This window comes from Momordica charantia (genome assembly GCF_013281855.1).
Source record: "Momordica charantia cultivar OHB3-1 chromosome 5 unlocalized genomic scaffold, Mcharantia_2.0 BLBB01000005.1, whole genome shotgun sequence".
NCBI lineage: Eukaryota > Viridiplantae > Streptophyta > Magnoliopsida > Cucurbitales > Cucurbitaceae > Momordica > Momordica charantia.
Genome location: NW_028275163.1, coordinates 23,119,065 through 23,248,442, shown reverse-complemented (window position 1 = coordinate 23,248,442; position 129,378 = coordinate 23,119,065). Strand labels below are relative to the sequence as shown.

Sequence of the window (129,378 nt, the reverse complement as noted above, 5' to 3'; positions counted from 1 at the left end):
TAATTTATCCCTTACACTTGTAAAAAAAAATTAATAATTTATCCGTAGGCTTACTCCAAATAATAATAATAATAATAATTACATTTACCTTCTCAAAAAGAAACCTTCGACTCATTTTTTAGATTAATAAATTAACGTAAGATTCATTCAAAAAAAAACACATCAACATCAATGAGTTATGTATATTTTATTTACTTATTTTTCTTTTTTTAATGCAAAAGTGTTCGTTTTAAATTTGAGTTCATCATCTAACTTCTATAATGTGAATGTTTTTTTTTATATATAAAATAAGTTATTTAATCCATACCATACGGAACTACTAACTTTTCATAAATTGTTTATTTAAAATATTACCATTTGTATTATATGATCTAATATACCATACAATAATAGATATTAGACTCTTTTAAATGATTAGAGAAAAGACCTACTTATAACATTTTTATCTGAATTACATTGTAAACTTATTTGGGTTTGTTAGAAAACGAAATTTATTGATTAATTTTTTTATAACAAAACAAATATTTTAGCACGATTAAGTTACTCATGCATATTACTATTTTCACTTAATAATTACTTTATTTTATTTTTTAAAATTTAATGTGTGAAAATTAGCCAAAAAGAGATCCTCAAAATACTCTTTTTTTATCCAAGTTTAGAAAAAAGTGAGCCAACCAAATTTAATGCTCCAAATGCAAACATTACGATTTTGAGCTAGATTTTTGAATCCATAACATGAAGATAATCTGGATTGAAAAAAAATTTACAACCAAAATAATATTTTGGACGAGAAATGAAGAGATTTATGGTATATAAGTGGGAACAATTATCTTCATTGTTACACGAAGTTTTTTTGATGCAAAATAAAATATATTTTTTAAAAAATATAAAAGTTTACTTGAAATTTAAATCACCTTAACCTTCAAATTCTTTTAACAAGTCTTAATGAAAATTTTGCATGAAACATTGATCTCATATTAATTAGGAATCCACTATCATTTTACTACTCAGACAAATTTATAAGAAATTTTGGTTGATCGAAAATACAATTTTTCTAAGCCAAATTAGTAACAATATAGTTGATAAAAAAGAAAAATGCCTCATTCTTTTTCTTCTTTACAATAAAGTTCCCTTTGAAATATTTTATTTGCTAAAGCCTTTTCAAGTTGTAAAAACTTGGATAATGACTGAACTTACCCAATCAATCATGGCTCAAGTTCTCCATTCTACTTTTTGCTCCCATTTCCCAATTTAAAAAAGTTATCACAAAAAAATATACATTTTTTATTTTTATATATGAAGGGATTGGATTTGCAATGGCCAAGGCCAACAAGATATATATATTTTTATACTGACAATATAATATAGTGAGCATGATCATTAGTCTTTGATTAGTGAGAGGTTTAGATCATATTATAATATTAATTATAGTGAAAAAAGGCATTTCATAAAGATAACTTATTTTTTAGAATGCAGCCAAAAGTGTACATCTACATCATACTTCTGTTCTTGTAATTTTATATTCGTTAATATAATATCACTATTATATTTGACTTAAATATAAGATATTTAATTAATTAATATGAAGTTCTTATTTGTATGTGCTTTTTATAATATCAAAGGAGAGAATTTATTCTCAACCTCTATGTAACTACGTGTACCTTTACGAATAAATAATGATATTAATAATAAATTTTTTGGCTTATAAATTGAATAAAATTGTTGAAATTTTCAAGTTTTAGGACTGGGATTATTTGTGTAATACTAATTGGTGATATTGTAAACAATCATTAGGCTTATTTTACACCGACTGCTTTGAATTGGTAATACTTTTTTTTTTAATAAGTTTATGGAATAGTTCTTTAGGAGGCTTCTTTATATATTGAAAAACTATTTGGAAACAATATATTCAATCCATACACATTCAAATATATATATATACTATATATATATATAAATGTATGTATTATTTATTTATATGTATTTATGTTAGATAGCATTCAAAAATACTGGCCATTAATAAAATAAAATTTTATTAAAGGACCAATTCACATAAAATCAAAATACTCAAAATCGAAAATAAATTCCAATAATTCCAACGATGAATTAATATTTAAAATTTATTGAATTTGCTACGACATAGACAGAAGGAGTCGAAGAAAAGATTCGACCGGCCGATCCAGAAAAGCTTAGGTTGATTCAAGCCGACCATTAGCCCGAACCGACTAACCATGCACTGCACAGTTGGGATCACCACCCTTGAGCTAGCCTCAATGTCATAAAATCTTCATAAATTACAAAGCTCATTGAATATGAAGGACAACATCGATTCTCCTTGAATCTCATAAAATAAAACGATATAAACCTAGAATACAAGGGATACACAATTCAAATGACTAAAAACCCTAATTAACTCTCTTTATAAATAGAGACTCAATAAGGTACGCCACAAAATATTAATTCTAGTTACGTTCTAACATAGCCTATTATATCTAGTTTAGACATTGTGTTGAGCTTACCACCACACTCATGCTCCTCGTAGGTACAAATTTTCGCATAAACCTTTTCTATTGGAGTTCAAAACCAAATCACTATTCAAAAAATATATGTGTACTAAATTCAGTCACTATTCAAAAATTTCCAAATTTCCCATTGTTTTCTTAATTCTTATAAATACCTCAACCTTCTAATTAATCCCTTTTGGGTTGATTGGCCGGGAAAAATTGACTCATATAACTTTAAAAAGTATAGGTTTTGCTCAAATGATCCAAAATTAGAATTCTCACTTTTATAATCTAATTTATTATTTTAATAAAAATCAAATAACATGCATTTACAATTGTGCCCCTCATTTAAAAGTAATTGTCGGCCTTTCTTCTTCCCTCATCCTTCCTTTCCTTCCCTTCTTTCATCATCGGGGTTTTCCATCGAGTTTCCTTCTTCCTTACCTTACTTCATCATGTGTGTGATTTGAACAATCTATTTTCTCAAACTAAATATGAATAGCAAAGTGAAAAAGGTTTATATCTCACATTTTTTAGTCGTTCTCCCCCTGAATTTTTGGTTTTCTGACAATAACAGTGCTAGTTTTAAGGCGATTTTATGTTGGGTTAAACCATGGTGTTTTAGGATGTTTCTGAATATTGTAGTTTTGTTTAATTTGTAGGAAAAAAACGAAGAGTAGTTTGTTGATTTGGGAAGTAAAAAATTTGAGTTTTTTTATGAATCCCAGTCAAGTTTTATTGAATCCTCGTTAAGTTGTTTAAATTTGTTGGAAAAAGTCAGGTGCCAAAACTAGAGGAAGTTACTTCGAGATTTCAGTCTAGGGTTCTGTGTGATTTAGGGGATTCTAAAATAGAGTTCAATTTAGACTATAAATATAGGGGATTCGAATTACGGTTCAATTTAGTAGTTTCCCTAGTGAATCCCGAGCGAGCTTGGCCTCGAAATTATTTCCAGTTAGCTGAAAACTAGAGAAAAACTAGAGGAAGTTTACCAAGTATTAAACTTTCTGGAAAAAAATCTCAAGCTCGAACTCCCTTGAGATTCATCGAGAAACAATTCAAGCCACAATCTCCAAACTCCACTAAAACTCATGGAGTTAGCTCTAGTTTTCAGCATACACGAAAAAATCTAAGCCCCGAATTAGTTTTCAACATGCTAAAACCTAATTGAGATTCTTAAAAAATTTACAAAACTTGGCTGGGTTTCCTAAGCAGCTCCCTCGAGTTTCTTAACTGTTCATATGCAACTCTCTTCCGAAATTTTTTTGATCTACTGGGATCTACTAAAGCCCGATCAGAATTCTTAAAATTTACAAAACTCAGGTCTCCTAAGCAACTCCCTTGAATTTCTTAACTGTTAATATGAAACTCACCCAAAATTTAACCAAAACTAAAGTAAAAGTTAAAATTTATGCTGTCAAAAACTAACCTGAGATTCAATTTAAAAAATATAACTCATACTATGAACAAATAAAAAACTAGCCTCCTTCACAATAATGAAGATGACAAAATGTAATCTACCTTCAAAATATGATTCTCGAATTATCTATTGCAAAAAATAGTTTTCTTTCAAATCGTTACGAAAACTTGGAAGATTTGGAGATTTTTAAGCTCCAAGAAGATATTAATTTGTTCTCATAAAAGTTGCCGAGTAATAAAATTGAAGTATGTCAAAATCATTAAAACAAACTTTGAATTTTTCCTTATAAACTAGGGGCAATTTCGTCTTTTCACCGTCTCTTCGGTTAAAAAGTAAAATTTCCTATTTTGGGTCCAACCCTAAAACTTTTTAGGATATATTGGTCCTTTGCCCTAATTGGCGTGATTCATCTCCGTACGTAGCGACGGGAGCTTGATCTTCTCAATCTCTCTCTTTCTCCATCCTCTGGAGAACGACGGCCGCTGGCGACGGCCAAGCCGTCAAGATCGAGAGAGAGATTCAGGAGATCAAGCATCCGTTCGCTACAGCGATCGGAGATTTCCAAACGGGAAAATTTCTGGTTTACGGCATTGCGGAAAACGTGGTTATTCAATTGTATCTTCTTAATCCAATCACTAATCGTTCATTTTCGATCCAGTTTAAAATGTTTTGTTCACAATCTTTTTGTAGGTTGAAAGCATCCAAGTGAAAGTACGACAAGTCGGAAATCAGGGGAGAAGAATGTTGAAAAAGAGAGATGTCGGTTCATTATTTTATGGTCACGGCCGACGATAGCCGTCCAAATTTGATAACCGCCAAACAATTTTCCAATTTTGTACCGTACCCTCTTTTTCAATTATATTAAAACTAGTAATTACCCTAATCTAATGATCTCTCTAATTATTCTCTTAATCTTGTTGCTTATGATGTATGCATTCTTGATTGACCTAGGATCCCCTTGTGTTATTTGGCATTTGTAGATTCATATTTAGACCTAGTAAAATCACCCAACAAACTTACCATTAAAATGATGTAACCAAACACAAGATTTTATAGAAAGTGGGTTAATTTATTTATTTTTAAGTAATTATGTTAGAACAGAAGGTATATAAACTGATTATTGAAATGTTGAAATTGATTTCGTAGGTGTTAAGTGATCAGGAGAGAGTTTTATTTATTTATTTATTTTAATTTAGTCGAGAATATATATGCTAAATCATGCATGCTTAGATTGATTAATTTTAATTATTTTTAGTGTTTGGTAAAAATAATTATATATTAACTTAAATTAAATCACGAATTTTCTCAATAATAATAATAATAAGTCACGATTTTAAAATTATATTAATTTGTAAAATTTAGTCGGCAGCAACTGATCTGAACTTAAAAGCCTAAATAACCGTTCAACTTAAGCCTAATTAAATAATACTCTCTCATAGTACTCACTTGTGGTAGTTTTTTTTTTTTAAAATCTTGTCCATCTTTTAGCAATATTTTCTATTATATAGTTATATTTCGTCAATTTTTTTGAGCATTTTTATTGTATTAATCAAAATAATACATTTTTTCTCAAAAAAAAAATTAATTAAAATAATACATTAGTTAATTATGTGTCAAATTTCTTCCATTTGTTTGAGCACTTTTATTGTATTAATTAAAATGATACATTAGTTTTTTTTCCTCCAAAAATAATACATTAGTTAATGATGTGTCAAAAGATAGAAAGGGAAGAAATAGACCCTGAAAGCTAAAAAGATTCATTTTATTCTCTTCATTTATTTCAGGAGTTATTATTATTATTATTATTTTGTTTATCAATATTTAAAATTTTGTAGTTTTTAGTAAAAATCGAAAATACTGCTGGGAGGGGGTTTGAGGGAAACATGTGTTCTTTTTTTAAAAAAATATACATATTAGGGATAGAAATTGTGTGTAAATACCAAAACTGATAAAATTATTTTATTTCTGTCTCAAAGCTTTCAAATTTTCTATTTTTAGCTTTTAAATTTTAAATAAAATACATTTTTACTTTTGTCGTCATTTTTAAAATGTTTTACAAAAGAATTATAAATATGTAAATTATGTGAACATGAACGTAATTGATTGAGGGTTAATATTGAGTAGATAGATATTGAGAGGTAGAATATTAGTCAATAGCTAAAATAATTTTTTAACCTACTTTCTATAAAATCATTTTTATAAAAGTACTTGTGTGTATTTGATTATATATTCTTAAAAATAATTTTAATTACAAATTTTTTTGGTTGCATTATGTCTAAAAATTATTTTACAAAAGGGCAAATACCATAAAGTGATTTCTAAAGTGGAAGTAGCAAAATTAGGAGAATAATTAGAGAGATTAGATTAGGATAATTACTAGTTTTAATATAATTGAAAAGGTCGGTACAAAATTTGAAAATTGTTTGGCCGTTATCAAATTTGGACGGCTATCGTCGGCCGTGACCATAAAATAATGAACCGACATCTCTCTTTTTCAATATTCTTCTTCCCAGACACAGACAGAGGTTTTGGTCATTTCCGACTTGTCGTACCCCATCTCTACCGGCCACCTTTATTTTCATATAATCCCCTAAAAGTCCTTTCACTTGGATCATTTCAACCCTACAATAATTGTGAACAAAACATTTTAAACTCAATCAAATCAATTGGACTTAATTTGCTCATGCAACTGCTTCGTTAATACAAATTTATAGAGTGTTACATCGGAAAAGAATGATTATTAGATAGTCACCTATTTTAGGAATTAATAATTCTTGTGTATTTCTGACATCAAATATTATAGGATCAAGCGGTTGTCTCGTGAGATTAGTCGAAGTGTGCATAAGCTGGCCCGAACACTCACGGATATAAAAAAAAAAAAGATTTGTGATTTGATTAACAAAATATATAATTGACCAATCACTTGAGTTATGCGTATCCTAAGATGTTATCGAAGTGGCAAGAGGTTTGGGTATTGACACCTAAGATCTAGGTTCCCTAGACTCTAGGTTCGAGCCCTCCTGTACCTGCTCCTCTACCTGTATTAAAAAAAGAAAAGAAAAAGATCAATTGTGTTATGTTTCAAAAAGTTTCGAATACATTTAAAGATAAGTTAAAATTAAGTTCAATTTTTTATAGGTATATTGGTTAATTTCTATTTTTTTTTTAAATATAATGGATCTATTTAGTTTATGCTTTTAGTTGACAAAATGCTTGAGATATTTATTAAAAAAACGTTAATTGATTTAGTGCGATAAGATAAATAAACAACCAGAGCAATGAATGTTGTTTTCGGAAATTTCCCTCTATTTTTAACGGAAATGGTGTCTATCATATTTTGAACTCATTTCTTTCTATTTATGTTGAATTTACCTTGGTCACCAATGATCCAACCTATTAGCATTTCACTCTTTTCAAATAAGTTAAAACTATTAATAAAAAATATTATATTTATATTAGTATTATTTTTATATTTTGTCAATTTTTTATGAAATAATGTAAAATTCATAAAATATGTAAAAAATTTTGAGATGTCATATACTGGCTAATTTTTTTATTCTCATTAAATTGAGAAAAAAAATTATTGCGGTGATCAATTTTTGATCTTAAAATTAAGAGAGACAATAGAAAAACGAATAAAGTGAGAAGGAAAAAGGAGTGATTTAGAGATTTGAAGAGTTCAGGAATATTTAAAAATGGTAAATTTTCTTTTAAATGAAATTGAAAAGATATACATGTTACTTTATATTTTTCTAAAAAGAAAAAGAATATCACTTTTATTAATTCGTTGACTATTTTTATAAAAGAAATTAAAAAATTATACCTTAAATTTATGATATATTCGTTAATGCATTATATAGGTGATGTGTGGGAATTAATTAGACCAATGCTTTTTGGCGTGATTGACAACATATTGTTTAAAAACCACATGTTGAGAATATTGAATTTTACCTTTTAGGCTAAAAAATATTCCATCATGGTTTACTTGCGGCAAAGTTCTTGTTCATTCTTTAGAAAAAAAATGTCATAAGAATATTTTAAATGAAATTGTTAGATGGGTTTTAAATGTTAAATAAAAATCTTAAATTGCAACAAGTTAAGGTCAATTACATTATTTGCTAATACACGTCATATAAAGAAAAACATCCTATTAAAATAAAGGATTGAAATTGAAAAAAAAAAAAATACACACACCATTATTATTCTTTAAATCTCATTTTGGTTCATCCGATTGATATTAGTCCTTAAGCTTTTAAATTTGTTTTATTTTGGTTCTAAAATTTTAGAGACTCTATTAGTTCTTGAACTTGAAGGAAAAAAAATCATTTTTGTTACCCTCGATTATTTTATTGCTAGTTAATTGTTTAACAAATAAATAACATGATTTTGAACCTACGTATTAATACTCTCATGTAGACATATATTAGAATTATATATAAGTTGACTGAGACGGGTGTTAGATGAATGAATACTAAGTGGTAAAGTAATAACAATGACTTGAACAAATACTTTTAAAAATTTCGAGACTAAAATAGATATTTTGAAAATTATAAGATTAAAATAATTATTTTAGGTAAATTTATATGCTACAATAAAGAGTTGAAAGTTTTTAGAGACTAAAATACAAATAAATCAAAATTGTTTAACTATTATTATTCATTCACCTTAATTAAAACTCTAATATCGGTTTTATTCATTTACTTAAAAAAGATTAAAATGGGTTTAGTTGTCGATGTCGTTAACTTTTATCAAAGATCATGATCTTTTTTAACAATCATAACAAATTATACAGAAAAAAATAATCATAATAATTAGGTTTGGCGGAGAATAATCTAAAAAAGATGTTTAAAATAAACAAATAAATAACAAAATAACAAAAATATATAATCTTTGTCGCTTATTAATTATGGTGGAGCCTCCATTTGACCTATGAAAACTCCATTATTCTGTTTCCTAATTAATTAGTTAATTAATACACGTGGCCCACTCCACAGCCTTTCTTCTTTCTCCATATCGCATAAATTAGATGGCGTCGAAATTCAAGCTTTCAATTTTTTCTAATTTTCCTTTGCAATTTTTTGACATTTTTAAATTCTTTATTCCTTGGGCTAGATTTTTTTTTTTTATTATCCGGAGATTCTGGATGGAAACTTAAATTTTAAAGTAAAATATTATGGGATAAAATACATTTTTATTTCTTAAATTAGAAGTTAATTTTTATTTAGTCTTTAAATTTAAAAAACTAATAGTTTAGTGGTGATGATGAGTTTGGTTACGGTGAGTTACTTCATCTTTTTTAAGCAAAAGTCACTTCATCAACAAACTCCCACATCGGTATTTATTTGACTTCAGAGACTTTTTAGAATAATTTTTTAAATGAGAACTAAATTGTTCAGTTTTTGAAAATTAGGAACTAAACAAAAACTTAACCTCAAACTCAGAGGAAAAAAATGTATTTTACTCAATATTATATAATATTATATTTGTACTCATATCTTACTCAACACAAAATCCACCAATCCACATAAAAATAACAAAATCTAAAATTCATATCATCACTTCATCATTCAATTTTTACGACAGAGGTACGAGTATCTCCACAATGGAATGATTGGTTTTGGTTTTATCGAAAATGCCTCAAACCAATAGAGATAATTGTCGTTCCTTATATACCATGGATCATTCATTTTACTCTAATTACAAACTCAAGAATTAATCCTTTTTGGCCATACGTATAAAAAACAAAGTTTGAGCCTTTTGCAACTGAGAACAAACACTTTCATACCTGCTTGATTTCATCGCTGGATTTGAATATTTTCATTTAGACACATTTTGTTGGACTCACTTTATATATTGTTTGTTAGTTCATGACATAATTTATCCATTTGGTTTGGTTTGTAGGCAAAGTCTATTAAATTTAGTTTCTAAGATGTTTTAAATTACAACATTTATTCGATTTCAAAAGTTTTAGGGGATGAAATTGAAAGCTTAAAATTAAAAATAGGCTTCATGAAAATATTTTTTTCTAAAAATTATTATATTTTAAGAACAAAATTATAATTGAGGGAAACTGTCAAACATTATCATTATCTGCCCCGCACAAGATTTTTTTTTTTTTTTTGAAAGAATGGAAAACTCAGAAATTAGAAGTTTAAATGGATATTTATAGATCAAATTGTAACATTTTATGCATATAATATGGGTGAGGCCAGATTTGTCCACTTAATATGACAATGGATAATTTGATGTGTCCATAAAGTCCAAACCATAGCCCACATTTTTTAGTGGAAACAACTGACATTGCTTCCACTCTACATTAAATTAGGCTTTAGTGGAGGGACATGGATAATTAGGATAATTAGGATAATTAGGCTCTCCTTTTTTTTTTCAGTTTTTATTGATTTATGTTTATCCTTTCCTATTTCTTTTCTTCTCATTTGGTTCCGTTTAAGTTTCTTTTTTATCATTTTTTATTTCTTTTTTTTCCTCCTTTTCTCTTTTTTATTATTATTTTTTTATTTTCAATCAAAAAAGTAAAACTATGGTAATCTTGTTTCTTTTCATTTTTTTTCATGAACAAAAGAAATTAAAATATTTTTGATAAGAATTTCTTATTTCTTGTTGTCTAGAAGGGTAGATTATAGAAAAGTAAAAGTTTTATATGAAATTTAAATTTTAAAATTAAATATTTTAATGTTATATTTATTTTTTGGTATTTATTTGCATTTTAAAATAAAAAATGATAACACAATATTTTAATCTATGTTTGAAAAAAAAAAAAGAAATATGAACAAGAAAAAAAAATAGATTTTTGTTGTTACAAAAATTTCTACATAATTTTACCAAAATTCTATCTTAGAATAGAAGTAATTTTAACCGAAGTAAAAAAGTGATTCTTAACTATGTCATAATTACACACAACCTTGCTCTAATTTAACTAAAATATGTTTAAATCAATCTATTATCATTTCTAATCAGTAATTAGCTTGCACTAAATTTGAGATTTTCTATGTTCTTTATTGGGTGCGTAGACCAAGAGAATTTATAGCAGGTGTCATCATATTTGTCATCTCGTTTTGAAAAATGTCCAAATAATTTTTTGTTATTAAAAATGTCTATTTCTATTTTTTCAACTATTTCACAGGTTTAATTTTGACCATTTTACTCTTGCTATTTCGTTATTATATTTAAAATATATATTTGAAAATATATGTACACATATAAACAGAACTTATAGATAAGAGATATACGATCAAAGTTGATGGAGATGTCATGAAGGAACTGTCGACAGACAGCAAGTGAAATTGGTGAACGAAAATCGGCATCCTGAACACAAATGTAGGAGGAGACTGAGACATAGAAGAAGGAAGGAGAGTGATGCAAGTAAAACTAGTTCTATTTGCGTAATTTCTTTTAATTTATTGTTAATTTGGTTTAATTTGTCTACTTTTGTATTATTAATTTGGTTTAAAAAGTTAGCCTTCTATCTTCTATGTTTTTTCTCTCAAAACAAATTTCATCTTTTTAAAATACAGATTTGCTTTCTAGAGAAGTTTATGTTGTGGTGTTGCGCTGAAAGGTATATGCTTTGAATTTCTTCCCTCTAATTGATAATTCAGAGGTATGTGCAAAACACATTGTATTTGTTTATTTTGTATCAACACAAAAATACATCATATTTGTTCATCATATTTGATTATTAGTATTTCTATTTATAATTATATTTTGTATTATCTGAAAGTTTTAAATTAGGGAGAAAAATATGGTTGAGATGGTAGAAAAGGAAAAATATAGGGAGGGATAATTTGATACCAAATATATCTTCCTATTTTTTAGTTGGCCATTTTTCAAACTTCCGAGTTCTTTGTCATTTTTTGAAATTGCCATACTTAAAATAGTCATATTTGTTGTTACCCCATCAACTTCGTAGGGTAGTTCCAAAGGCCCAATAAGAACCTGAAACGTTATGGTAGTTTCAACGGCCCAATAAGAATTTTTCAATAGGCCCAATAATACTTGCAATAGACTTATGATGCAAATCAACTTGGTAAGTGGAAACCATTATTTTTCTTCTAGGTAGGGTTCAAATTGATTAAATTGAAGATAAATTTTATACTTTCGTAGCATATATATATATATATATATATTTTTAAATAATGACATTATTTTTTGTATTTTTATGTTTCTTTTTTTTAATGTGTTTTTACATTATGTTTTTGTTTGATTTTGATTTTGATTATACTATTTCTTGTGAAATTTTCAATTTTATGGTTAAATTTAGAGAAATATATATTTATTTTATACTAATTTTCTTTTAGAAAATTTTCCTATATTTTGAGATAGACTTGAGATGATTTATCGTAAATAATGGTGTTTGGTTCGTTTTTCCCACAGTGACCTATCCTGAACGGGCTTGGAATGTCTGTCGAGATGATGGTTTAAGATTTTTTCCTTTAAATGAGAATTCTCCCCAAGAAATTAACATGTAAATCAAGATTCATTTCTCAAACTTCAAGGATCAAAAATATCCTTTTTGAAACTTCAAATAGATACCGACCAAAAGTGTATTTCACCCTTTAATTTTTCTATACTTCGAGTTTCAACCTACAATTTTTTTATGTTTTATTAATGTTTTAACTTCAATTTTTCATGTGATATGAAATCACCTTTTCTACATTGACTAGCTTGACTATTTCTTTAAAAGAAAAAAAGAAAAAAAAAATCTTGCCATATTTTTAGTATTCGCTTTGAAATCTCATTAAGCAATTTCTTGCAAACATTTCACATCTTGATGTTATCATTTTATATCTAAGCAATTTGGATGATTTAACTCATGCGTTCAGGAGAAAAAGATACATATTATTAAATTTTTATCTTTGTTTTATCCACTCTAAATCAGCATATTTATATTCAATTGTTCTTATTTTAGATAAATTTTTAATTTCAAATTTCTAAGATTAATTGTCTAAAGTACATTTTTATTAACTTAATTACATTACATTATATATACTATGGATTTAACTATTTAGAAATAGTAATTTTAATAGATATAATTGTTGAGTACAATGGTAATATTCCAGATCAAGTTTGTAGAGTATATTTACAAAAATGACATTGATAGCCTGAATATCATACTTTTATGAATTATTAAAATTACCTTGTAAATTAGTATGAAGCCCCCTCAGCCAAATTTATGTATTCGACACTTCTCATTAATCTTGACAATCTCATCTTGATGAGATATCTATATTTTATTTGTTACACACCATTGAATACAGAATAAAAATCTATACACATTTGCAGAGTCATTCATTATCTTGGTAAAATATTCATCTTTTAGCGTTCTATCTTGACTTATAATTTGATTTTTTTTTTATCTAATCCACCTTTCAACAGTTGAGTTATGCTTAAATCGACTTTTGTCACTTCTTTTTTAAAATTTTTAATCACCGTGTGCTAATGTAACTCAAAAATTATTTAAATTTAGGACTCTTTTAGATATATATGGGAAAACAAATGAAAATTTTATTTTTGACCATGCATTTTTTGTTCCTCATTTTAGAATCGGTCGTGTATTTCATATAATGAGTGACAATTTCTTCCAAATTAAATGACCATATTTGGAATTTTTATTCTTGACATTTATTCTAAGTTAGAAATAAATTTCATTTCAAAATAAACGAAGAGAATATCAATAACATTTGCAAGTGTTGTTGTACTAAAACTAAAATAAAATAAATAACATTCGTTAGGTTCTCTATGAAATGAGGCATGTAACGGAGCTACTACGAAGAAGTTTCGGGAGTTACGAAGGAAACTTCGAATTCATATTGATCATGGGTTGAGAATGGGAATTGAATTCTATGAGACCTAATTTCCCGTTGTTCCTCAGTAGCGTCCTCAAAAAGTAAAAAATAACATTCTTCTAAGAAAATGGAAAGTTAAATATCAATTCTTATTTTAAACTTGAAGGCTCCAACTTTTTTTTTTTTTTAAGTCTTGTTTATCTTGACGTTGTAATAATTTACTATTAATTTAAATTGATTTTCATTTCAAAGGTTAATAAACCAATTAAATAATAATATCATCATAAAGTTTAATTAATTAATTAATTAATAACTTCTAATAAAAAGAAAATTGAAGTCATGTTTGGATTGAATTATTCTACGAAATATTAATTAGCTCCATAGAGAATATGAATTGAAACAAAACAAAGTGGAATTATTCCACACACCCTAACAAAAATTTTGACTCTAAAGTCTCATAAAAAAATCTTTAATTTCTCGGCTTCATTTTCTCTCCTTTTTTAGACCATATATGGTCTAAGTTAATTCTATAATTATCCCCCATCCCATATGTTATACTAAAAAAAAAAAGTAATTCTATGATTAAAAAATATAATATCTAATGCGATGATGATGCCAAGTCTTTACTTCCCGACAACGTTTTAAATATTGATGTCAATGAAAGTGTCGAAGTTTCAATTTCATGGAAATGTTAATGGAAATATCGATAAAATGTCGATGTCAATGAATCTTTCTGTAAAAATGAGATAAATTAAAAAATGGTAAAAGATATTTAAGTTAACAAATAAATATTTTTTTATATGTTTTAATAATTAAAATTTTTAATATTAATATTATGTATATATTAATGACATTTTGTTGATCTTCATAGTTTGTCAATTTTCTTTTCTGTAATACGAGGGAAATGTTGATTTACTTCCCCATATCAATATCGAATTCATTGATACATAGAAATGTCGATGACATGTCAATATGTCGACGAATACTTAATACCATACTTATCGATATGCATCAGTAGTAAATAAATAAATTGGGGAAACTTAGTTTGAATATTCAAATTGATCTAAACTAATATCAACCATTAAGGAGTATTAATGAGTTAGGTGACAATTTGGACGCAAAATGGAGTTTCCTGTTCCGATGGTTGGAAAATCAACTGGGATGCGGCGTGGAGCGAGGAGGAAGAAATTGGTAGCCGGGGTTGGATTGTTCGAGATTGGAGGGGAGAAATTATCCTGGTTGCAAACAGCAAAATCAGGGAGAAGAAGGAAACAACGTGCAAAACCAAAATCAATTTACCTTGAATTGATTCAATTTACTGCAAGAATTTCAAAATTTGGCCACCAACAACTTCCTCCTTAAATGTTAGAAAATCATCACCAAAAAGTTTTGGCGACGAAAAAAAGTCGTCATCTTACCTCGTCGTCATAGATCTTTGGAGACGAAATATCAGAATTGGTCGCCAAAGTGGCGACGAATTCATTTTCATCGCCAAAAGTCTATGGCAAACAAAAATGATTTCGCCTCCAAAAGCCCCTGTGGCGGCGAAACAAATTTTATCACCATAAACTTTTGGCGAGAAATTTGAAATTCGTCGCTAAAGGCTCCGATTTAACAATTTTTTCTGAGTCAATTTTTTTTTTTAAATTTTTGTTTCTTCTTAAACTTTCTCACTAAATATTTCTTTAAAAAATTTAAATCAAACTTCATGAACACACATTCAAAAGTATCATATAAACTTCGATTTATATTAAACAACAAATAATTTTACAATCAGAATAGTATAAAAAATCGAATACATAATAGAAGCTAAATTTCGACTACAAAGTAAATCTAAACCTAATACAAAAATCATCATCTTCTTGCTTCATGAAATTCCCTCCAATGAAGAAAAATCAAAACAAATTCGGCGCCCAAAACCCTTAATTTCGTCGCCTTAAGTTTCCCAAAAAAAATTGGGCGGTAGTACCCTATGGCGACGAGATTACAATTCGTCGCCGAAAGTTTTGCCTAAAAAATTTTAAATTTGACAAACTTCTGGCGACGAATTACAGTTTCATCGCTATAGGGTACTTTTGGCGACGAAAATTGCAATTCGTCGCCAAAAGTTTGTCTAATTTAAAAATTTTTAGTCAAAAATTTTTGGCAACGAATTACAATTTCGTCTTCATAGGTTACTTTTAGCAACCAAAATTAAATTTCGTCGCCAAAAGTACCCTAGGGAGACGAAATGTAATTCGACACCAAAAATTTTGACTGAAATTAGACGCAATTTTTGGCAACGAAATTTAATTTTTTTTGGTTGCCAAAAATAACCCTATGGCGACGAAATTGCAATTCGTGGTCAAAAGTGTCGTCGCCAAAAATAAAATTTCTTGTGGTGGTTGATGAAAAAGGAGGAGGTTGACTTAACAGAAATTATCTAGCACATTGATAAGCTATAGCCCTTACGGAAGAGAAATGGGTTGAATCGACTACCCACCTCAACCGAGAAAAGGACACTGCTGTCCACGAGTTGGTGAGGAGGGAACGAAGAGTGGTTTTTTGATTTTCTTGGTTGGCTTCGGGATGTAGTTCAAACTGATATTTCCTTATTCTAATATTAATACGAGACGTTTTTTTGAGAAAGAAAAAAATATTGTTCAACTAGTAATCATTGAGTGTTAAAATTTATTTCATCCAATAGATTAGAATATTAAATCGTTTATTAAAATAATTTCGAATCATATCCAACCTATATACTTCTTATCGAAACATCTAACCTTTGGAAAGATAATTAAATCATTTATTCAAAAAAGAAAAAAATTCAAATCACATCCAACATATATAATTCAACAAGAAGGTAAAGATTGAAAAGACAAATAACATGAGATGAAATTGAGCTTATGCTAATATGGATAGATTTTTATAATTTTTGAATTCGGTTGACTCTTAAAGTTGTTATCTTAAAGAAAACATTAATGTCCAATAAATAATATTTTTTTTTCATTGCATTCCTTACCCAGTAAAGCCAAAATTGACTTTTCAAAATTTTTTGTTCTGAAAGCATCAAATCAAACAAAACTCCTCGCAAGCAATACCTAATTTTAACTATAATACATTATCTTGAAAATAAATTACCTATACAATTAAGATACTAATACTTGAAATATTTTTATATGGATAAAGTTAGATGATCTTGACAAGAAGAGTTTCGTGTTATTTGATCAAGAATTTGACCAAATCCGTAAAGATTAGTACTAGATGATTGAAATGGATGTAAATAGGGGACCAACAAAATAGAGTAAAGACTACAACACTCAAGTCAGGTAGCTAGTCGATCTATACTCGAAAGAGAATATAGTTTCGCATACCTGAAAATGAGGTAGAAGACCTTTATTTATAGGTGAGACTTCCAAAAGGCTTCCAACGACTCTTTGACAGCTTGAGAATCGCGACGTATTGTCGTGAATTTTGTTAGAGGTTTGTGCTTGCAGAAGTTAACACATGTTTGACTTGGCTGATAACTCAGGCGACTGAGGTTATGCATTGTTGGTCGGCTTGATTAATATCTCAAGCAGCCGAAATATGAGACTAATGGTCAGCTCGAATAATAGCATGAGTCTTGACCGTTTTTAGTAGTTCAACTCAACCTCATCGAAGGTCTAGACTACAGTTTCTTTTATATGTGAGTCACTATTCTGATTCATCATTATTGCCATCAGATGATGAGAATCACCGTAAAAAACAAAATAGAAAAAGAGAGAATCTAAGCAATTTTATTATCAATTTCATTTACAATAATATAGAATAAAAAATTATGTAACTTCCCTACAAAATAACCTTGGCAGAATGGAACAAGAGAAACAATATCGGACTTATTTCAATTCAATTAGTGATCAATAATAATATCTTCATAAAAAACTAATATTTAAATTAAATCACTATAGAATGCCCCCATATTATAATATGGGTCTTTAAAAAATCATGGCACTTACGAAAATTTAAATCGCATAATTTAATTTGAATAATCAAAGTTCATCAAAGGACCAACTACCTTGAATGGGCATTTTGGTCAAATAAGAGATGGCTATTTTCCTGCACTCCATTAGTCAGAGATAAGACTCTTCCAATTCCATTCAATCTATTACGGGATATGCGCCTAATTTCAGAAATCCATAAATACCCTCGTTGAAATCCTATGACCTATTCAAATTATTTAATATATTTCGTATTTGTTTGATTGTCACTTTCTATAACTATAACTATTAAAAAAAACTATAACTTTTAAAGTAAAAGTTTTAACGTTACCTGCCAACTTCAATCCAGCTCAATTGATTAAGATATGGATCGCTGATCAATAAAAAGTCGTGTGTTCGAATCCTATCCATATATTGTTGCACTAAAAAAAACGAAATTACTCTAGTTTTGAAGGGTGGAAATTGACTTTTTTTGTTATTTAAATACCGATAAGAAAACTTATGAAAATGAAATTCAATCGATGGAAATGTGATGAATATGAAATTCTTAAATGAAATGAAATGCATGAAACATTTAGATGAAATTCTTTTGTTATTTAAATACAAGAAATGCAAGGTTTAAATGTCAATCTCTTAATTTCATGGAAATATCGATGAAAACATCGATAAAATATGTCAACGTCGATGAATATTTAACAAAAGTCATAAGAATAAAAAAAATTTAAAAGGTATTTAAATTAACAAATAAGAATTTTACCATGTCTAAATAAGTCTAAAATGATTAATATTAATATTATCTCTATATTAATGATATTTGGTTGATAATTTTAATGTTTTATCAAGTAATACAATGAAAATGTCGATATATCTCTCATGTCAATGTCGAACTCATAAACACATAGAAATATCAATAAAAATATCTACATATCGACGAAAATTTAATACCCTACGCAAAGTAACTACACCTGCTCATAAGTTAGTAGTCCATACAAGATAAGGTAGCTCCTTTGTGTGAATGAGAGAATTCGCACTCGGAACATGGTCGAAGCAATTGGAATAGATTCTCTCTCTCTTACACGGGCCTTGATTTAACATAACTATATTTATGTTTAAAAGAATAGTCTCATGCCAACATGATCATAATTGGTACCTTATTATTTCTTCTCAATTTGACGAGTTTAAAAGAGGAGAAGAAAAGTCTCATAGATCATATAATTCAATTCACAAAGACCCATTGATTTAAAATAATATCTTAAATTTTTGGAGAAAAATCAATCTAACTTAAATCATTTAATTATTTGAAAATCTTCTATCCCTACCATTTATCCTCTCCCCACCTCTTACTTCTAGTATCAATTAATTTCTCTACCTAAATTTTTAGTTTGTCAATAAATATATGTCTATAATCTTAATTCCTCTCCTATATTTTAATTCATTATAAAAGTTTTTTCTTCAATAACATAATAAAACAAAATATTATTACTTTTATATTTTCAAAACAATAATCAATATACAGTTTTTTTTTAACATGACATATGAGAATTTTGAAACTTATTTCTTTTTTTTTTTTTTGCAATATGTTACTTTTATCAATTTGAGAGTGAATGGGCAAAGACCTAAGATTAAATTTTTACAATTCTGTTTCTATAATTCATTCTTTAATGATGATATTTACTGTTTCTTCCCTACATTTTTTGACTTAAGTAACTTACGTCTTAAAATTAATTTTCTTCTTCCTAGTATTCTTCTAGAATACATTACTATTTTTGGTATTTTCATGTTATCATTTTAAAATATATATATAGTATATTTTGTTCAATTAATAAAATAAAAAGAAAACAATTTGCTATCGATCATTAGGATATTAATTACACTCGGCCTCCATTGAGTACTAAGCAATAATAATACTGAAAAACATTGAATATAAAAACATAACCGAAGATTGTATTGATATACCAATAATTTATAAATTCTCTAATTCTATAAAACTTTTAAAAGTCAATATGTAGAATAGAACTAATCAAATATTGATACATTACCGTCATTTTTCTTCCCAATAATAACGTGTCAGTTTCTAAGAGGTCTGTGAAATTTGTTTCCAACACGGCAGCCTAGGCTGAGCTCCAAACTTTTGAGGATAAATACCATGGCGGATCTAGCTTTTCATTCATAACTCATCAGTTTCCAAAGCTTAAGCAAATTTCGAAGCTTTCAAAAATGGAAAACCAAGCACTCTTCGCAGCATTATTCTTCTTCTTTTGCCTCCATTTTGGTACGTTTCTGAGGTCTATTCTTCACAATTTTTTTTCCTTTGTTTTAATTCAATACTCGTGGTGAGGTCTGAACCTTCAACCTAAACGTAAATGTGTCTTAACCGTTAGGTCCTGTTCCGATTGACATTAGCACAAAGTTCAATATGTGATTTGATTGTGTATTATAATATATATATTTTCAAGTTCAACAATATGCGAAGGTGTGGATTTGAACTTCAGTCATTGGGGTTATTTGAGAAATCTCTAATATTAATATTTATAGGATCCATCTAAAAACAAACTGGTAATAAGAGGAGTAGTCCATGTGTATTATGAACCTTGTTAGGTCCCTTATCTTTTCAAAATATTTAACATACCTTTTAAGATTGTGGCACGTTTGACATATCGATCTTGACTAGATCTCATTTTTGTATCAAATGCTCGTTTGAATTTTTGGACTTTGATACTATATTAATATTTATAAGTTCCATCTCAAAACTAATTTACAATATTAAACCAATTCACGAGGAATTTAAAAGTTTAAGTTGATAGGTTATTGGTTTTATTTCAGGTGCTGAAGCTGCAACCATTACTGTGAAAAACAACTGTCCGAGAACAATATGGCCAGTGTTATGGAGAACGAAAATGACCCGAAACGAGACAAGGAGTTGAAGTCTGATTGGGGAAGACCGGCCCGGGACATAACGGGCCGGCCAAAAGAGTGACCTAACGCCGGAGCAGAGAACGAGGAAAGTGACCAGAGGGAAGCCCACTGAGCCACGAAGGGCTCGGCCCCAACCCGGTGCTCGGCCCCGACCCGGTGCTCGGTCCCGACCCGGGGCTCGGCCCCGACCCGAGGCTCGGTCCCGAGCCGTGCTCGGCCCCGACCCGAGGCTCGGTCCCGAGCCGTGCTCGGCCCACGGCCCAGCCAGTGATCCCCCGTCTTCGATCGACGATGTCGCTCAGGCCCTGCAACGGTGAATTAGGGTTAGCTACGGAAGATTCTGGAACAACTTCACGCTATAAGTATTGATCCAGTCTTAGAGGTATAGGGGGAAGAGAGTTGACTACATTTACGTTATTCTCTTGCTAACTTAAGCATCGGAGCCCGTGTGACTAGAGTCACACCGGTTTAGCTCGATTTGATTTTGCAGGTACTAGTCCCGGATCAACAAGTTTGGTGGATGCGAGGTAGTGAACCGAAGGACCGAAATCCACACATCAACAGCCAGCAACATTAACGAGTGGTCCAGGACAACCCCAACTATCCACAACTGGGTTCGAGCTAGCTCCAGGAGCATCGAGGTCATTCAATGCCCCGACGCCATGGACGGGCCGAGTGTGGGCACGAACCCGGTGCTCCAACAACGGCGGAAGGTTCACTTGCCTGACCGGAGAATGCGGGAGAGACATTGCATGCAACGGCGCTGGAGGAGTTCCACGAGTGACACTAGCCGAATTCACCCTCGCCCCAAACGGCGGCCAAGATTTCTACGATGTGAGCAATGTGGACGGGTTCAACATCTCAGTGTCAATAACCACACAGGGCGGAACGGGGCCGTGCAAGTCGTCGAGCTGCCGGGCTGACGTGAACCGGGTTTGCCCGGCCGAGCTGCAGGTGAAGTCCGGGAACGAGGTGATCGCTTGCAAGAGCGCTTGCTTGGCATTCAACCAGCCTCGCTACTGCTGCACTGGAGAATTCAACAACCCGGACAAGTGCAAGCCAACAAATTACTCTTTGATTTTTGAGAGGCAATGCCCTGAGGCTTACAGTTACGCATATGATGATAAGAACGGCACTTTTACGTGCAACAATCGCCCCAATTTATGTCATTACCTTCTGCGGTTAATCAAGCCACTGGCTCATCATAGTTGCCATTGAAAAAAAGTATTAATTAAGCAATAAAGCACACAGTAGGGTGTTGGGTATATCAAGAATTATATGAATATGATGTAATAATGTTGTAACTTGAGGGTCTTGTGTTAAGTAAATCAAAGATGAGAATAAATTTCTAATTACAAAGTAAAAATTATTGAGTTTTGCTACTGTCCTAGTAATTGTTGGAGGCAAATTAAATTAGAAGAATATAAATAATGTTGCGAATTCGAGTTAATGGCCCAAATTATGATTTTACAAGAACAACACTTTTACCGTGCAATCATAGCCCAAATTATATGTCATCACCTTATGTGGTTGAAATTCAATGAAGCTAAACCAGTCGATCCATCCCGTTAAATTTTATGTTTAATAAATCCGTATTGTTGACTTCACGAGTATAATGCTTATGTGACATGTCAAATGTATTATTTAAAAATTAACATGACAAATTGATTTTAGACATGTTTATGTATTTGGTGGTATAAGTTAAATGGAGTGTCAATGATAGAAATTAGTCCGACACAAAATTGATGTTTTAGGGATCTATTAAAATGTTTTGAAAAAGTGTAGAAAGTATATGTATAGACATAAACGACATATTAGAAACATGTGTAGAGACTTCACAGTAGTAAAAATTGATGATTAAATATTATAGTTTGTTTAAATATAGATTCACTTACCTTTTGAGTAGTTATAATTTAACATTATTTTTCAATTTGGTCTTGGTGTTTTTTTAAAATTCTACTATCATTCTTACCTCCAACTAAAATTTTACTCCACGTTTTTACCATTGGTAGAAAATTACAATAATTCACTATCACACCCTAAAAACAGTTACAAAAACCCAAATAAAGTATTATTTATTTGTTGCACTCTCAGAAAACAAAATTAGCCTAAAACTATCCCTCTTTTTTCCATAAAAAATAAATATTTTGAACTTCTAGTGACATGGGGGCAACGGTACCCCTTATATATCGAGTATCGATACAATGGTATGATATTATCCACTTTGGGCATAGTTCTCACGATTTTGCTTTTGGTTCCATCCAAAAAGTCTCGTACCAACGAAGATAATTGTCCTTCTTTATATATACCATGAATCACCTATTTCCCTAATTAATATGAGACTTTGTTTGTACTCTTTACAAACCCAACACTCACAAAACAAAATATAATATAATCAAGTTCATTAAACAGATCTACAATTGTTCTCAAAAGAAAAAAAAAAGAAACAGATCTACAATTACATGTGTGTATATGTACTTTTCACCAACAACTAACACATACATGTGCTTCGTTAAGTTTTAGTCGAAACATAATGATGATAATAAAAAAAAATTTAAAATATGTGGATTAAAAAAAATAAATTTAAGGTTAAAAGGATATATACTAAAATTATGTTTTAATTTAAAATAAAAAACTTTGTATTACGAATTAAATTTGAAGATAATTTCTCAAATATTTATTGCTGTATTTTATTTCATTTTGTTTTCATTCGAGTTTAAGCCTGTTTTCTATCACAATCGAAACTCGGACTAACCTTGTTACAAATATGTTTCTTGTAACTGATTTTGTTGAATTATTTTGCTATTAATCGACATATAAATCAAATGAGAAAAATATATCTTTATTAAAAAAAGGAAAAATATATATTAAATTACTTTTTTTAATAGTATTGAATCGTTAATTTTGTGTAGTAGGCAGGAAGTTTTGGTCGAAGTTTAGCTACACTAATTGTCCTTATAATTTTGGTTCAGTTTTTTTTTAATTTTGTTCTTATAATTAAAATTATTTTAATTTGGTCTCTATAGTTTCATCATTTCACCCTATCTTTAATGCTCGATCACAACTCTTAATTAATATATACCACGGTAACTAATAGTTACACATTTAACCAAATAGATTACATGAACTCATTGTCATGTAAATTGTTGCAAACATACACATAATAAATATGGTAACGATAAATAGTAGGTAGGATTAATTCGAAATTTAGGCTCGATTTTCCCGATAATTATTTGTGAAGTTTTTACCAAGCCATATAAACTCTAAATAGAAAATTTTAAACCGTTCAAATTGAAACCAGAGGAAAACTACTAATTTAGCTCAAAAAAATCAAAACATTTTTCCAGAAAGATTTTGTAAAATTCACTCATTAAATAAAATTATAGTTTGACCTACACTATATATTTTTTACCATGTATAAAAGAGAGGAATATAACAACAAAAATTAAATATTAATATAGGGGTTATTTTCCTTCTCGAATTTAGGATAGGTTTGATTCATTGCATATTTTGGTTAAAAATTAAAGGCACCATTCACTTTCCATTTAGGGTTTAATGAATTAGTTATAGAATTTCAATTGAAATTACTTTAATTCAATTTAATTTACACTCCATTTCTGTTTTTCTCCCCTATAAATTGACTCTCCTTCTAACCTAATTCCCACAATCATTCGATCATCTCTGCATATCAATGGCTTCCAAAGCTTCTCTTCTTCTTCTCCTCCAACTCTCCCTTCTCACAGCAGGTAATTTCTCACCCTTTTTCTTTTTCTTTTTCCATTTCCATTTGCTTTCATTTTAAGTTCTAATAGATTAATTTCAATATAAAGTTTCATCATTCATTTTCCATCATACATAAAGAATAACATATTGAATCAGAAAATGTAAATAACCTTCTTAACTTTATTAATTACTTTCAAATGTAAAATATATACACAAAATAAATAAAAATAACCTCTTGAAATAGCAAATTAACAAATAACCATGATTGAGAAATACGTAGCTTCAACATAATACATAATATATACAAAATTATGTAATGGAGAACATAATGATTCAAACCATCCTTTTATTATAAATTTGGTCGTGATTTAATTTCAATTCACTACCTTATATCTTTTCTTTTCATGTTCTATATGCCCTTCTATTTTAGATCCTATTGAAAAAATTTATTCTATCTTTATTATTTTAAATTTTAAAAATAAAAAACTTTGTTATACTGTAATATATTAATATGTAAATTTTCTTGTGATTGGGGCTAAAAATTTGATAATTTATTTTTAGAGAAACTAGAATTTTTTTGTTTTTATCTCTCTTATTTATAAGAAATTTATAATATTTAGGTATTTATAGTCCATAGATATTGTACTAAAAATGGACACAATCAAGAATTTATTTATTTTTCTATTATTTTTATTATGTATCCATCGTCTATCAATTTTTTTAAATGACAGTCGGTAGAAGGTTTACAATTAGTTGATAAATATCTAAATATTATTATTATTTATCCTCTCGGAGTTGATAAATATCTAAATATTATTATTATTTATCCTCCCTACCGACCAATAGTTAAATATTTTAATTGGTACGTACTCCTTCTCTCAACGACGGAGGTTCGATCTAAAAAAAATAGTTAAGTATTTTGTTGGAAATATTTTGAAGGTGTTGTTTGTGATGTAATCTTCCATTTTGACAACCAATGCCCATATTCAATATGGCTGGCGGCGAACCCGTCGATCGGAGACGCCGACCCGGAGAGTCCGCCGGACACGCTGGAGGTGTTCACGATGCCTGACACGTGGACGGGCAGCATCTGGGCCCGCACAAAGTGCTCCAACGACCCCTCGTTCAAGTTCTCCTGCGAAACCGGCGATTGCGGGTCAGGCAACATAATCTGCGACTCCTCTCCACCGGCTCTCCCGGTCACCCTCCTCAACTTCGCCATCAACCAGTCCGTGGTCCACTACGAGCTGAGCCTGAAACACGGCTTCAACATCCAGGTCCGGATCCAGCCCGACGGCGGCCACCTCGTCGACGGCGGCTCCGGCCCCTGCCCCGTCGTCGACTGCATCCAAAACATCGGAAACGTTTGCCCGGCCTCGCTCGTCGCCACCAACAAGGACGGCGCGTACGTCGGCTGCTACAGCGCGTGCGACGCCTTGAAGTCGCCGGAGTACTGCTGCAACTCGCCCAGTTGCCAGCCGGATCAATACTCCAAGACGTTCAAGAATTCGTGCGCTCTGGCCCACACGTATCCCGGCGATAATTCTCCTCCCACCTACGGATGCACTGGTTTTAATACCATTAATGTAATCTTCTGTCCCATTATTTGAATTAATCCCGTTTGATAATGTTTCCCTTGATTGTTCTTGTTTGTTTTTCATTTCCAGTTTTTTTAAGAATATAAGGATTTGTTTGGTTAGCAACCTGTTTTTATCTTGATCAGAAATGCTTTTGGTAGGGCACATTTGTTTTTGAAAACAAATGTATAATTAAAGATTAAAAAAAAAAACTTTTGATAAATATATTAGTTTATAAACTAATTTTATTTTTATTAAAAATAAAACAGGTAAAATTATATTATAAATTATATAACATTTTAAAATAAAATGGTACAAAATTTATAACAAAAAGTGTTGATAAATTAATTAATATTATTTTAGATTAAACTTGGGTAACTATCACTCTTTGCAAATATATTTTAACCAATGTTTTAAGTTAAAATTTAATTACCAAATCTGCTACTAAACAAATGCTTGAAAATACGGAAAACAAATCACCAAGAAATTGCACCAGAGTTTTTGGCAGAAGTTTATGTTTCTAGTTATTTATAAACTTTTAAGATTTTTTTTTTTTTTTGAAATTTTGGAACAAACGTTTATCTATTTTCAAGTTTTTTATAGAACAACAAAATATTAGTTTATCATTATTTATTGACTTATAAAATACCTAATAAATATTAAAGAATTTTAATCTTTTAATTATAAATAAGATTCTAGAGAATAAAAATTGAAAACATATTTTTATTTTTTATTTTTTCAATAAAAAGAAAAATAATGATCAGAATCAGTTTTATTTTTATTTATTAGCAAAAAAAAAAAGAAGAAGAAGAAGAAACAAGAAATAAGAAAAAGAATAACAAGAATAAGAATAACATACATGCAATGAAATAATTTTATAAAGAGTTATTTGCAGTGTTTCTTTTTACTTCAATCTCTGAAATTTGTTTATATTTAAATCAATACATAGTCTCTAAGAAAGGCCTGTACGTATAAAGGGAAACTGAATTTGTAAAGGAAAGAATTTAATTTTGGGAAGATGGAAAATATATATTTATATAAGTTTCATCGGGAGGGAAGAACTACAAAAAAGAAGATTGAAAACCTATCAAAGATGGTCACTCCTTCTTAGTCTTTTTCTATTTATTGTGTTTTTAAAACTATATTTGTGTATTATAGGAAAAATAGATTAAGCGTGGCGGCTTGTTATTCTTAAATAACAGTTGAATATATTGGATGTTGGCGGAGTGGCAAGAGATTTAGATGTTGACACTCATGATCCAAGTTTGAGTTCTCCTATGCCTAGAAGTAAAAAAAATATATATATTTGAATACATTTTCAAAATACTTCTTAAAAAAAATTCTCCATAGATCTAATTAGATAAAATTAGTAACCACATTATTTTAACCACGTATAATAGTTGAATATATGTTTAAAATATAACTAAATTGTTATTTTTGAAATGTAAGAAACTAAAAGTTTTACTTTAATGGGCTAAAAGAAAAAAAAAAATTTACAGTAGGATCAAACATGTTTTTTAACTTATTTATATTTTTACATTTTTAGCTCAGCAAAAAAGGGTGAGGATTTCAAAGGTCGGATAATAACTCATAGGAAGGCAAGTTTCAATTTCTATTATTGAGCTGAGGATAATGAATTGTACCATGATAGACATATGATTAGATTGTTCTTTAGAATGTTTTTAAACTTTAATTAAATAAAGAAGAAAGAGAATATAGAAGGAAAATATTCGATTTCAAATTTATTGATTGGTCATATTTTACTCACGCTTTTGAATAAGCATGGGTAATCAAATGAAATAAAGCAGTCTGATAAGACCCTTGACCAAAGCTACAACAAACAAAAACTTAACCAAAAGTAATCTCAACTACCTATTAATTTCGTGAGTTAGGAACGTATCATCATCTTGTCTAGAGCTTCTTAGAAAATGGCTCTTTGAAGGATCCAAAAAATGAGTGAACACTCTTTTTGATGAAAGTCAACCAACAAGAAAAGAGTGAAACTTTTTCGTACATTGAACTAATTTAGCTCTTATAAGTTAACATAAATTATACCCACTTAATTTTACTTGATAATTAGTTATATATTCAATACTTCACTAGATTAACTTAACGAGCCTAAGTTGAGACCAAATGTGTTGGTTAAACTTGAGAAGAGTGTTCAACTTATTGATTTGTGGCAAACGTGAGAAATTAGAGATGATGGTTAGATAATGAATTAGTGGAATTTGCTCACCAGTTTAGGGTCTGTTTATTTAATCATCGTAAATGCTCTTTCAACAATCTTGCATATGCAGTAAAATATATATATATATATGATAGTGGGAGATGTGTCGAAGATGGATAGACTGAAGAGGTTCATCAGAGATTCAAGCGGATGAAAATATAGAGTGATATGGTTATTAAATGTATGTCGCGTGGTGTTAGTGAGATTTAATAACTTTTTCCTATTGAGTCTTTAGGCTACTCCTTTCCCTTTAGGAAAAAAGTGAATATAAGTTTTTAAAGTACAACATTTTATTTCATATTGATGAGCTAGTGTGACATTATACGAGATTTAATCGTTATCTACGTGGGATAAAGATGCCCTTGCTACTTAAGATATTACTTGTAGTATAAGACAATATCACACTTTTGTTTAAAGTTATTTTCATGATGCAACAAACACTCTCAAACTATTTGAGTTTTCGTAAGATTGTATCGTCTATCTTAATTACAACTAACATCCACTATAGAACTAAAAATTAAGGATCACAATGGGACAGGAAAAAGAAGTCCAATGTGAAGGCAACGTGTTTATGAATTATGAAATTCAGTGAAGATAGAACTAAGCTGTATATATGAATTATTGCATCGTGTGTGGGAAAAAAAATCAGTTATTTTCGTTGATATTGGACTGCCCACCGTCTTGCTGTGATTTCAGAGAGTTCGTAATTTAAAATGGCCCATTGCTATACGAATTGGGAACTCGTCGGTGCCCCATTCATTTTCCTCATTCGGATCCACTACGAAACAATCCGGTTCTTCTACTTGTTCTTCTAGGGTTCGTTCTTCTCCTCAAGAATTCAATTTTTTTTTTTTAAGGGTTTCCCCAATTGTTGACAATGGCGAAGAAGAGGAAGACGCCCGAGAGGAAGAAGGGCGAAAGACAAGCACGGATTATTGATAACATACCCAAGTATTCTCAACAGCGCAGAAGCTCACCGCCAAAACGCCGCACTGATTTCTCCTCCCTTTTCTGCTTTTCCTCTTCTATTGCCCATCGAGGTTTCTTTTTTATTATTTTTTAATTTATCCCCTCTTTTTATGAATCTGTATGAATTTCCCTAATTTTGTGATTGGTTTTTGGAATTTGCTTGTGTACTGGGTTTGATCCTGGGATTGATGATATCTAGTGCCATTGTATCGCCTGAGATCTCTCTGGCATAGTGATTGATTTTTATTGTTGAGTTTCCATACTAGTTCTTTGATTGTCATCGAATTTTTATCTTTGATTGCGGGATATTGCTTTATTTTCTGTTTAATTTAATGGTTTGACTTTCATGTTGTGGAGATTGCTAGACATTAATTTCTTGACCCTGTATTTTCATCTAGTTCTTGTTGAGAAAAATGTTAGTTTTAGAGTGATTCATGTTATCGTGCGTATTTTCAGTTCTAATGCCCATAAATATGTGTTAATCAATTCCCCATTCACGCACCGTAAACTCTCCCAGAAAAAAATTACACTCACAATTTCGGGAACAGTGGAAAATGGAGGGCAAGATTTCTCGTCGGTCATCCTGCTGGTGGAGTTGAACCTGATGAAACTATAAAAAATGTGAAATTAGCAAGTTTTGAGTTCTATTTGTTTGCACTTTAGTAACTGTTTAAGTTGATAAATCGAACATTTAGTGTCAAATGCCCCCCACTGCCTGCAGAGTGAAGAAGGAAGTTTGTCCCCTCTCTTGGTTCATTTTAGATGAAAAAATAATATAAAAGAGAATTATAATGTTTCTCTTTAATTTCCCCAAGTTTCAGAAGAGTAAGATTATTATATAAAAAGTTGGAATGTAAAACTTTGACCCTCTCTCTGAAAATTTCTGGGTTCGCCCTTGTGAGCACCAGTAGTTTAGTTGAAATCAATAGTGGCTCAAGGCTAGCTAGCAGAATGTGAAATATGATTCAATGTTGTTAATGTGATAGAAATTATAGTGATAAATTAGCCAGCTGCATCTATGTCTATCTTGTATCATCCAATATAAGAATCAAGATAATTATTGATTACTGCCTATTTTACTTGTTATATGGACATTTATTGTGACACAAGTTTCTGGATCCTTAAGTCCTGTGTAGAAATTAGCAACTTCACAAGTTTTAATTTTGTTTCCCTTTTCCCGTTGAACTACACGCTGGACATTTGTCTCTTGATTTCTTATCCCTATAATATTTTGAAAATTGAAATGTCTCAATGATATATTTGGATTACACGTTATATGATTGAAGTTGAATCTGAACTCTTGGGGACATGTTAGGCACAGCTGTCTTGCCAAGAAGATTGTCCTTGAATGAAGTTCGATCGTCAGAATTGATCGTGAATCACTTAGATAATACAAATGAAGAACTCTCTTCGAGCTCTTTGGTAAAATACAGCAACTCCTCCGTGGAAGAACTAAGCCAATGCTCAAGTCCTGATGAAATTCATGCTGTAGAAATTGAATCAGTTGAATGCCCTCTCAGTGATAGGTGTGTTTTTTATGTTAATCTGTTCTCTTGATAAATATCCATTATCAATCCTCTTTTCTCTATTCGTATTATTAACTGTTTTGATTATCCTTTTTCAGCTCATGCAAGGCTGTAAGGAAGAAAAAAGGTACTTCTGAGATATCATACCCTGTTCCTAAGAAATTACTAGATTCAGAAAGCAACAGTCTTTCTGCAACTCCAGAGAATGAACAGTTGTGGTCTAATGAAGTAAGTAATGTGCTATTCTTTGTCATTAAATTTGACCAATTCGTTTTTAGCTTGAATTTATTAGTTGTATATTGTGATTTTCATTTTCCAATTTAAGAAAATATCCACCCTTTCTACTTTTCCTTTAAATGTCTAAGCTTAGTTATAACTCTGTACATGGCATTGCCTTCAGTGTTTCGAGGAGAGAAGTTCAAACACAACAGTAGAGTGTCAAGATCAATCATTCGGTATGCGCTTGATTTCAATAACAATATCTGCCATTTTGTTTCCAAAAATTATCTTGGAGATTACTTATCCTGCCAAAAACACTACACTTTGTGAAATAGAAAGAAAACTATTCTTGATCATTAAGCCCAGAAACATGTACACAGCATCTTCCATTTTGCAACATGGGATTTCATGTTCTACAGAATTATCTCCTTTGAAGAAATGTGTTAACATGTTTGTGTGAGAGGTAACAATGCTTTCAAAGACAATGCATTACATCACGTTGTTCCTTGGGTTCTTATTGCTTCATTTTATGCTGGAGCTGATTATACGTTTCAAAGATTGTCCACTAACTTCTAAACTCAATACTCGATGTCTAAAAGTAACATAATTTTCCCAACTCTTAGGCGTGTGAATCTGTACTCACTTCCTTCATCTATACCTTCCCGTTTTGGACCTTGTTTTCTTTAAGCAGACAAAGGGTCTTCATCAAACTCAAGCCAGATTGAGGATAATGACCTTGACGTTGCCAGAGGAAGGGGAAAAAGGGAAAGAAAGCCAAAAGTTCCATTCGATGTAAGTTGCTGCCTCAAAATTTTTGCCAATGCATGGAAAACACTAAAAAGTTATGTTTTAGATTTTGATTAAACGTTTTTCGTCTGTAGGAAGAGATGACCATTTCTCTTAAATCAACAAGAAAAATTCGCCGAATGAGGATAATGCGGTACCTCGGGCTTGCAGCTCCAGTTGGTTCTCCTTTTTCACCAATTACCTGAGCCATCACCAACTTCCTAGTAAAGTCCTCATTCTACAATCTACATATTCAGTTAACCTTTCAACTCATCTTGCATTAGAGAAAAAAGTTGCTAATTTTGTTCTCATATTTATCCCAACACTTGTATGGTTAATCATTTGTAAATAGGCTGAGATTTTGGTAACATTAATTAGAATTCTCTTTTTTTACTATCCATATTTATTAACCTAAGAGAAGTTTGTCCTGTCCAACCTTAATTTTGTCCAAATTCTAAGTGGTACCTTCCTTGAAATTTAATCTAAATGTGTGTGAGCCGGCAAGATTGGAAGTCTGGATTTATAGCTTGAAATTGAGAATGTTGAGTGATGAGTTTTACTGTTTTAGATGCCTGATTTTTTGTAGTAAAGGCTTACGTAATTCGGAGGATTAGAAAACCTGTAGGCCATATTAAATATATTTTGTTTAACATCTCAGACCACATGATATAACATTTTTCAATTATACCATTTTCGGTGATATATCTCATAATATATATAACTTTTTAACCTCATTGTGAGTTTGGGTTTCTACACATCAGGCAATAGATCCAATCAATCAATGGTGAGAATGAAATAAAATAGAGCTTCCTGTAGAAGCTGTATATTGAAATAGAGCTTCCTGTTAAATATTGAATTTTCATATATGTTTTAAACTTTTACTACTTGTTTGGAGGATTTTTCATTTAGAAGGAAAAACTAGGCCAATTAAAGTGTAATACTTTCAAGTTGATTGAACAGTTAGATTTTCTCGAGTCTTCAACAAATTTTTTTCTTTTTTTCTTGGGAAAATAGAAAAAGATCTCTCATCCGTTTACTATCTGCATTTCTCTTTCCTACCTTTAAAAGATTTAGTGGTGGACAAAATAGAATACTTTTTTACTCCTGAGTAGCAGCAGGAAATTCTTGTTTGGTACCTACCATTTTAAGTTTCTATAGAGGGAGATTTAATGGTGTATAACGAGAAATTTCTTTGGGTTGATGGATGAACGAGAAATATTTATTTCAGTCAAAAACTTGAGGGTGGGAAGTAAGAATTTCTATGGAAGGATCGTTCTATTGGTATCTTCTATTGAAAAAATGACCTGCATAGAAAAGAAAAAGAATATTCTTTAACGATGGTAAATGTGAAGATACCTACTTACCGGTAAATACCTAAGTTTTATCTTAAATTTGACACGATTTCATTTTCTGTCTTAGTCTATGGCATGGAGTCTTCTCTGCATAAGCCTCACTTGGTTCTAATCACGTGCCATAGACCGAACCTTCTCGAACCCTCATCCCCAACTTTTACTTAGCCTTCCACCCTCATGCAGCACCCATTTGAAATCCTCCTCCAGTCCCTCCGCCATGCCTCAAACCCATCTGCCACATCTTTGCTTGTAATACTTTGCATCAAATTAAGAGATTAAATTTGAGATATTTCGAACTCTCGATCTTTTAATAGAAAATATATGTCTTAATTAGTTGAGCTTGCTCAGGTTATATATATAGAGAGAGTAAAATGTACGAAAATTTACAAAAGTAACATACTAAACAAAATCCACAATAAACTCAATCTCAAATATGATTATGAAAAATACACTAAAACGAAGTTTTTTTTAGTATTGAGCTATGCTCGCTTTGGCCACTAAAACGAAGTTAATGCTATATTTGGAAAAAAAAATTGTGACATTTTTGTAAAGACATTAAATTTCTAACATGAAATTCCGCGTGTGGTGGATTCACAATCCACTGCCTTGATCCACTTGGCTGCTTGTTGATATTTTGTAAGGTTTAACATAGATATAAGAGATGAATAGATTATATCGTAGAAGAAGTGGATAAAATATAAGAAAATATTATAATTAATGTGAACCTAATTGAAAAAATTTTAATATTTCATTCCTCTTCGAGAAGATAGATTATTTTCATAGGAATTAGAGCCAAAAATGGGAAGGGGGTGGCCAATGGCTGCTCCGTTCCTCCAATGAAAAGTGTGTCTTTTCTCTCGGTCCAACTACTTAGTTTTTTTTTGGTGTTTTTCTTTGTTTTGTTTTGGTTCTTTTGTGGTTTTTTTTCCGGAAGTAAGTAGCATGACTCTTCTCATTTTAGCATTTTTTCTGTGTTCTTCAACATTGTTCTTCTTGTTTCTTTTCCTTCACCGTTTCACTTTTTTTTTCTTTTTTTCTTAAGGCTTTTAGCCGAAAAATCGACCGATCAACGAATGAAATAAAAGTAGTCTATTTCCATTTTTTGAAAATCGACGTATCAAAATTCATGGAGGAAATAAAAGTAGTCCGTTTCCATTTTTTTAAAATCGACATAAAGCGTTTTTGGCTCGGATACCAGGTTTCATCTCAAAACCAATTGACAATGGCAGGAGTAGTTCATGTCTATTATAAACCTATGTTAGATCTCATCTCTTTTCAACGTGGGTTCTTAACGGTTCGACATCGGTTGTGGCCAAAAATTGACCATGACCGACCGATGATCACCCCTAGTGGTCACCACTCTTATAATGTGACCTTTAGTGGTCTTATTTCTTTTTAATCTATCGTTCCTTTAAAATTTTTAAAAATTTAAATTTATTTTAAAAAAAATACTTGTGTTAATATATATATATTTTTTTTAATTTTTCATAAAATATTCATGGATATTTTATTGTTTTCATAAACTTGAAAGTTGCATATTTCCGCTGGTATCGACACGTAGAGGCTAGAGCCTTGTTTTGGTACGCATATTGAGACATGTTCGAGAGAGGCAAAACGGCGTCGGTTAGCGGGTGGAGTGCTTTGGATGGCTGGACTCGTGGGAACGTGGGTGTGTAATTTATGCCTATCTTGGGCAATTGATGGGCTTGGGTTGGGCTTGTAGGGGTCTAACAGACCTTCGAAGATATTATCTCCAAAATAAACAGATAATGTTTTGGATGGAAACTTATTTTCACAAATATTTAATATTTACAAATTTTACTGTTTTAGATTTTTGGATTTAAAATATTTTCCAAATGTCAAATTTATACTTATTTATAGCATTTATATTTATTATAATTAGTTTTTCTTATTTAAATATAAAAGATTTAATGTTCGAATTTTCTAAACATAAAATCATTGTGGCTTCAAATCAATTATTCTCATAATCTCGAGATTTACAGATTTACTTCTTATTATGAATATAATATATATACCTATGTATCCTATCTCTATTATTCGAATTTATAGGGAATAATTAGATTTAATTAGGTTTCAAAAGTTTTCATATTTGGATTCTACGTATTAAACATCATATATTCAAATCTTTTATATTTATTCTCACTTGATCTCATTCCATTTTTTCCCTGATTTTCTCTAATGAATCAGATTCTCTATATCCATCTAATTATAACAAATTTTTTTCTATTCCCTTTTTCCATCTTTGCCTTAATCTTAATTTCAAATTTGTTCTTGCATAATTTTTTGGTTCGATGTCTTATTTTTAATAGTATGATAAAAATATACTCTTCCAAAATATTATTTCCATATTTTAATTATCTTTCTTCTCTCATTATTTTTTTTAGCGCTTTTTCCTGGGAATCGTTGTTTTTTCAATTGTATGGTATACATGTACTCCTCCAACCATTAGATTATATAATATAATCCAATGACCATTTTATAATATATTTATTCATTTTAATATTCTAATGATATGTAAATGAAATCTTCCCACCTTCCAGTTCTAAGTAAAACTTGCTAAAGTACAGGACTTAGTAGTATATATGAGAGATACTCATTGAAGATATACAAGATTTTACACAACTATTTAAACAATATAAAATATATCCGACAATTGAGTTCCTATAACTACCAAATTGGTACTTAGTTGTAGATATATATTACATTGTACAATAATTCACACCTAATTTTTGCACCACTCAAATCATATTTGAATCTTTAAAACTTTATTGTTAAACCGTACAAAAATAGAGGGTTAAACCGTACAAAAAAAAATAGAGGGAAACAAAAATCAATACCAAAATAGAGGGAATATTGTTCAAAACAACACACAAAATCAGAAATCGAAAACACCCATTGAATATATATGGGTATAGAAAATATATCATTGTGAAATCAACTAATACTTATGTGTACCATCACAAAAGGAGGTTTCAAAGGGGTTAAACATTACAAAAAAATCAAGGGTCTTCATCATTGTTCAAATCAGAAATAAAAAACTTGGAAGATATTGGTATGCAAAATATATCATGGTGAGACAAAACAAACCTTCCGGTCGACGACTAAACAATATTCGGGATAAATGGAGGGCTCGAACGATCGACGAGTGACTGGGGACGAAGAAGAAGCTTGAACGATCTGCTCCGGAATGCTATTGCTAGCTATGGTTTACTATGGCCTTCTATTCGGCAACTAAACAAACCTCGGGATAAATGGAGTGCTCGAATGGTCGACGGGCGACCAACGACGAAGAAGAAGCTATAACCGTCTACTCTGGCGACGGAGAAGAAACTCAAACGAACGGAAACAATGGTGTTTGTGGAAGGAGAGCAAACGAGAGAGGAAGAAGAAACGGCGGAAGGATGAGGTTTTTTTCGAAAATTTGCAATAATGGAGAATTTTGGTAACTTTTATTTTTGGAAAGTCTCCGATCAATTCGATTAGGCACTCGTCATCTATTTTCATTGTTCAACTCTTTGACCACACGAAAAAATCATCCTTCAACTCTTTGACGACATGAAAAAACCAAAAAAAGCTCTGCTCTCCCTCTCTATCTATCCAAGGGATGGAAGGGCAGAGGCCTTTGGTGTCCCCTCCAATCAAGAATTGGGACCTCACAATCACTAACCAATATGTTTTTCTCTCATGCCTTTCTTGGTTCATAGTTTGATATTCTCTTGTCCTAGGCGTGGAGGAACGAATAAGGGATTTAAAATATAACATTCCAAATAACCAATTTTTGAATTTCAAAAAATAATTAATATATAGGTGTAAATAAAAAAAGATATAATTAGAAATTGGTGATGGATACCATCTTAAATGAGATTATTTCACGACAAAAGTATAAATTTTGAACATTGGATCCTTTTATGTAACCTATTAATATAGTAATCCTAAACGAAAATGAGTTATGGGCTAGCAGAATTGTATGTACCGACTTATTTTACATCACTTTGGCCCACTCACATCAGTAAGTTTCAAGTAAAATTGTAGGGCACCCATTCATTTTTCCTTTTTTTGTTGGCTTGTGCAATACAGAAAGAACCGCCTTTGACAACTCATCAATTTTATGATATTTCACGACAAAAGTATAAATTTTGAACATTGGATCCTTTTATGTAACCTATTAATATAGTAATCCTAAACGAAAATGAGTTATGGGCTAGCAGAATTGTATGTACCGACTTATTTTACATCACTTTGGCCCACTCACATCAGTAAGTTTCAAGTAAAATTGTAGGGCACCCATTCATTTTTCCTTTTTTTGTTGGCTTGTGCAATACAGAAAGAACCGCCTTTGACAACTCATCAATTTTATGATTTTGCATTTTCTCTCTTAGTTGTGAAGTATTTAATGGTTGCAAGGACAAAGTTGTTCCTTAATGGAGAGAAGTCAAGTCTTTTCCATTTTTCTCACCATTTTGAAGGAGGGTGAGCTCTTTTTTAGTGAGTTTTATAGATATTTTGTTGCTGTAATTTTTGTGCTCTATTGTTACAGACAAAACTCTATATATTTTGTTGTTGCTCTTAATGATTAATGGAATTGATGGATCGCCACAGTGGATGTAGATCATGTTGATTGAACCACTATAAATCAATGTGTTATTTCTTCTCTCTTATCCATATACTTTGTTGAATTTATCGTTGAAACTTAGTTAATTAATATTATATATTTTCTGAAATTGTTGGTACCGTTGGGATAACTTGTCCTCATCCCTAACATTGTCAAATAGCAAGTTGGAGCATGATATTATCTTCTTTGGAGATGAATCCCCCAAAATCTTATATTACATAATGAAGATGTTGTCTTCAATTTTTGGAAAAAACCAAATTCAAAGTGATTCTAAAAAAACATGATTACAACCCAAAGTAATATTTATTTGTGAGGAACGTTCTCGATTTTTAAAAAATATAAGAAAATGTCTATTTGGCATCTTTTGCAGGTTGGTTCGGTCAAAGAAGAGGGATGAAGAAATAGAAACAAAATGGTGATTTATGGGGATGGGAGATAAGATTTGTCTTTTATCTCTAATTTTCTGTCTCTTTTCAAACTTTAAATAACTCGAAGAATCATTTTTAGTTATATCAAAATCATTTTCACAAATCAATTATCATTAAATATCTTTTGCTGAAATCACTTGTTCTAAAATTATTCTCAAACGGACAGTCATTTGATTATTTGACAAGTATTATACTTTTCAGAGTGATTTCGGCCACGATTCTCTAAAATATTCATATTTGACAAAGGGTTAAAATTGATTCTGTCTTTTTTGACGGTAAAATTATTGTTGGCCACAATTTAGTAAATACCAAAAAGAGGAATGAAAAAATTGATTTCCATTCTTTATTTTGGTACCCTTTTAAGTAAACATGGCCTGTCTTTAACAGAATTGTCAAATATTATTCTGGACAAGCTTCTTTTCTTCACCATCCATCAAGATAAATTTAAAGATAGTAGGACCCTTTTAAAGTTATGAATTTTGATTTTTCTTCCCTCTTTATTTGTATATGTTAGAGTAAAAGAAACTCAGGAAAGATTAGTTAGGTGAAGTTGTAGCCATATGCTTTTTCATATCTTTCTCATGGATCTAAATTTAGTTGGTTATTATAAGTTAATTTGTTCCTATTTCCTTTGAGCAGCGAGCTGTTTTATCGGTCAAATATGTTTCTGATGACTATTCTGATGTAACCTTGAGTTCTCCTGTTGGCAGTATTTATTTAATCTCAAAAAATAAAAATTAGCTGGTTATTATAAATTAATTGCCAATCTGTGAGAATAATATTTTACTCATCACTTTTATTATTTGTGACAAGTCAGGAATATTTCTTTTTTTCTGAAATTATTGCAGATCAGGCCCCTGAAAAGAAAATTGGTTGTGAGCTTGTACTTAGAGAATTTATTAGTAGGTGTCCAAAAATGGCGAGATGATTTTTGTTAATAAAAAATTTTACCCTTTATATTTAGTTATTATTTTCAAAATCAAAATAATCTCTCTTAGATTTCAAGTTTGTTTCTTGTTATATTATCTCTACTTTCCTACGTTTTCTTCCCTAGATTATAGAAACCAACTATCTTACCTTTTTAAATATATATTTGAATATAATTCAGGACAGCACAAAGTACGATCAGGTATTGCGGGAGAGAAGATATGAGTGGACGGGAATTGAGCAAGGGTTACTTACAACAATGCAGGAAATTAATGGAATTGAGACAACGGAGGATCAACAAGGCGAGTCACAAAATGGCAGGTGGGGCATGGAGTAGCAAAGGATAAAGAAGAGAGAGATCAACAATATGAGTTTCTACCGTACCTTTTTAGGTATAATTTTTTTTTATATATTTTTGTGTTAATTGTGTCTGAAAAATAAACATTATGTGTTCACCTTATTTTTCACAATATATGTTAAGAACTAAAATGAACATTTTCAAAATACATCGACAAAAATCAACTAAGACCAAACAGTGACCAAAATAGTATTTTAACGAAAAAAAATTTTCTCTTTCGCCTTTTGTTCACCTTTCATTTTGAGAAATTTTTTTCTCCTTTCTAAAATTTTTGTTACTCACTCATTTAATTTATTTTTAATTTTTATAATAACTCTTTAAATTTTTAGTTATCGTATCTTTTTTAAGTTTATTTATTTTTCTAAATTTTTTTTGTCTCTAAGATTTTTCTTTATCTCTAACTTTTTTCTCTCTAAAAATTTGTCAAACTCTCTCTTTTAAACTTTAAATAACTCAAAAATCATTTAGTTATATGAAAATTATTTGAAAAACTGTGTAACCAAACGTTAAAATAATTATATAAAAATAATTTTTACAAAATCAATTATCATTAAATATCTTTTGGTAAAATCACTTGTTCTAAAATTAAATATCTCCACAATCCATCCAGATAAATTCAAATTTTCAAAATTATTGAAATGCTTTCGTAATCAAGATGCATTTAAAGATAGTAGTACCCTTTTAAAATTATGAATTTTGGTTTTTCTTCCCTCTTTATTTGTATAAGTTAGTTAGAGTAAAATAAAGATTAGTTACGTGAAGTTGGAGCCACATTGCTTTTTCACATCTTTTTCATGGATCTAAATTTAGTTGGTTATTACAAGTTCCTATTTTCTTTGAACAGCGAACTGTTTTATCGATCAAATATGTTTCTGATGACTACTCTAATGTAACCTTCAGCAGTTGTCGTGTTTGCAGTATTTATTTGATCTCAAAAAATAAAAATTAGTTGGTTATTATAAATTAATTGCGAATCTCTATGAGAATAATATTTTACTAATCACTTTTATTATTTGGTGACAAGTCATACACTAGTGAAGACAATAAAACAAAATTGAGAAGTGCATGGAATAATTCTTTTTTTTTTTTCTGAAATTATTGCAGCTCTATTTATGGGGTCTCGGCCAATGGAACGTCAAATTATTTCTCTTTTATCTGTTTCTACGGGTTCCTGATCCAACTCTGTTGCGAGCATGATTTTAAATATAAGTCGAAACGTTGATATTTACATCGATATGTCCATGTTTTCATAGATTCCATATTGACATAAGAGATAAATCGACATTTTCATTATAGTATAAAAAAATCGACAAAATATGAAAAATATCAACAAAATGTTACTAATGTTTACATAATATTAATATTAATTATTTTTTAACCTATTTAGCAACATGAAAATGTTTATTTGTTAATTTATATATTTTTTACGTTTCTATAATTTTTATAGAAATATCCATAGACATCAATATTTTATCGATCTTTAGATCGATATTTCTATGAAATTGAGACCTTAACATTTCCATTGACATCGACATTTAAAACCTTGGTTGCGAATGCGAATGGTATAATAAATAATATTTTCAAAAAATGTTTAGCATAAACATTTGTCCATTGTTTAGGCATGTGGCTGAGCAGTGAGCAGCAAGTAAATTAGTGTGTTTTATTGTATTTTTTTACCATATTATGTTTTTTCTTTGGTCAAAATTAGAGGGTGAATTAAGAAACTTTAAGTATTTCATAATTATTGATGTTGTTATTTGTTTCACATTTGTTTAGAAGGTTCATTTTTCAATTTATTCCAAAAACATAAATAAAGATATAGTTTTTCATATATGAATTTATCGAAGGTTGAAATTAAATCATTCTATTTTTGTTTATAAAAAATAAGGAAACAGTAAGATGCCCAAATATTTTTGGGAGATTTGCTTGAATTTTTTGGTCAAGCCACAGTCTAATTTCCCTTCTCAAATTTTTTGTAAAAGGTTGTTAGTTATACTTTTAAAGAATCATAAATCATATATATAAAAACATCACACTCATTTCTACACCCAAAAATAACACCGAAAAGATAAACATGTTTTCTTCATCTTTGAATAATTTTTTTCTCTTCTTCTCATATCGTATCGACTACCTCGTCCACATACAGATTTGAATCCCCAAAAATATATATATATTTGGTCCCATGATTTTGGATGTAACTTCAATTTTGTCCAAGTAATTTCAAAACTTTTAATTTGGTTCTTAAAATAGCAATCACATCTAATTTTTTTAAATATGGTACGGAAGTCCAATTTTAAAATTACAACTTTACCCATATGATATACGTTTAGGTATGTGATATATAATTGATATGAGTGTATGATATACTTGTAATATATATGTGATATACATCTGATATACTACTGATATGAGTGTCTGTGCAATATGTATGTGATATACATCTAATATACTACTGATACAAGTGTCTGATATACTATTGATAGAGGTGACCTCGGTCGGTCGACTTGATTTTCCGGCCAAAATCGTCGCCGACTGACGCATGGTCGGTTTCCACTGGAAATCGACTGACCATTGTTACTGATTCTCCACCAACCAACTGAGGTCAGTCGGTCGGTTTTCGACAAACCGACTACGTCTGTTACGACGGCGAGGAAGACCGACGAACATGCCATTATTGTCGTCGAGAAATAAGAAAACTTCAAAGATTGGTCGATAGTGAATAAAAGAAAAGAAGACATGGTAACATAAAAAGAAGGTCTATAATAATAATGGAAGAAGAAAGAAAGAAGATCTAAGGAAGATGAAAGGTTTGTCAACAATGAAAATGGTGAGAAGGAAGATTGCGAGAGATGAGAGAAAAAGAGAGAAAGTAATGAATGAAAAAGTAAATAATGATTGATTTGAGGAAATGGGAGATGAGAGAAGAAAGAGAAGTAATTAAAATAATATAAAAAAGTTGGATGGTTTCAAGAAAACCATAGGAGCCCGTGGTTTTTCTCAAAACCACCTCGAAAAAATGTACATCTTCCCTAATTTAATACAAAAATCTTCGGTCGGTTTTCTTTATCTGAAATCACCAACCGATCAGGTAAAATCGACACCGACCAACTTGCAGCTGAAACAGACCTAATTGGCTTGATTCGATTGGGGCGGTTTTTCGAGATTGGATGTGCACCACTAACTATTGATATCAGTGAAAAATTTTGCTATATTTGAAAATTTTAAAAATAGGTGACGTAGTTTGAAATAGATAAAAGACTTTTGCTACTCACTGCAATTTCTCTAAACTTTACACGTCGTTCTTAAATTATTTTGCATCCATCTCAAAAGTGTATTGAACTAACATAATCAATTAAGAAACAAATAGATTTGAGTAAGTCACGAGATAAGTAACGTAACTTTTAAAACTATAACGACATTTTAAAGTAAATCTAAATAATATGATAATTAAATTTAAGGTTTATGAAAATGTGAGGTTCATATTTTATAGAAATTTTGATGAAAATTTGGAAAAAATCATGAAAATTAATTGGAATTGTTTGAATTGGTAAACAATTTTTTATTTGTGGTTTAATTATACTATAATTACTATTTTGAATCATAAAATATAAAAATAAAAACTATATTTTATGTTAAAATGCTCATATCTATAGAAATTTAGGGAAAGAAATAATGAAAAACATCGTGGAGATTATTTGAATTTAATAAAACGAGACTTCAATTATAACTCAATTATTATACCATTCATTATTTTAATCATTTATATTCACAATTCAAAGTAATATGTATATAGTTAAATAATTAAAAGCGATATCCAATATTGAGATACGACCAATGATTAAAAGAATTATATTTTTATAATATTAAAATTATGTACAAATGCAATACAACACTTTGCATCGGAAGGGGGAGAGGGATAAAAATAGAGAGTAATTTTTTTTTTCTTTTTTTGAAACATATAAATAGAGAGTAATGTTAAATGGAGGGGAAGAAAATAGGTCAAGTGAGAGATTGCTGATATCTTTTGATATTTCCTCGACATTTTTTCAACATGGTGAAAAAATGAAACGAAACTCGTTTTTTCAATATGAGAAACATGCGCTCAAAAAGACCTCCTACACCCCCTCGCCAAGTGAGAGTTTAGTCAGAATTTGCTCTAGAAGTTGCTCCTGCTCCGGACTTACTTCCTGGAAAGATAGGATTGGGCAATTCTGTCTGTTCTAGAATTGACCTTATTATTATTCAAAGGGTAAAGAGCTTTTTTTATAGAGGTTGAGTAAGGGGACGGAGCTTGAGGCTTCTCAGCTATAGGAACAGGGAACGAATCCTCAAAAATGGAATGAGTTCGTAATTACTACCACTATCGCTGCTATTTTCTCTCGAACATTTTAAACAATAATTATATATTGATATTGATACATTATTAACATTTCTAGTAACATCTCTTTATAATAAAAACCTCGATTCATTAGCGTTGATGTTTAAGTTATTAATTATATCTATGTGAGAGATGAAATAAAAAAAGATAATAAATTCTATAATTTAATTAAAATACATAAATAAAATAAGTAATTTTAAAATGACAAAACTTCCTTTCCGAAGATTCTCCTTGTGAATTCCTAAGTATGCATATAGACAAGTGGACACCGCAAAAATTATATAAAATTAAAAAGAAACACTTGTCCATATGTTAGATCACGTAGGAATCCAGGACAGATTTTTTTTTCTTTAAAGAATATCCGGATAAAAAAAATGGAGATTAAGAAGGTGAACGTTTAGTATTCCAAAGATTTGCAGAGACCCCACTATATGAAGCGCATTTAATTTATATGAAAAAATAAAGAATGTGGGAGAGCTGAGAAGAAGAAAAAACGTTGAGAAGAGGGAAATGTAGAGAAAAAGAGATAAATATGGTAGGTGGGAGAAAATTGAAAAAGATGAAAAAAGGAGAAATTAAAGTAATATATTTTATATTTTTTAAATTCTATTTTCTCTTTTCATTTCTAAATTCATAATTTCATATTTCAAATTTTCAATTTTATTTTTTTATTTTCTAATAACAAATAACAAATATCAAATAAAATTACAAATTACAAATTACTTGGACAAAATACAGTATCTAAAAACAGACCAATACGATGAAATTAAATAGTATTAATTGAGAGCAAATGTGGGATAAAAAAAATTGAAATCTCGAAATTCAAATATGAAAGTAATGATAACAAGTGCCCATAAAAGAGAATTCGTTTAAAAAGTTTCATTATCTGTAGTTCCAAATTTTGTAAAACAACCATATTTTATGGATGTTTCTTTTAATAGTCGGAAATAAGTGTTTTAGCAAGTTGAGCTATGTTCAAGTTAGACTTTTGAAAAAAAAAATGAAATTACGCCCTCCACGACATGTTAAGTCTGTAGACACAACGACATGTTGCTTGAAATTAGAGTGTCGTAACGACAAAAATTGGAAATTTAAACCTTTAAATTAGGACGTGGGAGAAACAACTTTCAAATTAACTTGTGGACACCACATATTCTTTAATTTTAATGGCTCAATATACCATTCAAAGCTACCTTCAATATATTAAAAAAATTTATTAAGTCATTCCAAAAATTCTTTTAATCTGACAAATCATTAAATTAATGTGACATGTGATCTGTGAACATACCATTTGGACCTTCCCCGTTAGTAAAACGGATCCAACAATTAACAAAATTTAATATTCTCAAACATGCTCCGATATGTCAATAAAATAATAGTATAATATTTTCTAGTACAAATAATAATATAATGTTACATTACATTCACCTTAACAAGTTTTTAAAGTCTCTATTAAAGAATTTTTAATACATTAAATATAAAATTGAGAAATCAGGTCCAAATTGAAAAGAACTTTAAAATATTGAGACTCTACTCGTTGTGCACATTAGTTAAGTTAGGATATCACTGAAAATTGAAGATTTGGTTTCACTCCGTCAAAAACTTTCGTTTCTTTAACTTTGTACAAACCAATCACCGTCTGTTAAGTGAAAAAAAATGGAGAAAAAAGTAGAAGCAAATGAAAGCAAAAATAAATAAATAGAAATATGAGAGACTATTTTGAAAAGTAGTGTGATTTAAAAAAAAAAAAAAATTTGAAAAAACGAGCCAAAAATACATTTCTCGAGGAGACGTAATATTTTTAAAAACAAATCTGTCTTATTTGGTTTGGTGGGTGTGAAAGCAAAAAGTAGAATTGGAATTGACAATGAAACAAATATTGGATATTTGATTCTTTTTTCCACTTCGGAGATATAAAAATTCGTTTATAAATGGAAAAAATAGAACCTGGAATGGTATTTTAATATGTAATAGGTTTATGTTTTATATTTTCTAGGGGTTTCACTAACATTCTAAATATTTCACTTTTGTCTTTGTTAGTTTTCCCATTTTAGAATATTATCTTGTACATAAGATAATAAAAAAATGGAATCTACAACTCATCTAACATTGAACCACTTGAATTACGTGGACTCTCCATTTTTTACTCCAAAATTTGAAATGGTTAAAGAAACAATATGTTCTCCTGTTTAAGAGTAATTAATTATTAATATGTTATCATTTTGCTCAGTTTTCTTAAAACAATCACACTGCTTTTTGAGCGGGGCTGAGGGGAGGGAATGGTGGAGCACGTGACTCTTTCTTTTAATAATATAAAAACAAATAACTAATTATATTTAAATAGTTATAAAAAAATGTTTTCTACGGAAAATACTTTAGAGAAAAACGTAAAAACAGAAAATGTTATAAAAAAAAATGATAACTTGCTAAATGTTGAATGGTGTCGTTACTCCAGTTTAGAATTTTCCTTTTTTACACGAGGATCACGTGGGAGATTCGTCTCCTACAAAGCCGTGTTTGGAACCGGCTTCTCCTTCCACACAGCAACTGCACTGGTAGTCCCACTTGAACTTGAACATGGCCATGGCTTCCCCTCACTTTGTTCTGTTCCCTTTCATGGCTCAGGGCCACATGATCCCCATGATCGACCTGGCCAAGCTTCTGGCTCGCCGTGGAGCCATAATCAGCTTCATCACCACTCCCCGTAATGCTGCCCGCAATTACTCTGTTCTTGCCCGAGCGATCAATTCCGGGTTACGAATCCACGTCCATCAACTGGACTTTCCATCCAACCAAGTTGGCCTTCCCGAAGGTTGCGAGAATCTTGACTTGCTGCCTTCATATGATGATCATTTGACATCCAAATTCTTCCAAGCAACTTTTCTCCTCCGCGAGCCGTGGGAAAAACTGGTGGAGCAACTCATCCCCCGCCCCACCTGCATAATCACCGACACCGGCTTCCCCTGGACCTTACCACTTTCCCTCAGACTTCACATCCCAAGGCTCGTTTACTACACCCACAGCTGCCTCTATCTTCTCATTATGCGGAGTATACAAAGCAGGCAACCCCTTTTAGCATCCATCTCTGACGACTCTGAATACGTAACTTTGTCGGACCTGCCCCATGCAGTCCAGTTTCTCAAATCGCAGCTATCTAGCGTCGCCGATGGAGACGCCGCCAAGTTTCTTGAGGCCATGGAGGAAGCCGACGCGCACTCACACGGCGTTGTCATAAACATATTCGAAGAGATGGAGGCTGAGAATGTTGCCGCGTATAGAAAGCACAGAAAGTCCCCGGACAGAGTCTGGTGCGTGGGCCCTGTTTCGCTTTGCAGTGAGGACAAACTCGACATGGCTCAGAGAGGAAACAGAGCCTGTATCGACGAAGCCCAGTGCATGAATTGGCTCGACGCCCAGCGCCCATCTTCTGTGGTCTACGTCTCTCTGGGAAGCCTATGCAATCTGTCGACGGCCCAACTCATAGAGATGGGTTCGGGTCTGGCGGAATCGAAGAAACCGTTCATTTGGGTCGTAAGAAAAGAATATGCAACGGAAGAGTTTCAGAAATGGGCAACGGAGTACGATTTGGAGGGGAAAACGGAAGGGAGAGGGCTGGTGATTCAGGGGTGGGCACCTCAAGTTCTGATACTGACCCACTCTGCAATTGGATGCTTTTTGACTCATTGCGGCTGGAATTCGTGCACCGAAGCCATATCTGCGGGCGTGCCCATGATCACTTGGCCGATTTTTGGGGATCAAAATTTCAACAAGAAACTGATTGTAGAGATACTCAGGATTGGAGTAGGCGTAGGCGTGGAAACGGCTGTGGATTGGGCAGGGAAAGCTGAGAAAAGGGCGTTGGTGAAGAGAGACAAAGTGAGAGAAGCCATAGAAATGGCGATGGATGGAGATGGGAGTGAGGAGATGAGAGAGAGATGCAAACAACTCGCTGAGAAGGCCAAGAGAGCACTACAAGAAGGGGGCTCTTCTCACTTAAATCTCAAGCTGCTGATTCAAGATATTGTTGCTTATGGAACAGGTTGTCAGAATGGGAACTGTTCATGATTTGCTCAAGTGCCAGATTTTAGATTTTTCCGTAATTTGATGAATTATTATCATTCTAACGTTGTTTGTTTGACGCATGAAATTTAGTTCCTAATAAGTATCATGTCTAGTTTAGGTAATTTCTAGTTTATTTTTCACTCTCGTAGTCTTTTATTGTACTAAAAAAACTCTAGTTATCTATTAATAAATATTATGTTTGGGTAACTTTTAGTTTATTTACATTAGTTTCTTGTCATTGATTTATTTATTTATTTATTATTATTATTATTTGTAAGGGAATGATGGTTAATTTTTGGAAGATACTCAGTAAGTCGTTTAAAAAGTAAAAAATCAAAATGAAATATAAAGACCATGTGCTTAACCGACCGTTCGGTCGATTTGATCGGTTCTTAAAAGAAATAAGAGTTGTTCAGTGCTGTGTGATTGGATTGGGATGCAGGGAAGAAAGATAAGAAAGGGAAGAGAGGAAGAAAAAAGAGAAGAAAGGGAAGAGTCGAAGAGAGGAAGAAGAAGAATGGTGAGGAAGAAAGAGAAGATAGGTGGAGAGAGAAAACATGAATGAAAAGAAGAAATGAGATAAGAAAGAGAGAAATTGAAAAAGAAGGAATGACAATAAAAGAGCCACGTAGGTTGGAGAAGAAAAATGGGTTAAAAAGTAAAATATAATAATAAACAAATAAAAGTAAATATTTATATATAATTATATATTCCACGTGAATAATGTGAAATAGCATTTTTTTTCTTTTACATTTTTCACCCACGTGGCTTTTTATTAGCCATTCCCTCTTTCTTTTCAATTCTTTTTTCCCTCTCTTTTTCTCTCCAACCTTCTCTTTCTCAGTTTCTCTCGTTTCTTCTCGTCAACTCTTACCCCTTCTTTTGTTTTTTCATTCCATCTACTCTCAATTACCATTTTTTCTCTAATTCCTCTCTTGCAGCTCTCTCGTGGAAGGCTGGAATGAAATTTTATTATATTTTTTTCTTTTTTCTTTAATAAGTCGGTCGGTTCCTTTGATATTGGAAGAGCCGACCGACCGACTTGTCGGTTTTTCACACACCGACCTATTCATCTTTTAAACCGACCGACCGACGTCGGTTCGATCGGTTTTGATCGATCGTATCGCTTTTTCAGTCTTCTATACTCACCCCTAGTCATGGGTTTTAAATCCTAGGCGTTGAAACATCATGATATTATCTCTTTTTGGTGTAAGTTGCCATGAATGTACTTTTGGAATAGTCAAAAAATCTTTTATTAACTGATGAAGATATTGTCTCCAATTTTTCGAAAAAGCAAATTCAAAGTGATTATTAAAACATGATTACAAACCAAGTAATATTTATTTGTTAGGACGTTCTAAATTAAAAAAAAAAGAAATATATATATATATATATATATATATATATATAATTTGGCTCCCTTTTCGGTAGGTAATTAATGGTATGGATACAAAACTAGGGGTGAACATAGAAGACCGAAAAAGAAATATTACTCTTGAGTATAAAGTAATATTTAAATTTTAAGAAATATATTGATTTTAGTGTGAAGTTGAAATTGTGATAGAAAAATGAGTCTAAAAATAAAACTAATGGATCAAAATGATCACTTTTAAAAAGTATCAGAACTAAAATGAACATTTTGAAAGAATAAGGACTAAAATGAATAAAAGTTGAAAGTAGAAAAACTAAAACGAATACTTTCAAAATATAGAGATTAAAATAAACTAAAATCGAAAATATATTACCAAAATACTACTTTACCAAAAAAAAAAATATAGAAAATTAGTTTTTAAAAGAGTTATTATTTTAACTTTAATTTGATTTATTTTTGTAATAACTCTCTGAATTTTTAGTTCTTATAGCTTTTTTAAGTTTATTTATTTGTCTAAAATATTTTTATCTCTAACTTTTCTCCCCCTAAAAAGTTTGGTCAAATTATCCCTTTAATCTTTAAATATAAGAATCATTTTTAATTATATGAAAATCACTTTTTTCAAATGTTAAAATAATTATATAAAAATCACTTTCACAAAATCAATTACATTATATATCTTTTACTAAAATCATTTATTCTAAAATTATTCTCAAACATTATTTTTGATTGTGACAGGTATTATACTTTTTGGGGTGATTTGGCCACTATTCTCTAAAATATCCATATTTGACAAAGAGTTAAAATTGATTTTGTCACCAAAAGTGCTTTTTGACAGTGAAATTATTTGGTCGTTAGAAGTCCCATTAAAAGTTTTGTGGACAAAAAAAATTCTAGTAATGTAAAAAGCATAAATGAATTGTATCTTTAAAACAAGAGAGCACTGCAAGAAGGGGGCTGTTCTCACCGGAATCTCACGCTGATGATTGAAGATGTTGTTTCTTATGCAAGAGGTGGTGAGAATGGGAGCCATTGATGATTTGCTCAAAACTGGGAGATTTCTAGTTACCTATTAATAAACATGGTGTCTAGGTTAGGTAACTTCTAGTTTATTTTTCGAATCTCCAATCCCTTCTTGAACTGAAAATCTATCACTTTAAAGGTTTTCTTAAAGGAGATCTAAAAGATAAAAATTAATAATAAAATGTAGAGCCTAATTGCTCCCGACTTCGAAACGGTAATTATCCAAACATGGTTTCAGCTTCCAGGCCTAAAAATTCAAGAGAAAAGAAAGAGGTTGGTTTCTTTAGGTTTTTCCTTGGTGTTTCTACGGTACGAGGTATCCAAAACTATATATATGCTTCATGTATTTTCTACTAATTAGTTTATTTCCATTGTTGAGTTAATATTCTGAACTTCATGCTTATGGTTGCTTAATTCACTAATGACTTGATTTTAGATTTGAATCAAACATTAAATGACATTCGTGTTTACAAATACTTGTATTGCATTCATGAATGTCCGGTGCAAAATGAGGAGAGTGGGAACACAAAAGAGTGTCAAGCAGTCGGCTTAGTACAACCCCTTCCCCACCTTTACCCATCTCTCTCCTTATAGAAGCCAATTTCACAAACAAACTATCATCCACCACATCACCTTTAACGAGACCAACTCTTTTTTACTAAAGTACACCATCTGTCAAATAATAAGTTGGAGCATGATATTATTTATTTTTAATATAAAGCTCTCATGAATTTACTTATCGTCCCAAAATCTTATATTAACTCATGAAAGATGTTGTCTTCAATTTTTCAAAAAACAAATTTCAAAGTGATTATTAAAAAATATTACAAACCAAGTAATATTTATTTGTTAGGAACATTCTAGATTTTTAGAAAAAAAAATTGAGAAATTTGAGTGGTCAGTCAAAAATCTTTTGTGTATTTCAAAATATATCGATTTTATCAGAGGTATATCACACCCATATTGTAAGTATATCAAATGCACATATCCGTAATATATATTAACGGTACGGTGTACGGATACTGTGAACATGAGTGAAAAACTGAAATAGTGATTAATAGAGACGGGGAGATAAGAGGTCACGAGAGAGAGATTCAACATTTTATTACTCAAGGGAACAGTTTGCGACTCGTTTCGCATGTTTTGACATTGATTTTTAATGGTTAGAATTATTTTCCATCATGCCACTTCCATTTTGAAATAAAATATTTGACAACATTCCAAAAAATGATTTTGAATATTGAGTAGTTTTTTTATCAAAAAGTAATTATTTCAAAAGCAAAATATAGTTTTAGTTCCTGAAGTTTGAAAAATAATTTAAAAGGGTCCCTAAATTAGATTGATCGTTGACTAACGGAAAAATATGACATGTCATGGTTGATGTGTCAATTTTTATATGAGGTGTCACTTTTTTTATGAATTTTATATTATTATAATGTTTTTCTTCTTTTTTTTCTTTATTATATGACTTTTTTTTTGTTTTTGTTTTGTTCGTTTCTCTATTCCTTCACTTCGTCCTCTTCCCGTTCATCTTCCTTCTTCTTCTCCAACAACTTTCTTCTTCTCCGGCTACCGTCGATTACCACCGATCGCCGCTGACTACTGCCGGCCATGGTCACCGCCTTCATATCTGAAACGTAATGGTTCAAACTTCATAGATCTGCATGTTTCTATACCGTTTCGTTTCAGAACTAGAGGTGATACCGGCGGTTTGTCACAGAAGGGAGGGAAGGAGGAGAGTACCAAATCTGAAAAGAAACCATTCTAAATCTAAACGTTTTGTTTCAGATCTGGACGTTCCAGATCTGAAACGTAGATGGAGGCTTCAGCGGCGGGCAATGACGGCGACCGTAGGTAGTGACGACGACGACAGCAAAACGACAACTAATGTTGGTGGTTGGCGACGGCACGCTTGGCCAGGGAAGAATAAGGTTGCTGGAGAAAGAAATGGAAGATGAAGAAAGATGAAGGGGAGGAGAAAATGTGAAGGAGGAGAGAGAAACGAAGAAAACGGTAGATGAAGGAAGACGAAGGGGAAGGAGAAGAAGTGAATGAAGAGAGAGACATAATAAAAAAAAGGAAAATAAAAATAGCTAGACTCCTCGCGTGGCAAGGAGGGATCTTGTCCACACCATCATTTAATATTTGACAACTCATCATTTTCTAAAAATACTTTTTGTTTTTGTATTTTTCTCTTGTCAAATATTTAAGGTCGTGTGGACAAGATTCTTCATTACTAGTGAGGAGCTAAGTATTTTCCATAAAAAAATCAAACCACCTAACACTATAATAACATAAAATTCATAAAAAAGTGACACCTCATATAGAACACATCAACAATGCCATGTCATTTTTTCGTTAGTCAACTAACGTCAATCTAACTCAGGGACCATTTTAAACTATTTCTCAAATTTCAGGGACTAAAAGTGTATCTCTCGAAACTATAGGGATCAAATGGACACATAGCTCAAATCTCAGGGATCGAAAGTGTATTTTGCCTTTATTATAACTTTCAAAATTGAGATTTTTTTTCGTTCCTAAAATTTTTGTCACTCACTAACTTTATTTATCTTTAATATTTTATTTCTTATTTTCCTTTTTTTCCTAAAAATTTTGAATGTTAATATAAAATAATTAATAGCTTAAAATAATTTAGTTTATATATATTTTTAATTAAATTTGATTAGTTATTAATCAATGTTTACATTGACAAAAGAAATTCATACATATAGAATAAATAAATAAATAAATAAATAAATAAATAAATAAATATATATATATATATATATATATATGTATATATATTCAGTTATTTTAATTACAGATATCTTAATGAGAAGCATATATACGACCATTGAGGTGGGTGTAAAAATATATCAATCTCTATGTTGCAGAACATTTTAAACGATAATGTGATATTGATAATTTATTAACATTTCCAATAATATCTTTTTAAAATAGAGACTTCACTCTTCCTTTACATTAGTATTTAAATTATTAATTATATCTATGTGAGAGATGGAAGGGAAAGAGAGGATTGAAAAAAAAATTATATAATTTAATTAAAATACATAAATAAAATAATGAATTTTAAAGAATAAAAAATAAAGCAATTAATAAAAATAATTATGATGGAAACTGAAGGATAGAGAATAGAAGTTGAAAGAGTGCGAGGAGATGAAGTGCGGAGAGAGGAGGTAAAAGCCTGTTTCCCCTCTCTCAGCCCACTAGCTTGGGCTCTGGGCTTTCGTATATATGCCCTTGACTCGTGAGTTTGATTAATTAATTTTTAAACATAAATGATTTAGGCTATATTTACTTAGTCGGAATCGGAATGGGTATGAATCGAAAATCAAATCAATCGGAACTAAAATATTATTCTTTAATGTTGTTTACCATAAATTTGTTGGAATCGGAATTAGAATTCATTTGATGTTGTTTACTAAAACTGTCTAAAATCGAAATCAGAATTGGAATCAGAATCGGAATCGGAATCGGATATATAACAATTACTAATATACACATTTTCTTATTTCTAGCTAATTACAAATATAGTGTTTGTTAATATCTTTTTAATTACAATAATAATTTATTTTATTACTAAATTATTGATAGTAAATATTTTATTTATTATAACAATTTATTTAATATTAATAAATAATGAATAATTAAAATAAAATTATATCAACAAAAAAAGTAATTATTTAATATAAAATATTATTAAATTATATTATTATAATATTTAACAATAATGAATTGTATTTTAAAAGATTTATTGATATTAATTAATATAACAAAGTAAAATTTAAATAATTTAAAAATTTAAAAATTTAAATAATTTAAAAATTTAAAAATTTAAAAATTAAAAATTAAAAATAAATTTATAATATTTTATAATTAAATCATATCAAAAAAGTGGTATAACTTTTTATTAAATAAAAATTATTAGTTATATAAATGAAAAAAGAAATAATAAAAGTATAAAACAATTAATTAAAAAAATTATAGGTCTCATTAATACATAAGAAATGAATGGTAAAAGTAGAAAAGTAATTACAATAAATGTGTGGGTGTATGGAAAAAGAAATAAGAATGAAATTGATTAGGGTGTATAAAAGGAATTGAATCTTTTTAAGGAATGAGAATGAAAAATTTATGTGGGTCCACCGTTTGATTCTCATTCCTGCATGTTGGTAAACACCAATAAAAAAATTGATTCACATCCTTCATTCACATTTAAACACGGTCTTAAGCCCTGTTTACTTATGAGGAATGAGAATGGGAATGAATCGAAATGAAAATGTTATTCCTTTGATATTGTTTACGAGAAATTTTTTGGAATCGGAATCGAAATTCCTTTGACGTTGTTTACTAAAATTGTCGGGAATCGAAATCGAAATTAGATATATAACAATTATTATTATTTCCCTTTATTCTTTCTAACTAATTATAAATACAATATTGTGCTAATATTTTTTAATTACAATAATAATAAATTTCAATTTATTTTATTATAGTAAATATTTTTTATTATAACAATTTATTTAATAATAATAATGAATAACTAAAATTACATCAACTAAAATACTTTTTTATTGGAACAACTATCCTTTAATATAAAATATTATTATTTTAATATTTAATAACATTAAATTCTATTGAAAAATCTATTGATATTAATTAATAATAACAAAGTAAAAAAAATTATAAATTAAATATAAATTTATAATATTTTATAATGAAATCACACCCACCAATAAAAATTGTATAAATTTATTATATTTTATAATAAAATCATACCCACCAATAAAAGTTGTATAAATTTGTATTATAAAAAAATATTAATGGTAGAAATGAAAAATAAATAAATTATAAAATAATTAATTAAAAAAGTTATGAATCTCATTAATAAAGGGAGAGAAAGAGTAAAAAGTAGTAAAGTAACTCTTATGAGATTCCTAAATTTGAGGTAAGTCCCACAATTTGATTCAATTGCTACAACTTGTTAAGTATCATCCATGATGAGAATTCATTTCTATTACCTAATTCCTCTTATTTTTAATAAATAAATAAAATTCTAAATACCAAACTCTAAATCCATTAGAGATATTTTTTTAAGTACAGGTGAGAGAGTCGACCTCATAATCTCGACTTCCCTTTTTATTTAGAAAATAAAACTCTAATTCCTAGGCCTCAGATCCACGAGACATAATTTCTTAAATCCTAATGACAATCTCTTTTTCTAAACCTCAAACCTTACAAAAATACATTTTAAAATATAATAAAATAACACTTATCGAGGACAATTTGGGAGCAAAAGAATTAAGAAAATCTAGATTTGTAAATGCTTTTTTAAAAAGTGATATTTGTAAAATATCATGTGGGATAAGACCACTAAAAATAATTTTTGTAAAAGGTTTGATTACTTTGAGTTTGAAATTATGTGAAATAAGGATATTTTGTGGATGTTTACTATTCTTGGAAAAGATGAAAATTCACCCTCCATGATACATAAAGTCCGTGGACACAGTGATATGTCGCTCGAAATTCTAGTATACTATAATGGCGGAAAATTTAAACCTTTAAAAATTAATTATTTTTTAGTACAAACATTTAAATTATTTGGGAGAGGGAAATAACTTTCAAAACTTATAGACATAACTTTCTTTAATTTTAATGGCTTAATATATTCCATCATTCAAAATTCTTCCATGTATTAAAAATACTCAATTAGTCCTAAAAATTTGTTGCTAAAATTTGAAAAATCATTGAACATGTTATTGGGATGTTACTTTTACTCATGAAACCTAATTTATCCATTAGTCAAATTTGATCCAACAATTAACAAAAATTTAATATTTTCAAACATGCTCACATATTAATAAAAATAATAACATAATGCTTTAAGATAATGACGTAATGTTATTAATTTCAATATATACAAATAATAATGTAATGTTATTTTACCTCTATATATATATTTATATATTTTTTCTTTTTTTTTTTTCAAAGTAAGGAGATATTAGACGATTGTAGGGATAAATAGAGTCAAAACAATTAATGGCCAAAATAGACAAGGCCCATTAGCTAATGTGTCCTTATTTCAACCATATAGCCATTTAAAAATATGCAATTTTTAAAAAAGACCAAACACCTCTCAGTTTTCAATAATAGTTATTTAAAAATAGGAAGATCTCTACTACTTACTTTTTTCCTACTTACTTTTTTCCGTACGAAATTACCCTCCCTCAAATGATTTTAAAATTAATATATTATTTTTTTTTTAATTGGAGAATCCTACCTATATTTTTCGAGGAATAAAGATATAAAGCACTCCACCTCAAACCAAAAAGCAATATGTAGAAACTTAACATATAGGTCTCTCTCTCCGTGCGAGTTTACCCAACTATGATTTAATGAGAGTCGAGACAGCCTTGTCTTCGGGTGTGCTTCATCTCATATATATGCCCGCTTCGTAATTGAATGTCAGCCTTTCATTGGGTGTCCGATGAGACCAGAGTCGAACCTAACCGTTGAGCCCAAGGGTTGTGTATGTACCCGACTGGGTAGAACAAAGGGTCGTAGTTAAGCATACAAAGAAAAGGGATAGTTGCCTTCGAGCGGGTAGAGGGTCAACCCGGCTAACTGTTCCCTCGTCTGTTTATCGCATCGCCTAATAAGATTTGTCTCCCTTACCATCTTACTCTCTAGTCATCCCCATCGATGTGATGTATCATTAAATTTGGTTAATTTTGTGTCCACTTATCAAGTTTATATCAAGGTTGAAAAAAAAAGCTAGAATGAAGGAAGAAAAAATAAAAATAGACATTTTTTTATTATTGATGATTATTTGGTCATTCTTCAAAACTAGATGATAAATAAGTAAACATGCTATAAACTCTTTTTTTATTTTTTTTCAATTTGCCTTGAGAATAAGAATGAGTTGAAATCACCATCACAAAGAAGAATGCAATTCAAACTTAAATTAAAAGTATTGGAGATGATTAAGAGGACTATAATTCTGTTCAGAAGACTTTAATCAAATTAAAAAATAGATTTCCTACTGAGATCGGACTTGCAATATGAAAGACTCGAAAATCTGGTTGGTGTCCGTTCATCGTGCCTCAACGTTCAAAATCATCGGAGGTTGTTTCTCACCTTGAAGAATCGTCGGATTACTCATGGGTTCGTTGTCCGACATTATTTCCTGCGTGTTTTTTTTGTCCGACATAGTTACCTCCGTATTTTTTTTTATCCTACATTGAAACTCAAATTTGTAGTAGGCTGTAACATATCTATACTCCAAGATTTTAGCTCAAACCAATAGACAAAGGGAAGTAGCAAATTTATATTATAAACTCTAATTAGTGTTTTCATAATTTTCTCTTTCAAGAACAACCTTGTCATATTACAGCAACATCCTTAGACATATTATTACCCATTAGGTGGAAAACACTCTCTTTATACAAGGGGAAATTTTGACATATATGACTAAATACTAAATAAAATAAAAGGTAAGAAAAATAAGTACAGAGGTAATAAATTCGTAGGTGGTGTTGGAGAGAAAAGTAAAACACAGCATGGGGACCAATTAACTCATTTGGGTGAGTCAAGCCTGTTTAACTAGCTTAAGGGGGAAGACTGACCTACCATCTAGATCGAACTTTAAGACCATACCAATCGAAAAATCACCTACATCTCCTCTAACTGCGTGAGGACAGCGACCTTAGGCTCGATATCCAACTTGATGGTCCAATAACCCATAACTGTCTGTCGAAACGGTTACGAGAATATTATCCTCCCATTGCCTACAAAAGAAACACCTCCACCCATTCAGGTACGTAATTCTGCTTCGAGAACAACCTACTTGAGCTCACGCTTTACTGACTTGAACATTGAAATGTCTGCTTTCTTTTTGCACATCTTATCTGTTGGATCGGTATGACAACCCTAGAGAGGGTGAATAGGGCTAAATGAAACTTTAATAAATTTTTTAACAAAGTAAACGCAATTAAAACAAACAAGTGAACTTTTTATAAATTGATGATTTTAACACAAATTAGTTATAAATACATTTCAAGCATCATAATTAATTCTAATGTAGAGATTCACAATAAACACGATAAACAAATTATAACAATTAATTTCATGTAAATAATGATAAAGAAAATTAATTGCAAAAAATAAATAGGAAAGAGTACTTAGAGAAAATAACATCGAAAATTTATAATGGTTCGGCAAAACCGCCTACTCCACTCTCCCAGCGCCTCTTGGTTATTTGATTCAAGAACCTAACTCTTTCAATGGCTTAGAGTCAACCGATACAATATTCTTTTTCTGGGAGCAAGAACAAACCCGATCTTTTCCATAGTTTATGATCAAACTGTTACAATGCTCTTTTTCGAGCTCAAGAACAACCCTTACAAGATATTGAAAATTTAAAAAGCGAGTTTTGTAAGAAAATTCTTACTAAATAAAGCTCTGAAATAGTCAAGAGAAATAAAAATTACAAGATCAGACATCTCTCAAAATGAAATTTCTCACAAGATTGAAATATAAATTGAAGCGTCGAGAGAGATGAATAATATAAGAAATTGTTTGAGAAAAATTGTTATAAATTTTGAGAGAATGATAATGTTTAAAGGGGAGGGAGAATGATATGGAATTGATTTGAAATCAAAATTTGGAATTTGAATCAAGGGTAGAGATGAATTTGAAAAAATAAATATATAAAATAATTATTTTTGGTTAAAATACTCTACTTTCAAGTTGGGTTTATTTTGGTCCATGTTCATTTTAATAGCGTACTTTTAGGTTATTTTGGTCTCTATCGTTAACCCACAGTTAAATAAGTAACAAATTGATGACTTGTCAGTTTTTTTTAAAGATTTTTTTTTTAAATACATTTTTTCTTCACCCCTTCAAATTGCGGTCTTCGACCATTTCCAGATCAATCCGAACCTACCTACCATCCCCATTTCTTCTTCCTCCGTCTAACTCTAACTCACAAAAAGAGAGAGACTTGAAAGTATATGGATTAAATAGTATTTTAACCTTTATTTTCTTCTCCAACGATTGTCTAATGGCTAGTTTTTTGTTTTTTCTTCATGTCAACGCCTTTGCACAATTTTTTTAAAATATTTTTCTCTTTTCTTTTTCTTTCAATTTTCTCTCTTTTTCTTTTCAACTCCTTATCCTCCTTTTTCTTTTATTTTCACTTTCTTTCTCCTTTTTTTTTCTAACTGAAATTTCTAGTTCACCACGTGTTACCTTATGATTGATCCACATCCACCTCGTGTATTGTTCCTTTCAATTTATTTTGACCATAACTTCTTCATTTTAGTTTCGATTTGAGTGATATTCAAAATTCGTAGGAATCATTGTATCGAGCTCTACGCTGTGGACACTTCAAAATATCAAAATTATTTGTTAAACATAATATGTATTATCAATAAATCATATAACATGATTGAAGTTCATAATAAATTTATACTTTATAATAATAATTCTTACGTACCTAAAATAATTAATACTAAACGTATTTATTTTCATTAAAATATTAATTAAGTGAGATTAAAGGTCAAAACACTAAACTATGCTCGTCCAAATTCACATGTGATCAATCGCTGGTTAGAATCTTATTGAACTTTCATAGCAACGTGATGTTTGTTGGAAAAGGTTTTGGGCTACGTGGCTGCACCTTGGCCGTTGAACTTAGATCCGGAACCAATAGGAGTGGTGTGAACTGCGAGCAAGTGTGTGGGCTCGCTATTAGATATACGGTTAATTGTTTTCAGTTATTTTTATTATTGGCTTACACGTGTATATAAACACTTACTTGCAGATCTATGGGTGTCTGAATTTAAATATTAACTTAATTAATTAACTAAATAAAATAAAACCATTCGAATCATATGTTTTCCAAAATTCCAAACATTTGGAAACTTCAAGACCAGCTTTGAAAACGCCACCAGTGTCCCAGCGCACTCTTTAAAAAGACATATTTGCAACGTATAGTATAATTTTGTTATTGTCGATAAATAGTAAAGAATTTAGAGGGGATGGATTCAAGCCATGGTGACCGCCTACCAAAATTTAATGTCTTACGAACTATTTAGGCAACCAAATATAGTAGGATTAGACATTTGTCATGTGAAATTAGTCGAGGCGCTTAAACTGGTCTGAACACTCACAAATCAATAAATAAATAATGGTACTTATTGCTATTAAATATTTGAAATAAAAAATAAGAGAAATGAAAAATAAAATGAGTTATCAATTTTTGGACAAATTATATTAATTAAATGATATATGTCTAGTATGAAGGGCCAACGAACAGGTGGTGGTAAGCGGAAAAAGGGTAGGAGAGAGAGGAATAGATGAGAGAGGAGGGAGGAAAGAGAGAGTACCATCACCTACACATATATTATTTAATTAATATAATTTGTCATATCAACAACTACACTAAATAATTTAATTGTAATTTGTTACTTCATTTTAATATTAATTAATTAACAGTAAAAAAAATGAGAGATCATTTAAAAATAAATTTACGAACAAAAATGTTAATTTTAAAACTTTAGTAACACGGAATATATATAGTTTGTACAATTTATATTATCCTTTAAGAAAAAAAAGGAAAAAAAATGTCTTATTCACACGTTGTTTCGTGGAAAAACCAAAGAGCTGATGTACGCTCTTACCTCAGCACTGTTTCTTTCTTATAAAACAAAACCCAAAATCATCTTTCCCAATTCACATGGCCACGGCAATGGCTTCCCCTCACTTTCTTATCTTCCCCTTCATGGCTCAGGGCCACATGATCCCCATGATGGACCTCGCCAACCTTCTCGCCCACCAAGGAGCCATAGTCACCATCGTCACCACTCCCCACAACGCCGCTCGCTACCACTCCGTTCTTACACGCGCCATCGGTTCCGGCTCCCAAATCCGCGTGGTTCAGTTGGAGTTTCCATGCCACGAAGCCGGCCTTCCACATGGCTGCGAGAATCTCGACTTGCTACCTTCACTTTCTTCCATGTCCACTTTCATGAAAGCAACTTATCTCCTCCACGACCCATCGGAGAAACTCTTGCCCCAACTCAGCCCCCGCCCCACCTGCATAATCTCCGACATGTGCCTCCCCTGGACCCTCACACTCGCCCACAAATTCCGCGTCCCCAGACTCGTTCTCTACAGCTTGAGCTGCTTCTTTCTTCTCTGTATGCACAGCGTAAAATACCATATCCCTTCTTTCAGCTCCATCTCTGATTCCGAGCTCGTAGATTTTTCTGGCTTGCCCCACCCGGTCCAGTTTCGCAAATCCCAGCTGCCCAAAGCCACCGATGAAGCAATGTCCAAGTTCGGTTACGAAATGGGGGAGGCCGATCGGCAGTCGCACGGCGTTATTATAAACACATTCGAGGAGATGGAGCCCGAGTACCTTGCGGAGTATAGAAAGCTAAGAGAGTTACCGGAGAAAGTTTGGTGCGTGGGCCCACTCTTGCTCTATAATGATAACAAACTCGACGTGGCTCAGAGAGGAAACACAGCCGCTATTGACGAAAACGAATGCATCAATTGGCTGGACGGGCAGCGCCCATGTTCTGTTGTCTACGTGTCTCTGGGAAGCCTATGCAATCTGACCACGCCGCAGCTCATAGAACTGGGCCTGGGCCTGGAGGCGTCGAATAAGCCGTTTATTTGGGTGATCAGAAAATTGAATTTAACGAAAGAGCTGCTGGATTGGATGGAGGAGTACGATTTTGAGGGGAGGACAAAAGGGAGAGGGCTGGTGATTCGAGGGTGGGCTCCGCAGGTGATGATACTGTCACACTCTTCCACTGGGTGCTTTTTGACGCACTGCGGTTGGAATTCGAGCATCGAGGGGATGTCTGCAGGCGTGCCAATGATCACTTGGCCGCTCTTTGCGGATCAAGTTTTCAACGAGAAGTTATTAGTAGAGATAGTTAGGATCGGCGTGAGTGTGGGCGCGGAAACGGCTGTTCCTTGGGGAGAGGAAGAAAAGATAGGAGTGTTGGTGAAGAGAGAAAGTGTGAGAGAAGCCATAGAAATGGCGATGGATGGAGATGGGAGCGAGGAGATGAGACAGAGATGCAAACAACTTGCTGAGAAAGCAAAGAGAGCAGTACAAGAAGGGGGCTCGTCTCACCGGAATCTCAAGTTGCTGATCGAAGAGATTGTTGATGATGGAAGAAGTTGCGAGAATGGAAGCTGTTGATTTTTTTAGTTACGTCTTAGAAATTCTTATCTCAATTTTACACGTGAAGGTGAAGGAGATTATTTTACACAACAATTTCGATATTCCAATAGTGATAATTATTGAGAAATTATTTCTTAATCGCTTCGATTTGATCCGAAAACGTACGGGAAAAAGCTGATTTTCGGAACCCATGATCAAAAGTTGGATGAAGCTTTCTTGGTCTCTTTTTTACTTCTTCCTTGAGCTATAGATTGTGAAAAAGTAACTAAAACATAATAATAAAAAAAAAACAGTTGTCAGATTGTTCAGTTTTCACATGTTTGTTTCCTAGAAAAACTGAACATGCACGCTCTTAGCACACCACTCAGCACTCACTACCATTTCTTCCCTGTAAAACAAAAATCGCCGACCTCTTAAATACGGGAATCTCCTTTATTTTCTATAACCTACTAGTTCACTTCTTATTCTAGATTCTACGAGTCAAACGTATTTTTAATAATTATTTTACAATTTCGACAGATCCACGATTTCCTTTATTAATTGTTTTTCAGTTTTAATAATTTTTTAATTTGTATTATTATTGTTTATTCTAAATTATACTAATGGTACATGCCGAATCTAAGTGGTCCTCGTCCTCGTGTCATTCGATAAAGTCGTTGGACAAGTCAACCTGCAACAACAGACTTTAACACCGTTGCATGGTCCTCCTTGATCAAGTTAGTAAAGTAGAAAGAGAGGTGGAAAATAGAGAGCACTTAACTTATTGCATGACAGGTTTTTTAATTATTTTGCAAGGTGGGATCCTATCCATTTTATAGGTGACAGAGCCGACTATGGAGGACGTCTGGCTTGGGATGTGGTGAGCTCCATTTACATATGAGCTCTGGTGGATTGTTAGAGGATCATTGTCCGTATGTGGTATTGCCCCCGTTGCCTACCACCCTAACCCGCAGCTGGACACGTTCATGGCTTTCTGTACGTCATTATTAGTCCTGATATTGTTTCTCCCTACGCAGATCGTACGTCTACAGTGGAGTTGATCCCTACCACCGCATGTCTCTTAGCGCGTTCCCACGCGTGCAGCTCAATTTTCAACCAACACTCACTTTTCTTAGTTAATGCATTTTATTATAAAACAAATTAAAAATTTTAATTATTTTAATTTATACTTATTCTAGACAGTTTTACTGAACAACAATAAGAGTCTGATTTCGTTTCTTTTTCGTTGCAAGTAAACAAGGCGAGTAGTGGGGAGAGACAGGGGAGAGGAAAAAGGGGACGGAGAGGGATGAGGAGAGAAAAGCAAGAAAGAGAGAGAGAGAAATAGGTAGATAATTTTCTTCAGTCTTTTTCTATCCTTTTTCTCTTTATCTTTCAATGGGAATAGAAATGTTATTTCTTTGTTATTTATCGAAACTTTTAGAATCCAAATCGAAATTGGATAGGTAAAAATTAATGGTACACCTTTTTCTTCTTTTTTTTTTCTAATTACAAATACATAAATAATATAAATTTTAATTTATTCTATTACTATATTATTATATTATTTACAGTAAATATTCTTTATTATAACAATTTATTTAATTATTAATAAATAATGAATGATCAAAATAAAATTATATCAATTAAAATATTTCTTTTATTAGAAGAACCATCATTTTATAAAATGTTATTAAATTTCATTATTCTAATATTTAATAACAATAAATTATATTTTAAAAAATTATTGATATTAATTAATAATAACAAAGTAAAATAAAATAAATATTAAATGTAAATTTATCATATTTTATAATAAAATCACATCGGCTAATCTGATACCAAATATCACGGTCGTACATTTTTCAACCATGCGGCGCCATGATCTAAGCTCGACCATGGCCAGCCTTACGAGAAACTCTAGCTCCAATCCATTTTTCGCGCCCCTTTGTGGCTTCATCGAACCTTAGGCGAGGTTCTTTCTTCCTCGACCGAGCTTCACTTGCAGCGGAATTCTCACGTGACTCGGCAATGCACGTCGCCCGTACGTGCATTTAAACTCTAATGCGACTCTAGCTAGCTTGCCTCTATGCTAGGCCAAGCCCCACGGCTCTACCTTGCCTCTACTCTAGGCCAAGATCTTCTGAACGCGACGTCGCAACTTGTTTTAGTTTTATAAATTTTCATAATAATACAAATGAAAAAAAATCATCAAAGTATAAAATAATTAATTACAAAAGTTACGTGTCTCGTTAATAAATAGGAGAAAATTTATAAAAGTAATAAAGTAACTATAACAAATACGTGGAGCTACAACATAAATAGTGGGAATATAATTGATGAGAGCGTATGAAATGAAATTGTCATTGTCATTTGGATAAACACTGAAAAATAGATTCTCACTCTTTAATTCTTATTCCCTTCAAATAAATATCGTGTTAGTGTTGTCGTCTAGATTTCACCCTTATTATCTATGGCTAAATTATTTAGCTTGGCCATCAAGCATGAATCTGACTCTTTTTCAAACCCCAAAGATGTGGGCAACAAGCTAAGCTAAGAAAGTGTGGCCTTGGAGAACAAGCATGACTTGTTCAATGTACATCTATAAAATATTTAGTTTCATAATAAATGAGGTGGAAAAAAAAAAGGAAAAATGGAGGAGAAAAGGAAAAAGGAAAAAGGAAGGGAGGGCGAGGGAACACGTGTGTGAGGGAAAAAGAGCGAAATATATAATAAAAAAGTTTTTTTTCTCCGAAATGGATGCACGCTAATGGAGGCAACTCTGAAAAAGCCACCAGCGTCTCATTTCAGAACTCTTTAAATAATAAAATAATAATGATAATGATAATGATAATAAAATATTCATATATTTTTAACTTAGATTTATTGCGTACGTTTAAAATATTCATTTTGATTCCTCTAATTTTAAAAAGTGATTATTTTAATTTCTCTTCGCAGGATTTTAAACATAAAATTGTAATGTGGGGTTGAAGTTGTGATGGAAAAAAAAAATTTAAAATAAAATGAAGAGACCAAAATGATTACTTTTTAAAAATATAAGAATCAAAATGAATACTTTTAAAATAGAGGAACTAAAATAAAGTAGATGAGCCAAATCCAATATTTAAAAAATATAAAAGACTAAAATGAACCAAAATTATGAAGACTAAGAACAAGGATTTGAACAAGATCAAGAAAGATTTGAGTGAGAAAGCACCCATTCAATGTTCTTCATAAAAAAACAAAATCGCCAATCTTCTTGCCCACCTAATGGATCTCATTCTTATTATTAATTCTACGACTTGCACATGTTTTTAATAATTATTTTACAATTTCTTTCCTCACTCTCTCAGGGAGATTCACAATCCTTTCTTTATTAATTGTTTTACAATTTTAATATGTCCTTTTTTATTTATATTACTAATGTTTACTTTAAATTATAAAAACTATTCATGTTGAAATTCGACTACTCCATGTGTCATAGGACCGACAAGTCAACCTTCAAGAACAGACCTCGATATTGGATTTGTTGGTAAACGTAAATAAAGTCCCACATTGACTAGGTAAAAGAATGACAACCTGCAAGAAGTAAGAATAGATCTTGATATTGGGTTTGTGGGTTTGTTGGTGAATACAAACATAATCCCACATTGGCTAGTCGAGAGAATGCCAGAGAGAGGATAATTAACTCTATATTGATATGAGACATTTTGGGTGAAACAAAAAGCAAAGTTGTGAGGGTTATGCCCAAAGCGGATGATATCATACCATTTGGGACGTACTTAGGATACAAGAGTATCGGTATCCTTAACACTCGCCACTAGTGTGGTGCTCTGCCTAAGGTCCTCCTATGGTCAAGTTAGGGAACTTCAAGAGAGGTGGAAAATGGAGAGCACTGAGTGTATTATTGAGCGACAAACTTTTTTACTTACTTTTTATAGGTGACAGAGCCGATTAAATTAAAGAGGACGCTTGGTGTGGGATGCGGTGGGTTCCATTTGCATACGGGCTCTAGTGGGTTGTCAGGGAAAATTCTCGGTGCGTGGTATCGCCTCCGTTGCCTGCCATCTTGACCACAGCAGGATGTGTTGCAAGGTTGTCTGTACTGGAGTTGGTCCCTGCTACCATGTGTCGCTTAACATGTTCTCCATCTTGGCGGCTCAATTTTCACCTAACACTAACTCTTTTTAATGTATTTTATTATAAAATAAATAAAAATTTATTATTATTTTAAGTAAAAATATTACCAATTTTTAATTAACGTAGTTGTAATTAGCTAGAAATAAGAAATGAAAATATTAGTAATTATTATATATTTGATTTTTATTATGCTTTCGGACGGTTTTAGTCCAACAACCATCATAAGAGTTGAATTTCGATTTCCAAAACTTTATGGTAAACAACGTTAAAGAAATAACATTTTTATTTCAATTAATTTCGTTATGATTTTTTCTCGTTGCAATGTAAACCGAGAGGAGAGGGAAGAGACAAACAAGAGGTAATGTCATTCATCTTCTACGCTCTCATCAATCTCATTCTCATTATTTATTTCGGGACCTGAAACATTTATTATAGTTACTTTACTATTTTTATACTTTCTCTCCCATTATTAATAAGACTCAGCAACCTTTTTTATTAATTGTTTTATTCTTTGATTACTTCTTTTTCATTTATATTACTGATCATTAATTTTTAAATAAAAATTTAATCAATTTTATTAGTTAATGTGATTTTATTATAAGATATTATAAATTTATATTTAATTGTTTAATTTTATTTTGTTATTATTAATCCATGAATTTTTTAAAATATAATTTATTATCGTTAAATATTAAAATATATTTTATATTAAATGAGGGTTGCTCTAATAAAAAAAGTATCTTAGTTGATGTAATTTTATTTTAAATATTAATTATTTATTAATTTTAAATAAATTGTTAATGAAAATATTTATTATCAATATAGTTATAAAATAAAATAAAATTTAATATTATCTGAGTTAAAAAAAGATTAATACACTTTATAATTAGTCAGAAAGAAAGAAGCAATGACGGATCCAGGATTTAACGTTGGGGCAGAAATGCATATAAACATAATGTAAAAATATTAAGTTTGAAATTGAACTTGACCAATCAATTTGCACCTGACAAAGTATTGTAATTTTCACGTGTCGCAAATTTGACCTTTTGAGAGATTTTCAAATGAAAAAAAAAATTGGTATGAATTAATTGATATGATTTAGAAAAGAAAAAAAAACAAGTTAGAGTTTTTATATATATTTTTTAAGCTTTGTTTAGTTAGTTTTAGGAAGAAAAAAAAAGTTAGCTTAAATGTATAAGTTTTGCAAGGTATATTTAATAGTAAATGTGTACTCATTCAACTTAATTTAAGAAACTTGATTTTTATTAAATTAGAGAGTTTTGGTATTTTTTTAATAGAGAGATAAAAATTATGACATTTATATAAGTTATCATAAATTTAGTACTAAAGAAAAGATCATAAATTTAAATTTGTTAAAAATTCTGATGAGACGTCAAAGTTATAATTATTTATTTGAAATGAACAATACATTTTTGTAGAAAATAATATTTAAAAATTAAAATAGGTTTCAGATTTAATCACATCACAGTAAAAATATATTTAAAAAGTAAAAGTTGAATGCGGTGAAAAAGTAAAACACGAAGGAAAAAAAAAACTGTGTTCAAAATGCACCGTGATTCGAACCAGGTTGCCGACTAAAGATGCAAAGAACAGAAAACAAAATGGCATCGATCTAGAATTGAACACAAGACAGAGAACTTAAGATACAATGTCTGGAAGAAGAGTAAACCACTCTTTCAATCAACAGTTTACTTTAAAATACAGTATAATATATTTAATCAAATTAAGCTTGGCCACCAAGCATAAATTTGACCCTTTTTCAAACCCAAAAAAAAAAAAAAAAAAAAAAACAAGTTGTGCACCAAGCCAAGCTAAGAATGCGTGGGAACACGTGGGTGAAGAAAAAAAATACTAGTTTCATAATAAATCAAAGGTGAAGAAAAGAAAAAAAAATGAAAAATGAAAAAGGAGGAGAGTGCAAGGGAACACGTGGGTGAGGGAAGAAGAGAGAAATAATTAATAAAAAAAAAGTTTTTTTTTTTTTTTTGTTTTGGAAAAAGGAATGATCGCGAATGGAGGAACTCGAAGACCATCTTTGAAAAAGCCACCACCGTCCCATCACCAATGTCAATAATAATAATAATAAAGCTGCTCACAACTTCTTGGCTCTTGTCTCACCACTCTCTCATTCCTACAAAATAAAGAGAAATCAAAAACCCAACAGCATCTTCCCCATGGCATCCCCTCACTTTCTTCTCTTCCCCTTCATGGCTCAGGGCCACATGATCCCCATGATCGACCTCGCCAAACTTCTCGCCCACCAAGGAGCCATCGTCACCATCGTCACCACTCCCCACAACGCCGCTCGCTGCCACTCTGTTCTTACTCGAGCCATCCATTCTGGGCTTCAAATCCGCGTCCTTCAATTGGAGTTCCCATGCCACGAAGTCGGCCTTCCGCATGGCTGCGAGAATCTCGACTTGCTACCTTCACTTTCTTCCTCCTCCGCTTTCCACAAGGCCACTTGTCTCCTCCACGACCAATCAGAAAAACTCTTCCCACAACTCAGCCCCCGCCCCACCTGCATAGTCTCCGACATGTGCCTCCCCTGGACCCTCACACTCGCTCACAAATTCCGCCTCCCCAGGCTCGTTCTCTACAGCCTGAGCTGCTTCTCTCTTCTCTGTATGCACACTCTGATAACCCAACTCCCTCTTTTGAGCTCCTTCTCTGATTCCGAGCTCGTGACCTTTTCGGACTTGCCCCATCCGGTCCAATTTCGCAAATCCCAGCTTCCCATAGCCACCGATGAAGAAATGGCCAAGTTGGGTTACGACATGATGGAGGCCAATCGGCAGTCGCACGGCGTTATTATAAACACATTCGAGGAGATGGAGCATGAGCACCTTGCGGAGTATAGAAAGCTAAGAGAGTTCCCGGAGAGAGTTTGGTGCGTCGGCCCAGTTTCGCTCTGCAATAACGACAAACTCGACGTGGCCCAGAGAGGAAACACGGCCGCTATTGACGTACACGAATGCGTCAATTGGCTGGACGGGCAGCGCCCATGTTCTGTTGTCTACGTCTCTCTGGGAAGCCTCTGCAATCTGACCACGCCGCAGCTCATAGAACTGGGCCTGGGCCTGGAGGCGTCGAATAAGCCTTTTATTTGGGTGATCAGAAAACTGAATTTAACGAAAGAGATGCTGGATTGGATGGAGGAGTACGATTTTGAGGGGAGGACAAAACGGAGAGGGCTGGTGATTCGAGGGTGGGCTCCGCAGGTGATGATACTGTCACACTCTTCCACTGGGTGCTTTTTGACGCACTGCGGTTGGAATTCGAGCATCGAGGGAATGTCTGCAGGCGTGCCAATGATCACTTGGCCGCTCTTTGCGGACCAAGTTTTCAACGAGAGGTTATTAGTAGAGATAATTAGGATCGGCGTGAGTGTGGGCGCGGAAACGGCTGTTCCTTGGGGAGAGGAAGAAAAGATAGGAGTGTTGGTGAAGAGAGAGAGTGTGAGAGAAGCCATAGAAATGGCGATGGATGGAGATGGGAGCGAGGAGATGAGACAGAGATGCAAACAGCTTGCTGAGAAAGCAAAGAGAACAGTAAAAGAAGGGGGCTCCTCTCACCGGAATCTCAACTTGTTGATTCAAGATACCGTTGCTCAAGGAAGAAGTTGTGACAATGGAAACTGCTGATCATTATTCGCAGATTGTTTTTTTCCCTTATTTTTCTTTTTCTCTGGAGTTATGACTTTATTTATTGTTACGTCTCAGTAACAATTGTTATCTCAATTTTCTCTGTAACTGCACTTTCCGGTCGCGCCATCGCTATATTGTCGTCGTCGTTGTGCCACCGCGGTATTTTCTTCTTAGCAGTCGCTGACGAGAGGTTTGAGTCACCTGGCAATGGAGAAAATGCAACAACGATGACAGTGGATGGTGGTTTGGCGGTGGCGGCAATTGGTTCGAAATAGGAGAGAAGAAGAAGGAGAGAGAAAGTGAGGAGGATGAGAAAATTACAAGTGGTCTAACCTTTCAAAACTCGAGGACAAAAAATATAGATTTTGAAATTTTGATAGAACAAATAGATACTTCCTACAAATCTCATATTAAAAGTGTTTATTTCCCTGGACCAGAAATGTATTTTTTCGAAAAGTTCTCTTTTTCTTTTTTCATCTCGTCCCAATCGCATTCCCTTTCGCTCTCATAACAACTTTCTTGGGAAATTGACAAGCTGATTAAATCAAACTGATTGAAACCGACTGTCGATTCGACTTAACCTGATTAAAAACCGACCCGATATTATCGTGTTTTTTCCAAGAACCCAGCACCAATCTCCATAAAAGCCCAGCCCCTAACTTTCTTTCTTGACTTTTGTAGACATCTATCATATGGAAGAAAGGAAAAAACTTCCAATGATTCTCTCTCTCAAAATTATTGAAAATTAAAATGACCAAGTGTTCCCTCTTTTATCTCCCTCCCCCACTTTCCCGTGTTCAAGGGATCTCCAAAAATCTTTGAAGATCTGTGCTGTGGCGAGAAAAGTTGCTGGAATAGGCGCGTCGAGCAATGCAACTCTTTGTTTTGTTTCTTAGAAGATAAAAGACTTTCATTTCTGATTTGCAACGTTTTAAAATTTTATAAAGAGTCGTGAGTTCAATTCAATACCCACTACCCACTCAGTTGTATTAAATTTTTCTTTCTGATAAATTGTGATTGGTCATTAAAATAAATTTAACCAAATTATTGGGAGAAGAAACTTTGTGTCCTAAGAGATTGCCATTTAGATTTGAGAAATTTCTAGTCCCACGGTGGTTTGGAGAACTTCCATACTCCTTCTATTTAAAATTCGACACATGTAAAGTATCTTTGTTATTATAAAAAATAAAAAAAATATCTTATGTGGCATCCACATATTTTAAAGTAATATTTATTCCACTTATCTTATTTATTCTCTCTCCTGTTTATTATTTGATTATTTATTTTCATCTATTTTTTAAAATTTATTTCTCATGTTATTCTTCTCTCCTCCTCAATTTTCTCCCTTCAAATTGAATTTTTTTTTTCATTCTTTATTATTTTTTTTATAGAATGTGTGAACTTTAACAATTTGTAATTCACCATTTAAATTATACGCGACTTTTCAATCTAATTTTTAATTTTTCTCGTTCTTTATTACTTTTTTTTTTGCTGTATTGCATTCTAATCATTTTATATCTTTTTTATTTGTTCTTGATTCCATAAAATATTTAGATGAATTCATCCCAAGTGAAAAAATAAATCTCTAGGTAAATTATGTTTATTTTTTTTTAATTTTTTAAATTCATCATTTTTTATGAATCTTTATTATTTGATTATAAATGCACTTTTTTTTGTCATTTGTTGAACTTTAGTTTAATTGAAATTTTTGTTTCAAATAAGTGACTAGCCCATAATTAAGATGGAATTTTCAAATAAGTTAATGAGATATTTTTTAATGTATGTAAATTAATTAATCAGGTTTTATTATTTGATATTTATACGTATATTAAAAAAATTGGATAACATTATGGGTAACAAATAAAATATGTTATATTTACTTTTTAAGTTTTGTTAGGTATCAATAACTGTTTATTTTTATTTAAAAATAAAATTACAAATAAAAAACAACATATCAACATGATAACAAATACAATCTAATTATAATATTGATTAAATGATACAAAACAATTATTTAACTATTTGAAAATAAAATTAAAAACAAAATAAAAAAATCAAAATAAAGTAATCAAACTTTCTTTTTTATTTTAGAAACCTACACATGAAAATAGAGAATAAGATAAAATTTTTTTTATTGGTTTGAATAAAGAGAAGAGATTGAAATAATAAATACATTAAGAGAAGAAAGTGAATATATCAAATGTAAATAGTTTAATGAGAATGTCGTACTAAACTAAAAGAGAGGAAGTGAGACACGTGGAGTAAATATTGCTTCTAGATACGTGACCCCACAAAAGATATATATTTATTTTCTACATTTTATAATAATAAAGATAGTTTAGTGGGGAGGACTTGGAAATTTTCCTACGGTCCCCATTCTAATAAAGACCAAACATGGTGATGCTCTTACCTCACTAATTTCTTCTCTTTCTGCAGAGGTCTGTTGTCCCCTCCCATGGCTTCCCCTCACTTTGTGCTGTTCCCTTACATGGCTCAGGGCCACATGATTCCCATGATCGACCTCGCCAAGCTTCTGGCTCAGCGTGGAGCCATAGTCACTCTGGTCACCACTCCCAAGAACGCCGCCCGCAACGACTCAGTTCTTGCCCGAGCCATCGAATCCGGATTACAAATCAAGGTGGTTCAGTTGGAATTTCCATGGAACCAAGCCGGGCTTCCAGAAGGGTGCGAGAATCTGGACTTGCTCCCTTCACTTGCTTCCATCTCCAAATTCAACGCCGCAGCGAGTCTCCTTTACGAGCCATCCGTACAACTGTTGGGCAACCTCAGCCCCCGTCCCGCCTGCGTCGTCTCCGACATGAACCTCCCCTGGACCTTACGCCTCGCTCGCCACCACCGCCTCCCCAGGCTCGTTTTCTACACCTTCAGCTGCTTCTTTCTTCTCAGTCTCCGGAGTTTCGCCAAAACCCACACTCTTTTGAGCTCCACCTCCGATGAAGAATTGGTCAAGTTCGGTGTTGAAATGATGGTGGCCGATCAGCACTCAGACGGCGTTATTTTTAGTGGATTCGAGGAGATGGAACCTGAGCAAATCGCCGAGTATAGAAACGAAAGAAAATCCCCGGAGAAAGTTTGGTGCGTTGGCCCAGTCTCGCTCTGCAACGATGACAAACTCGACGTGGCTCAGAGAGGAAACAGAGCCTCTATTGACGTACACGAATGCGTCAATTGGATGGACGGGCAGCACCAATCGTCTGTGGTGTACATCTCTCTGGGAAGCCTATGCAACGTGGATGCGTCGCAACTCATAGAGCTGGGATTGGGTCTGGAGGCATCGAATAAGCCGTTTATTTGGGTAATCAGAGAATTGAATTTAACGGAAGAGCTGCTGAATTGGTTGGAGGAGTACGACTTGGTGGGGAGGACGAAAGGGAGAGGGCTGGTGATTCGAGGGTGGGCGCCGCAGATGATGATACTGTCGCACTCTGCAATTGGATGCTTTTTGACGCACTGCGGTTGGAATTCGAGCATGGAGGGGGTGTCCGCTGGCGTGCCGATGATCACTTGGCCGCTGTTTGCAGATCAAATGTCCAACGGAAAGCTAATCGTGGAGATTCTGAAGATCGGCGTAAGCGTGGGCGTGGATACGAGCGTGCCGTGGGGAGAGGAAGAGAAGAGAGGGGTGTTGGTGAGGAGAGAGAAAGTGAGGGAAGCCATAGAAATGGCGATGGATGGAGAAGGGAGTGAAGAGATGAGACAGAGATGCAAACAACTTGCGGAGAAAGCAAAGAGAGCCGTTCAAGAAGGGGGCTCCTCTAACCGGAATCTCACGCTGCTCATGGACCACATCAATGGAGGATCATCATGATTTCTCTAGGGGGTTGTTTGATCCTCTTAGAATCCCGTTTGGTTTGGAAATTTTATTATGGTTTACGACCCTGTTTGAATGGTTATGTTTGCTGAGATTTGTTTTTGAACAAGAATAAATAGAATTCATTCAAGCATACAATTTGGGCCACATACTCAAAGTTTGAGAAATAGCTTGAGAAGCACTTCTTCTAGATATGTTCGCAGAGCACTTCTCCAATTGAAGAAGAAACAGCACTAATGTCACATATCCACGTTCCAATATATAATTTTTTTAATATTCCCCAGGGCCTCTATTTAGTCGGTGGGTTTGTGTTGGAATTGGAGCCGAAGAAAAGTAAGGAAAAATGGTTGCATCTCTTATTGGGCCATATTTGTTTTCTTTACTTCTTCGTTAAGTCTTCACTGCCTGCTGCTATTCTTGACATATACACTACCTTTTTCTAAGTTGATAATCCAAAATAAATGCCGATTTCAAAAAACCCGACCAACTTGATGAGGATTGGATTGGGTTCAATTAATCTCCGGTTCAGGTGTACATCTAACCTAAATTTTTATAAATCTCAATTCAAATTAGGATTTTTCTAAATGAGAAAATAAAAAAGACGTCCTAGGGAACTTTTCTTAATTTTTTTTTTAAGATTATCATATGGATTGTATATTGTAAATGGTGTATTTTGAACCCATCACGTGGCTTAATTTGATTAGAACATCTTCTGACCATTTTTTAATGAGTCAATTTTTCATGTCTTTTAATTTAATTTAGAAACACGTGTCAATTGGTAATTGATGTAAAAAAAAAAATAACATGTGGTAATTTCTGATCGGCTAAAATTTATCCTTCAATCATTTTCAACATTAATTACTTTATATATTTAACTATCTTTTAAGAAAAAGCAAACACAATGCAAATCAAATTTAAACTTCCCAAGGGTGATTTTTTTTAAGATTATTAATGTGCTTATTTTAGGTTAAAAAGATGGGCTTCCTTATTTTGCCTTATAAGATTTGGTATTTTTAGCAAATTTAGGACAAATATATATATATATATATTTATTATTTTATTTTCCCTCTCGAACGTGAGCATATATAGCTTAGCTGCTCCTTTTATTGTACTAAAAAGTCTTTTGGCATATATACTAAAAAAAATCTTTTGGCTAAACGTAATTAGTATTTTTAAAATTATTTTTTACTTTGTAATTGACTTGATGTATTCAATTTTATCAAATTGAACTAAAAAAAGAATCTTTTGCCACATATTTTTTTATAGTTATCATTAGCAACACGCCACTTAGGCTTTTATTGCTGCAAAAATAGCCAAAATTTCCGAATCTAATTAAAATCAAACCGGTTATCTCTACGAGGTGAACATAGCTCAACGATTATTAACATATATCTATAATTAAGAGGTTGGAATTCGATCCCCCACCCCATATATTATACTAAAAAAAAATGTGTTATCTCTCCTACTTTATCATTGAAAATTTATACAATATGGCAGCCCGCCATACTAATAATCACTCAATACTAATTCGTCAAGTACACAATTTTAAATTTCTATATTTGACGTTAATAACATATAATCATCAATCACGTTTGTTCTAAACCCCTCACTCAAATATTTAGATTTTTTAATAAAATTGAAAACAAAAACAAAAACACGAGAATATTACCGAATAGGTTCTTAATTTCTTCTTTAATAGTTTATTTGTAAAGGTCTATTTAAATTATATTTAATAAATAAGTGGATCCTCCTTATATTTGTTAGTCCACCGAATATAAATCACATCAAAAAGCATAATAATGATGTTATGTAGTGAGCTGCTTTCATTCGTCCAAGTTCACGTTACAAAGACGAAAAACATTTTGAATTTTAGTCGCTAAAAGTCAAAATAAAATTAGTCTTAAATGTCTCTTTCATAAATTAAAAACGCGGTTCTAATTACAACCCTATCAAAAAAATCTCTACAAACAGACAAAATGGCACCCATATATCTCATGCTATTCACCTTTCCCCTCAAAATCCAATTAATCAGGATAAGAAATAAATAAGAAAGAAAGAATAAACAAATAAATTATATATGTCAATCCATGTATATATGTTAATTATCTATACTTGTTTTAGCATTGGTGATGAATTATGTAGATTTAGCCGTCGTTTAAATAAAAGTATTTAGAGAAAATGAGTTTAAACTTTATTACATAATAAATCAAGTCATATTTTAAACTTTATTAATAAATTTCAATTTTTTTTAGAAACATTGAAGATTAAATATCAATATCAATAATATATAAGGTTCACAATAGTGATATTTTATTGATATGATATATCTTTTATGCTTCGTCAAATTTTAATCGACTCTATTTGCATAGAAATGTTGATTCACTTCATCAAACTCGTACACATATCACACTAATTAAAATGTCGACGTACGGTACACAGATGAAATTTAACCCCCCCCCCCCGGTTCACTCCTCCGAGTGCAGAAGCCGGCCTTAGTTGTATCATTCATGGCGCCCCACTTCCTGCTGGTGCCAATAATGGCGCAAGGGCATCTGATTCCGATGGCGGATTTTGCCAAGCTTCTGGCGGAGCAAGGAGTGAAAGTGACGCTGGTCACCACTCCTCAAAACGTCCCTCGATTCCAGTCCCTGTTCTCGAAACCCGCCCTCCAAATCCAAATCCAAATAATCAATTTCCCTTCCCAAAATGGGATTGAGTATGAGAATTTCGACTCTTTGCCCTCCCTCGGATTGAGCGCCAAATTACTCGCCGAAACGTCGCTTCTGCGCGGCCCAACTGAGGAACTGTTCGAGAGGCTCTCTCCTCGGCCGAGTTGCTTGGTATCCGACATGGCGCTGCCTTGGACCGGCCATGTTGCGCGCAAGTTTAACGTTCCGAGGCTTGTTTTCTACAGCTTGTCCTGCTTTTACCTCCGTGTTATGATCACTCTGCGAACCTCCGGTGTAGTCCGCAAAATTCTTGCCGCGCCTGAATCGGAGCCCATTGCGCTGCCCAATTTGCCCGATCCGGTTCAGGTCACCAGGTCCAAATCGATCTTCAGTTTGGACCCACTGTTCGTGGACTGGACAGCTCGCTAAGGCCGACCATGAATCCCATGGGTTCGCCCTCAATTCCTTCCATGATTTGGAACCCAAATACCTCCAAGAGTTCAAGAATGCAATAGTTACCATTCAAACTATTAGATTACTGCTCCCTTTGAAAGACAAAAGCATTTAATGAAAACAGAGTTCTATTGCTGAGTGTTTGATATGTGTTTAATAATATATTTGATAATTGAATCTCAATTTAAAAAATTATTCGAGGTGTGTTTTGTCATATATTGACAGACTATATAATTAGTTTAATCTAACATTTTTTTATGAATCTTATATAATTATTGTTTTATCTATTTTAATTTTAACAAACATAAAAAGAATTTATAATATGAAGTAATATATTGTCAAAGTTTTTCTCCTTCTTAATTCTACATCTTAAGGAGGAAAGAAAGAATTTTCTTCTAACATCGTTAAATATTTGACAACTAAGAGAGAGAAATACAAAATTAAAAAATAAAGAAAAATAATTAGTGATCAAATATTTAATGGTTTATCCTTAACTTTAAGGAGTCAAATTTTTTACTTTTTTGAAATATTGGTTCTAGTATATAAATTTTCAACTTTATTTCATAATTTTTTTGAAAGTTTGAAAAAAATACCCATTTTAGTTGTTGGTTAAATTTTGTAGTTTAACATTCATTTCTGGAATATTTGCATCAACCAACCGAGCTATGTGGCACTACCAAATAATCCATACTCAAGTTAGGTTATCCATTTGTTAAATGCAAAATCAATGTATAAGTTAAGAACTACACTGATTTTTATTTTTTTTTTAAGTTCAATTAATAAGGTAGACATGTTGAAAATTCATTGACCAAAGTGTAATAAATGAAAATTTTGAGATCAAAATAAGATTTGAATCTTTGAGTTACATTCTTAGAAAGTAGCACGAACCTCAATAAAGAGTAGAAATGTCTCCTATTCCAATATAAAATTACTCGATCATTAAACTCTCATTAGCTAATATGTTAGAAATATTTATGTGTCATTTCACTACTATTTTGTTTTTTATTTTTTTATTTTTAGAAATTAATTCTTTGTATAGTTTCACTTGGGAGTTTTTCACCACTTGAAAACATATTTAAATTTTTGGTCAAATTTCAAAACCAAAAACAAATTTTTGAAAAATTATTTATTTTTTCTTTTCAAAATTTGGCCAAAATTTTAAAAAATAAGTATAGAAACTATATAATATTTCTAAGTTTATTTTCAAAAAACAAAAAACAAAAAAAAGGATCTTGATTCTTTTTTAATTTATATTCTTAACCAATAGGATCAGACAAAGTGTGGTACATTGGACCCGTTAATCTATGCAACAAAGACATAATGGACAAGGTCCAAAGAGGCAACAAGTCCGCGATTGGCGAACGTGAATGCCTCGAGTGGCTCGACAAGCAGGACCCTGGTTCCGTCATCTACGCCGCACTCGGTAGCCAGTGCAATGTGGTCACAACACAAATTGTAGAGCTAGGGCTAGCTCTCCAGGCATCCAATAGACCGTTCATCTGGGTCATACGACAAACCAATGCCACACATGAATTGGAAAAGTGGCTATCAGAGCACAATTTTGAGGGCAAGACCAATGGGAGAGGCCTCGTGGTCCGTGGTTGGGCCCCGCAAGTGTTGATACTATCGCATCGTGCCACTGGTGCATTCTTAACGCACTGCGGTTGGAACTCGACGGTCGAAGCCATCTCGGCTGGCATACCGATGGTGGCGTGGCCGCTCTTTGCCGACCAAGTGTTCAACGAGATGTTGATTGTTCAAATTCTTAAAATTGGGGCAAGCGTTGGGGTGGAGAAATGCTACACGTGGGGAGTTGAGGAAGAAATCGGGGTGCAAGTGAAGAAGGAAGTAGTTATAGATGCACTGGAGAAGGTGATGGATGGAGAAGATAAAAAGGGAATGAGGAGAAGGGCGAAGGAATTTGCTGAAAGAGCAAAGGCCGCCATGGAAGATGGAGGTTCTTCTCAACTCAACATCAAGCTGTTGATCGAAGACATCATGCATCAACAACATTTTGTTCCGGCTTAGGTCTTGACCGGTATAGGTAGATCACCACTAAAAACTAGACAGTTATTTATTTTAGTTCTTGTACTTTCAAAACGTTTATCTTGGTTCATTAATTTTCTTTGTTATCTAATTTCTCTCGATCATAATTTTAGCATTACACTTTACGCACTAAAATTTTCGAAACGTAGCCATAAATTTGTAATAAGAGTTTGTACTGTAAATAAAATTTGTTTTAAAATGTCTATTTTGATATTTATACTTTCTAACTTTTGTTCATTAGTTTATGTACCTTCTTAAAAATAACTCTTAGGATCCCTTCATTTTTCATTTTCAATTTTATCTCATTTCTCTCTGTCGTAATTTTAACACGACAATTCACTTACTAAATTTTTTGAAATGTAGCCACAAATTGGTACTCAAGATTTTTCCTATCTACAAAAAATTTAGGGTAATTGTAGTGAATAACAAAAATATTTTATGTATTTCAAAAAATGTCACCAACTTTTCAAATTTTCAAATATATAGCAAAATATTTGAATTTTTATTATTCCAATTTTACCCTTATGATATTTGATATACATCTGACGTACATATATATCTGATATACATCTAATTTATATTTGATATACATGTGATGTATATCTGTATCTAATATACATCCAATATATATCTAATGTACATCCGATATACCTCTGATATACATATGATGTACCCCTTATATACATCTAATGTACCCCTGAATATGAATGTCAGTGCATCTAGTGGGCTCTTTTCAGATATTCAACGAATTAGATGCACTAATAACTGTAGTGGACATCTCCTAATATTAAATGATAGAAAATGTCCAAATGGTCAACTGCTAAATATTTCTATTTGGGTTAGTGCTAGCATCTTGAAAATGTTATCTATTGATTCTAATTTTGAATATTGTTGCACTTTTGCACCAGAATACCATATTTCATTCCCCCGTTAAAATAAAATTAGCATTATATCATATGTAAATCAGACAATCACATAAATAGTATATCATACACTCATATTAGTAATATATCAAACAATCATTTCAGTAGTATATCAAACACTCGTATCAAATAATATATCAAGCGTATATGAAACTTTGACATCAATAGTATATCAAACACTTATATTAGTAGTATATCAAACACAAATATCAACAGTATATTAGATAGAAATTGAAACGTAGGGTTTTCTAAACTTATTTTTTGGTTGCTTGTGTTTGGGTTTAGGTCTGTAGGACAATGTTATCCTTTAACATGTGGACCTTCGTTTTTTTTAAGAAATACTATATTTGAAAACCAAAACATGATTGCTGTTTTGTTTATTTTACTAATTTTTTTTACCGTATCTAAATTTGACACAAAAATTTATGCTATGGTCACTCTTAAAAAAGCAGCGCGTCGTTTTTCACGTGTTGTTGCCAAATCAACTTTTTTCTCTCTTTCACAATTCACGTGTTTGCTTCTACGGCTGTTGCTGTTCTTTGTTTGGTGCAATGAAACAGTGCAGTGCCCCCAAAAGTCCAAATCTGGTCGTCCGTGCAAATTTCTAAAGCTGTGGGCTCTCACCACAAAATTAAAGAAGAAAAATACTCTTAAATTTCTTTCCTATCCTCACTCTCAAAAAAAGTTGGTTAATCACTTCATGTTTTAAATTCTAATTTCCTTCGCAAATAGTAATAATAATAATAGTAAATTCTGTTTTCGTCCAACAATTTTCACATCCTCACCTTCTAGCAAGTTAGCCTCGTTTTTTTAATTCACTTGTTGAGGGAAAAATGCGAGGAGGATATGCGTTGGATTCTGGGAGCGACAACAAGATGCGGGACTACGGTTAATACCATACTCAGGACCTCGTACAGCTCGGCATGTCCCTACACAAAATCGTTGTACTTCTGGTTGGCTACCTATGCCTATAAAATGGAATGACTCCTATCACCACAAGTAAGTGAAAAACTTGTCACTTGTGTATACTTCTATTTTCTTACTCCAATCACTAATTTGAGCGTCAGAGTGTATTAGACGGGTCAAATTTTTTGGTTGCAGACTCATTTGCCATCAGCATCACCAAATCCTAGTTTATTTCATACTATAATCGATTTCTTTAAAAGCACAAAAATAATTAACAAACTAAATCTTAGGAATATTATTTAAACCTATTTTAAAGTTCACGGCATTGTTTAATTTAATCTTAACTTAAAATGAAATCAATAAAATCTGGCCCACGAATTAACAAGATTAATTTTTTCTTGGTGACATGTCCATGCATCCAAATATGCAGGTTAACAAAATAGTAATTTAATGTTACGATAGCCTTATGTTAACAAAGTTTTTTAGATAAGAACTTAGATTGAAATTTTTTAATACATGAGAATTTCAAAAGATTAAAAGTATATTTGGAAATAAAGATATAATGAGTGATCTAAAAAGATTTAAGTATAATTAATTTTTTAAAACCACCATCCAACCAAATCAAGCATTAAAAATTAATTTAAAGTGATTTTAAACTTTTCTAAAATCAATTTTTTAATTTACGAAACATGATACAAGTGATTTTGATAATAATAAAAATGATTTTGACACGGTGAAAATCACCTCAAACAACACACGTGAAGAACCAAATTGAGAATAAGTTCAAAGATTGGGAACCATTGAGTAGGTTTAACATAAATTAAATGGCAGAGAAAGTGGTTTGGTGATAGATGCAGTTGACACAAGCAAACCCAGTTTGGTCGCTGCTGGACTGCCTTGCATTGTGATGGCTCCACTTACCCGACCACCCCACGATTCCTTTGCAATTGACTTTATTTGGCAACCCTAAACCCTTTGCCAAACCCAAATTCTTTCGTACTCATAGTTATTTATGCTGTTTGAAAGCTTAATCGGATAAGTTAAGAGGTAGGCATATAAATCTTTTTAAGTATGTTCTTAATACTCTCTCATATATGCCAGTGATGAGAATAGCTCAGTTCTTTTTAGGCTTAAGTGTCACCATCAATATTAATAAAATGTCAATGATATTTCTGTAAAAGTTATAAAAAAAAATTCGTAAAAAATATTTACATTAACAAATAAATATTTTCTATATTAATGTTTATAATGCGGAAGGGTTTTCTCACCACACACTCGCAGCTTGGAAAATGTCTCGTCACGCACCACACACTCAGAAAGAAAGGCGAAGAGATGAGATGAGATGAGATAATATAATAGGACTTAGTTTGGTTGTTATAATTGTGTTGCAGAGAGTCAGAGAGGCCTTAGTTCAGTTTCATCCATGGCTTCGGAAAACGCAGCAGCAGCAGCGCCCCACTTCCTTCTGTTGCCAATAATGGCGCAAGGGCATCTGATTCCAATGGCGGACTTTGCAAAGCTTCTGGCGGAGCAAGGAGTGAAAGTGACCCTCGTCACCACCCCTCAAAACGCCCCTCGTTTCCAGTCCCTGCTCTCAAAACCCGCCCTCCAAATTCAAATCCAAACAATCAGTTTCCCCCCGGAGAATGGGATCCAGTGCGAGAATTTCGACTCGTTGCCCTCCCTGGAGTTGGGCGCCAAATTCTTCGCCGACACGTCGCTTCTGCGCGGCCCAACTGAGGAGCTGTTCCAGAGGCTCTCTCCTCGCCCGAGTTGCTTGGTGTCCGACATGGCGCTGCCTTGGACCGGTGGTATTGCGCGCAAGTTTAACGTTCCGAGGCTTGTTTTCTACAGCTTGTCCTGCTTTTACCTCCGTGTTATAACCACTCTGCGAACCACCACCGATGTGGTTTACAAAATCATGGCTGCGGCTGATTTGGAGCCCGTTACGATCCCCGATTTGCCCGACCCAGTGCAGATCACCAAGGCCAAATTGATCTTCAGTTTGGACCCCATCTTCATGGACTGGAGCGCCCAAATGGCTAAGGCCGACCATGAATCCTATGGTTTCGTCCTCAATTCCTTCCAGGACTTGGAACCCAAATACCTCTCCGAGTTCAAGAAAGTAACAGGTACCATTCAAACTAGGATTTTCTCTTTTTCTTTTTTTATCTGGAGATTTATTAAATCAAACTCGAATTCAATGAATACTCTCAGTAGACTTTTTTGAAAAACTGTTTTCAATTCTATAATCTTAATAAGTTTTATCTTTTTACATTTTCAGATTGTGAATCCAAAATTTTAAAAGACAGATATTCTGTTTTTTCCTTTTTCATTTTAGATTTACTTGAATGACTTTTTTTTAAAACTGTTATGGCATTCTATAACCAAAATTTTGAAAAAAAAACTTTTTTTTAATACAGAATAATATTTGAAAGGATAAAATTTTGATTAATGCGATATTTGTTGTAAACTCATTTCTTCTTTTTCAATAATGTTTTCATTTAATCACTTGTTTTCGAATCATTAACAAAATTCACCCTAAATTTTTTGAAAGGTAGATTATAGTATATAAAATTTCAACTTTATTTCATTTTGGTTGGAGAGGAGTTTGAAATGTCTCATTTTAATTTTACCCATTTTGGTTGTTGCGTAGATTTTGTAGTCTGACACCCATTTGTCGTTATTTGCATCAACCAATCGAGCCACGTGGCACTACCAAATAACACATACTCAAGTTAGGTTATCCATATCAAGGCACAAGTTAAGAACTACAATGATTTTTTTTTTGTAAGTTCAATTAATAAGGTAGACATGTGAAAAATTTATGGACTAAAATGTAATAAAATTGAAAATTTTGAAATTAAAATGAGATTTGAATCTTTTTGAGGTACATTATTAGAAAGTAGCACAAAGCTCAAAATATATATATATAGTAGAAATGACAATAGATCTACTCCCATATAAGATTAACCAATCATTAAATTCTCATTAGCCAATATGTTAGAAATATTTATGTGTAGTTTGGTTACTATTTTATTTTTAATTTTTAATTTTTTAGAAATTAATCTTTGTACAATTTCATTTAAAAGTGTTTCGCCTCCTGAGAACATATTTGAATTCTTAGTCAAATTTCAAAATCAAAATAAATTTTTGAAACATTAATTTTTTTTCTTTTCAAAATTTAGTCGAAATTTTAAAAATATTTATAAAAACTATATACAAAACAAACTAACACAAATATATATGAAAGTAATGTTTGTAAGTTTATTTTTCAAAAATGAAAAACAAAAAGAAATCTTAATTTTTTTTTAATTTATATTCTTAACAATAGGATCAAAAAAAGTATGGTGCGTTGGACCTGTTAGTCTATGCAACAAAGACACAATGGACAAGACTCATAGAGGTGACAAGTCAGCGATTGGCGAACGTGAATGCCTTGAGTGGCTCGACAAGCAGGACCCTAGCTCAGTCATCTACGCCGCACTCGGTAGCACATGCAATGTGGCAACATCGCAAATGATAGAGCTGGGGCTGGCTCTCCAGGCATCCAACAGACCATTCATCTGGGTCATAAGACAAACCAATGCCACACAAGGACTAGAGAAGTGGCTGTCAGAGCACAATTTCGAGGACAAGGCCAATGGGAGAGGCCTCGTGGTCCGTGGATGGGCCCCGCAAGTGCTGATACTATCGCACCCTGCCATCGGTGCATTCGTAACACATTGCGGTTGGAACTCGACGATTGAAGCCATCGCGACTGGCGTACCAATGGTGGCGTGGCCGCTCTTCGCCGACCAAATGTTCAACGAGATGTTGATTGTTCAAATTCTTAAAATTGGGGCCAGCGTTGGGGTGGAGAAATGCTATGCGTGGGGAGCCGAGGAAGAAATTGGGGTGCAAGTGAAGAAGGAAGCAGTTATAGATGCAATAGAGAAGGTGATGGATGGAGAGGATAAGGAAGGGATGAGGAGGAGGGTGAGGGAATTTGCTGAAAGAGCAAAGGCCGCCACGGAAGATGGAGGTTCTTCTCATCTCAACGTCAAGCTGTTGATTAAAGACATCATGGATCAAGGACATTCTGGCCCGAATAAAATTTAGGTCCTTACGGATAAGTAAACCATCATTAAAAAATAGACGACTATTTATTCTATTTCTCTCTTTTTTATGCATTTATCTCTATTTTCTTAGTTAGGTCCAACCCGCTAACTTCTCTGATGCTTCTACTTTCTCACAAAATTGGGAGGTTGGATTCATTTGAGTTGGAGGATAGGGTCGAGGTAGCTGAAACTATGAACTCTTGGACTTTGTATTTTTGATTGATGAAGTTATTTCCATTGTTGAGTTAATATTCTGAACTTAATATTGGTAGTTGTTTGATCACTAATTGTATCATTTTAGATTCAATTTATGATCGAGAGATGAAAGTTGAATTGAACCTTGAGTGTTTAGCCATGGGTTATATTGTAAGACATTGTTTGGGATTTTGGATTCAAAATAAATGAGAGCGCAAGTGTACGCCCGTCACAAGTAGTAAAAACGGAACTAGTATTCCGAGTATCGATCCTCAGAGACAAATGAAGTCTTTTTATAGGAAATGTTAATGATCAGGAGACTTTGTAATTGAATTTGGGGTGACAAATAATAAGGATAATGTTGGTTTTGATATTTAAAAACTCAATGCAATAAACTCAGCCCAGTTACTTCAAATTAGCTAAAAATACACAACTTGTTCCAACTAGGCGCCAGACGCCTCTCATAAATTTTCTTCAGTTTTACTTCGTCATCTTCTTATGTCTAAGTGATTTTGAAGGTTTAAGTCCATTCCTAATATGTCTATTATAAAAAAGAACTTAATTTAGTAAAAACCAACCGTAACATTAGGTCGAGGTCCTATGTCTAGGCTACCCGAGCGAAATCTTTATGTTTAAAGTATTCCTCTCTAAAGTTAAATCAGTGAAGTTGTGAAAACGTATCAACCTTTTCAGTATTGATGCTTGGTTAAAGCATTAATTGGTCAAATCAAGTTTCAACTTATGGAAACAACTTTAAGTGATAAAAGAGGAGAAAAATGTCTTATACTTACGAAATTGTTTCAACTTATTGATTGACACTAACCCTAGATCTCTGCCCTTGATAAATGAATCAATACTTTCTACTCGAGCTCCATCATGTACTATTTACATCAAAACCCTCAAAAAATGAGAGCTCGAGTGGAACAGAACAAACGATGTCGAGTCAAGAGCATCTTCATTCCTATATAATAAAAAATGGTGGGTGTAAGAATCCACAGTAGATCATGTCCTTCAAGTCGCACGTTGCTTTCTACCACATCGTTTTAAACGAAGTTTTACCATAACCTCTAATTTCTTGGAACTGGTATGTAATTGATTCAATGCCTTGTTGGATTTTAAAAACTTTAACTAACTATCCATAACCGGGCTTGGGAAAAATAATTTAGCTCATGATAATAAAAGAAAAACAGAATTTAATGTTGATGGAAGTAGACGACATAATTAAAAGTTAAGTATAATTAAAACAAGTTGGAAATTGTGGAGTTGCAACCCGAATAACCCTAACCCGTTCTCTTTCAAGATTGGGGAGCTGTACTCGGTCGATTCCTCAAGATTGAGTGATTACAACTTCGAAATAATAATGAGAGAGATAAGAGTAACAAAGAACTTGCTGGAATTTTAATTAAACAAGACTAAAACTTACAATTGAAGAATAATAAGCTGGAAAATAAAGGATGAACTTGAAATAAGTAAGGTTAAAACAATAACAACTCAAAAACTTAAAAGAGAAAACGTAAACAAGCTGAAAAGTAAATGTCTAAAGCTGAAATGATCACTACGGGATGATGAATGAAGTGAATGAGTTGTTGAATTTATAGGGACTTCAAGGTGGTTAGGAGGTCGAGAGCTTTGTGGAGAGCCATCGATTTCAAACACTTTTTGGTTGGGTAGTTGTTGAATTGGCAACCTTTAATGTATGGAAGACACGTGGCAGAGATTTGGAAGGCTTCAAATCACACCAAAACATGCGTTTTACATTAAGGGCAATCTCGGGATTGGGGAAGGTGTCAGGCGCCTAGCTCGATATTTTTCTGTACAAAAGTGTAATTTTCGTTAGAAATCAACTCTAAATGATGTAAAAACATCCTATGTGCATGTATAACCCAAGATAACTTAAAATGAAAGGTTTTGGATACTATACCAAGCTTAAATCACGGTTTCCGAGTTTAAAACGTTAGAAAACAGCACACATTTAGCTTCTTTTTACCCTTATGAATAAGGGAAATCAGACATAGATGTTTACGAATTCTTGTATAGCATTTATGAATCTTTTAAGCTTAATAATTTTTAATAGGTTCGAAATTTTACAAAGATGTAGTCATTTGCTTGTCAAATTGTTTGTTAATATTTGAGAAAAATTAGTAGTAAATAAGAGGGAATTCACTATCAACATAGGAAACAAACAAAGTTAGTTGAAAGTCCCAAACTTTTCTTTATTAGTTTTACATTACTTCTTTTTTAGTTTAATCACATGTTTATTTGTCAATATATCAAATGGATTAAGGTTAAATTTAGTCGGTAATTATTGGCTAATTAACCATTCCTGCTAAATCCAACAGGTTTATACCTGGGTTTTGTTGAAAATTGCTATGATTGTTAAATAATATGGATTATAATATTTCATAAATTAACAATAAATATTTTTCTCGCGATTTAACTTTATGGCTAAAATAGACCTACTATTTTTCGTGTTCAGATAGTTGATTTTAACTCATATACTTTTAAAACATTTATTTTAGTTTCGGTACTTTTAGGTTTTGTTTATTTTAGTGTTTGCATTTTTAATTTTTATTTATTTTAGTTATCATACTTTCTTTGTTAGATAGTTAAAATGTGATAGTACTCACAGAAGGTGAGGATAGAAAAATTGTTTTAGATGAAAATAAAATTTTTGTTTATTTTAGTCCCTAAGTATCACTTACATGGTGATTTTAAAAAATCAAATATATTTAAATCTCTTTTATCAAAATCATTCATTTTACTATCACTCTCAAACACACTCTTGAATTGTTATAAATAGATAAATATCGAGTAAATTGGCACAAGTATTAATTTATTTGTGAAAGAAAATATAGCAGTTTGATAAAGGGTTGAATACTATTTTCTCCTTTGTACTTTATAGTTCATTTTAACTCGTATAGTTTCAAAATATTTATTTTAGTCTTCATACTTTTAGGTCAACACAAGTATTAATTCATTTTGGTCTTGTACTTTCAAATCGTCTATTTTGGTACTTATACTTTCAACTTTTGTTCATTAATTCCGTACTTTAGCTTAATTTTTTATTTTCATTTCTCTCTATGCTAATTTTAACACGACAATTTAGTCACTAGGTTCGAATTTGTACTTAAAAAGATTTTCCTTATATATAAAATTTATGCTAAAATTTACGAAGAAAAATCAAATGGTCACTTGACGGCGTCGTTTTTCACGTGTTGTTGTCAAATCAACTTCCTTCCATCCTTCACAATTCATGTGTTTGCTGTTGGTGTTGTTTGTTTGTGGCAATGAATCGGTTCAGTGCACCAAAAGTCCAAATTCTGGTCCTCATCTTTAAACCTGTGGCCTCTATTCATATTCATCTGACTTTACCCTTAAATCTTCTCGATTTAAATTCTATTTTCGTCCCATCAATGTTCCTATCCTCACTTTTCAGTAATAAATAATTTATATACCAAAAATCATTCTCTTTTCTAGAACTTGAACACTAACAAATTAATTTAACTTCTTTTTTTCTTAATTTAAAAGCACAACTGAACTGCAATTATTATAGACAACTCCAAACTAAATTTTAGAGAGGGAGTATAAAAGTTATTCCAACTTTAGGTAAGATATATTCATGAAAAAGGTACACCAGTTCAAGCTTTGCTTTGGAATTGTTCGAGTTTCTTTCTCTCGATTTCTTGGGTTATATATGTTAACTTCTATTTAGTGGATTTTTTTAAATAACGTTTTTATTTAAATTTATTTTTAAAATAATATGACATTAAATCAAATTAGATAAAAAATGTTTCTTCTGAAACATTTTGTTTTTGGAATTGTTGAGCCACTTGGTCGTCGCTTCAAGAGACGACAATAATGACGTAGCGCTCTATCGGTGCCACGTCTTATTTTTTAAAAAAATCAAGACATGGTCGTCTCTAGAAGAGATAACCATGTGTTGGCACGCATTTTGTGGTAGTCTCCTAGAGAGACTACATCAACTTTTATCTTTTAGGAAAAAATAAAATATTATTATATATTATATATTGGACAACTGTTTTAGAACATTAAATCCAGCTGTGGTTCAATGGAATTTTAAACACCTTATTAACATGACTTCTAGAGTTTGAATCTTGATAGACTCGTCGAACCAACGAAGCGGATGAAGAAAAAGTTGAAAATATCTACTGCACCACTAATTAATATTCAGTTTAAATTTCTACTGTACACTATCTAACTTTATCTCACCAAGTCTCACACTCACATTTTAGCTTCACTTGGAATTGAAGATTTTTGGAATGGGTTGACGAAGTATGGATGCCCACCTATTTATAGCACAACCATACTTACCATCAAGCAAATTTCTATGGCTACAAAATATGCCACATATTAGCCCGTCTTGGATAAGATGATGATCTAATGGCCATAGATTTGCCACATATTCCACTCTAGTAGCTTCTAGTTGCTTCAACTTTCCAAGGAAAAATTTCTTAAGCAAACTTGAGAAATCTCTTAACCTAGTGGCTTCTAAAGACTTCAGAGGCTTGTTGAGTGAGCTTGAAAAATATTATTTAACACATAATAGTATATATATCCATAAATAATGAATGTACTTATTAACGTCTCTATTTATAACAGTGAAATCTTTAACAAATCTTTTTAGACAGTAACTCAATTGAAACTTAGAATTTCAAAAGATCAATAACTAATTTTTTTTTTTAAAAATGCAAAGATTTGAGAGCATGGACTATATTTTTGTTTTAACATAAATTAATTGGCAGAGAAAGTGGTTTGGTGATAGATGAGCCATTCACTTCCATCAACATAGGAAACATCCATATAAGGTTCAGCTTCCCATTTGATTCAGCTGCTTTGCATATGGAACTCTCAACCTGTAATTTGCTCCATCTCCAAAGCATTCATATTCCCCAAACAACACACTCCTCAGATCACAATGTACGACAACAAGAAGATGAAGCTCGAGACGATGAGTTTGACATACGTTTTAGTTCAAACACCTTTTATTTTTACATAATAAATTTATTTAGTTACATAACATTTAAAAGTTAATTATACTATCAAAACGAACATAGTTTAGAGGTTATTAGCATATATCTTCAATCAAGAGATTGGAAGTCATCTTTCACTTTAAAAAAAATAACTTTGTAATTTTAATCTTAAGTGTCTTTTCAAAAGCTATTTTTAAATCAATCTAATTTTCACTCTAAATTAGTAATTTTTTCGCAAGAAGAAAAAGTCATTCTATATACAACACTTACTGGTCTCGGGAAGGATCTCTCCAATCATTCCATCCATCGGGGGCGACAACTCCGCTCATGTACGTGGTGGAGAAGACGACGGTGGCAGAGGGCCCCCAGGCGCGGCCGAGCCATACCTTACCGGAGCCAGTGATGGTGCAGTTGACAAAAGCAAACCCAGTTTGGTCGCTGCTGGACTGCCTTGCATGAGCAGTGATGGCTCCACTTACCCCTCCACCCCACAATTCCTTTGCTATTGACTTTATTTTGCAACCCTACCATTACCAAAACCCAAATTTCCTCATTCTAAGTTTCTTTTCATATTCATAGTTATTTATGTTACTTAAATATGGCAAAAAAATACGGGAGGTCTTGCTTTGATACCATATTTACCTATTGTTTATCTAAAAACTGAGCAATAAGTCGTCAGTTAAAACTTGCTATCTCTACCCCTCTAAGTAGTCATAGATCTGAATTAATCTCTGCCTCCTCATTCAATGTAATAATATTCTAAATAAAAACGACTAAATAGCTAATACGAGTATAGCTCCCGAGTATCTCCACAATAGTATGATATTATCTACTTTTGGCATAGACCTCACGATTTTGCTTTTGGTTTTACCCAAAAGACCTCGTATCAACAGAGATAATTGTCCTTCTTTATATACCTATGATCACCTCATTCTCTATTCCATGTGGAACTTTGTTTGTATCATCCTTATAAACCGAACATTTGTTATATTAAAAAAACAACTAAATATATCCTAATGAAAAATAACATACATCGTAGAGCGATCGGGCGTTGCCGAAGATGAAATCAATGGATCCTTGAATGAAGCATTCTTTGAAGTAATGTCTCCCCTTGTAATCATAGAGTGTGTCTTGGGCTCCATAGAATCCACAGCCATAGAAAGCAGCTTCATCTGCTGCAACTCTGAGTGCCACTGCCTGCCCTCCACTTATCCCTGGAGTTGCCTCAGGAGCTGTGTTCTTTTGATCCCCCAATTAAAAGAACCCACAAAAGATTAAAGATAGTTAAAAGTAGAAAATTTGGCAAATAAATTAAAAAAATGAAAGAAATCAAATTAGAAGATGTTTTTTTACTTTACTTTGAAGCTGATGTTGAAGGCAGTGAAATTTAGAGCAAAGATGGTGAATGAAGAGCTGTAAATGGTGGATCCTGTGGAATTGGCAGTGTCATTCCATTCTATTGCAGTGTTGAGGTAACCCTGTCCTTGGATTATCAAGTTTGTTTTGTTGGCTTCTATCACCACCTTCTCCCTGCCACAATTTAGAAAAATGGACAAAATAAGACTTCTGTAATAGTCTCTTAAGTTTTTTAATCGTTCTTCTCAAAATACAAGTTTTCTAGTCACTGCTGACATCACCAACTTTGACAAATGACCTCCTATACCCTCTTGCTTTTTTTCTCTCTTCCAGACTCCATCTCTCTTCTCTCTCCCCCACTAATATTTTAGACTTCCCTCCTTATTTCCTCTCTCTACCTCCACCTTCCTCTTTTTTCAGATTTTTTTTCCTTCTCTCTGTTTTCTTATCGTAATTTTTCTTGGAGTTTCTCTTTTCCATCTTCCTCTTTCTCTATTTTTTCTATTACTATTATTCTCTTTCTTCTTTACTCACCACAAAAAGTAATTTTTTCCCTATATGATTCCCGTGACTGACTATGGATGCATCAAAGCCGACTAAGGAGGTCGTTCGCCGAAGAAAGAAGATCAGTAGAAGAGGAATGGGGGAGCGATGTTGAGAGAGAGGGAGCGAGGTTGAGCGAGAGAGAGCAAGGTTGAGCGAGAGAGCGAGGTTGAGCGTTAAAAACCCCTCATTTTGCTTTCATCTCTTTCATTCCTAATTTAAAATTTAATCAAATCAAAATATCAATTTAAAATCTAATTACAAAAAGAAAGTATTCGAATTTGAAATTTAATTCAAATTTGTTTCTCAAAACCTCTTTTTTAATTAGATTTTAAATTGATACATTTGATTCTCTCGCTCACCCTCGATCTCTCTCTCTCGCTCACCCTCGATCTCGCTCTCTCTCGCTCACCCTCGCTCTCTCTCTCTCGCTCACCCTCGCTATCTCTCTTTATCTCCTCCCCCATTCCTCTTCCACTGAGCTTCTTTCTTCGGCGAATGACTTCCTTCGTCGGCTTTGATGCAGCCGTCGTCATCGAAGTTACAGGAACCATGGTTTTTTTTAAAGTAAATTGCTTTTTGTGGTTAGTAAAGAAGAAAGGGAATAATAGTAATTAGAAAAAATACAGAAAGATGGAAGAATGTATGGAAGAAGGAAAAGAGAAACTCCAAGAAAATTTTAGAGAAAATGAGAAAAAAAAAAACTTTGTTGAAGAGGAAAAGAGAATAATGAAAAACAATAAGAAAAAAAAATCTGGAAAAAGAAGAAGATGGAGAGAAAAAAAGAATATGGAAAAAGAGGGAGATGGAGGTAGAGAGAGGAAATCAAGAGGAAAGTCTAAAATATTAGTGGAGGGGTAGTGAGGGTCATTTGGTGTGAAGGTAATGTCAGCAAATGCCTATAAATCTTGTGTTTTGAAAAGGACTGATTAAAAAACTTAAAAGGGACCTATAGAATGCTTATTTTGTCCATTTCCCCCCACGATTTTTTCTTTCAACCTAATTTTTTAACATCAAAACCACACTAAAAGAAATGGTTGTTTTCCGACGTTGAAAAAATTGTCACGAGAAGTTATTTTCTCTAATCGTCAAAAAAACTATCAACTTTGCTGCGAAAACGTTGATAGATATTTGATATCTTCCGATGTTCTACAAAAAAACGTCGGGAATATGGGTCTAAAAAGTCAAAGATACCAAAATTGTGCTCTAAATATTCCCGATGTTAGAAACGCGGAGAGAAGGGAATATAATTAGAAGATTTGAATGTGTTTTGGGATGATAATGACCTGTAAACACCAGCCTGAATTAGGATAAGGGTTCTTGAAGAGGCATAATCAGGAACAGCATCCACTGCCTTTTGCACACTGCTGAAATTTGCACATCCCTTCAAATCAACTGTCAAAGCTAGCGAAACATTGTATATAGATATCAACTCAGAGTTCCATTTCTTCTCATCACAACTCCTAATTCTATGCTTCCATCCATGATGCTGCTTGTGTTTGGACACAATTTGAGTTACAAGATACCAAAAATAATCATCCAAGCCGCTCTCTTTCACTAGACTTCTGAAAATGCCAAGCTCAAAACCACCGTCTCGAGGACCGATCGCGGTCGAGGAAAGCGAGAAGGAGCAGAAGAAGACGACGACGGAAAGGGCTACAATGGCAATAAGAGTAAGCCAAAAGGAGAAATTTGTTTTGATCCTCATGGGTTTAGGAAGATTTGTAACAAGTGGGATTTGAAGGTAAATGTAAATTAAGATGTTTTATATATGCTGGATTTTGAGGGAGGGTGGCTTGGCAGTTAAGAAGGCTAAGGATTTGTAATGAATTATTTTAGTTCATGATGATGATGAACATGTAAACTTCTTAAAGGGAAAGGTTGTAAATTTATTTTTCCTCTAAAATTTTATCATGTTGCTTTAAGGCAAAGCATGGGGGCGGTTGTTCAATGTCATCATACTTGTAGAGCAAAATAGTGCATTTTTTACCCTTTTTTTTTAGTGGAATTTTTTAGTCTTCTTCACAGTGGGTCCATTTAAGATTCTGAATAACAAATAATTAAATATTATCATTTCTAATCTAAATCCTCTTAATCCTTTTTTATACAAGATCAAACCAAAGAAAAAAGAAAAAATAATAATAATCGTCTCCCTTAATTTGTTTTAGATTAAAAAAACTATATAAAAGATTAAAGTTTTAAAGTTTTTTTTTTAACTAATTTTAGATTTGAAATATTTGTATATATAAAAAGTTATAATGTGAATTTTTCCACTCCTTGTGAAAATTCTTGACCCTAATCTTGGTTTTACATTTACTTTTCATTTTCATCCCCATACATCTTTTTTCGGAAACAAAATTTTTCTACATTTCCCTAAATATTTATGAATCATATATATAATAATGAATTATATTTGATAATTTCAAGGAAATGGGTCCTTTTACCTTAGAGAGAGGGTCATAAAATTTTAATATTGTAACCATGTTGGTCAATTATGCTTGCGTTATAATTTATAAATCACGTGTGTGATAGGGGTGTGACATTTTTTTTTTGCATTTCACTATCCACTTTCCTATCGGATTAAAATTTGCAATGTTTTTTTTTTTTTTGTTGACAGCTAAAATTTGCAATGTTATCCTTTAAAATAATAACAATACGAGTTATATTATAGGGATGGGCGTAAAATATATATATATAGGAATTGGTTACATTTATAAGTTTTGATTAAGATTTTAAAGATTTTTGAAAGGTGAAGAACCAAATAAAGAAATTATTATCAAACAAGTATAATTTATTTTCTAAAAAAAACTAATATCATCACACATGGTGGTCCTCCAATCCCAACTAACCAATAGTTGGAGGTCAATTTAGCATCATGCATATCTGACATATGTTTGTGAATTCTTTCTCTTAGGTAGCGACGTCAGTTAGTCGGTCCGACTAACCAATGAAGGTCAACTTCGCACCATGCAAAACCAATCTGTCAGTCGTGCCTCTTAACTTATAAATTCCCTCTCAATATTTTTCCCTCATACTGCCCTCTCTCGCACATTCAAGACCACAGTCAGGCACTCATGCAACACCTCTCTAACATCCAAAACCATTAGCCATTGATTACACTAGGAGTTTAAGGAAAAACCGACGAAGCCAATTAAATCGATAAAATCGTCTGTCAGTTTGAATTGGTGTCGATTTCAATTTTGATATTTTTAAAAACCGAAACTAGTGGGTCAGTTTCGATTTCTACCACAAAAACCTAAGTAAAACCCACATATATATGCATGCATGTATATATGTATATATGTATGTATATATATAATTCCTGGAGTCCTACGGCATTCTCACAGAAAGGAAACATGGCTAGTAGATAACTATTTTGTTATCGTAGAAAGCAATCAGTTCTTTCCGATCTTATTCGGGCTTGGAAAGGTTTCCTTTATCAATTCCAAAAGTGGAGGAGCTATTATCTATGTAAATGAAGAAGCTGTAGAAGAGCCTTGATTTTACGAATAATGGGGTTCTTGGCTAGAAGAAAGGTTCTGACCGGGGATCATTTTACTGCTTTAGGGAGAGATCCTTTGAGTAGGGGATCAAAATGTTATATTTGAAAAAAAACTAAATGTGGTTGCTATTTTGCTAATTTTAGTAAATATTTTTGTCATAGTGGCAAAAATATTTAGTAAAATTAGCAAAATACAACCACATTTAGTTTTTTTCAAATATAACATTTTTTCCAACAAAAAACGGAAGTCCAATTTTAAAATTACAATTTTACCCTGCAATATCTGATATATCTGTAATATATCTACAATATATCTTATTAGTGATATATGTCTGACATACCACTGATATAATAAAGATATACAATTGATTTACTTCTGAAATAACTATGATATCTACTGAACTTCTAACATGGACCGTTGATATACGTATGATAATCATTGATTTACCACGCTGATACAACATTTATAAATCTATAATATATACTTGATGTCTCTAATTTACCATTGATGTACAAATGATGATATACCACTGATATAACTATTATATCTACTAATATAACTTCTTATATATGATCATATGATTTACCACTAATATAACACTGATATATATTTGATATGTACTTAATATACTTCTAATTTTCTATTGATATACTTATGATATAACCATGATATCTACTAATATAACTATGATACATGTGTTTTGATATAATACTATTATATCCACTATTTTTTCATATGCAACAAAATTTTTGAAATATAAAGTTATTGTATAAAAGATTTCTGTGGATCATGCACGTCAAGAGTACATTGAATGTATATCGAAGTATATCGATATAGATTGAATGTATATCAAATACAGGTGATATACATTTAAAGTATATCAGATATCATAAGGTAAAATCCAAATAATAAAAATTCCGAAAATAAAAATTCAAATATTTCGCTTCATTTGAAATTTTGAAAAGTTGGTGCATTTTTTGAAATACATAAATTATTTTTGCTACCCGCTACAATTACCCTATTATTTATTTGTTATGTTTTTGTTTTCTATTAAAATAGAACACCAGCCCACCAAACCCAACATTAACTAACTACCAAACATATTTGAAAGCCCAAGCCCAATAGAAAACTGCCCAGAACAGAACCAAAGTTAAACCACCGCCAAGAACTTAACCGAGAACAAGTGAACCGATTAAAACCATTCTGAACCGCATTATTCATTTAACCCGCCAAACCAAACCGACAAACCGACGATTTATTGATTCCGTGCGGTTCATTGTTGGTTCGCCTACGATTCGGTTCGATCTACGTAATTTTGCATTTTTTTAATCGATTCGACTTCAGTTTTGCCCAAAACCAAGGCGAACCAACCAGACTACACCCCTAGATCAAACTGATTGGTAAATATTTTTACTAAAATTATATTATATTTGAAAAAGTAGGTTCTTGTAAACTTCTACTAATGGTCACCATTGAGTCGATCTGACCTCTAACCCTAAACTAAGCAGAAGCCAAAATTTACATTAAAAGGAAGACTGACAATACAAAAATTTGAACCAAGGATTTCAAATTTTCCTTCTAAAATCATTCCATGGCAAAACTAACTATAAAATCATCATACTAACATATTTAGACACCTGAATATTCACAAGCATGCATATAGAGAAGCATGAATGGGAAGGGTGTTTACCCGCCGGCTGGGGGAGTGGCTTCCTGGTTTTGCCTAAAGCCATCACCTATGAAGACCGTTTGTAACCCAAGGAGAAGGTAAGGGGAAAGCTACACTTTGAAGGTATAATATAAAACTAAAATGGGGATCGATAATAGAGCTCATCTACTGAATAGACTAAGAAAAGTGGGGGAAAATATATGAGCTATACACAGAGAGGAGAGGCAGGCAAGATTAGAGGGAAACCTCACACCTTCCATTGTCACAATGGAGCACCTACGACCCGACATGAGGGGACCGGTTTCTGAAGCATTGATGTCCCCTTGAATGTCACCATCTGGCAGCAAGTTCTTCTATAGCTGCTAAGCTGCAGTGAGTCGATACAAAAGTTTGCTCAGGTGGTCGGAATTTGCCCAATTTAAGGTAATGAATAGGTGGAGTATATACCTGGTCTGGTTTAATTCTTTCGAAACCGAATTTTTGGGTCCAAATGGATTCAGCTTCTTCAGCAGCCGGGAGAACAAGGCACTTGACTTTCAAGAAAGCTAGCAGCCTCTCAATGCATGAAAACAATGTTTGGAAGTAGCCCTGTCATTATTACATGTTTGGAAGAATCAAATCAGATTAGCCAAAATACAGCATACTGATTACTGATTAGAAAGTCAGGGATGTCAAAAACTTTCTAAATTGCTATACAGACCTTGCCATGGTTACCATTACTTGTTGCAACCAACGGTAGCTCTGCAATATCTTGCCCAAAAACACGCAGCATTGCAGCAGATACAACAAATGAGCTGTGAAATACAAATAGAGAACTGTAATGATAATTCATAACAGGTTACAGGTCGAATTGATAAGGAAAACTCTTACTTGACAATTAATATGGCACAGTACATGCCTCCAAACTCTTGTCCACCTACATCTCTTCTGTGAGATAGAATGATAGATAATAACAAAGTATAAGTTGCTAGTTCCAATAAACTGAATATGGCCAGTATTATTGCCATAACAAGCAAAAGATCATGATGAAATAACATGTCACCAACCCGTAAACCATAGCTGGAATTAGATCACGTCCACTTGTTATATCAACTATAGGATCAAACCGATCCTGTAAAGTAAGAATGGCATGTTTTAATCAGATATTGCACCTAGGTTCATAGTTAAAACGATGGCAACACAAATTCTACGATTCATGAAATTCAGAGACTTCTCATAAAATAACAAATAGACTATACAAAGTACAAGCATAATGATAGCTTCCCAGACTCGTCAGCATTGCTTTTGTATTTGTAGAGTGTAGCATACTATTGGAAGAAATGATAAAATAAAGTGATCTGGAGTCATAAATAATTTATCTAATACTTTAATGTAATTTAGGAAATTCAAAAGTCAACGTGACCTCAATTCCTTTCTACTCCGACACAGTTTGATCCAAGAAACCAAGAATGTTATCTAAACCAGTACCTTATTCGAACATAGATTATTGCTATAGAAATGAACTTAACTAACGAACCAAATAAAAAGAAAATACAAGAAGACTTACATGGAAGATTGCAATGGCCTCCGAAAGTAGCAACCTAGTTTCGGGTGAAGCAATTTTGCCACTGATAAGCCTCCAACTGACATCAACATCAGCCTTGATGTCTGAACCATTTTCTCCAAGCTTTCTATTGACAGCATCCAGAAGTGAATCGGGAAGCTTCTCTGGTCCACGAATTAGCAACTTCTGTAGAGCAGCATGTATCCTCGTGCAATCTGTGCTACAAAACCACTTTCCTCTTGGCAATTCCTGTTTCATAACAGGTCTTTTCAGTTCCTTAATCCGGAAAGAATTTGGACATTGTACAAGATAATAGATTCTTTTCGCACTAAGGATTTCAGGTTAAAAGTAAGAGTATGATTTCTTGTTCGCACCTTAAGAAATGCCATTTTGTGATCTTTCAAACAGCCCACGTGAAATTCCTTCTCACACTGACCAGAAATCAAATGAAGAAATTGAAGAAAGAGCGTAACAGCTAGTAACACGGGCAAGGAACTGGAAATGAGTCAATAACAACAGCACTAGAATGTTCAATTAGAAATTTAGATGATATAACAAGATACCTGATCACAAAGTATAATTGTGCGGGGACCAAAGCCTGATTTGCTGAAATCAGAGCCACTGCATACAAAGATGAAAAAGAAAATATTAAACTTCAAACCAAAAGCAACATATAAGAGAGCACAAAGTGAAAATAAAAATGAAAAGTCCTAGCCATGGACATTTGAGAGAAGGAAAAACACAATTAATACCGGCATAACACACATCCACTAAGATCTGTTTCAATGTTCCTGACCATTCTAATGCATCTTTTAGTTATCTGCTCAATAGGGTCAACTCCATACACCCTTCCGGCTGCAACAGCATTGGCATTATGCTCAACAAACTTCTCTCTTTGGAACATATTCTGGCAAAATTTACAATACCAATCACCACGAGGAATACTTGGTAATGATGCACATTCTGCACAGATGAATGGAACAGCAAATCAAAAACTCTACTCTGGCAAACTACAAAGTGAATTTTTCAAAGATATGAATGGGCCAAGAATTCTAAGTCATTATACTTGGTAATGACCATCTATATCTAACACATTTATTTAAAATACTTCAAAAATAATAATTAAAAAACCGGTTTAAAATGGAGAAATTTCATATAAAAAAAATTGTTGCGTTCATAGTTCTCCATATTATGATTCACCTTTGTGGAATGCCCTTGGGCAGCCATCACAAAGCAAAAGATTTCCACCATCTAGACATATGATGCATAAGTCATCATTATCCTTTGCAGAGTACTTGCGACCTTTCGAGAGAGAGATTGCTAATTCATGCAGAGAAACCCCATTTGACGTGTAAATGTATGCATAACTGCCAAACAAAACCACCACATATTTGAAAATATTAGCAATGAATAGTTTGAGGAGCTTATATATAACTAAAGAAAAATATGCTCACGGTTTTTTGCGAGAAGACCAACCAGCATGAACTTCAAATTGTGAAGGACTGACCTGCACATAAAAGGTAAATATGCTAAAACCTTTTCTAAGAGTTCATAATATCACTCATGAATTTGAAAGTACGAGAATTCCAAAAAGTTTTACCACACAATTGCAGCAGCAACATAAAATTCCAGACCCCTTCTTATAACCTTGAAGCAATTTCTGTACGTAAAATGAGTAAACCACCATACATTGATATTAACTGAAGTAGTACTTGAATAGTTACGCAGATAAGCATGCATGATCTATCTTAACTACCTGTCCCCTTGCAAAATACGCTACTTCAGTTCCATCAGGTAATCCGCCTTCCTCAAAAACCAACTTATGCAACCTCTGATCTCTTAAGAATAAAAGTATTCAAAGGTAAAGTAAACCATAATATTTATCGAGACTATGAAACGTATTTGCTTCCATAGTATGGAAACAGATGGAAATTTGTACCACTAAAAAATTAAAAATCAACAAATGATAAAGAAACTAACTTCATAGTTATTTTCCACTGATTTTTAGCTAATGAAGAACTGCACTTTGAAACAGTTTGGGAGGACTTTGACATCGAGGCTGGTTTCAGTGACCTGAAATTTAAAATAAAGAAGACATTGAAAAGAGAAAAAAAAAATTGAGTTCAACGACATGTGGGGTGAGGATTCGGATCTCCGACTTTTTGGCCGAGGATATATGCCTTGACTAGTTTATTCTCATGTTGGCTTACAAAGATAAAATATATGATAAATCTTACGAAAAAGAAAATGATGCAGCGGGTCTGGGTGGATTAAAATGGATTAAGCCACACCCTGACAAACAAGGAGAAACTCCACCGTGAGAGATCTAAACAGTCTCCATTTATTTATTTTAATAACTTTCAAATACAATCTAAATGGATCTATTTTCATCCTTAAAAGAATGAAAATAATAATAAATCCTAAAATGCTTATTGAGCAAATAATAAAAGTTATTAACTAAAACTAAGAATTTAAATAAACTAATCTAATATTAAAATAGGCAACTAAAATAATTATGTCAAAGGGAAAATGATCCAGTGGGTTTGTGTGAATTAAAATGGATTAAGCCAAATCCACAGGAAATAGGTAGGAAATCCTAAAATGGGAGAAGCCTATCTAAAAACACATTCATTCATGTTCAAACCTTCTAAATAAAACTTAAATTTGGTTATTTAACCTTACAAGAAAATGAAAATAAATAATAAATTCTAAAAATGATAATTGAAATATTAATAAAAGTAATTAACTAAACTAATCTACTAAATAAAAATAAGCAACTAGATTAATCATGTTTTATTACCTCCTACACCAGAAAAATATGAAATTTCAATTAACATAAATTTTGCAATTTTTCGAACAAAGTACAGGGTACTGTATAAGAGAGAGAACAACTTGGTAAAAATATTTTGAGGGAAAAAAAATCTAGTAGAAAATCAAAGCGGGTAAAAATAGTAAGCTAGAGATAAACTGTACTAACTTTTTTCTCATCTTCAATGCACTCTTATTCTTTGAAGGAATACGCATCGGTGCACTTTTTGAGGATCTTGAGATGGAAATGTACTCTGACGATTTTGACCTGAAAGTTACACCGATGATTGAACTTGAAAAGGCATTAAGGGTGACCACCTTAGAAAAATAAATTTCCATAATGGAAAGGCATAAATTTCAAATTTAGTCCTTCAATCCCCAAATGTGCCAGGAGAAATTAATTGAAACTGGAAAGCAAGAAATTCTTTTGTTACTATAGTCTTCTTTTAATTAGCAACGATAAGAAGGCTTTACTAATGTAGTTCTTAGGCGGGTGTTTTCTCTACCCAATTACTTCGTCTTTGTGACAAATACATTTCTCGTTTCTTAAAAAAAAAAAACAAGAAAAAAAAACCAGTAGTATACTAATAGGGGGAAAAATAGCACAGAGAGAGAGAGTAGAAACAGAGGATTGATACTAACTTTGCTTTGATCACCCATTTACGTTTATATCGTGGAGCAATCTGTACTGGAGCACTTCCAGATGATTTTGATGTGGTCGGCTCGGTTGACCTGAAAAATAAAACAAACTTAAAGAAATAACGTCTTCAAGATATATACCAAAGAAAAGAATATCAAGACAACATTTTTTTGGCATTCATGATTTAAATTGTAGTCAATTAAAAGAATCCATACTTTTTAGTTTAATTAATGGCGTCCTAGAAAATTACACTGTTGAATAGAATACGTCAAATCTTATATGCATTACTTATCTCATCTATATTTATTAAGCCGAGTGCTACACAACCCAATTTAAAAACTTTTTTAAGTTTTTCTATCTAATAAGAGTTTTACGTGGCTTGAACCTGCAAATAAGATATACTTTCGGAAACAGTTCGTGTACTAGCTGTAATCTTATATTGTCATGCGTAGAATCATACCAGGGCAGAACACAAAATTCTAACTTCATTTTCCAGAAGCCATAACATGAACTGGGTTCGGGTCTTGTGCAAAGGTTTAAAATGAAAAATGACGAATCGGCAAGAACCCATTATTTTTTTATTTTTTATTTTTTTGATAACTGGGAATCGACTCCAAACTCGGATTTGGGAGACATCATGGATTTTTGGTATTAAACCTACCGAACTTGAAACCTCTAGCAGTATGACCAAGAGACCCAAGCCCTTGCCAACGGGTGCAGGAACCCATGATAATACAATCATAATTACTCGCTTTACTCGCAAAGACAAGGAGCAAGATCTTATTCCAGAGAACAGGGAGACAACTTTATCTGAAAGAAATATACACTGTACCTCAATCTCTTAACAGTTGCCGAAGTGAGGGGAGTTGGCAATGTGGGCGTGCACTGAGATCGCTTCGAATCCTCGCACGAAGAGCATAAAGGCCCCACTTGTCCAATTGATGAAGGAAAGCATCCTAGAAGTCGTTATACACACTAATTATTTAACAGGTTATAAATCTTGTAAACTACTTGGTTTTGGTTGAGACTTATGACGGCTACAAGTGGCGACAAATATTTAGAGGGAAAAAAATTCACAATTTCACCTTTACACTCTCTACACGTAAAATATTTTTCATCTGGAGAAGAGGTAATCAGACTTTGTATGGTGGCCTCTAGTGTCTGCCTACTTCCCTTGCATGCTCTCAACAGGTCGAGCAGGCTCTTCCCGTTCTCAAGACATATATACTGTGCCGCTCGTTTATATTGTTTACAAGCGTGGATCTCAAATTGTGAAGGAGGAATGACCTAGATTGAAGAAGAAAGTAAAGAAAATCAGGTGCGGAGAAAGAAAAGTGTGGCAAAATTCATTTCATGAATTCCCATTTTAAATCCAAAGAGATTACAGACTCTGCATCCGTTGCAGGACGAGCATGTACACAAAATCCCACCATCTTTAATTGTACCGCGCAGACCATAATCATACGCCTGAGATCAAAATTCAGCACGAAAAATGAAGCTGGTTCCCAGATTTATACAAACCTAATTCTAAATGAATCAACGTACTGAGAAAATTCAAACGTTAGAATTCAAGAATTTAAATGAGCAAATGGCTACAACACCTTCTTTACACCCATGTAGATGACAGGTACCCCCTCCAGCAAACCAGTATCAAACAGCTCCCTCACGGTCATTGGCTTCTTATTCAATGCAATCTTCTTCGACATTTTTAACTCCAGCTTATTCTTCGGAGTTGACAGAGAGTTGACTGTTTCACTTGTTGCCCCGCCCAAATCTGAAATAACTTCCGTTTTAACAGACCCAATTGTAATCGGGGAGCCTTCTTCCACGGGCTCAATCTTCGGTCTTAATGAGGAGCGTGTAAATCGCTTAATTCCCCACTCAGGCAAATTCTTCTCAACTTTTCTAGCCTCTGCGATAACTACGGGATTCTCCTCTGCGCCATCTTCCTTATCTGTAGACTCTTTCTTACAGATAAGACTCGTCGAATTGCAATTTGATTTCTCCGAAGCTATAGTTTGAATTTGAACCTCGTCAGTCCCACTATCCTCACCAACCGCCAAGCTTCGAACAATTTCGTGCCCTACCGCGCTATTACACGTCTTACTATTCTCATTCCCAGAAAACCCGCTGTACACATTGATCCGAGACTTCCTTCCTCTAGTATACACAATCAAACCATTGACAACAGAGCCTTTGAATCTCTTGCACCTACTACTCCGAGCAGCCTCGTCTAAACAACTACTCGACCTTGCCTCAGCCAGAGTCTCGCTACGAGTATGACCGAGAGACCCCTCGAGCTGAGATTGAACCTCCAAAGCAAAAGCCAACTCCCGCTTCATGCTTTCCAACCTAATCAGTCCTCAAACTTGAAATCCACAAGAATACGAACCTCTAACTTCTACAATTTGAAAAGGAAAGTCCGGAACAACGAATGCAGCAGCGGATCGCAAGCTTCGGCGTGAGCAGACATGGAGGAAGGGAGATCGGGGGAAATTGGATTTAGGGTTTTGGTGAGGTTTTAGCGGAAAGTAAGGGAAGAGTAGGAGGAAGAAGAAGAAGGTGCAGCATCCGCAAGCATCTATGGAATTAGAAGGTGCACGCAGTGAGGAAGTGAAACAATGGAGAAGGATAAAGATGAAGGCCTGCTGCACGGGGACGGGCAGATGGGGCAGCATTCGTAATTATGCAATTTTTAGTTATACGGACCGGAAATACGGACTCGAAATGGAGGAAAAAAAAAAAAACAGGACTGGTACGTCGTCGTTTCGACCTGGAAGCCACGGTCCTTACTAGGCCCATCAGATCACTTGGGCCGGCCCAGTTTATCCACTTGCTGAGACATGGATTCTTCTGCCATACATACATGATACATGTAAGGGAAATTTAAAGCATCGTTTGTTAAAATTCCTGTTTTTTGCTTCTAGTTTCCAATTTTCTTAAAAAATGTAAGTGTTTTTCAATTAAGTTTGTTTCTTGTTTCTCGAACATTTTCACAATTGTATAGAAATTTTGGAAACAACCAAAACTAGTTTTTCATTTCTTGTTCTCATTTTCAATTTGTTCCAAAACGTAAATAAAAAAATTGTTTTATCATACTTAAATTCTTAGAGGTTTGAATATAGTACTTTTTTCTTTAATAGAAATAAAGAAACAGAAACAAAAAATAGGAACGTTACCAAACGAGTCTTAAGTAAGTGGCTAAATTATGCCATCCACTTAAGAAAATATCCATGTTCTTTATAATTTTGTAAAGATAGCTAAATGATATAATTGAAATTTTACATTTTTTTGGTTTTTCATTTTATTTTTTATCTACACTGAATATATTTCTTGAAATGTAATCTAAAAAAATTTGTTGTGTATAGAATTTGTATTAATTTTTTTTTTTGCTAAATTGTCAATTATTAAAAGTATACGAACCAAAACAAATATTTTGAAAGTATAAGAGTTAAAATAAACCAATATTAAAAGTAGAGAAACCAAAATGAGCGAAAGTTGAAAGCACATATAAAAAGTAATATTTTAAACTTTTTTTTAGTTTAACAATGCTTAGGTTGGTACATTGTTTAATAATTTCTAAAACTTTGAAACTTGTGATTTCTTAAGATTTTAATGTTGTGTCTAATAGAATTCTTTAAGTGAAGTGGCGACATACTTTTTAAATTCCTGGATTTGATACAAGATTAAAAGTTCAAGAACTCATTATCTCTACCTTATTATATATATATTTTTAATTCAACAATCTATTTGATGTTTTTATCAAAATTAAAAGCGTAAACACTTATTATTAAACATGTTTTTATTTATTTTTGACATAAACACGTTTCAAAAATTTAGGGACATAAAAAACATAACATTAACAAATTCATAAACATGCTAAACACTTTTCTAAAATTCAGTAATTTATTAGATAAACTCTAAAAGTTGATTAGTTAAATTTGTTGTTTAACCTTTTAGTTATATTTAAAACAGTTAAATATTACTTCGATCCTAAACTTATTAATATTTTGTCTTCATTTTTCTTTTTTTTTATGAACATCTACTAGATCTTTTATTCACTTGTATTGTTTAATTCAAATAATTGAATGAATTTCTTGATTTTAAAACTTCTTGACAAATATCTTCGAACATCATATTTCTTGTACAAAATCAAAATCAAAATCTCAAACCTCTCAAAATATTAATTTGTAAAAGGACAACGGCTTTCCATGAAAAATAAATGTCTAACTTAAAGTTGTAAAATAAAAAGGTTCGTTGAGAATTCTGATTGACCGATGCAACAAAATTTTTTCTATTTTAAATGAATGGTCGCGTTCGACAGATTTACGGCCATTATTGAACGTAAATTTCTTTTTCAAAATCGGAATGGATGCCTTGTCTAATGCCTTCCAGATATGGATAGGGATGTTCATGGACGGGGTAGGGACGAGGAGGCTTTCCCATTCCCGCCTCCCATTTAATTCTCCATCCTCACGAAATTCTCCACGAAATTTTACGGTGATCGAGATGGGGATTCCCCAAAAATTCATAGGATCGAGTTAGCTGCTGAAAATTTTTCCAAATTTCTTTTTTAATGTTTTAAATTATTTGTCAATAAATATTTTTAGTTGCTTAATTTATAAAGTCTAATTATCTCAAATACATATATTAGGTGAGTGGGTAGAAAACAATACATGCTTTCCTTTGTACATATATATTTAAACAAAATAATATAATTATTTTAGTGTGTATATGTATATATATATAAATATTAAAAAAATGGCACAGGGCAGGTGAGGAATGGGGAATGTATTCCCCATCCCTGTCCCCGTCCCCGTCCCCATTTAGGTGGTGGGGAAAATTTTTTCCCATCCCTATCTCGAGGAAAATTTAAACAAGGATTCCCCGTCCCAAGTGAGTCACCGCGGGGCCGGGGCATAGGTAAAATCAACCTCCCTACCCCCACTTCCACCTGCAAATTAAACTGTTTTGTTTTTCTAAATAAAAAATGCAATTCCATCCAGGTTTAAATATTTGATCTGTTCCACAAAAAAAGAAGCAGATTTCTGCAAATTCAAGAATCAGTTAACCACCATTAAATTTTCTACGAATAAAAATAAATAAGTTAAAAAGGAGATATTTCTTCTGTTCTTTCTTAAAAAATAAGAGCTGTGAGCGATAAAATTGAAGAGGCCATAGCCATGTAACAAATTATATTTCATTGAGCTTTCAAGAGCGATGCATTATTAGAAGAAAGCAAAGCAAGAAAAAGAAAAAACAAGAGTAAAAGAAGAACAATACTGCAGAATCCGAGTGACTGAGTCGAAAAGTTGCAGACTTTCTCGATGCCCACATCAGAAGAAGCGAAGAACAGTGAGATTTTTTGTTTTTTCTGGGAAATTTGATGAATGCCAAAGGACGGGAGTTGCCCTTAACAGAGGAAGCGAGAGAATTTTCCTCTGCCCCACTGAAGAAGACAGACAAAAAAAGTTTCAAGAAACCTTCATATTAATATCTCCTCAATAGCCTGAGTCAACTAGGAGCATGGGGGAAAAACTGCAGCAAACTTCACACCATCTCCACCTACAATGGAAGCTCCGCCGCCACCGGCCGCCGCAGGGACGGCCGGCGGTTGAAGGGCATGAAAGAAAGTGGTGGTGGGGTTGGGTGCGGTTGTAAAGAGGGTTTGGTGAAGAAGCTGCATTGGTTGTTATAGGAGATTTGCAGGGCAGAGAAGAAAGGCAAATCAAGTGACTGACGTGACCCCAAGAGCGCTGTGTGGCCACTTTTTTGTTAAAAAGGAAACGTGAGCCGAAAGCACGACAAAGATAAAAAACAAAAACAATTAAAGAGTGAAAAATGGAAGCAATATGAACAAAATTCAGCATCTTCCATGGGATATACTCTTACCACCTTCTTAATCTGTTCCAAGTGTGACAACACTACCTTCTTCTTTTGTTCCTTTCCTTCCTGCATTGTGTTTGCCTCTCAACCAACCTACATTGGGCTATTGTTTCTCCTACCAACAGAGGTATTCCTACAAACCTGCCAAATGTCACATACTTTTCAGCAAAATGATCAAATATACACCATTTAGTAAATCTTTTTTAACCACAGGAAATTTGAATAGTAGATGAAAATATTAAATCAATTGAATCATGTAAGTGGCTTGTGTCACTTCAAAAGTTCACTGTTAATTCTTATCAACAGTGCAGAAGCATGTCTCTTCAAATGATCTAAGTAGATAGGGGAAAAAAAGGAACCTGAATCTGCTGTATATTTGGAGAACTAACTCATCCAAATTCTTTGTACCTTCCATGATTGAATGATCTGCGGCTCCCATTTGTATTATAACTAGGTTGTCTTGAAAGTTCAGTTTTAGTTTCTATGGCGTAATGCCTTGCAATTGGAGAAGGCTTTGGTCATCATTTAGTTAGACGTTACAACAAAGGTAAGGGGCAAAACATATTCATGTGCTGAGGTTAGCAAGACAGATATATACCTGAGGAAGGCAACAAAAGAATATTATTTGATACCAAAAGTGAAGTGTGCTCATCTGCTTTACATGTTATCATTCTCTCTCCAAATTCCAACATCAATCACGCCATCACCACTATGTAGACTATTTATCTAGACAGAGTTACAACTCTGATAGTAGTGTACTCTTAATATGGCTCTTTGAAAAAGAAAGGGGCATTGGTAGCTGTATATCATTTCAGCCTTCTGCAAGTCAAAAATAGAATTAGAATGTGGTATCTTTCATGTTATTGCTTTACTTTACACAAAGTGACTTTCCATCAATGAAACTTGCAGAGCCGATTTCTTCAGCTTCAGGTTAGTCATCACACTCTCCACCTCCTTCCTTCTCAAACAATCATATGTGCTCTCCGATGTTAGTAGTCTCTTGCTGTGTTAGCCTAATACCAGTGCTCCAATAGGATTTAATCTCGACTCTTGATTGAAATCATGATGTGAGAACTGAAAATGACTGCAGAGAAACCTCCCTGAGACTGGTGTATTAACAAAGGACAGAGAAGCCATGGTTTTTTTTTTTTTTTTCACTTTCATGAGAACCACCTCCTTCCGTTCTTGGGCGCTGCTGCTTCTCTCAGCTTCATAACAAGCTCCTCACGCTCCTGCTCGACTTCAGCATACTTTAGGCTGATATGCAAGTACCGCTCACGGATTTCATTTAACTCCACCTCAAGAGCCAAGTTTATGCTTTCATATCTTTCTTTTGCCACTCCGTCACCTTCAACTGTTGATGTGAGAGATCTTTCTTTGCTCTTTTGATTATCTGAAACAAGCCTGAATATGATGCCAAGAGACATGGAAAAATTCAGATTGATAGAAATCATGAAGCAATGAAGATGGTGAAGGTCTTTCATGTCATAATGATTATTGTGTATGCACTAGGAAGTGAAAGAAAGTATCATTGTTTCTCCTCCAGGTTTATATGAAGATTCGGTCAGCAAAAAATAGGTGTGTTGACTGATTAGTATCTAATTATTATTCTTTCTAAATTTCTAACACCAGATTACGACAGCTTTTGGTTACACATGCTAAGTTTAGCGATCAGCCAATTTACATAGAACTGCCAACTCTTAGTGCAGGGTCATACTTTAAGTTAATATTTATGGGATATAAGAGAACTATATGATTAAATTATACACACCACCGTTCTTATTCAGCTTCTTCAAACTATTATATAAGTATTATGTAACTTGTGCAATAATATTGTTCTTGTTAATGCCGAGGAATGGGATGATCAGGCACGTTCTCTTTTAGAAATCAAGAAAGCAGACGCTATATTCTAAAACTTGGAATTTGGTGGCAAGCTATGGAGGAATAATTTAGCAGATTCCACGCCCAAGTGTAACAGTTTATGTTGTAAAGTAACAAATATAAAACCGAGCTCCTGATACACATACCTACTCAGCTGAACTTTATAATTCTCCTTTGCTTCCAGAGCCTCAGCAAGTTCCTTTTCGAGCAACTGAATTCTTGAAAAGAATTCAGCTTCAGGAACATGAGAATCTTCGTCATATCCACTATCATCCTGTAGAGACAGGAAAATAAGAATTTAAAAAAGCATCCTGTTATATATATGGGCATTCCATGTAAGCACCAAAAAGAGCGGGATGTTTATGGATTACCAAAATTTGAGATTGAGATTGATTACTGTTAGGGTCCTTAGGATCCTTCACTTGCTCATGTGATTGGCTGCTCTTTAAAGCAGGCTTCTTCTTACCGCTGTGATTCTGTTATATTCAAACAATTAACAGTCAAAATTCTTATAAACAGTTTTGGAGTCAACACCGACATCTAAATGAATAGTAAAAGAGACTGACTTTTGGAAGCTTCGTGTCTTTACTGGGCATGTTTTTGCCGTTGGTTTTGGAAAAACCATGAACCTTTACACTGCTAGACTCCCGCTGATTCTGTTTTTCCTCCTTTAACAGTTTCAGTTCTGCTTCAAGGGATTGAGATCTTTTTAGCCACTCATCTTTCTCCTCCTCCAGTATTTTCAATTTCTGTTGGTATTCAACTGCATCACTCTCCGTTCCCAGAAGCTTGCTGTTCTCTAATTCAGCAAGAGTTATCTGCAATACTATTATCTTCTCCAGAAGGGAGTTATTCTCTGTCCTCAAATCTTCGCACTCTTTCGATATCAGGTCGAAAGTTGCCTCCGCTTTCTCCTTATCCTTCTTGGTTGCTTCGAGATTGTTTCTCGATGAAAAATCTTCAAGATCATTGACAGAGTTCTCAAGTTTGACTTCGAGTGATCTGTAATTTTCCACCTGCTTCAATAACTTTTCATGGTCGGATATCAGTATCTCCTGGTTTTGTTTTGACAATGAGAGCTCACTGACCAGAGCCGTTAACTTTTCATCAGATTCCATTTGCTTAATGTTGAGATCATTCTTCTCCAAACATACCTCGTTATACATGCTCTCAAACATGGCAGATGCCTCTTTGTACTTTATGTTCTCCTCAACGAGTGAATCTAATTCCGAAGATAGGAATCTTTCTTTAGAGGCAAAATCCTCCAACCCAAGAGAGAGATATTCCTCGAAATCATCAACCCTTCTGAAATATTGTGCATACCTTTGAAGCGACTCCTTCAATTTCGATTCCAAGCGGAAATAACTCTCATGCAACTCGGAATTCTTTTTCTGCAGCTCTCCATTCGATTTCTGAAGCAAATTGCGTTCTTCAACGAGATGCTCAGCAGCAGCTTCCAACTTCCTTTTTTCTCTTTGCAGGTACTCACATTGATCTTGAGCTTCTGCACACTGGTTTTGCGCGTCATTCTCCTTCTCGTCTGTCACATATTTTAGTTGAGATTCCAAAGCAGATATGCGTTCTGACAACTGCATGCGTTCTTGTTCCATCTGAGATATATGGAGTTCAAGTTCTAGTTTTTCACGTTCAAGCTCCAAAGATTTGCTCTCAAGAATCTCGTTTGCAGAAACATGCAAATCGACACTGTTGCTAAGCTCCTTTACTTCATTTCGCAAATCATTTTTTTCTTTTTGAAGATCAGAATACTTAACTTGCAATTTGTTATGCAAATCTCCAAGGATCTTAATCTCGTCATCCTTGGACAACATGCTAGACTCAAGTTTTCCAATCTCCAGCTTTTTCTCAGTCAATTCCCTACTCAGCTCTTCAACTTGGACTTCCAGTTCAAATATCATACTCTCTAGTTTTTTATTGAAATGACTGTCGTTCTTCTCAATCAAATTTGGACTTTCCTCCAATTTTCCTTCTATATTTTGTTTAGAATGTTTGTTTTTTATTGTGTCGAATCCAAAATTAACAAAAGAATTAGATAAATGGTCACCATCCGTGGAGTCAAAATCCGCAACTTCTCCCTTAGAATCGTCATTTGCTTGCTTCAGCTTGTACAAGAGCTCCATGTTTTCCTCTGTCAACTCATTACAATCCTTTTCTAGCTCCTGCACTTTTTCTTTCAACATTTCAATTTCTTTTACTAGATTTGTGTCTACAGAATGTAGCTTACTACCGAATTCCCTATCTGTATCCTGAGGGAATCTTCGGTTCGATACCTTGCATTTCTGTAAATCAAGTTTTGTTTCCTCCAAGTTTCTCTCCAGTAGCTCTACTTTCAATTGAAGATTTTTCTCTGATTCCTTGACATGCTCCAACTGAAGCATCAATTTCTTATTTTCTCGAACAATATTTTCGTTATCATTGTCTTCTCTGTGCTGTGCCAAAAGTTCCTCTATTTCCAACTTTTGATTTTCAGCAATTGATTCAAGCTCCTGAAGAACGGCCACAAGCTCAACATTTGATTCTTGACTTCTATTTAGCTGCTGAGATAAATCAGCATTTGATTCTTTTAGGAACTTAAGTTCACCTTGCAATTCATTTAGGATACGTGGTTCACCATCTTGATATGGTAAATCCTCGATGGTTGTTTGTCTCTGCGTTGACTTCCCAGTCGACTGTTTCATTTGCTCAAGTTCTTTTCTCAAATCATCACATTCTGCAGTTGCTGCTGAGAGTGCAATATTCAAACTCTCCTGGTTATGGGATTGATCTGAAAGCTCTTTCTTCAACTGATCGAGCTCAGCCATCAGTTTGTGGGCATTTCTCTCCCACATCCTAGCTTCTGCACGAAGTTCCGCAACAGTCGTTGCTTCAGCTGCTTCCAAAAAGTTTTTATATCAGAAGTGAAACGTTCTTGAAGATGAAATTGCAAAAAACTTGACATCCATTTTGGGAGTAATTACCTGAACCAGTAATTACAGAATTAGGTGATGAACAATGTGAGCTCGCCGAATCTTGTCTTTGAATATCGCCATAATTGTTTTTTGCAGCGTCATTCTCTAGAGATTCATAAACCTCAGATGAAGCATTGCTGAGCTGTGAATAGGAAGCAGAGAAACTTGCTTCCTACAAATGCAGATGAGAAAATACGTCAGTTACAATGTTAGTTAGCGAGGTGTATTTTGTGGCATATTCGCAAAATATGTGAATCAATTAATGTAACGACACGATAGTATGGGGTAGATGAATAACAGGTTCCTGCATGAATAAAATTTTCCCTCCTTGTAGACAAATAACAGAATCATGAGGTTTCCACAAGTACGTCAATTCCCCAATTTTTCTATTGTACATCTTTTCTGTCACTTCAAGTCAACGGATAAAAATGAAATCTCACTTGTGGTATAAAATTGTTAACTAAACAACAATGCCTTTTTTCTCTGTCCTCAAAGATCTTCTCATTTGATATTAAGAGTATGGAGTTGGAGAAGTTAAAAGAACACTAGATTTTCTTAAATACCAAATATGCGAAGCATCTAAGAATGGAAATGGTAATCTAAAATCATGGTCAAAACAAAATATAATGACAGAAACTTGAGGAAACAGGTAACATAACTGAATAATGACAGAAAAAAACGTGATAACAAAATACGAGATCTTGCCTTGCTGCTAGCCTCTCCTGAGTGTAAGCTAGAGTATAGATCTACACCAGAGGAAGATCCAATACTTCTTGACAATTGGCTATCTGTTCTATCTGAGAAGCTATCTGAGTCATGACCATCTTTCTTCAAGTCTTCTTTTCGAGAATTGGTCTGTTTTAAATCTCCACTCCTGAAAGTAGTTCATTAATCTTAAAAACCAAACATATAATCAAGAGTTTACAATATGAACAACGCCATCCCATCAGACAGACCTTACTTTTGATATTGGAGTTAGGCACTGGATTTTTACCTGCCAAAAAAAAACACAGAAGTAAACTTTTTGAAGCCTGAACTCCTACATGAAATTCCTGATCAATAGCTCTAGATAATTCTAAACTGAAGAACCAAATTGCAAAATTTCATTCCAAGTATTAATTTCAAGAATGAAAGATAAAACACCTAACTTCCATCCTACATAAATATTTACACTGTAAAACTTACCATTAACATGGTCCCATAATCGCACTTATTTAGTGGAAGTGAGACGGCAGAAGATTTAGAATCCGCGTACTTTGTAATATTAACCACGGCCTCTCCAAGAATATTAGATCTTCCCGATCCCTGTGATTGAAGATTCAGTTTAAATCAGACCTAGTAGTCGTCGTCCAATTGAGTTTCTCATCTTTGCATTCTCCAATCAATGTCCAAAAAGTTTTAAACAAAAAAAGAAGAAAAAATAACAAGAAGAAGCAAAATTACAGAATAGCAGCTAATTGCTAATAAGAACAACATAGTGGGCATATAATGAGGCTAAAATGGTTCACTTGTTTTAAAAGACAAACAGCAGTACCATGGCCACAACAAGCTTGAAATTACAATCTTCAAACTCTTTTGAAATTTCATCTTGTGAAACCCAGACGGATTCTGATACACATTCAGTCCACTGGCAACTTCCATTACGAACTGATGCTTTGCTTGACCTAATAATCGTTTTGCCATTTTGCTCTGAGACAACAGATACAAATAGCTTATCCCAACCTTTAGGTACCTGCAAAAAGAATTCTACAATGATTCTTACCACAGGGAAAATCCAGAATTTGAATATCGCATTAATCAGAATTCAGCAGCGACTGATAACTGTAGACCTGACCGAGAGTCAGATCATCAGTTATCACCAAAATGATAACGCACATTCAAGCCGAGGTTCCAAAGAAAGTAATAATGAAAAAAGCAAATAGTGTGTAGTAAATTAGTAACTTCCATTTCTGTTCATCCTAATCCCAACCAATTGAATCGAAATGTGACTTCCATTACAGAACTGTACTGATTCGGTGAATACATCTTAAATCTCCAATGAGGAACCCGCCCCGAACGTATCAATTTTCTCCCGAATTCATACCCCAGAAAACCCTTCGACAAAATTTTCCAATCGCAACTGTTCCATCTAATTTACTTCCAATAGAAAGATCATTAAACATTGCGGAATGAGATGCCCCAATCACACGGAGAGCTCATTCCGAATCCCAAAATTTGGGGGAAGTCAACTCCAGTAAATGCCATACGAATAAAGGGAAACAAAATACAAAAAAAGAGTACCAACCTGGACTGCCTTGAAGTTAGAGAGCTTGAAATCAAATTTCTCCCCTGATTTCGCTTGCCGGTTCTTGTGCAACCTGAACATTTTCCCCCGCTCTCTTTCGCCCACCCCACTTGTTCTATCAAATCAGGTGCAGAAATTCCTCCAATCGTTCCCCCATTATCATCATCATTGTCATTACCAAGAAGAGAGAGAGAATAAAAAAAAAAGAAGGAAACAAAAAAGTGATCAAAACTATGGCTAGAAGACAACAGAGACAAAGAAAGCGTTCGCTAGCTGGTCATTGTTGCGAAGGGTGTTGCATTATTTTCCACCATCTCCAAGCGTTTCATGTGCAACTCTCAAAAGCAAGAGAGAGAGAGAAATGGAATTTTTATAGTTGGTGAAGATACAGTGAAGCCATGGCAGATACAGTGAAAAGCCATGGCATATCCCGCAAACAGCCGTAATCGTTTTATTATTCACAAACCGTTGCGAATACCTAATCTCGTGTACTCGCGCTAAATACACGACGCGTGGTACCAATAAGACGAGACAACTGGTTCGTACACGTGTCTTTGTGTTATAGGTCTGAATAATATAGTAAAAAAATATCCTCGAAATTCCCATAAAACGTAACGAGAGTCGGTAAAAAGCCATTGACGTTTTTTCGGGCGCACCGAATTGAAACCGACTCGCCTTTTTATTTTATTATATTTTTCTTTCCTTTGAGTTTAATAATAACGAATTTATTGAAATCACATGAATATTTCGAAGGGAAAAAAACGATCAAATTTTTATTTTGATTATCTACCGTTGGCCTTTCATGGCATTCATTATACTCTATAAAATTAATTCCAACATAGTTCAATCTTTGGTACACTCTTTAGAAATTTTATAATGGTATGTTACTTATGAGATCAATGACTCTTTGAACGTATTGATTTGACCCTAAAAATCTGTTTTTTCTCGATGTTTCATCACGTTTTCAATAAAATCTTTTAACAATGTTTTTGTCATCTCCCAACCTCTCAGTGTTCAGCTCAAAAGATACGAAAAAATTTTCTACATAAGAAAAGATATTTGCATATTTGCTTTAACGAAAATCTAGTGCTTGATAAATCAAATACAAAGAGATTAACAAGTCTTTAGTTTCATGTTTTTATATAGAACTTGATCATAACTAAACAATTAAAATATTTTTATATAATTAAAAAAGTCGTCAATTCGGATTTCTGTCCCATGTTTGTGATATAATATCTGGACAAAAGTTAAAATTACATAATGTAATTGAAATGAATTAAAAAATGAAGATAAAAGTTAACTTACAGACTCAATTTGAGTAGGTTAAAAGCTAAGATTGATTATTTTTCTAAGTATTTGCGTGTATTTGAGAGTGATAGTAATATGAGTTATTTGTAAAAAGGAGATTTGAATATAATTGATTTTTCAAACTCGCCGTCCAATGATACCTTAAAAATCAATTTAAAATGTATTGGAGGTGATTTCTCATCTCATACATGGCATCAGATAATTGGATCATACAAGGTGCATGTGGCTTATACGAAGCAACGATGTGCATCACCTTGATCATGATTCCTCTGGTCGAGCCGATCTCTTTGGTGGTCGCCCAAGTCATTGGTTGAACTGATTGCTCCACCTCGACTCAGTTCCATCTCCAATAGATTCCACGACAACATGTTCTGAGTTTCACAGCAACCTTAAAGAGCCTCTCACCTATAGATAGAACTCATTTGCTTCGTTAAAAGGTGCACGAATACTAGATTCTCTCTCGAGTTTAGTTCGGCTTGCTACTAACTTTAGCATCAGAATGTGTACTGTTTTGCAGGTCAGCTATCTAGTTCATCCTTCGAACATCTCTTAGTTCGAGCTGAGGTTCGCAAAGTTGATCATTTTTCTAATCAAACAAAATGATTTTAGACTTCCTAAAATAAATTTTTTAATTTGTCAAAATAGAAACGGAAGATTACTCTAGATAAGCAAAAACGACAAAGCTAATAAGGACAGAGATAGATAATCATCCTCACTACTAGTATTGTCCCAATTCATAAAGAATGTGTAATTTTCCTCTCCAATCTTGTTGTCTCCTTCAAGTTTTAGAAATGGAAGATGATATATAGAAAATGTTATCCAACAAAAATTGTGGCTCCATGGGAGATTGTAAACTGCAAGGAGGAACCCACCATCGGTACCCACGGAGATGGGAAGAAGACAAGGCTCACTGCGCAGAGGGTGGAGGTTTGGTCCACCCGCCACACGCACACCCAACCAAACTTTCGCTACACGGTAAAAATTTCTCAAATCTCCAAACCAAATAAATATAAATAATAAGTTAAAAAAAAAACTATTTTGACTTGTTTTATTCAAAAGGTTTATTTTGATACTTTTGCTTTAAAAAAAGTTCTATTGTATGGTAACTGTGATAGAAAAAAAAACCTAAATAATCACTTTTTAAATAACATTGACAAAAATAAATATTTTGAGAGTATATTAATTAAAATTAACCAAATTAAAAATATATAAATCAAAATGAACATTTTGAAAGTAAATACTAAAATAGTATTTCAGTCTAAATAATATAATCTTCTTCCCTTATTATAATATACTATGCTTTTTTTATAATAATATACTATGCTTTTTTTTTAAGTTCCACGTTACGTTAGAACAAGGATTCATCCAATCTTTCAATTTAAGATATACATCTTAATTAGTGGCGGATACAAAAATTTTATCCAAGTGTTTTATTTAAAATTTTCTAAAAATAATTTACAAGTACATGATTCGACGAATCTACTGTTTACATTTTTTTTATATTTCTTTTAAAATTTGATATATTTATATGAAGAGAATTTTCAATTCTAGAGGTAGCTCGAGCCTCACATGAGATAAGAATCAACATTGTTTTTCCCTTTTCTCAAAATAAAGAAAGAACAATGTTTTTCCCTTTTATATATTTTATAATATGTAGTAAATTTCAACAAAAACAAAGGAGGCTTGAACCACGAGGCTTGGGGCATGCACCACCAAGCCAAAGTAAAATTTTATTATCATTTTAAAATTATTTTGTATATAATAGAAATATTTTTAAAATTTAGGAGGGTAACATTACATCCCTAACTATGAAATTTTCTATTTTGAGACATTAAAAGGTTCATATAATTGAGAAGTAAAGTATTTTTAGAATCACTTTTTGGCCCACGAAAAATGTCATTAATTAAATTGAAATCATGGTACCAACTAAGGCTCTATAGAGCCAACCTAAACATAACTTAACGAATTAAAATATCAATGTTCAATCATAAGACCGTGAGTTCGAATTTCCTCATCCTCACATGTGAAAAAAAATGAAAAAAAGAGCTCCAGATATTTTTCTTTTTGTTTTTGAAATATGACCGAATAAACACCAACCAAAAGGAAAAGAGAAAAATATGAATTAAATTTAAACCCGTAGTTAGATATCCAATATATGAATTAAATTTACCCAATCAATCAACTTAAACTTTTGGGTTGAAGGGTAGTTTATTCATCCTTAACACATATGACCTTACCCATTGCTATTCATCGATCTTTAGAGTTGGTCCATCTTTCGATATTTTCTCAATGATCATAAAATCTGTTAGTTCGATCTTCGAGTGACTTCCTTTGAACCACCATAAAACCACCCTGTGATTTCTATTCTTCTTTAATTATACCCAACCAAAAAAGAAAGAGTCCTTCCAAATCAAACAAGATACCACAGACTACCAAACAGGGTAATAACATAAGATTTTTTGTCTCATCAACCATCAACCAACACCTCATCCAAATGGAAGAAAGGGAATCTGATTCAATAGTTAACAAAAGAGAGATTTTCATTGCCCCTTTAACCCTTCATGTACAACTACTACCTCTGCAACTACAAGATTGAAACTCAACTACTGTACAGCACCTCTACAGTCTCTAATGATTGTCCAATGAATTTTTCTTCAATTTGCAAGCAATATCCACATTAATTTTAACCCAACCAACCACAGAGAGGTTCACAAGTCTAGTCATCTTTAATTCTATTTAAACATAAAATTGACCCTTCATCTAACTGCTACATCACGCCACCTAATAGTCAATCTCATTAGAAAATCTTCCCTAAGCCATAAAAATTTTGGGTGTCTTCAGTCAAAACGAAAGGACCTTATTTGCACCTTTTTTATTTTTCTTTCTTCATTTAGGGCAGGGCAGGGTATCCTTATAAATTAAACTTTCAATTCATAGAGTAACCTAACAGAGTATAAGAAGATTCTAACTCCTGAGTCTTAATATTATTTAAAACAGGCAGAGAAATTGTTGAAAAGAGTATTCAAACCTTCACTTTTGGAATTCCAACAAACAATAGAAGTAATCGATATGGAATGGTCGGAGGGCGGAGAAACCGGCGGAGAGGCCCAGCTGCCGGAACTGCTCCTCAGTTCTCTGCTTGCTTTTGGCCCTGTAAATTGTCATGATGAATACGTCGTTGGCTAAAAGGGCACGTGTCCGGTGACTGTCATCCGTCTTCTCCGGCAGCGTCGGCTCGCAGGCGATCAGTTTCCCTCCCGCCGGGAGAGACCTGCAGCAGTTTTCCAGGATAATCTTGCATTCCTCGTCTGTCCATGTAGACAGAACCCACTGCAAAATACAAACAGAACCTCACCACTGAAAATTCCCAACATTTTAATTCCAATCCTGATTCAGAACTTATTAAAAATAATCAAATATATGAGTTGAATCCTAAACCTTCATTAGTGTTATGGGCTTAATATAAACGTTTGGTGTTTACTAAATCTAACCAAAGTTAATTAAGTGGAAATATTAAGAAAATTTTAACTTGATATAATATTAAGAATTCATTTATTTATTTTTATTACTTGGAATCCAGGTCACGTGACTACCCAGTAGATCCCTATAACCAAAAATCATAGGGTAAGGTTCGTGGTACTATAAAACCCCAAATGATAATCACTGCCCCATTTCCGTTACACAAAATCAAAAGTTTGGAAAACAAAGTTTATATACTTAACTAGGTGAGTAAGTTTAATGATTTCTAAGTGTGGTTATTTTTGTAATGTATTGACTCACTGGTCCCTATAAATCTAATGGCAATATAAGACAAATTGAGAAAGGAGCACTACAAAACTTTCTAGACTCGAAAAAATTGTTCCACTTCAAATACAAGCTACACCTTTTACTTAATTACTCTCCATTGGTAATAATAGAGATGTCAAAAATCGAGTCTCACGAGATAAGGAATCGTATTATAAATGGAGACGGGGAAGGTTTTAATATTGGGGACGATAAATACATTCCTCGTCCCACTAAAGAACCGAATCAACTCGAAAAATCAAATCAAATCGAATTGGGTCAGTTCAATTTTAAAAGTGGTCGATTCGGGTTGGTTTTGACCCGACAAACCGAGGGTTTTGTACCCTACTGCTTTCTTGCTCTCTTGCTCTCTCTCTCTCAGCAAGGCGACACGTTACAGAAAGCAACGGTGGCGCGCGATGCATCCCAACAGCAGAAGAATAGGTTCAGTTTCAATTTCTTCACCCTATTTCTCTTATAATTTTTTGATAACTTTGTTTTCGGTGGAATGTGCCAAATGAAAAGAGATTTTGAATTTGAATACTTTATTTAACCAAAAAGAAATTCTATCTGTGAATCCAACTTGATGAATTTGAATTTGGAGAGGTGAAAATCTATTTCAATTTCTTGATTTAAGGGAGGAAGAAGGAAATAGTGAAGGAAGAAGAGAGAGAGAGAGAGAGAGAGAGAGAGAAACCCGAAGAAGACCTAACCTGAGTCTAAATGAAAATCTTCGGTTCAGTTTTGTCCAAAAATCAACCAGTCCCGGCCAAGTCACACCCCTACTGATTAAATATATATTTATAAAAATAAATAATTAATATATATTTTTAAATAATTAAAAATAATTACGAGACGAAAAAATTCCACGCGGGATCCGCAATACATCTCCGTCCCCATTTGATTGCCATCCCTATTTAGGGATCATACTTCATAGAGTGAAAGTCTTCAAATATAAATTTTAAGTAACATTTTCTATTTTTGATTAGTTATTATTTCTAGTACATGTTTCTATTTAATAACTATTTGTCTTGTCTTTTCTCTCTTTTTAGAACAAGTGTGCCAACTGTTTTATGTTTGTTGTTTTTCAAAGTTTGGAAATAATAACAACAAACGAAGTTTTACTAAAAAAAAAAGCTCCAAAATTACTATATCAACCTTAGAAAATATAACTATGTCTTATAAGTAATTAGTATAACTAAAAAAATACTTTTAAAATATTTATTTGAGCTAATAATTATAGGATAAGAGATCAAACTATCACTCTTATGGATCTATTTTATATTTTATGATTTATCAATTTGAACTTGCTTAGATTGACTTTTAAACAAAATTTAGATACCGATAGATATCTAAATTTTATCTTTGACTTTTAGGGTAAATAAATTTCAAACTCTCTCTTATTTTAGTACACTCCACATCATAATCTATCACAATTTAAACATTTCCATTTCTTGGCGCATTTTATTTCTCTATATGTTTCTTTAAAATAAAGAAATCTAACTATTTTACTTCAACATATCTTTTTCTAACACATTTTTTCTTACCAACTTGTATAGTATAATCAAACTTGTCAAAGTAATAACAACTATTTTAACACCACAAATATTTATATTGTAATACTAAAAATATAAGCACTCTCTAATTGAGCTCTCTCTTCACTCCTTTCTAAAAGGCGAACCTTATTTTTCACTTGTTCGATACCGTACCTCTCTATGTTGTTTTATAAATATTTATTTACTAGTAATAAAAAATTATGTATGATTTTATAATCAATATAATATAGTTCTATTATTATTATTATTATTATTATTATTATTATTATTATTATTATAATAGAAAAACTAAAAATGGTATGAAGTGAAGCAAATCTAAATTTCACAAATTTAAACTTTCCCAAACTTAACCAATCCGAAGGACTTTCTTGACTTTTCACACTGATTGATAGGTCCTGGCTAGTACACCACACGCGAGGTTTAGCGTGCGACACGTAACTCAAATACCAATCACGGGGTCATTGACTCATTGGTAGAGGGGTAGAAGTGGAACAATTTTATTTATTTTTTTATAAATATAAAACTTAGATTTTGCTCAGTTAACATCTTCTTAATTACTATTATTAAAAAATTGAAAGTTATTTATTCTATTTTTTCTATTATTCTATTATGTAGAGTAATGTAAGTTTTATATTTTCATTCAAAAAAAAATTAATTAATTTTATCTTTATTTCCCCTGCTCCTCTACAGAAAAAGAAAAGCTACGTACCTTCATGAAAATAGCGTCACCGGTGGGGATGGACTTGAACATGTCACCTCCAACGTGAGTCACACCTGTCATTTTAGAACACAATTACTCCTTTTGATTTTTCTAATTTGAAGTTAATTTTTGCTAAATAAACAAAATCATCCCTAATATTTTATATAATTTGTAATTGATCTATTAAAAGTTACAATTTCGTGAAAAAAAAAAGATGATTTACAATTTATAAATTAGTTGATGGGTTTTGTTTTATTAATATTTTTAGCCATGATCAATTAATTTTTATGTGTAGGTATTCTTCTGATAGCATATCCAAACATATTAATAAAACAACAATTCAATAATATATCATTTCTTTTTTTTTTAATATAATATGTGAGGTGGAAGATCGAACTTACAACCTCTTGACTTGAGATATATGTCAATTATCTCTAAATTGTGCTTACTATGATTTGCTGTACAATTTCTTTATTATTTTTTTTATATAAATTTTAACATTTATTGTGGAATCACCTAACTAAAGAATTTAATAGGCCAAGAGATTGAATTGGAAATCTTAAAAGCTTAAAAGACTAAATAAAAAATTAATGATCCTTAATTTCTTATACCTAAATTAAAGTAGTGGACACTGGAGGTTCTAATTGACACGAAAACTTTATTAATCGAACTGTCTTTTTCAGAAGTACTTCCCAAACACATGGAAAAGTATTGATTATATATGGAGATGGTAAAAATATATGCACGATCCGATCCAATCAGGTTAAGAATTCCTCGGTAGGGACGGGGAGGTTCCGTCCCGTCTCCGTCGCCAGCCTAGCCTGTTTAATATTTTATTAGTATTTATATTTTTACATATAATAAATTAATAATAGAAATAATATATATTAATTTTTATACTATTTTATAATTCGTTTAAAAAGATGTTCAATGTCTTAAATTCAATACATATTAATAAATCTATAAAAAGAAATAAAAATTCAAAAAAATAAAGTTAGGTCCGGGATGAGTTCCTGTGAGGACCCATACCCGATTGGGAATTCTCCGTAACGTCTCGAAATTTTGGGGGCGAGGACGGGAATGGGTAAAAATTCCCAACGGGGCCGGAATTAATGGGGATACCCTCCCGACCCCCTAAATTAAAATTTCACACTCAAACTTCTTACAAGTATATATCTTTCCATCCTAAAACTTTAGAAGATAGGAAAATTACAAAATTATAAATTATAAATATTTTATATATTCTTTTTAAAATTATGATAAGCTGAAAGGGACCACCAATTGCACTCTGCCTTGTGCATACATATATTATATACGCATGAATGATATATATAGTTTAAGCAAAATTAAGCTTGTATTTCTTTGTAATTTTTTTTCTTTACTTATTTTTATAATTTAAGCCAACTTTTAAAAACTAAACAACATTTGTTTTTAAGAATTTATTATATTTAATGTTCTAAAAAAATTATTTTATTTTAGAAATTTGATTAAGAATTAGTATATGTTTTCTATAAGAAAGTGAAAAACAAACATATTAAAAATTCAAATCCGAACCTGATTTTTCAAAATTTCTTAGCTTCCAGAGTCACATTTTTCCTTTTTGTTTGTTAATTAAACAGAAAAGGCATTATAATGATAATTAAAAAGGTTAATTTAATTACACGACGGTAACCAAAAATGCTCACCGGGGATGCTGGGTGCCCTAGCCACCACCTCCGGCAGATCGAAGTTGATCCCTTCCTTAATGTGGGGATGTTTCTGTAAAATCATCCGCAGGCAATCGCCGGCGCTCCCGCCCACATCCACCAATTTCTCCACCCCTCCGAAGCCATCGTAGCCGTCCAATATAGCCTTCATGAACGGCACCGATACGCCGGACATCGCTCTCTGCATCAACTCGTTCATCTCCGGCCTCTTCCCGTAGTAACTGTACGCCGGTTCACCGTTCGCTCTCACGAACGGTTCCGTCGTCGCGTCACTCGCTGCCTCGTGCACCCTAGGCCACGCTCTCATCAGCGCGTCCTGTTCACCGCCAAAAAATCAGAATCAGAATCACATTTCGCTCAGAAAGCCAAAGGACAGAGGGATCGAAATCGATCTATATCTGAAATCTGAAATCAACATAATCACGCACCTGATGATGCTGAAGCACGTACGGCGCGTAGGAGAGGCCATCGGAATCGGTGACCAGCGTTTTTCCGACGTCGGTGAGGGAATACCGGCGCTCCGATGAGTTATGGCTGAGATGCTCCTCGAAAACTCCGTAGCTAGTGAGCATACGGAGGATGCGATTGAGATTGTCGGCGTCGCCGCCGGACGGAAGCACGCGTGAGAGAATCTCGGAGGCGGAGAGCGGATCGTTGGAGCCTTCTTGCCAGATGGCGTCGGCGATATTGAGGCGCACGATAGCGTTGAGAGACATTGGAACGCTGATCATGTTAGCGAGCTCTAGAATGGCCAGTCTCGCTCTGTTCTGGCTCTCGCTCTCGGCGGTTTCCTTCCCCATCGGCGATTTCTCTTTTCCGACGACCATTTTTGAAATTCGGGAGTGACGACGGCGCAGGATTTTTGCTTCTGTTGCAGACTGTCACGGAACTTATAAGGACCGGCAAGAATTGTAAATTCGTAAAAGTACATGGACATTTTGGGAAATGAGAAAAAGCTTGGCTCCCAATGGGCTTCAAGTTTATCGTTTCGCGTACTATTTTTATTTTTATTTTTATTTATTTATCATTTTTTGGAATGAGGTGTCCTATATTTATCGGGGAATTTTTTTTTAACGAGGCTTATTTTCAAATTTATTTACAAAATAATGCTTGTTTTAAATGTCTTAAATGTATAATGTGAGGAACATGAATTTAGTTCATAGTTGAAATTTTACATTTGCAACTAATATGATGAGTTTCCATCTCTCTACTCACTAATTGTACTTAAAAAATGTATAACGTATTAAATGAAACTTATTCTAAAAATAATGTTTTTGAAATTCAACATTAAATCATTCTTCAAATGTTGAAATGTTATGGTCGAATTTCAAAACTGTTGAATCAAGAAATCTTTCAATCCTACGAACGTTGGATGGGCAAGGACGAACTAGACTGTGAGCTAAGAAAACCGAACAGAGGACCTGCAAAATAGAACAAACACTATGATGCCAAAGTCAGTGAATTGTCAAACTAAACTCGAGGGAGAATTTAGTGTTCACGTACCTTAGAACGGAAGAAATTAGTTCTATTTATAGAGGGAGTCTCTGATCATGTTTCCAACAAGGGCCTCAACGACTCTTTAAGGTAGCCGTGAAATGTGGCGTGATGTCGTGGAGTCTGTCGGACAATGTACTAAATCGAAGTGAAAGAACAAAAATGTCTTGTGAGATCGTTTCGGCATGAAGAATCATGGCTGAGGCAAGAAAACTTAGACTTTAAAAGAAGAAGTCACGTGTGCCTATCACAATCCAATCACCTTAAAAAAATGTATTATTTTTAAATTTTAAATTTGAATTTTCGTGAGGAATTTTCTTATTAATTTAAATTTTTTATTTTTATTTTTAAGTCCATGTCAATTTGGTGAGGGAATTTTATATAGCATAACTAGAAAGAAGTAAAATAAAGACAATTTTCTACCAAAATAATATGGATCATTAGCAAGTTTAACAAAATTGGATGGGACAAAATGGAAGTTATGAGCGTATAATAATCTAATGAATACAAGTAAAAATATATATACAAATGAAATATTTTATTTAACTAATTTTAACTTGATAATAAATAACTTGAGAATAATCCAACTCATTAAAAGATATACCATCCACTAAAAATATGGAAGATTTGAATCACCACTCTACTTATTGTGGAACTAAAAAAAGAAATTAATGAACTTCAATGATGTGAATCAAAATAGCACGAAAAAGTAAACTGAGTTTGTGGTAAATTTTATATCAAAATTAATACTATCGATAATTGGTATATATCTCCAACCAAAGGTTGTGAGTTGGATCTCCCATCCACGCATCTTGTACTAAAAAAACTATCCAAAATTTAGGTTAAATAAGTTTGGTTTCTAACTTTTCAAAGATTGTTTCAATTTATAGTCGGTCTTTTTAAAAATGAAGTTTCTTAGTGTCTTTTTTTTAGCATATCTATTTAGTTTCTAATAGATTTTTGAACTTTTAGTAGGTTGACATCATTCTCTAACATATTTAATGTCTTGATTGCATATTTACTATTTTATTTAAAGATTACAGTGAACTAATTTGACAATTTTAAAGTATTTGATGACATAAATACTAAATTTATAGGGTTAACAAGGCAAACTTATTAACATAAAATTTAAAGTTTAATGGCCTATTATAATCTTTCCAAAATACAGTGTGGACATCCTTGGCTTTATTGTTATTTTTTTTTACTTTTTAATAAATAAAAAAAATCTTGAAAAATGACAATATATAATTATAATACTTGGCATGCATTAGGCGATAGAACCAAAGCAAAATCTTATCAAGATGTAAATCACATTAATCAAGAGTAAAATGAAAGGTATAATTTGTGAAAATATTGAAAATAAACTTTATATTTATTTAAAGTTGAAAAAAAAAGTTTCAAAATATCTTCTTTGAGATTAGTTTTTTTCCTATTTACGTAGAAATATTAACAAAGACCACCTCACTGTAGTTTGACTCATTGTGTTTGATCAACTTCTGTAAAGCTCGGACCTCGAATTGACAAACTAGGAGACCTACCCAAAGAGAGTAAACAACTTCGACATTTAAGTCAATACAAATCCGATCTATTGCAGAAGAGAAAATAGTTTCACATCCCTGAATATAAGGCATAACTCTATATTTATAGAAGTTGAACTTCCGACAGTGGTTGATGAGCTGTAAATCACAACATCTCGTCGGGGAAACAGTTGTTGGCTTGCGACAGCCAATATTTTGATTATCGTCTCGTTACTTACGAGGGTTAGCCTTTCTTGATTTAAGTTCGTCGATACGAACTTTATGAAGTTCCGAACAATTAACTTTGTATGGGTCAACTTGACCTTTATGAAGTATCGAGCCGATGACTTTCCTTTGTTGAGATTTGATCTCTATATGAAGTCATAACAATAGCTTGACGCTCTTTCTGACCTACTAAACATTGATGCATAGGGTCTGAAAAATCACCTCCAACAACATAAATCTTATATAAGTTTAAAGGTTTGAATCCATCCTTTTTATGGTACTAAAAAACAAAGTCCCCCAAGAGAAATTAGTATAGTAATAGATTTACTTGCCTTTTATCCTTATTCCACATAACACATTCTTTTTTAAAAGAAAAATTAGAGAAAATAATAATCTTATAATTTTCTACTAAACTTCAGTATATATTAGTATTTTTTCTATGTTGTATGAATTGGAATAAAATAAAAAGGTAATAAAAGAGCTTACTAATAGATATAAGTATAACTCAACTAATTTATGTATTAGTCATATATTAGTTGTTATTGATGAAATTATTCTATTCCTACGAACTGAACTTAGGAAAGCAACATAGGTCAAGCTGTCTAGATCAAATCATATGAGTCAGACCACCCAACAAGACCAAACCAGATTCGAGTCAACTTAAATCCAATCGAACTGACTCACCGAACCAATCTAAGGAGACTCTTTCTATAAATAAGAGGAGAGACATGAGCAATATGATATACACTGACAAATCTATTTTTACTATATCCAACAAAATTCTTTGCTAACTTAAGTTCCAGTGTGTAGCTTTCTTTGTGCGCAGGTGTTCGCCGAAAGTATTGACACTAGAGACTATAATCAAATCCTTGCATCAACATTAGTCGTTTCCCTTAAATGACGAAAGTTTTTTTTTTTTTTTTAAGAATAGCAGATATATTTAAGAAACTCATACTGCCATTAAGGCTACATGATTTTGCAAATCAGCTTCCACACACTGATTGAGAAAAAAAGGAAAATTGGAAAGCCACAAAAACGAGCGGCCCATCCTGATACTTTCCTTAGCTAGAGCATGAGCAGTTTGGTTTGATTCCCTAAATGACGTAAGTTTGAATCTACCATCTCGTTTAAACTGTTATATTCCAAAAAATAAAAAATAAAAAATGGAAATAGACTCCTTCCATCATAATTTATGTAAAATAAGTGTTGGCGAGAATTATAAATTTATGACATTTTTTACCATGAATTTGGCCACGGCTCAGGATTCCCAACTTAAAATACAAAATATATTTTCACCTTACCATCCAATAATCATTGAACGGTTCCATGGCCCATTTCGTTTATTTTTGGGCCGACTTGGAAAAGGCCTAAAACACAGTTAAAAGGCCCATTTTAAAGACTTTGTAGAGGGCCGAATAGAATTTAGGTCCATGGTACCAGGCCCAACCTTTCTACCAGTCTATGATACGACGAGTATGATGCACCGCAGCCGAGAATTTGAAATTTAAACGGGGATTTTTAAAAATATTTATGAATATATATATTTTTAATATGTATATTATTTGGTAAAAATATAATTGAAAAGGAGCGTTTATATTGCATAACAACTCAACGATGATTAATATTTTAAATTATGTTATATTAGACGTAGATAAGGAAGTCTATTTTTCTGCAGGATATGTCTTAATAATCGGAGTCGAAAATCCTCGTTAATATATCT

At 32.7% G+C, this 129,378-nt stretch overlaps 10 protein-coding genes and 3 pseudogenes across 16 annotated transcripts; 9 read left to right on the top strand and 4 right to left on the bottom strand.

Annotated features, from left to right (window-relative positions):
* The first annotated feature begins 19,891 nt into the window (after window positions 1–19,891).
* Window positions 19,892–21,987, top strand: LOC148211554 (thaumatin-like protein 1b; annotated as a pseudogene). The gene is made up of 3 exons (XR_015791077.1): window positions 19,892–19,961; window positions 20,513–20,568; window positions 21,170–21,987. The product of XR_015791077.1 is annotated as a thaumatin-like protein 1b (transcript).
* Window positions 21,988–24,284: 2,297 nt separating this feature from the next.
* Window positions 24,285–25,960, top strand: LOC111014364 (thaumatin-like protein 1b). Its single transcript, XM_022289058.2, has 2 exons — window positions 24,285–24,351; window positions 25,268–25,960. The coding sequence occupies exons 1-2, from the start codon at window positions 24,297–24,299 to the stop codon at window positions 25,936–25,938; spliced, it is 726 nt and encodes a 241-aa protein (XP_022144750.1). The 5' UTR covers window positions 24,285–24,296; the 3' UTR covers window positions 25,939–25,960.
* A 2,762-nt stretch (window positions 25,961–28,722) lies between these two features.
* Window positions 28,723–32,028, top strand: LOC111014393 (uncharacterized). Its single transcript, XM_022289109.2, has 6 exons — window positions 28,723–29,172; window positions 30,417–30,627; window positions 30,726–30,855; window positions 31,028–31,082; window positions 31,538–31,638; window positions 31,728–32,028. The coding sequence occupies exons 1-6, from the start codon at window positions 29,010–29,012 to the stop codon at window positions 31,836–31,838; spliced, it is 771 nt and encodes a 256-aa protein (XP_022144801.1). The 5' UTR covers window positions 28,723–29,009; the 3' UTR covers window positions 31,839–32,028.
* Window positions 32,029–46,189: 14,161 nt separating this feature from the next.
* On the top strand, window positions 46,190–47,977 carry LOC111025858 (UDP-glycosyltransferase 73C3). Its single transcript, XM_022303739.2, has one exon. The coding sequence runs from the start codon at window positions 46,286–46,288 to the stop codon at window positions 47,771–47,773; it is 1,488 nt and encodes a 495-aa protein (XP_022159431.2). The 5' UTR covers window positions 46,190–46,285; the 3' UTR covers window positions 47,774–47,977.
* Window positions 47,978–60,917: 12,940 nt separating this feature from the next.
* On the top strand, window positions 60,918–62,619 carry LOC111014366 (UDP-glycosyltransferase 73C6). The gene has a single exon (XM_022289060.2). The coding sequence runs from the start codon at window positions 60,925–60,927 to the stop codon at window positions 62,404–62,406; it is 1,482 nt and encodes a 493-aa protein (XP_022144752.2). The 5' UTR covers window positions 60,918–60,924; the 3' UTR covers window positions 62,407–62,619.
* Window positions 62,620–68,561: 5,942 nt separating this feature from the next.
* LOC148211553 (UDP-glycosyltransferase 73C3 pseudogene) lies at window positions 68,562–71,141 on the top strand (annotated as a pseudogene).
* Window positions 71,142–72,384: 1,243 nt separating this feature from the next.
* On the top strand, window positions 72,385–74,154 carry LOC111014395 (UDP-glycosyltransferase 73C6). The gene has a single exon (XM_022289111.2). The coding sequence runs from the start codon at window positions 72,631–72,633 to the stop codon at window positions 74,002–74,004; it is 1,374 nt and encodes a 457-aa protein (XP_022144803.1). The 5' UTR covers window positions 72,385–72,630; the 3' UTR covers window positions 74,005–74,154.
* Window positions 74,155–76,459: 2,305 nt separating this feature from the next.
* Window positions 76,460–79,380, top strand: LOC111014274 (UDP-glycosyltransferase 73C12-like; annotated as a pseudogene).
* A 2,892-nt stretch (window positions 79,381–82,272) lies between these two features.
* On the top strand, window positions 82,273–85,353 carry LOC111014244 (UDP-glycosyltransferase 73C6). The gene is made up of 2 exons (XM_022288911.2): window positions 82,273–83,136; window positions 84,339–85,353. The coding sequence occupies exons 1-2, from the start codon at window positions 82,428–82,430 to the stop codon at window positions 85,103–85,105; spliced, it is 1,476 nt and encodes a 491-aa protein (XP_022144603.1). The 5' UTR covers window positions 82,273–82,427; the 3' UTR covers window positions 85,106–85,353.
* Window positions 85,354–89,908: 4,555 nt separating this feature from the next.
* On the bottom strand, window positions 89,909–94,188 carry LOC111014273 (putative pectinesterase 14). The gene is given in 6 exon segments (XM_022288941.2): window positions 89,909–90,135; window positions 90,137–90,224; window positions 90,561–90,814; window positions 91,323–91,529; window positions 91,649–91,820; window positions 93,476–94,188. Coding segments are annotated over 6 exon segments (1,227 nt in total). The 5' UTR covers window positions 93,898–94,188; the 3' UTR covers window positions 89,909–90,051.
* A 3,046-nt stretch (window positions 94,189–97,234) lies between these two features.
* On the bottom strand, window positions 97,235–105,025 carry LOC111014293 (Acyl-CoA N-acyltransferase with RING/FYVE/PHD-type zinc finger domain-containing protein). Of its 4 annotated transcripts, XM_022288966.2 has the most exons (21): window positions 103,954–105,025; window positions 103,742–103,819; window positions 103,438–103,639; window positions 103,185–103,308; window positions 102,355–102,444; window positions 101,882–101,980; window positions 100,885–100,977; window positions 100,661–100,742; window positions 100,505–100,564; window positions 100,359–100,411; window positions 100,105–100,271; window positions 99,657–99,867; window positions 99,468–99,525; window positions 99,279–99,335; window positions 98,908–99,153; window positions 98,408–98,472; window positions 98,232–98,288; window positions 98,062–98,176; window positions 97,809–97,949; window positions 97,615–97,728; window positions 97,235–97,428 (listed from the first exon to the last, which is right to left on the bottom strand). In XM_022288966.2, the coding sequence occupies exons 1-20, from the start codon at window positions 104,692–104,694 to the stop codon at window positions 97,624–97,626; spliced, it is 2,844 nt and encodes a 947-aa protein (XP_022144658.2). In that variant the 5' UTR covers window positions 104,695–105,025; the 3' UTR covers window positions 97,235–97,428; window positions 97,615–97,623. The 4 variants fall into 4 exon arrangements, with proteins under 4 accessions (XP_022144658.2, XP_022144657.2, XP_022144659.2 ...); XM_022288965.2 differs by having other exon boundaries at window positions 97,235–97,728; XM_022288967.2 differs by having other exon boundaries at window positions 97,235–97,728; window positions 98,062–98,155; window positions 103,954–105,024.
* Window positions 105,026–107,538: 2,513 nt separating this feature from the next.
* Window positions 107,539–115,807, bottom strand: LOC111014289 (uncharacterized). Of its 3 annotated transcripts, none has more exons than XR_015790740.1 (11): window positions 115,370–115,807; window positions 114,620–114,817; window positions 114,271–114,390; window positions 114,042–114,079; window positions 113,791–113,959; window positions 113,095–113,257; window positions 110,686–113,006; window positions 110,491–110,595; window positions 110,266–110,393; window positions 108,245–109,642; window positions 107,539–108,119 (listed from the first exon to the last, which is right to left on the bottom strand). XR_015790740.1 is itself a non-coding variant. In XM_022288962.2 (10 exons), the coding sequence occupies exons 1-10, from the start codon at window positions 115,448–115,450 to the stop codon at window positions 109,399–109,401; spliced, it is 3,567 nt and encodes a 1,188-aa protein (XP_022144654.2). In that variant the 5' UTR covers window positions 115,451–115,807; the 3' UTR covers window positions 107,539–109,398. The 3 variants fall into 3 exon arrangements, 1 of the variants encoding a protein (XP_022144654.2); XR_002601812.2 differs by having other exon boundaries at window positions 107,539–108,379; window positions 108,598–109,642; XM_022288962.2 differs by having other exon boundaries at window positions 107,539–109,642.
* A 3,778-nt stretch (window positions 115,808–119,585) lies between these two features.
* Window positions 119,586–125,305, bottom strand: LOC111014390 (O-methyltransferase family protein). The gene is made up of 4 exons (XM_022289103.2): window positions 124,851–125,305; window positions 124,402–124,738; window positions 122,726–122,790; window positions 119,586–120,007 (listed from the first exon to the last, which is right to left on the bottom strand). Exons 1-4 carry the CDS (start codon window positions 125,247–125,249, stop codon window positions 119,708–119,710), a joined length of 1,101 nt encoding a protein of 366 aa, XP_022144795.1. The 5' UTR covers window positions 125,250–125,305; the 3' UTR covers window positions 119,586–119,707.
* Window positions 125,306–129,378: the final 4,073 nt, after the last annotated feature.

Excerpts from the sequence above, each read along its gene's own strand:
- LOC111014364 (XM_022289058.2), top strand. The coding sequence starts at position 24,297 with ATGGCTTCCAAAGCTTCTCTTCTTCTTCTCCTCCAACTCTCCCTTCTC. Across the intron at positions 24,352-25,267 it reads ACTCTCCCTTCTCACAGCAG|GTGTTGTTTGTGATGTAATC; the intron begins GTAATTTCTCAC and ends AATATTTTGAAG.
- LOC111014393 (XM_022289109.2), top strand. The coding sequence starts at position 29,010 with ATGGCGAAGAAGAGGAAGACGCCCGAGAGGAAGAAGGGCGAAAGACAA. Across the intron at positions 30,856-31,027 it reads AACAGTTGTGGTCTAATGAA|TGTTTCGAGGAGAGAAGTTC; the intron begins GTAAGTAATGTG and ends CATTGCCTTCAG. Across the intron at positions 31,083-31,537 it reads GTGTCAAGATCAATCATTCG|ACAAAGGGTCTTCATCAAAC; the intron begins GTATGCGCTTGA and ends TTCTTTAAGCAG.
- LOC111025858 (XM_022303739.2), top strand. The coding sequence starts at position 46,286 with ATGGCCATGGCTTCCCCTCACTTTGTTCTGTTCCCTTTCATGGCTCAG.
- LOC111014366 (XM_022289060.2), top strand. The coding sequence starts at position 60,925 with ATGGCCACGGCAATGGCTTCCCCTCACTTTCTTATCTTCCCCTTCATG.
- LOC111014395 (XM_022289111.2), top strand. The coding sequence starts at position 72,631 with ATGGCTTCCCCTCACTTTGTGCTGTTCCCTTACATGGCTCAGGGCCAC.
- LOC111014244 (XM_022288911.2), top strand. The coding sequence starts at position 82,428 with ATGGCTTCGGAAAACGCAGCAGCAGCAGCGCCCCACTTCCTTCTGTTG. Across the intron at positions 83,137-84,338 it reads CGAGTTCAAGAAAGTAACAG|GATCAAAAAAAGTATGGTGC; the intron begins GTACCATTCAAA and ends TCTTAACAATAG.
- LOC111014293 (XM_022288965.2), bottom strand. The coding sequence starts at position 104,694 with ATGAAGCGGGAGTTGGCTTTTGCTTTGGAGGTTCAATCTCAGCTCGAG. Across the intron at positions 103,820-103,953 it reads TCTACATGGGTGTAAAGAAG|GCGTATGATTATGGTCTGCG; the intron begins GTGTTGTAGCCA and ends TTTTGATCTCAG. Across the intron at positions 99,526-99,656 it reads AGTGGATGTGTGTTATGCCG|TGGCTCTGATTTCAGCAAAT; the intron begins GTATTAATTGTG and ends CTTTGTATGCAG.
- LOC111014289 (XM_022288962.2), bottom strand. The coding sequence starts at position 115,450 with ATGTTCAGGTTGCACAAGAACCGGCAAGCGAAATCAGGGGAGAAATTT. Across the intron at positions 113,960-114,041 it reads ACTCCAATATCAAAAGTAAG|GAGTGGAGATTTAAAACAGA; the intron begins GTCTGTCTGATG and ends AACTACTTTCAG. Across the intron at positions 110,394-110,490 it reads AATCTCAATCTCAAATTTTG|GATGATAGTGGATATGACGA; the intron begins GTAATCCATAAA and ends CTGTCTCTACAG.
- LOC111014390 (XM_022289103.2), bottom strand. The coding sequence starts at position 125,249 with ATGGTCGTCGGAAAAGAGAAATCGCCGATGGGGAAGGAAACCGCCGAG. Across the intron at positions 122,791-124,401 it reads TAGGGCACCCAGCATCCCCG|GTGTGACTCACGTTGGAGGT; the intron begins GTGAGCATTTTT and ends CTAAAATGACAG. Across the intron at positions 120,008-122,725 it reads GTGACGCTATTTTCATGAAG|TGGGTTCTGTCTACATGGAC; the intron begins GTACGTAGCTTT and ends TGTATTTTGCAG.